This window comes from Diprion similis, chromosome 10 (assembly GCF_021155765.1).
Source record: "Diprion similis isolate iyDipSimi1 chromosome 10, iyDipSimi1.1, whole genome shotgun sequence".
Lineage (NCBI taxonomy): Eukaryota > Metazoa > Arthropoda > Insecta > Hymenoptera > Diprionidae > Diprion > Diprion similis.
The window spans coordinates 2,400,159-2,544,337 of NC_060114.1; positions in this window are offsets into that span (position 1 = coordinate 2,400,159).

Consider the following 144,179-nt stretch of genomic DNA (forward strand, 5'->3'; position numbering starts at 1 on the left):
ACCCAAGAATTTCAGGATCGGTTCATAAATAGCCGAGATCCGTTGAAAAATGTCGAAGTTCCGGCTATCTTGTCTCTAAATCGAGATTCCTTAATTTTTCTGCTGGTCTGACCTGAATGTCTGCGATTCCGACAAACGCGCATTGCAATTTGAGGTCTCATCCGCGACTTGGTCAGAACGGTCAGAACCGACAAGAATCGAGGGTTTCTCGGCCAAATACCAACTTTTTTCTGAATTTTCGGTGCGGGGCAGCTGAGTGTCTGAAGCCCTGTCGAGCGCACCCAAGAATTTCAGGATCGGTTCATAAATAGCCGAGATCCGTTGAAAAATGTCGAATTTCTGGCAATCTTGTCTCCAAATCCAGATTCCTCAATTTTTCCGCTGGTCTGACCTGAATGTCTGCGATTCCGACAAACGCGCATTGCAATTTGAGATCTCATCCGCGACTTGGTCAGAACGGTCAGTACCGACAAGAATCGAGGGTTTCTCGGCCAAATACCAACTTTTTTCTGAATTTTCGGTGCGGGGCAGCTGAGTGTCTGGAGCCCTGTCGAGCGCACCCAAGAATTTCAGGATCGGTTCATAAATAGCCGAGATCCGTTGAAAAATGTCGAAGTTCCGGCTATCTTGTCTCTAAATCGAGATTCCTTAATTTTTCTGCTGGTCTGACCTGAATGTCTGCGATTCCGACAAACGCGCATTGCAATTTGAGGTCTCATCCGCGACTTGGTCAGAACGGTCAGAACCGACAAGAATCGAGGGTTTCTCGGCCAAATACCAACTTATTTCTGAATTTTCGGTGCGGGGCAGCTGAGTGTCTGGAGCCCTGTCGAGCGCACCCAAGAATTTCAGGATCGGTTCATAAATAGCCGGGATCCGTTGAAAAATGTCGAATTTCTGGCTATCTTGTCTCTGAATCGAGATTCCTCAATTTTTCTGCTGGTCTGACCTGAATGTCTGCGATTTCGACAAACGCGCATTGCAATTTGAGGTCCCATCCGCAACTTGGTCAGAACGGTCAGAACCGACAAGAATCGAGGGTTTCTCGGCCAAATACCAACTTTTTTCTGAATTTTCGGTGCGGGGCAGCTGAGTGTCTGGAGCCCTGTCGAGCGCACCCAAGAATTTCAGGATCGGTTCATAACTAGCCGAGATCCGTTGAAAAATGTCGAATTTCTGGCTATCTTGTCTCTGAATCGAGATTCCTCAATTTTTCTGCTGGTCTGACCTGAATGTCTGCGATTTCGACAAACGCGCATTGCAATTTGAGGTCTCATCCGCAACTTGGTCAGAACGGTCAGAACCGACAAGAATCGAGGGTTTCTCGGCCAAATACCAACTTTTTTCTGAATTTTCGGTGCGGGGCAGCTGAGTGTCTGGAGCCCTGTCGAGCGCACCCAAGAATTTCAGGATCGGTTCATAAATAGCCGAGATCCGTTGAAAAATGTCGAAGTTCCGGCTATCTTGTCTCTAAATCGAGATTCCTTAATTTTTCTGCTGGTCTGACCTGAATGTCTGCGATTCCGAAAAACGCGCATTGCAATTTGAGGTCTGATCCGCGACTTGGTCAGAACGGTCAGAACCGACAAGAATCGAGGGTTTCTCGGCCAAATACCAACTTATTTCTGAATTTTCGGTGCGGGGCAGCTGAGTGTCTGGAGCCCTGTCGAGCGCACCCAAGAATTTCAGGATCGGTTCATAAATAGCCGGGATCCGTTGAAAAATGTCGAATTTCTGGCTATCTTGTCTCTGAATCGAGATTCCTCAATTTTTCTGCTGGTCTGACCTGAATGTCTGCGATTTCGACAAACGCGCATTGCAATTTGAGGTCCCATCCGCAACTTGGTCAGAACGGTCAGAACCGACAAGAATCGAGGGTTTCTCGGCCAAATACCAACTTTTTTCTGAATTTTCGGTGCGGGGCAGCTGAGTGTCTGGAGCCCTGTCGAGCGCACCCAAGAATTTCAGGATCGGTTCATAAATAGCCGAGATCCGTTGAAAAATGTCGAATTTCTGGCTATCTTGTCTCTGAATCGAGATTCCACAATTTTTCTGCTGGTCTGACCTGAATGTCTGCGATTCCGACAAACGCGCATTGCAATTTGAGGTCTCATCCGCGACTTGGTCAGAACGGTCAGAACCGACAAGAATCGAGGGTTTCTCGGCCAAATACCAACTTTTTTCTGAATTTTCTGTGCGGGGCAGCTGAGTGTCTGGAGCCCTGTCGAGCGCACCCAAGAATTTCAGGATCGGTTCATAAATAGCCGAGATCCGTTGAAAAATGTCGAATTTCTGGCAATCTTGTCTCCAAATCCAGATTCCTCAATTTTTCCGCTGGTCTGACCTGAATGTCTGCGATTCCGACAAACGCGCATTGCAATTTGAGATCTCATCCGCGACTTGGTCAGAACGGTCAGTACCGACAAGAATCGAGGGTTTCTCGGCCAAATACCAACTTTTTTCTGAATTTTCGGTGCGGGGCAGCTGAGTGTCTGGAGCCCTGTCGAGCGCACCCAAGAATTTCAGGATCGGTTCATAAATAGCCGAGATCCGTTGAAAAATGTCGAAGTTCCGGCTATCTTGTCTCTAAATCGAGATTCCTTAATTTTTCTGCTGGTCTGACCTGAATGTCTGCGATTCCGACAAACGCGCATTGCAATTTGAGGTCTCATCCGCGACTTGGTCAGAACGGTCAGAACCGACAAGAATCGAGGGTTTCTCGGCCAAATACCAACTTATTTCTGAATTTTCGGTGCGGGGCAGCTGAGTGTCTGGAGCCCTGTCGAGCGCACCCAAGAATTTCAGGATCGGTTCATAAATAGCCGGGATCCGTTGAAAAATGTCGAATTTCTGGCTATCTTGTCTCTGAATCGAGATTCCTCAATTTTTCTGCTGGTCTGACCTGAATGTCTGCGATTCCGACAAACGCGCATTGCAATTTGAGGTCTCATCCGCAACTTGGTCTGAACGGTCAGAACCGACAAGAATCGACGGTTTCTCGGCCAAATGTTGATTTTTTTCTGAATTTTCGGTGCATGGCAGCTGAGTGTCTGGAGCCCTGTCGAGCGCACCCAAGAATTTCAGGATCGGTTCATAAATAGCCGAGATCCGTTGAAAAATGTCGAATTTCTGGCTATCTTGTCTCCAAATCCAGATTCCTCAATTTTTCCGCTGGTCTGACCTGAATGTCTGCGATTCCGACAAACGCGCATTGCAATTTGAGATCTCATCCGCGACTTGGTCAGAACGGTCAGAACCGACAAGAATCGAGGGTTTCTCGGCCAAATACCAACTTTTTTCTGAATTTTCGGTGCGGGGCAGCTGAGTGTCTGGAGCCCTGTCGAGCGCACCCAAGAATTTCAGGATCGGTTCATAAATAGCCGAGATCCGTTGAAAAATGTCGAAGTTCCGGCTATCTTGTCTCTAAATCGAGATTCCTTAATTTTTCTGCTGGTCTGACCTGAATGTCTGCGATTCCGACAAACGCGCATTGCAATTTGAGGTCTGATCCGCGACTTGGTCAGAACGGTCAGAACCGACAAGAATCGAGGGTTTCTCGGCCAAATACCAACTTATTTCTGAATTTTCGGTGCGGGGCAGCTGAGTGTCTGGAGCCCTGTCGAGCGCACCCAAGAATTTCGGGATCGGTTCATAAATAGCCGAGATCCGTTGAAAAATGTCGAATTTCTGGCAATCTTGTCTCCAAATCCAGATTCCTCAATTTTTCCGCTGGTCTGACCTGAATGTCTGCGATTCCGACAAACGCGCATTGCAATTTGAGGTCTCATCCGCGACTTGGTCAGAACGGTCAGAAACGACAAGAATCGAGGGTTTCTCGGCCAAATACCAACTTTTTTCTGAATTTTCGGTGCGGGGCAGCTGAGTGTCTGGAGCCCTGTCGAGCGCACCCAAGAATTTCAGGATCGGTTTATAAATAGCCGAGATCCGTTGAAAAATGTCGAAGTTCCGGCTATCTTGTCTCTAAATCGAGATTCCTTAATTTTTCTGCTGGTCTGACCTGAATGTCTGCGATTCCGACAAACGCGCATTGCAATTTGAGGTCTCATCCGCGACTTGGTCAGAACGGTCAGAACCGACAAGAATCGAGGGTTTCTCGGCCAAATACCAACTTTTTTCTGAATTTTCGGTGCGGGGCAGCTGAGTGTCTGGAGCCCTGTCGAGCGCACCCAAGAATTTCAGGATCGGTTCATAAATAGCCGAGATCCGTTGAAAAATGTCGAAGTTCCGGCTATCTTGTCTCTAAATCGAGATTCCTTAATTTTTCTGCTGGTCTGACCTGAATGTCTGCGATTCCGACAAACGCGCATTGCAATTTGAGGTCTCATCCGCGACTTGGTCAGAACGGTCAGAACCGACAAGAATCGAGGGTTTCTCGGCCAAATACCAACTTTTTTCTGAATTTTCGGTGCGGGGCAGCTGAGTGTCTGAAGCCCTGTCGAGCGCACCCAAGAATTTCAGGATCGGTTCATAAATAGCCGAGATCCGTTGAAAAATGTCGAATTTCTGGCAATCTTGTCTCCAAATCCAGATTCCTCAATTTTTCCGCTGGTCTGACCTGAATGTCTGCGATTCCGACAAACGCGCATTGCAATTTGAGATCTCATCCGCGACTTGGTCAGAACGGTCAGTACCGACAAGAATCGAGGGTTTCTCGGCCAAATACCAACTTTTTTCTGAATTTTCGGTGCGGGGCAGCTGAGTGTCTGGAGCCCTGTCGAGCGCACCCAAGAATTTCAGGATCGGTTCATAAATAGCCGAGATCCGTTGAAAAATGTCGAAGTTCCGGCTATCTTGTCTCTAAATCGAGATTCCTTAATTTTTCTGCTGGTCTGACCTGAATGTCTGCGATTCCGACAAACGCGCATTGCAATTTGAGGTCTCATCCGCGACTTGGTCAGAACGGTCAGAACCGACAAGAATCGAGGGTTTCTCGGCCAAATACCAACTTATTTCTGAATTTTCGGTGCGGGGCAGCTGAGTGTCTGGAGCCCTGTCGAGCGCACCCAAGAATTTCAGGATCGGTTCATAAATAGCCGGGATCCGTCGAAAAATGTCGAATTTCTGGCTATCTTGTCTCTGAATCGAGATTCCTCAATTTTTCTGCTGGTCTGACCTGAATGTCTGCGATTTCGACAAACGCGCATTGCAATTTGAGGTCCCATCCGCAACTTGGTCAGAACGGTCAGAACCGACAAGAATCGAGGGTTTCTCGGCCAAATACCAACTTTTTTCTGAATTTTCGGTGCGGGGCAGCTGAGTGTCTGGAGCCCTGTCGAGCGCACCCAAGAATTTCAGGATCGGTTCATAAATAGCCGAGATCCGTTGAAAAATGTCGAATTTCTGGCTATCTTGTCTCTGAATCGAGATTCCTCAATTTTTCTGCTGGTCTGACCTGAATGTCTGCGATTTCGACAAACGCGCATTGCAATTTGAGGTCTCATCCGCAACTTGGTCAGAACGGTCAGAACCGACAAGAATCGAGGGTTTCTCGGCCGAATACCAACTTTTTTCTGAATTTTCGGTGCGGGGCAGCTGAGTGTCTGGAGCCCTGTCGAGCGCACCCAAGAATTTCAGGATCGGTTCATAAATAGCCGAGATCCGTTGAAAAATGTCGAAGTTCCGGCTATCTTGTCTCTAAATCGAGATTCCTTAATTTTTCTGCTGGTCTGACCTGAATGTCTGCGATTCCGACAAACGCGCATTGCAATTTGAGGTCTGATCCGCGACTTGGTCAGAACGGTCAGAACCGACAAGAATCGAGGGTTTCTCGGCCAAATACCAACTTATTTCTGAATTTTCGGTGCGGGGCAGCTGAGTGTCTGGAGCCCTGTCGAGCGCACCCAAGAATTTCAGGATCGGTTCATAAATAGCCGAGATCCGTTGAAAAATGTCGAATTTCTGGCTATCTTGTCTCTGAATCGAGATTCCACAATTTTTCTGCTGGTCTGACCTGAATGTCTGCGATTCCGACAAACGCGCATTGCAATTTGAGGTCTCATCCGCGACTTGGTCAGAACGGTCAGAACCGACAAGAATCGAGGGTTTCTCGGCCAAATACCAACTTTTTTCTGAATTTTCGGTGCGGGGCAGCTGAGTGTCTGGAGCCCTGTCGAGCGCACCCAAGAATTTCAAGATCGGTTTATAAATAGCCGAGATCCGTTGAAAAATGTCGAAGTTCCGGCTATCTTGTCTCTAAATCGAGATTCCCTAATTTTTCTGCTGGTCTGACCTGAATGTCTGCGATTCCGACAAACGCGCATTGCAATTTGAGGTCTCATCCGCGACTTGGTCAGAACGGTCAGAACCGACAAGAATCGAGGGTTTCTTGGCCAAATACCAACTTTTTTCTGAATTTTTGGTGCGGGGCAGCTGAGTGTCTGGAGCCCTGTCGAGCGCACCCAAGAATTTCGGGATCGGTTCATAAATAGCCGAGATCCGTTGAAAAATGTCGAATTTCTGGCAATCTTGTCTCCAAATCCAGATTCCTCAATTTTTCCGCTGGTCTGACCTGAATGTCTGCGATTCCGACAAACGCGCATTGCAATTTGAGGTCTCATCCGCGACTTGGTCAGAACGGTCAGAAACGACAAGAATCGAGGGTTTCTCGGCCAAATACCAACTTTTTTCTGAATTTTCGGTGCGGGGCAGCTGAGTGTCTGGAGCCCTGTCGAGCGCACCCAAGAATTTCAGGATCGGTTTATAAATAGCCGAGATCCGTTGAAAAATGTCGAAGTTCCGGCTATCTTGTCTCTAAATCGAGATTCCTTAATTTTTCTGCTGGTCTGACCTGAATGTCTGCGATTCCGACAAACGCGCATTGCAATTTGAGGTCTCATCCGCGACTTGGTCAGAACGGTCAGAACCGACAAGAATCGAGGGTTTCTCGGCCAAATACCAACTTTTTTCTGAATTTTCGGTGCGGGGCAGCTGAGTGTCTGGAGCCCTGTCGAGCGCACCCAAGAATTTCAGGATCGGTTCATAAATAGCCGAGATCCGTTGAAAAATGTCGAAGTTCCGGCTATCTTGTCTCTAAATCGAGATTCCTTAATTTTTCTGCTGGTCTGACCTGAATGTCTGCGATTCCGACAAACGCGCATTGCAATTTGAGGTCTCATCCGCGACTTGGTCAGAACGGTCAGAACCGACAAGAATCGAGGGTTTCTCGGCCAAATACCAACTTTTTTCTGAATTTTCGGTGCGGGGCAGCTGAGTGTCTGAAGCCCTGTCGAGCGCACCCAAGAATTTCAGGATCGGTTCATAAATAGCCGAGATCCGTTGAAAAATGTCGAATTTCTGGCAATCTTGTCTCCAAATCCAGATTCCTCAATTTTTCCGCTGGTCTGACCTGAATGTCTGCGATTCCGACAAACGCGCATTGCAATTTGAGATCTCATCCGCGACTTGGTCAGAACGGTCAGTACCGACAAGAATCGAGGGTTTCTCGGCCAAATACCAACTTTTTTCTGAATTTTCGGTGCGGGGCAGCTGAGTGTCTGGAGCCCTGTCGAGCGCACCCAAGAATTTCAGGATCGGTTCATAAATAGCCGAGATCCGTTGAAAAATGTCGAAGTTCCGGCTATCTTGTCTCTAAATCGAGATTCCTTAATTTTTCTGCTGGTCTGACCTGAATGTCTGCGATTCCGACAAACGCGCATTGCAATTTGAGGTCTCATCCGCGACTTGGTCAGAACGGTCAGAACCGACAAGAATCGAGGGTTTCTCGGCCAAATACCAACTTATTTCTGAATTTTCGGTGCGGGGCAGCTGAGTGTCTGGAGCCCTGTCGAGCGCACCCAAGAATTTCAGGATCGGTTCATAAATAGCCGGGATCCGTTGAAAAATGTCGAATTTCTGGCTATCTTGTCTCTGAATCGAGATTCCTCAATTTTTCTGCTGGTCTGACCTGAATGTCTGCGATTTCGACAAACGCGCATTGCAATTTGAGGTCCCATCCGCAACTTGGTCAGAACGGTCAGAACCGACAAGAATCGAGGGTTTCTCGGCCAAATACCAACTTTTTTCTGAATTTTCGGTGCGGGGCAGCTGAGTGTCTGGAGCCCTGTCGAGCGCACCCAAGAATTTCAGGATCGGTTCATAACTAGCCGAGATCCGTTGAAAAATGTCGAATTTCTGGCTATCTTGTCTCTGAATCGAGATTCCTCAATTTTTCTGCTGGTCTGACCTGAATGTCTGCGATTTCGACAAACGCGCATTGCAATTTGAGGTCTCATCCGCAACTTGGTCAGAACGGTCAGAACCGACAAGAATCGAGGGTTTCTCGGCCAAATACCAACTTTTTTCTGAATTTTCGGTGCGGGGCAGCTGAGTGTCTGGAGCCCTGTCGAGCGCACCCAAGAATTTCAGGATCGGTTCATAAATAGCCGAGATCCGTTGAAAAATGTCGAAGTTCCGGCTATCTTGTCTCTAAATCGAGATTCCTTAATTTTTCTGCTGGTCTGACCTGAATGTCTGCGATTCCGACAAACGCGCATTGCAATTTGAGGTCTGATCCGCGACTTGGTCAGAACGGTCAGAACCGACAAGAATCGAGGGTTTCTCGGCCAAATACCAACTTATTTCTGAATTTTCGGTGCGGGGCAGCTGAGTGTCTGGAGCCCTGTCGAGCGCACCCAAGAATTTCAGGATCGGTTCATAAATAGCCGAGATCCGTTGAAAAATGTCGAATTTCTGGCTATCTTGTCTCTGAATCGAGATTCCACAATTTTTCTGCTGGTCTGACCTGAATGTCTGCGATTCCGACAAACGCGCATTGCAATTTGAGGTCTCATCCGCGACTTGGTCAGAACGGTCAGAACCGACAAGAATCGAGGGTTTCTCGGCCAAATACCAACTTTTTTCTGAATTTTCGGTGCGGGGCAGCTGAGTGTCTGGAGCCCTGTCGAGCGCACCCAAGAATTTCAAGATCGGTTTATAAATAGCCGAGATCCGTTGAAAAATGTCGAAGTTCCGGCTATCTTGTCTCTAAATCGAGATTCCCTAATTTTTCTGCTGGTCTGACCTGAATGTCTGCGATTCCGACAAACGCGCATTGCAATTTGAGGTCTCATCCGCGACTTGGTCAGAACGGTCAGAACCGACAAGAATCGAGGGTTTCTTGGCCAAATACCAACTTTTTTCTGAATTTTCGGTGCGGGGCAGCTGAGTGTCTGGAGCCCTGTCGAGCGCACCCAAGAATTTCGGGATCGGTTCATAAATAGCCGAGATCCGTTGAAAAATGTCGAATTTCTGGCAATCTTGTCTCCAAATCCAGATTCCTCAATTTTTCCGCTGGTCTGACCTGAATGTCTGCGATTCCGACAAACGCGCATTGCAATTTGAGGTCTCATCCGCGACTTGGTCAGAACGGTCAGAAACGACAAGAATCGAGGGTTTCTCGGCCAAATACCAACTTTTTTCTGAATTTTCGGTGCGGGGCAGCTGAGTGTCTGGAGCCCTGTCGAGCGCACCCAAGAATTTCAGGATCGGTTTATAAATAGCCGAGATCCGTTGAAAAATGTCGAAGTTCCGGCTATCTTGTCTCTAAATCGAGATTCCTTAATTTTTCTGCTGGTCTGACCTGAATGTCTGCGATTCCGACAAACGCGCATTGCAATTTGAGGTCTCATCCGCGACTTGGTCAGAACGGTCAGAACCGACAAGAATCGAGGGTTTCTCGGCCAAATACCAACTTTTTTCTGAATTTTCGGTGCGGGGCAGCTGAGTGTCTGGAGCCCTGTCGAGCGCACCCAAGAATTTCAGGATCGGTTCATAAATAGCCGAGATCCGTTGAAAAATGTCGAAGTTCCGGCTATCTTGTCTCTAAATCGAGATTCCTTAATTTTTCTGCTGGTCTGACCTGAATGTCTGCGATTCCGACAAACGCGCATTGCAATTTGAGGTCTCATCCGCGACTTGGTCAGAACGGTCAGAACCGACAAGAATCGAGGGTTTCTCGGCCAAATACCAACTTTTTTCTGAATTTTCGGTGCGGGGCAGCTGAGTGTCTGAAGCCCTGTCGAGCGCACCCAAGAATTTCAGGATCGGTTCATAAATAGCCGAGATCCGTTGAAAAATGTCGAATTTCTGGCAATCTTGTCTCCAAATCCAGATTCCTCAATTTTTCCGCTGGTCTGACCTGAATGTCTGCGATTCCGACAAACGCGCATTGCAATTTGAGATCTCATCCGCGACTTGGTCAGAACGGTCAGTACCGACAAGAATCGAGGGTTTCTCGGCCAAATACCAACTTTTTTCTGAATTTTCGGTGCGGGGCAGCTGAGTGTCTGGAGCCCTGTCGAGCGCACCCAAGAATTTCAGGATCGGTTCATAAATAGCCGAGATCCGTTGAAAAATGTCGAAGTTCCGGCTATCTTGTCTCTAAATCGAGATTCCTTAATTTTTCTGCTGGTCTGACCTGAATGTCTGCGATTCCGACAAACGCGCATTGCAATTTGAGGTCTCATCCGCGACTTGGTCAGAACGGTCAGAACCGACAAGAATCGAGGGTTTCTCGGCCAAATACCAACTTATTTCTGAATTTTCGGTGCGGGGCAGCTGAGTGTCTGGAGCCCTGTCGAGCGCACCCAAGAATTTCAGGATCGGTTCATAAATAGCCGGGATCCGTTGAAAAATGTCGAATTTCTGGCTATCTTGTCTCTGAATCGAGATTCCTCAATTTTTCTGCTGGTCTGACCTGAATGTCTGCGATTTCGACAAACGCGCATTGCAATTTGAGGTCCCATCCGCAACTTGGTCAGAACGGTCAGAACCGACAAGAATCGAGGGTTTCTCGGCCAAATACCAACTTTTTTCTGAATTTTCGGTGCGGGGCAGCTGAGTGTCTGGAGCCCTGTCGAGCGCACCCAAGAATTTCAGGATCGGTTTATAACTAGCCGAGATCCGTTGAAAAATGTCGAATTTCTGGCTATCTTGTCTCTGAATCGAGATTCCTCAATTTTTCTGCTGGTCTGACCTGAATGTCTGCGATTTCGACAAACGCGCATTGCAATTTGAGGTCTCATCCGCAACTTGGTCAGAACGGTCAGAACCGACAAGAATCGAGGGTTTCTCGGCCAAATACCAACTTTTTTCTGAATTTTTGGTGCGTGGCAGCTGAGTGTCTGGAGCCCTGTCGAACGCGCCCAAGAATTCCAGGATCGGTTCATAAATAGCCGAGATCCGTTGAAAAATGTCGAATTTCTGGCTATCTTGTCTCCAAATCCAGATTCCTCAATTTTTCCGCTGGTCTGACCTGAATGTCTGCGATTCCGACAAACGCGCATCGCAATTTGAGGTCTCATCCGCGACTTGGTCAGAACGGTCAGAACCGACAAGAATCGAGGGTTTCTCGGCCAAATACCAACTTTTTTCTGAATTTTCGGTGCGGGGCAGCTGAGTGTCTGGAGCCCTGTCGAGCGCACCCAAGAATTTCAGGATCGGTTCATAAATAGCCGAGATCCGTTGAAAAATGTCGAAGTTCCGGCTATCTTGTCTCTAAATCGAGATTCCTCAATTTTTCTGCTGGTCTGACCTGAATGTCTGCGATTCCGACAAACGCGCATTGCAATTTGAGGTCTCATCCGCGACTTGGTCAGAACGGTCAGAACCGACAAGAATCGAGGGTTTCTCGGCCAAATACCAACTTATTTCTGAATTTTCGGTGCGGGGCAGCTGAGTGTCTGGAGCCCTGTCGAGCGCACCCAAGAATTTCAGGATCGGTTCATAAATAGCCGGGATCCGTTGAAAAATGTCGAATTTCTGGCTATCTTGTCTCTGAATCGAGATTCCTCAATTTTTCTGCTGGTCTGACCTGAATGTCTGCGATTCCGACAAACGCGCATCGCAATTTGAGGTCTCATCCGCGACTTGGTCAGAACGGTCAGAACCGACAAGAATCGAGGGTTTCTCGGCCAAATACGAACTTTTTTCTGAATTTTCGGTGCGGGGCAGCTGAGTGTCTGGAGCCCTGTCGAGCGCACCCAAGAATTTCAGGATCGGTTCATAAATAGCCGAGATCCGTTGAAAAATGTCGAAGTTCCGGCTATCTTGTCTCTAAATCGAGATTCCTCAATTTTTCTGCTGGTCTGACCTGAATGTCTGCGATTCCGACAAACGCGCATTGCAATTTGAGGTCTCATCCGCGACTTGGTCAGAACGGTCAGAACCGACAAGAATCGAGGGTTTCTCGGCCAAATACCAACTTTTTTCTGAATTTTCGGTGCGGGGCAGCTGAGTGTCTGGAGCCCTGTCGAGCGCACCCAAGAATTTCAGGATCGGTTTATAAATACCCGGGATCCGTTGAAAAATGTCGAATTTCTGGCTATCTTGTCTCTAAATCAAGATTCCTCAATTTTTCTGCTGGTCTGACCTGAATGTCTGCGATTCCGACAAACGCGCATTGCAATTTGAGGTCTCATCCGCAACTTGGTCTGAACGGTCAGAACCGACAAGAATCGACGGTTTCTCGGCCAAATGTTAACTTTTTCCTGAATTTTCGGTGCATGGCAGCTGAGTGTCTGGAGCCCTGTCGAGCGCACCCAAGAATTTCAGGATCGGTTCATAAATAGCCGAGATCCGTTGAAAAATGTCGAATTTCTGGCTATCTTGTCTCCAAATCCAGATTCCTCAATTTTTCCGCTGGTCTGACCTGAATGTCTGCGATTCCGACAAACGCGCATTGCAATTTGAGGTCTCATCCGCGACTTGGTCAGAACGGTCAGAACCGACAAGAATCGAGGGTTTCTCGGCCAAATACCAACTTTTTTCTGAATTTTCAGTGCGGGGCAGCTGAGTGTCTGGAACCCTGTCGAGCGCACCCAAGAATTTCAGGATCGGTTCATAAATAGCCGAGATCCGTTGAAAAATGTCGAAGTTCCGGCTATCTTGTCTCTAAATCGAGATTCCTCAATTTTTCTGCTGGTCTGACCTGAATGTCTGCGATTCCGACAAACGCGCATTGCAATTTGAGGTCTCATCCGCGACTTGGTCAGAACGGTCAGAACCGACAAGAATCGAGGGTTTTTCGGCCAAATACCAACTTTTTTCTGAATTTTCGGTGCGGGGCAGCTGAGTGTCTGGAGCCCTGTCGAGCGCACCCAAGAATTTCAGGATCGGTTTTTAAATAGCCGGGATCCGTTGAAAAATGTCGAATTTCTGGCTATCTTGTCTCTAAATCGAGATTCCTCAATTTTTCTGCTGGTCTGACCTGAATGTCTGCGATTCCGACAAACGCGCATTGCAATTTGAGGTCTCATCCGCAACTTGGTGTGAACGGTCAGAACCGACAAGAATCGACGGTTTCTCGGCCAAATGTTAACTTTTTTCTGAATTTTCGGTGCATGGCAGCTGAGTGTCTGGAGCCCTGTCGAGCGCACCCAAGAATTTCAGGATCGGTTTATAAATAGCCGAGATCCGTTGAAAAATGTCGAAGTTCCGGCTATCTTGTCTCTAAATCGAGATTCCTCAATTTTTCTGCTGGTCTGACCTGAATGTCTGCGATTCCGACAAACGCGCATTGCAATTTGAGGTCTCATCCGCGACTTGGTCAGAACGGTCAGAACCGACAAGAATCGAGGGTTTCTCGGCCAAATACCAACTTTTTTCTGAATTTTCGGTGCGGGGCAGCTGAGTGTCTGGAGCCCTGTCGAGCGCACCCAAGAATTTCAGGATCGGTTCATAAATAGCCGAGATCCGTTGAAAAATGTCGAATTTCTGGCTATCTTGTCTCTGAATCAAGATTCCACAATTTTTCTGCTGGTCTGACCTGAATGTCTGCGATTTCGACAAACGCGCATTGCAATTTGAGGTCTCATCCGCGACTTGGTCAGAACGGTCAGAAACGACAAGAATCGAGGGTTTCTCGGCCAAATACCAACTTTTTTCTGAATTTTTGGTGCGGGGCAGCTGAGTGTCTGGAGCCCTGTCGAGCGCACCCAAGAATTTCAGAATCGGTTTATAAATAGCCGAGATCCGTTGAAAAATGTCGAATTTCTGGCAATCTTGTCTCCAAATCGAGATTCCTCAATTTTTCCGCTGGTCTGACCTGAATGTCAGCGATTCCGACAAACGCGCATTGCAATTTGAGGTCTCATCCGCGACTTGGTCAGAACGGTCAGAACCGACAAGAATCGAGGGTTTCTCGGCCAAATACCAACTTTTTTCTGAATTTTCAGTGCGGGGCAGCTGAGTGTCTGGAACCCTGTCGAGCGCACCCAAGAATTTCAGGATCGGTTCATAAATAGCCGAGATCCGTTGAAAAATGTCGAAGTTCCGGCTATCTTGTCTATAAATCGAGATTCCTTAATTTTTCTGCTGGTCTGACCTGAATGTCTGCGATTCCGACAAACGCGCATTGCAATTTGAGATCTCATCCGCGACTTGGTCAGAACGGTCAGAACCGACAAGAACCAAGGGTTTCTCGGCCAAATACCAACTTTTTTGTGAATTTTCGGTGCGGGGCAGCTGAGTGTCTGGAGCCCTGTCGAGCGCACCCAAGAATTTCAGGATCGGTTCATAAATAGCCGAGATCCGTTGAAAAATGTCGAAGTTCCGGCTATCTTGTCTCTAAATCGAGATTCCTCAATTTTTCTGCTGGTCTGACCTGAATGTCTGCGATTCCGACAAACGCGCATTGCAATTTGAGGTCTCATCCGCGACTTGGTCAGAACGGTCAGAACCGACAAGAATCGAGGGTTTCTCGGCCAAATACCAACTTTTTTCTGACTTTTCGGTGCGGGGCAGCTGAGTGTCTGGAGCCCTGTCGAGCGCACCAAAGAATTTCAGGATCGGTTTATAAATAGCCGGGATCCGTTGAAAAATGTCGAATTTCTGGCTATCTTGTCTCTAAATCGAGATTCCTCAATTTTTCTGCTGGTCTGACCTGAATGTCTGCGATTCCGACAAACGCGCATTGCAATTTGAGGTCTCATCCGCAACTTGGTCTGAACGGTCAGAACCGACAAGAATCGACGGTTTCTCGGCCAAATGTTAATTTTTTTCTGAATTTTCGGTGCATGGCAGCTGAGTGTCTGGAGCCCTGTCGAGCGCACCCAAGAATTTCAGGATCGGTTCATAAATAGCCGAGATCCGTTGAAAAATGTCGAATTTCTGGCTATCTTGTCTCCAAATCCAGATTCCTCAATTTTTCCGCTGGTCTGACCTGAATGTCTGCGATTCCGACAAACGCGCATTGCAATTTGAGGTCTCATCCGCGACTTGGTCAGAACGGTCAGAACCGACAAGAATCGAGGGTTTCTCGGCCAAATACCAACTTTTTTCTGAATTTTCAGTGCGGGGCAGCTGAGTGTCTGGAACCCTGTCGAGCGCACCCAAGAATTTCAGGATCGGTTCATAAATAGCCGAGATCCGTTGAAAAATGTCAAAGTTGCGGCTATCTTGTCTCTAAATCGAGATTCCTCAATTTTTCTGCTGGTCTGACCTGAATGTCTGCGATTCCGACAAACGCGCATTGCAATTTGAGATCTCATCCGCGACTTGGTCAGAACGGTCAGAACCGACAAGAATCGAGGGTTTCTCGGCCAAATACCAACTTTTTTCTGAATTTTCGGTGCGGGGCAGCTGAGTGTCTGGAGCCCTGTCGAGCGCACCCAAGAATTTCAGGATCGGTTCATAAATAGCCGAGATCCGTTGAAAAATGTCGAAGTTCCGGCTATCTTGTCTCTAAATCGAGATTCCCTAATTTTTCTGCTGGTCTGACCTGAATGTCTGCGATTCCGACAAACGCGCATTGCAATTTGAGGTCTCATCCGTGACTTGGTCAGAACGGTCAGAACCGACAAGAATCGAGGGTTTCTTGGCCAAATACCAACTTTTTTCTGAATTTTCGTTGCGGGGCAGCTGAGTGTCTGGAGCCCTGTCGAGCGCACCCAAGAATTTCGGGATCGGTTCTTAAATAGCCGAGATCCGTTGAAAAATGTTAAATTTCTGGCAATCTCGTCTCCAAATCCAGATTCCTCAATTTTTCCGCTGGTCTGACCTGAATGTCTGCGATTCCGACAAACGCGCATTGCAATTTGAGGTCTCATCCGCGACTTGGTCAGAACGGTCAGAAACGACAAGAATCGAGGGTTTCTCGGCCAAATACCAACTTTTTTCTGAATTTTCGGTGCGGGGCAGCTGAGTGTCTGGAGCCCTGTCGAGCGCACCCAAGAATTTCAGGATCGGTTTATAAATAGCCGAGATCCGTTGAAAAATGTCGAAGTTCCGGCTATCTTGTCTCTAAATCGAGATTCCTTAATTTTTCTGCTGGTCTGACCTGAATGTCTGCGATTCCGACAAACGCGCATTGCAATTTGAGGTCTCATCCGCGACTTGGTCGGAACGGTCAGAACCGACAAGAATCGAGGGTTTCTCGGCCAAATACCAACTTTTTTCTGAATTTTCGGTGCGGGGCAGCTGAGTGTCTGGAGCCCTGTCGAGCGCACCCAAGAATTTCAGGATCGGTTTATAAATAGCCGGGATCCGTTGAAAAATGTCGAATTTCTGGCTATCTTGTCTCTAAATCGAGATTCCTCAATTTTTCTGCTGGTCTGTCCTGAATGTCTGCGATTCCGACAAACGCGCATTGCAATTTGAGGTCTCATCCGCAACTTGGTCTGAACGGTCAGAACCGACAAGAATCGACGGTTTCTCGGCCAAATGTTAACTTTTTTCTGAATTTTCGGTGCATGGCAGCTGAGTGTCTGGAGCCCTGTCGAGCGCACCCAAGAATTTCAGGATCGGTTTATAAATAGCCGAGATCCGTTGAAAAATGTCGAAGTTCCGGCTATCTTGTCTCTGAATCGAGATTCCTTAATTTTTCTGCTGGTCTGACCTGAATGTCTGCGATTCCGACAAACGCGCATTGCAATTTGAGGTCTCATCCGCGACTTGGTCAGAACGGTCAGAACCGACAAGAATCGAGGGTTTCTCGGCCAAATACCAACTTTTTTCTGAATTTTCGGTGCGGGGCAGCTGAGTGTCTGGAGCCCTGTCGAGCGCACCCAAGAATTTCAGGATCGGTTTATAAATAGCCGGGATCCGTTGAAAAATGTCGAATTTCTGGCTATCTTGTCTCTAAATCAAGATTCCTTAATTTTTCTGCTGGTCTGACCTGAATGTCTGCGATTCCGACAAACGCGCATTGCAATTTGAGGTCTCATCCGCAACTTGGTCTGAACGGTCAGAACCGACAAGAATCGACGGTTTCTCGGCCAAATGTTAACTTTTTTCTGAATTTTCGGTGCATGGCAGCTGAGTGTCTGGAGCCCTGTCGAGCGCACCCAAGAATTTCAGGATCGGTTCATAAATAGCCGAGATCCGTTGAAAAATGTCGAATTTCTGGCTATCTTGTCTCCAAATCCAGATTCCTCAATTTTTCCGCTGGTCTGACCTGAATGTCTGCGATTCCGACAAACGCGCATTGCAATTTGAGGTCTCATCCGCGACTTGGTCAGAACGGTCAGAACCGACAAGAATCGAGGGTTTCTCGGCCAAATACCAACTTTTTTCTGAATTTTCAGTGCGGGGCAGCTGAGTGTCTGGAACCCTGTCGAGCGCACCCAAGAATTTCAGGATCGGTTCATAAATAGCCGAGATCCGTTGAAAAATGTCGAAGTTCCGGCTATCTTGTCTCTAAATCGAGATTCCTCAATTTTTCTGCTGGTCTGACCTGAATGTCTGCGATTCCGACAAACGCGCATTGCAATTTGAGATCTCATCCGCGACTTGGTCAGAACGGTCAGAACCGACAAGAATCGAGGGTTTCTCGGCCAAATACCAACTTTTTTCTGAATTTTCGGTGCGGGGCAGCTGAGTGTCTGGAGCCCTGTCGAGCGCACCCAAGAATTTCAGGATCGGTTCATAAATAGCCGAGATCCGTTGAAAAATGTCGAAGTTCCGGCTATCTTGTCTCTAAATCGAGATTCCTCAATTTTTCTGCTGGTCTGACCTGAATGTCTGCGATTCCGACAAACGCGCATTGCAATTTGAGGTCTCATCCGCGACTTGGTCAGAACGGTCAGAACCGACAAGAATCGAGGGTTTCTCGGCCAAATACCAACTTTTTTCTGAATTTTCGGTGCGGGGCAGCTGAGTGTCTGGAGCCCTGTCGAGCGCACCCAAGAATTTCAGGATCGGTTTATAAATAGCCGGGATCCGTTGAAAAATGTCGAATTTCTGGCTATCTTGTCTCTAAATCGAGATTCCTCAATTTTTCTGCTGGTCTGACCTGAATGTCTGCGATTCCGACAAACGCGCATTGCAATTTGAGGTCTCATCCGCAACTTGGTCTGAACGGTCAGAACCGACAAGAATCGACGGTTTCTCGGCCAAATGTTAACTTTTTTCTGAATTTTCGGTGCATGGCAGCTGAGTGTCTGGAGCCCTGTCGAGCGCACCCAAGAATTTCAGGATCGGTTTATAAATAGCCGAGATCCGTTGAAAAATATCGAAGTTCCGGCTATCTTGTCTCTAAATCGAGATTCCTTAATTTTTCTGCTGGTCTGACCTGAATGTCTGCGATTCCGACAAACGCGCATTGCAATTTGAGGTCTCATCCGCGACTTGGTCAGAACGGTCAGAACCGACAAGAATCGAGGGTTTCTCGGCCAAATACCAACTTTTTTCTGAATTCTCGGTGCGGGGCAGCTGAGTGTCTGGAGCCCTGTCGAGCGCACCCAAGAATTTCAGGATCGGTTCATAAATAGCCGAGATCCGTTGAAAAATGTCGAATTTCTGGCTATCTTGTCTCTGAATCGAGATTCCTCAATTTTTCTGCTGGTCTGACCTGAATGTCTGCGATTTCGACAAACGCGCATTGCAATTTGAGGTCTCATCCGCGACTTGGTCAGAACGGTCAGAACCGACAAGAATCGAGGGTTTCTCGGCCAAATACCAACTTTTCTCTGAATTTTTGGTGCGGGGCAGCTGAGTGTCTGGAGCCCTGTCGAGCGCACCCAAGAATTTCAGGATCGGTTCATAAATAGCCGAGATCCGTTGAAAAATGTCGAATTTCTGGCTATCTTGTCTCTGAATCAAGATTCCACAATTTTTCTGCTGGTCTGACCTGAATGTCTGCGATTCCGACAAACGCGCATTGCAATTTGAGGTCTCATCCGCGACTTGGTCAGAACGGTCAGAACCGACAAGAATCGAGGGTTTCTCGGCCAAATACCAACTTTTTTCTGAATTTTTGGTGCGCGGCAGCTGAGTGTCTGGAGCCCTGTCGAACGCACCCAAGAATTCCAGGATCGGTTCATAAATAGCCGAGATCCGTTGAAAAATGTCGAATTTCTGGCAATCTTGTCTCCAAATCCAGATTCCTCAATTTTTCCGCTGGTCTGACCTGAATGTCTGCGATTCCGACAAACGCGCATTGCAATTTGAGGTCACATCCGCGACTTGGTCAGAACGGTCAGAACCGACAAGAATCGAGGGTTTCTCGGCCAAATACCAACTTTTTTCTGAATTTTCAGTGCGGGGCAGCCGAGTGTCTGGAACCCTGTCGAGCGCACCCAAGAATTTCAGGATCGGTTCATAAATAGCCGAGATCCGTTGAAAAATGTCGAAGTTCCGGCTATCTTGTCTATAAATCGAGATTCCTCAATTTTTCTGCTGGTCTGACCTGAATGTCTGCGATTCCGACAAACGCGCATTGCAATATGAGATCTCATCCGCGACTTGGTCAGAACGGTCAGAACCGACAAGAATCGAGGGTTTCTCGGCCAAATACCAACTTTTTTCTGAATTTTCGGTGCGGGGCAGCTGAGTGTCTGGAGCCCTGTCGAGCGCACCCAAGAATTTCAGGATCGGTTCATAAATAGCCGAGATCCGTTGAAAAATGTCGAAGTTCCGGCTATCTTGTCTCTAAATCGAGATTCCTCAATTTTTCTGCTGGTCTGACCTGAATGTCTGCGATTCCGACAAACGCGCATTGCAATTTGAGGTCTCATCCGCGACTTGTTCAGAACGGTCAGAACCGACAAGAATCGAGGGTTTCTCGGCCAAATACCAACTTTTTTCTGAATGTTTGGTGCGGGGCAGCTGAGTGTCTGGAGCCCTGTCGAGCGCACCCAAGAATTTCAGGATCGGTTTATAAATAGCCGGGATCCGTTGAAAAATGTCGAATTTCTGGCTATCTTGTCTCTAAATCGAGATTCCTCAATTTTACTGCTGGTCTGACCTGAATGTCTGCGATTCCGACAAACGCGCATTGCAATTTGAGGTCTCATCCGCAACTTGGTCTGAACGGTCAGAACCGACAAGAATCGACGGTTTCTCGGCCAAATGTTAATTTTTTTCTGAATTTTCGGTGCATGGCAGCTGAGTGTCTGGAGCCCTGTCAAGCGCACCCGAGAATTTCAGGATCGGTTCATAAATAGCCGAGATCCGTTGAAAAATGTCGAATTTCTGGCTATCTTGTCTCCAAATCCAGATTCCTCAATTTTTCCGCTGGTCTGACCTGAATGTCTGCGATTCCGACAAACGCGCATTGCAATTTGAGGTCTCATCCGCGACTTGGTCAGAACGGTCAGAACCGACAAGAATCGAGGGTTTCTCGGCCAAATACCAACTTTTTTCTGAATTTTCAGTGCGGGGCAGCTGAGTGTCTGGAACCCTGTCGAGCGCACCCAAGAATTTCAGGATCGGTTCATAAATAGCCGAGATCCGTTGAAAAATGTCAAAGTTCCGGCTATCTTGTCTCTAAATCGAGATTCCTCAATTTTTTGCTGGTCTGACCTGAATGTCTGCGATTCCGACAAACGCGCATTGCAATTTGAGATCTCATCCGCGACTTGGTCAGAACGGTCAGAACCGACAAGAATCGAGGGTTTCTCGGCCAAATACCAACTTTTTTCTGAATTTTCGGTGCGGGGCAGCTGAGTGTCTGGAGCCCTGTCAAGCGCACCCAAGAATTTCAGGATCGGTTCATAAATAGCCGAGATCCGTTGAAAAATGTCGAAGTTCCGGCTATCTTGTCTCTGAATCGAGATTCCTTAATTTTTCTGCTGGTCTGACCTGAATGTCTGCGATTCCGACAAACGCGCATTGCAATTTGAGGTCTCATCCGCGACTTGGTCAGAACGGTCAGAACCGACAAGAATCGAGGGTTTCTCGGCCAAATACCAACTTTTTTCTGAATTTTCGGTGCGGGGCAGCTGAGTGTCTGGAGCCCTGTCGAGCGCACCCAAGAATTTCAGGATCGGTTCATAAATAGCCGAGATCCGTTGAAAAATGTCGAATTTCTGGCTATCTTGTCTCTGAATCGAGATTCCTCAATTTTTCTGCTGGTCTGACCTGAATGTCTGCGATTTCGACAAACGCGCATTGCAATTTGAGGTCTCATCCGCGACTTGGTCAGAACGGTCAGAACCGACAAGAATCGAGGGTTTCTCGGCCAAATACCAACTTTTTTCTGAATTTTCGGTGCGGGGCAGCTGAGTGTCTGGAGCCCTGTCGAGCGCACCCAAGAATTTCAGGATCGGTTCATAAATAGCCGAGATCCGTTGAAAAATGTCGAATTTCTGGCTATCTTGTCTCTGAATCGAGATTCCACAATTTTTCTGCTGGTCTGACCTGAATGTCTGCGATTCCGACAAACGCGCATTGCAATTTGAGGTCTCATCCGCGACTTGGTCAGAACGGTCAGAAACGACAAGAATCGAGGGTTTCTCGGCCAAATACCAACTTTTTTCTGAATTTTTGGTGCGGGGCAGCTGAGTGTCTGGAGCCCTGTCGAGCGCACCCAAGAATTTCAGGATCGGTTTATAAATAGCCGAGATCCGTTGAAAAATGTCGAAGTCTCGGCTATCTTGTCTCTAAATCGAGATTCCTTAATTTTTCTGCTGGTCTGACCTGAATGTCTGCGATTCCGACAAACGCGCATTGCAATTTGAGGTCTCATCCGTGACTTGGTCAGAACGGTCAGAACCGACAAGAATCGAGGGTTTCTCGGCCAAATACCAACTTTTTTCTCAATTTTCGGTGCGGGGCAGCTGAGTGTCTGGAGCCCTGTCGAGCGCACCCAAGAATTTCAGGATTGGTTCATAAATAGCCGAGATCCGTTGAAAAATGTCGAATTTCTGGCTATCTTGTCTCTGAATCGAGATTCCTCAATTTTTCTGCTGGTCTGACCTGAATGTCTGCGATTTCGACAAACGCGCATTGCAATTCGAGGTCTCATCCGCAACTTGGTCAGAACGGTCAGAACCGACAAGAATCGAGGGTTTCTCGGCCAAATACCAACTTTTTTCTGAATTTTTGGTGCGCGGCAGCTGAGTGTCTGGAGCCCTGTCGAACGCACCCAAGAATTCCAGGATCGGTTCATAAATAGCCGAGATCCGTTGAAAAATGTCGAATTTCTGGCAATCTTGTCTCCAAATCCAGATTCCTCAATTTTTCCGCTGGTCTGACCTGAATGTCTGCGATTCCGACAAACGCGCATTGCAATTTGAGGTCTCATCCGCGACTTGGTCAGAACGGTCAGAACCGACAAGAATCGAGGGTTTCTCGGCCAAATACCAACTTTTTCCTGAATTTTCCGTGCGGGGCAGCTGAGTGTCTGGAACCCTGTCGAGCGCACCCAAGAATTTCAGGATCGGTTCATAAATAGCCGAGATCCGTTGAAAAATGTCGAAGTTCCGGCTATCTTGTCTATAAATCGAGATTCCCTAATTTTTCTGCTGGTCTGACCTGAATGTCTGCGATTCCGACAAACGCGCATTGCAATTTGAGATCTCATCCGCGACTTGGTCAGAACGGTCAGAACCGACAAGAATCGAGGGTTTCTCGGCCAAATACCAACTTTTTTGTGAATTTTCGGTGCGGGGCACCTGAGTGTCTGGAGCCCTGTCGAGCGCACCCAAGAATTTCAGGATCGGTTTATAAATAGCCGAGATCCGTTGAAAAATGTCGAAGTTCCGGCTATCTTGTCTCTAAATCGAGATTCCTTAATTTTTCTGCTGGTCTGACCTGAATGTCTGCGATTCCGACAAACGCGCATTGCAATTTGAGGTCTCATCCGCGACTTGGTCAGAACGGTCAGAACCGACAAGAATCGAGGGTTTCTCGGCCAAATACCAACTTTTTTCTGAATTTTCAGTGCGGGGCAGCTGAGTGTCTGGAACCCTGTCGAGCGCACCCAAGAATTTCAGGATCGGTTCATAAATAGCCGAGATCCGTTGAAAAATGTCGAAGTTCCGGCTATCTTGTCTATAAATCGAGATTTCTTAATTTTTCTGCTGGTCTGACCTGAATGTCTGCGATTCCGACAAACGCGCATTGCAATTTGAGATCTCATCCGCGACTTGGTCAGAACGGTCAGAACCGACAAGAATCGAGGGTTTCTCGGCCAAATACCAACTTTTTTGTGAATTTTCGGTGCGGGGCAGCTGAGTGTCTGGAGCCCTGTCGAGCGCACCCAAGAATTTCAGAATCGGTTCATAAATAGCCGAGATCCGTTGAAAAATGTCGAAGTTCCGGCTATCTTGTCTCTAAATCGAGATTCCTCAATTTTTCTGCTGGTCTGACCTGAATGTCTGCGATTCCGACAAACGCGCATTGCAATTTGAGGTCTCATCCGCAACTTGGTCTGAACGGTCAGAACCGACAAGAATCGACGGTTTCTCGGCCAAATGTTAATTTTTTTCTGAATTTTCGGTGCATGGCAGCTGAGTGTCTGGAGCCCTGTCGAGCGCACCCAAGAATTTCAGGATCGGTTCATAAATAGCCGAGATCCGTTGAAAAATGTCGAATTTCTGGCTATCTTGTCTCCAAATCCAGATTCCTCAATTTTTCCGCTGGTCTGACCTGAATGTCTGCGATTCCGACAAACGCGCATTGCAATTTGAGGTCTCATCCGCGACTTGGTCAGAACGGTCAGAACCGACAAGAATCGAGGGTTTCTCGGCCAAATACCAACTTTTTTCTGAATTTTCGGTGCGGGGCAGCTGAGTGTCTGGAGCCCTGTCGAGCGCACCCAAGAATTTCAGGATCGGTTCATAAATAGCCGAGATCCGTTGAAAAATGTCGAATTTCTGGCTATCTTGTCTCTAAATCGAGATTCCTCAATTTTTCTGCTGGTCTGACCTGAATGTCTGCGATTCCGACAAACGCGCATTGCAATTTGAGATCTCATCCGCGACTTGGTCAGAACGGTCAGAACCGACAAGAATCGAGGGTTTCTCGGCCAAATACCAACTTTTTTCTGAATTTTCGGTGCGGGGCAGCTGAGTGTCTGGAGCCCTGTCGAGCGCACCCAAGAATTTCAGGATCGGTTCATAAATAGCCGAGATCCGTTGAAAAATGTCGAAGTTCCGGCTATCTTGTCTCTAAATCGAGATTCCCTAATTTTTCTGCTGGTCTGACCTGAATGTCTGCGATTCCGACGAACGCGCATTGCAATTTGAGGTCTCATCCGCGACTTGGTCAGAACGGTCAGAACCGACAAGAATCGAGGGTTTCTTGGCCAAATACCAACTTTTTTCTGAATTTTCGGTGCGGGGCAGCTGAGTGTCTGGAGCCCTGTCGAGCGCACCCAAGAATTTCGGGATCGGTTCATAAATAGCCGAGATCCGTTGAAAAATGTCGAATTTCTGGCAATCTTGTCTCCAAATCCAGATTCCTCAATTTTTCCGCTGGTCTGACCTGAATGTCTGCGATTCCGACAAACGCGCATTGCAATTTGAGGTCTCATCCGCGACTTGGTCAGAACGGTCAGAAACGACAAGAATCGAGGGTTTCTCGGCCGAATACCAACTTTTTTCTGAATTTTCGGTGCGGGGCAGCTGAGTGTCTGGAGCCCTGTCGAGCGCACCCAAGAATTTCAGGATCGGTTCATAAATAGCCGAGATCCGTTGAAAAATGTCGAAGTTCCGGCTATCTTGTCTCTAAATCGAGATTCCTTAATTTTTCTGCTGGTCTGACCTGAATGTCTGCAATTCCGACAAACGCGCATTGCAATTTGAGGTCTCATCCGCGACTTGGTCAGAACGGTCAGAACCGACAAGAATCGAGGGTTTCTCGGCCAAATACCAACTTTTTTCTGAATTTTCGGTGCGGGGCAGCTGAGTGTCTGGAGCCCTGTCGAGCGCACCCAAGAATTTCAGGATCGGTTCATAAATAGCCGAGATCCGTTGAAAAATGTCGAATTTCTGGCAATCTTGTCTCCAAATCCAGATTCCTCAATTTTTCCGCTGGTCTGACCTGAATGTCTGCGATTCCGACAAACGCGCATTGCAATTTGAGATCTCATCCGCGACTTGGTCAGAACGGTCAGAACCGACAAGAATCGAGGGTTTCTCGGCCAAATACCAACTTTTTTGTGAATTTTCGGTGCGGGGCAGCTGAGTGTCTGGAGCCCTGTCGAGCGCACCCAAGAATTTCAGAATCGGTTCATAAATAGCCGAGATCCGTTGAAAAATGTCGAAGTTCCGGCTATCTTGTCTCTAAATCGAGATTCCTCAATTTTTCTGCTGGTCTGACCTGAATGTCTGCGATTCCGACAAACGCGCATTGCAATTTGAGGTCTCATCCGCAACTTGGTCTGAACGGTCAGAACCGACAAGAATCGACGGTTTCTCGGCCAAATGTTAATTTTTTTCTGAATTTTCGGTGCATGGCAGCTGAGTGTCTGGAGCCCTGTCGAGCGCACCCAAGAATTTCAGGATCGGTTCATAAATAGCCGAGATCCGTTGAAAAATGTCGAATTTCTGGCTATCTTGTCTCCAAATCCAGATTCCTCAATTTTTCCGCTGGTCTGACCTGAATGTCTGCGATTCCGACAAACGCGCATTGCAATTTGAGGTCTCATCCGCGACTTGGTCAGAACGGTCAGAACCGACAAGAATCGAGGGTTTCTCGGCCAAATACCAACTTTTTTCTGAATTTTCGGTGCGGGGCAGCTGAGTGTCTGGAGCCCTGTCGAGCGCACCCAAGAATTTCAGGATCGGTTCATAAATAGCCGAGATCCGTTGAAAAATGTCGAATTTCTGGCTATCTTGTCTCTAAATCGAGATTCCTCAATTTTTCTGCTGGTCTGACCTGAATGTCTGCGATTCCGACAAACGCGCATTGCAATTTGAGATCTCATCCGCGACTTGGTCAGAACGGTCAGAACCGACAAGAATCGAGGGTTTCTCGGCCAAATACCAACTTTTTTCTGAATTTTCGGTGCGGGGCAGCTGAGTGTCTGGAGCCCTGTCGAGCGCACCCAAGAATTTCAGGATCGGTTCATAAATAGCCGAGATCCGTTGAAAAATGTCGAAGTTCCGGCTATCTTGTCTCTAAATCGAGATTCCCTAATTTTTCTGCTGGTCTGACCTGAATGTCTGCGATTCCGACGAACGCGCATTGCAATTTGAGGTCTCATCCGCGACTTGGTCAGAACGGTCAGAACCGACAAGAATCGAGGGTTTCTTGGCCAAATACCAACTTTTTTCTGAATTTTCGGTGCGGGGCAGCTGAGTGTCTGGAGCCCTGTCGAGCGCACCCAAGAATTTCGGGATCGGTTCATGAATAGCCGAGATCCGTTGAAAAATGTCGAATTTCTGGCAATCTTGTCTCCAAATCCAGATTCCTCAATTTTTCCGCTGGTCTGACCTGAATGTCTGCGATTCCGACAAACGCGCATTGCAATTTGAGGTCTCATCCGCGACTTGGTCAGAACGGTCAGAAACGACAAGAATCGAGGGTTTCTCGGCCAAATACCAACTTTTTTCTGAATTTTCGGTGCGGGGCAGCTGAGTGTCTGGAGCCCTGTCGAGCGCACCCAAGAATTTCAGGATCGGTTCATAAATAGCCGAGATCCGTTGAAAAATGTCGAAGTTCCGGCTATCTTGTCTCTAAATCGAGATTCCTTAATTTTTCTGCTGGTCTGACCTGAATGTCTGCGATTCCGACAAACGCGCATTGCAATTTGAGGTCTCATCCGCGACTTGGTCAGAACGGTCAGAACCGACAAGAATCGAGGGTTTCTCGGCCAAATACCAACTTTTTTCTGAATTTTCGGTGCGGGGCAGCTGAGTGTCTGGAGCCCTGTCGAGCGCACCCAAGAATTTCAGGATCGGTTCATAAATAGCCGAGATCCGTTGAAAAATGTCGAATTTCTGGCAATCTTGTCTCCAAATCCAGATTCCTCAATTTTTCCGCTGGTCTGACCTGAATGTCTGCGATTCCGACAAACGCGCATTGCAATTTGAGATCTCATCCGCGACTTGGTCAGAACGGTCAGAACCGGCAAGAATCGAGGGTTTCTCGGCCAAATACCAACTTTTTTCTGAATTTTCGGTGCGGGGCAGCTGAGTGTCTGGAGCCCTGACGAGCGCACCCAAGAATTTCAGGATCGGTTTATAAATAGCCGAGATCCGTTGAAAAATGTCGAAGTTCCGGCTATCTTGTCTCTAAATCGAGATTCCTTAATTTTTCTGCTGGTCTGACCTGAATGTCTGCGATTCCGACAAACGCGCATTGCAATTTGAGGTCTCATCCGCGACTTGGTCAGAACGGTCAGAACCGACAAGAATCGAGGGTTTCTCGGCCAAATACCAACTTATTTCTGAATTTTCGGTGCGGGGCAGCTGAGTGTCTGGAGCCCTGTCGAGCGCACCCAAGAATTTCAGGATCGGTTCATAAATAGCCGGGATCCGTTGAAAAATGTCGAATTTCTGGCTATCTTGTCTCTGAATCGAGATTCCTCAATTTTTCTGCTGGTCTGACCTGAATGTCTGCGATTTCAACAAACGCGCATTGCAATTTGAGGTCCCATCCGCAACTTGGTCAGAACGGTCAGAACCGACAAGAATCGAGGGTTTCTCGGCCAAATACCAACTTTTTTCTGAATTTTCGGTGCGGGGCAGCTGAGTGTCTGGAGCCCTGTCGAGCGCACCCAAGAATTTCAGGATCGGTTCATAACTAGCCGAGATCCGTTGAAAAATGTCGAATTTCTGGCTATCTTGTCTCTGAATCGAGATTCCTCAATTTTTCTGCTGGTCTGACCTGAATGTCTGCGATTTCGACAAACGCGCATTGCAATTTGAGGTCTCATCCGCAACTTGGTCAGAACGGTCAGAACCGACAAGAATCGAGGGTTTCTCGGCCAAATACCAACTTTTTTCTGAATTTTTGGTGCGTGGCAGCTGAGTGTCTGGAGCCCTGTCGAACGCACCCAAGAATTCCAGGATCGGTTCATAAATAGCCGAGATCCGTTGAAAAATGTCGAATTTCTGGCTATCTTGTCTCCAAATCCAGATTCCTTAATTTTTCCGCTGGTCTGACCTGAATGTCTGCGATTCCGACAAACGCGCATTGCAATTTGAGGTCTCATCCGCGACTTGGTCAGAACGGTCAGAACCGACAAGAATCGAGGGTTTCTCGGCCAAATACCAACTTTTTTCTGAATTTTCGGTGCGGGGCAGCTGAGTGTCTGGAGCCCTGTCCAGCGCACCCAAGAATTTCAGGATCGGTTCATAAATAGCCGAGATCCGTTGAAAAATGTCGAAGTTCCGGCTATCTTGTCTCTAAATCGAGATTCCTCAATTTTTCTGCTGGTCTGACCTGAATGTCTGCGATTCCGACAAACGCGCATTGCAATTTGAGGTCTCATCCGCGACTTGTTCAGAACGGTCAGAACCGACAAGAATCGAGGGTTTCTCGGCCAAATACCAACTTTTTTCTGAATGTTTGGTGCGGGGCAGCTGAGTGTCTGGAGCCCTGTCGAGCGCACCCAAGAATTTCAGGATCGGTTTATAAATAGCCGGGATCCGTTGAAAAATGTCGAATTTCTGGCTATCTTGTCTCTAAATCGAGATTCCTCAATTTTACTGCTGGTCTGACCTGAATGTCTGCGATTCCGACAAACGCGCATTGCAATTTGAGGTCTCATCCGCAACTTGGTCTGAACGGTCAGAACCGACAAGAATCGACGGTTTCTCGGCCAAATGTTAATTTTTTTCTGAATTTTCGGTGCATGGCAGCTGAGTGTCTGGAGCCCTGTCAAGCGCACCCGAGAATTTCAGGATCGGTTCATAAATAGCCGAGATCCGTTGAAAAATGTCGAATTTCTGGCTATCTTGTCTCCAAATCCAGATTCCTCAATTTTTCCGCTGGTCTGACCTGAATGTCTGCGATTCCGACAAACGCGCATTGCAATTTGAGGTCTCATCCGCGACTTGGTCAGAACGGTCAGAACCGACAAGAATCGAGGGTTTCTCGGCCAAATACCAACTTTTTTCTGAATTTTCAGTGCGGGGCAGCTGAGTGTCTGGAACCCTGTCAAGCGCACCCAAGAATTTCAGGATCGGTTCATAAATAGCCGAGATCCGTTGAAAAATGTCAAAGTTCCGGCTATCTTGTCTCTAAATCGAGATTCCTCAAATTTTTGCTGGTCTGACCTGAATGTCTGCGATTCCGACAAACGCGCATTGCAATTTGAGATCTCATCCGCGACTTGGTCAGAACGGTCAGAACCGACAAGAATCGAGGGTTTCTCGGCCAAATACCAACTTTTTTCTGAATTTTCGGTGCGGGGCAGCTGAGTGTCTGGAGCCCTGTCAAGCGCACCCAAGAATTTCAGGATCGGTTCATAAATAGCCGAGATCCGTTGAAAAATGTCGAAGTTCCGGCTATCTTGTCTCTAAATCGAGATTCCTTAATTTTTCTGCTGGTCTGACCTGAATGTCTGCGATTCCGACAAACGCGCATTGCAATTTGAGGTCTCATCCGCGACTTGGTCAGAACGGTCAGAACCGACAAGAATCGAGGGTTTCTCGGCCAAATACCAACTTATTTCTGAATTTTCGGTGCGGGGCAGCTGAGTGTCTGGAGCCCTGTCGAGCGCACCCAAGAATTTCAGGATCGGTTCATAAATAGCCGAGATCCGTTGAAAAATGTCGAATTTCTGGCTATCTTGTCTCTGAATCGAGATTCCACAATTTTTCTGCTGGTCTGACCTGAATGTCTGCGATTCCGACAAACGCGCATTGCAATTTGAGGTCTCATCCGCGACTTGGTCAGAACGGTCAGAAACGACAAGAATCGAGGGTTTCTCGGCCAAATACCAACTTTTTTCTGAATTTTTGGTGCGGGGCAGCTGAGTGTCTGGAGCCCTGTCAAGCGCACCCAAGAATTTCAGGATCGGTTTATAAATAGCCGAGATCCGTTGAAAAATGTCGAAGTTCCGGCTATCTTGTCTCTAAATCGAGATTCCTTAATTTTTCTGCTGGTCTGACCTGAATGTCTGCGATTCCGACAAACGCGCATTGCAATTTGAGGTCTCATCCGCGACTTGGTCAGAACGGTCAGAACCGACAAGAATCGAGGGTTTCTCGGCCAAATACCAACTTTTTTCTCAATTTTCGGTGCGGGGCAGCTGAGTGTCTGGAGCCCTGTCGAGCGCACCCAAGAATTTCAGGATCGGTTCATAAATAGCCGAGATCCGTTGAAAAATGTCGAATTTCTGGCTATCTTGTCTCTGAATCGGGATTCCTCAATTTTTCTGCTGGTCTGACCTGAATGTCTGCGATTTCGACAAACGCGCATTGCAATTTGAGGGCTCATCCGCAACTTGGTCAGAACGGTCAGAACCGACAAGAATCGAGGGTTTCTCGGCCAAATACCAACTTTTTTCTGAATTTTTGGTGCGCGGCAGCTGAGTGTCTGGAGCCCTGTCGAACGCACCCAAGAATTCCAGGATCGGTTCATAAATAGCCGAGATCCGTTGAAAAATGTCGAATTTCTGGCAATCTTGTCTCCAAATCCAGATTCCTCAATTTTTCCGCTGGTCTGACCTGAATGTCTGCGATTCCGACAAACGCGCATTGCAATTTGAGGTCTCATCCGCGACTTGGTCAGAACGGTCAGAACCGACAAGAATCGAGGGTTTCTCGGCCAAATACCAACTTTTTTCTGAATTTTCAGTGCGGGGCAGCTGAGTGTCTGGAACCCTGTCGAGCGCACCCAAGAATTTCAGGATCGGTTCATAAATAGCCGAGATCCGTTGAAAAATGTCGAAGTTCCGGCTATCTTGTCTATAAATCGAGATTCCTCAATTTTTCTGCTGGTCTGACCTGAATGTCTGCGATTCCGACAAACGCGCATTGCAATTTGAGATCTCATCCGCGACTTGGTCAGAACGGTCAGAACCGACAAGAATCGAGGGTTTCTCGGCCAAATACCAACTTTTTTCTGAATTTTCGGTGCGGGGCAGCTGAGTGTCTGGAGCCCTGTCGAGCGCACCCAAGAATTTCAGGATCGGTTCATAAATAGCCGAGATCCGTTGAAAAATGTCGAAGTTCCGGCTATCTTGTCTCTAAATCGAGATTCCTCAATCTTTCTGCTGGTCTGACCTGAATGTCTGCGATTCCGACAAACGCGCATTGCAATTTGAGGTCTCATCCGCGACTTGGTCAGAACGGTCAGAACCGACAAGAATCGAGGGTTTCTCGGCCAAATACCAACTTTTTTCTGAATTTTCGGTGCGGGGCAGCTGAGTGTCTGGAGCCCTGTCGAGCGCACCCAAGAATTTCAGGATCGGTTCATAAATAGCCGGGATCCGTTGAAAAATGTCGAATTTCTGGCTATCTTGTCTCTAAATCGAGATTCCTCAATTTTTCTGCTGGTCTGACCTGAATGTCTGCGATTCCGACAAACGCGCATTGCAATTTGAGGTCTCATCCGCAACTTGGTCTGAACGGTCAGAACCGACAAGAATCGACGGTTTCTCGGCCAAATGTTAATTTTTTTCTGAATTTTCGGTGCATGGCAGCTGAGTGTCTAGAGCCCTGTCAAGCGCACCCAAGAATTTCAGGATCGGTTCATAAATAGCCGAGATCCGTTGAAAAATGTCGAATTTCTGGCTATCTTGTCTCCAAATCCAGATTCCTCAATTTTTCCGCTGGTCTGACCTGAATGTCTGCGATTCCGACAAACGCGCATTGCAATTTGAGGTCTCATCCGCGACTTGGTCAGAACGGTCAGAACCGACAAGAATCGAGGGTTTCTCGGCCAAATACCAACTTTTTTCTGAATTTTCAGTGCGGGGCAGCTGAGTGTCTGGAACCCTGTCGAGCGCACCCAAGAATTCCAGGATCGGTTCATAAATAGCCGAGATCCGTTGAAAAATGTCGAAGTTCCGGCTATCTTGTCTATAAATCGAGATTCCTCAATTTTTCTGCTGGTCTGACCTGAATGTCTGCGATTCCGACAAACGCGCATTGCAATTTGAGGTCTCATCCGCGACTTGGTCAGAACGGTCAGAACCGACAAGAATCGAGGGTTTCTCGGCCAAATACCAACTTTTTTCTGAATTTTCGGTGCGGGGCAGCTGAGTGTCTGGAGCCCTGTCGAGCGCACCCAAGAATTTCAGGATCGGTTCATAAATAGCCGGGATCCGTTGAAAAATGTCGAATTTCTGGCTATCTTGTCTCTAAATCGAGATTCCTCAATTTTTCTGCTGGTCTGACCTGAATGTCTGCGATTCCGACAAACGCGCATTGCAATTTGAGGTCTCATCCGCAACTTGGTCTGAACGGTCAGAACCGACAAGAATCGACGGTTTCTCGGCCAAATGTTAATTTTTTTCTGAATTTTCGGTGCATGGCAGCTGAGTGTCTAGAGCCCTGTCAAGCGCACCCAAGAATTTCAGGATCGGTTCATAAATAGCCGAGATCCGTTGAAAAATGTCGAATTTCTGGCTATCTTGTCTCCAAATCCAGATTCCTCAATTTTTCCGCTGGTCTGACCTGAATGTCTGCGATTCCGACAAACGCGCATTGCAATTTGAGGTCTCATCCGCGACTTGGTCAGAACGGTCAGAACCGACAAGAATCGAGGGTTTCTCGGCCAAATACCAACTTTTTTCTGAATTTTCAGTGCGGGGCAGCTGAGTGTCTGGAACCCTGTCGAGCGCACCCAAGAATTCCAGGATCGGTTCATAAATAGCCGAGATCCGTTGAAAAATGTCGAAGTTCCGGCTATCTTGTCTATAAATCGAGATTCCTCAATTTTTCTGCTGGTCTGACCTGAATGTCTGCGATTCCGACAAACGCGCATTGCAATTTGAGATCTCATCCGCGACTTGGTCAGAACGGTCAGAACCGACAAGAATCGAGGGTTTCTCGGCCAAATACCAACTTTTTTCTGAATTTTCGGTGCGGGGCAGCTAAGTGTCTGGAGCCCTGTCGAGCGCACCCAAGAATTTCAGGATCGGTTCATAAATAGCCGAGATCCGTTGAAAAATGTCGAAGTTCCGGCTATCTTGTCTCTAAATCGAGATTCCTCAATTTTTCTGCTGGTCTGACCTGAATGTCTGCGATTCCGACAAACGCGCATTGCAATTTGAGGTCTCTTCCGCGACTTGTTCAGAACGGTCAGAACCGACAAGAATCGAGGGTTTCTCGGCCAAATACCAACTTTTTTCTGAATTTTCGGTGCGGGGCAGCTGAGTGTCTGGAGCCCTGTCGAGCGCACCCAAGAATTTCAGGATCGGTTCATAAATAGCCGAGATCCGTTGAAAAATGTCGAATTTCTGGCTATCTTGTCTCTGAATCGAGATTCCTCAATTTTTCTGCTGGTCTGACCCGAATGTCTGCGATTTCGACAAACGAGCATTGCAATTTGAGGTCTCATCCGCGACTTGGTCAGAACGGTCAGAACCGACAAGAATCGAGGGTTTCTCTGCCAAATACCAACTTTTTTCTGAATTTTCGGTGCGGGGCAGCTGAGTGTCTGGAGCCCTGTCGAGCGCACCCAAGAATTTCAGGATCGGTTCATAAATGGCCGAGATCCGTTGAAAAATGTAGAATTTCTGGCTATCTTGTCTCTGAATCGAGATTCCACAATTTTTCTGCTGGTCTGACCTGAATGTCTGCGATTCCGACAAACGCGCATTGCAATTTGAGGTCTCATCCGCGACTTGGTCAGAACGGTCAGAAACGACAAGAATCGAGGGTTTCTCGGCCAAATACCAACTTTTTTCTGAATTTTCGGTGCGGGGCAGCTGAGTGTCTGGAGCCCTGTCGAGCGCACCCAAGAATTTCAGGATCGGTTCATAAATAGCCGAGATCCGTTGAAAAATGTCGAATTTCTGGCAATCTTGTCTCCAGATCCAGATTCCTCAATTTTTCCGCTGGTCTGACCTGAATGTCTGCGATTCCGACAAACGCGCATTGCGATTTGAGGTCTCATCCGCGACTTGGTCAGAACGGTCAGAACCGACAAGAATCGAGGGTTTCTCGGCCAAATACCAACTTTTTTGTGAATTTTCGGTGCGGGGCAGCTGAGTGTCTGGAGCCCTGTCGAGTGCACCCACGAATTTCAGGATCGGTTAATAAATAGCCGAGATCCGTTGAAAAATGTCGAATTTCTGGCAATCTTGTCTCCAGATCCAGATTCCTCAATTTTTCCGCTGGTCTGACCTGAATGTCTGCGATTCCGACAAACGCGCATTCCGATTTGAGGTCTCATCCGCGACTTGGTCAGAACGGTCAGAACCGACAAGAATCGAGGGTTTCTCGGCCAAATACCAACTTTTTTCTGAATTTTCGGTGCGGGGCAGCTGAGTGTCTGGAGCCCTGTCGAGCGCACCCAAGAATTTCAGGATCGGTTCATAAATAGCCGAGATCCGTTGAAAAATGTCGAATTTCTGGCTATCTTGTCTCTGAATCGAGATTCCACAATTTTTCTGCTGGTCTGACCTGAATGTCTGCGATTCCGACAAACGCGCATTGCAATTTGAGGTCTCATCCGCGACTTGGTCAGAACGGTCAGAACCGACAAGAATCGAGGGTTTCTCGGCCAAATACCAACTTTTTTCTGAATTTTCAGTGCGGGGCAGCTGAGTGTCTGGAGCCCTGTCGAGCGCACCCAAGAATTTCAGGATCGGTTTATAAATAGCCGAGATCCGTTGAAAAATGTCGAAGTTCCGGCTATCTTGTCTCTAAATCGAGATTCCTTAATTTTTCTGCTGGTCTGACCTGAATGTCTGCGATTCCGACAAACGCGCATTGCAATTTGGGGTCTTATCCGCGACTTGGTCAGAACGGTCAGAACCGACAAGAATCGAGGGTTTCTCGGCCAAATACCAACTTTTTTCTGAATTTTCGGTGCGGGGCAGCTGAGTGTCTGGAGCCCTGTCGAGCGCACCCAAGAATTTCGGGATCGGTTTATAAATAGCCGAGATCCGTTGAAAAATGTCGAAGTTCCGGCTATCTTGTCTCTAAATCGAGATTCCTTAATTTTTCTGCTGGTCTGACCTGAATGTCTGCGATTCCGACAAACGCGCATTGCAATTTGAAGTCTCATCCGCGACTTGGTCAGAACGGTCAGAACCGACAAGAATCGAGGGTTTCTCGGCCAAATACCAACTTTTTTCTGAATTTTCGGTGCGGGGCAGCTGAGTGTCTGGAGCCCTGTCGAGCGCACCCAAGAATTTCAGGATCGGTTCATAAATAGCCGAGATCCGTTGAAAAATGTCGAATTTCTGGCTATCTTGTCTCTGAATCGAGATTCCTCAATTTTTCTGCTGGTCTGACCTGAATGTCTGCGATTTCGACAAACGCGCATTGCAATTTGAGGTCTCATCCGCAACTTGGTCAGAACGGTCAGAACCGACAAGAATCGAGGGTTTCTCGGCCAAATACCAACTTTTTCCTGAATTTTTGGTGCGTGGCAGCTGAGTGTCTGGAGCCCTGTCGAACGCACCCAAGAATTCCAGGATCGGTTTATAAATAGCCGAGATCCGTTGAAAAATGTCGAATTTCTGGCAATCTTGTCTCCAGATCCAGATTCCTCAATTTTTCCGCTGGTCTGACCTGAATGTCTGCGATTCCGACGAACGCGCATTGCAATTTGAGGTCTCATCCGCGACTTGGTCAGAACGGTCAGAAACGACAAGAATCGAGGGTTTCTCGGCCAAATACCAACTTTTTCCTGAATTTTCGGTGCGGGGCAGCTGAGTGTCTGGAGCCCTGTCGAGCGCACCCAAGAATTTCAGGATCGGTTCATAAATAGCCGAGATCCGTTGAAAAATGTCGAATTTCTGGCTATCTTGTCTCTGAATCGAGATTCCACAATTTTTCTGCTGGTCTGACCTGAATGTCTGCGATTCCGACAAACGCGCATTGCAATTTGAGGTCTCATCCGCGACTTGGTCAGAACGGTCGGAACCGACAAGAATCGAGGGTTTCTCGGCCAAATACCAACTTTTTTCTGAATTTTCGGTGCGGGGCAGCCGAGTGTCTGGAGCCCTGTCGAGCGCACCCAAGAATTTCAGGATCGGTTCATAAATAGCCGAGATCCGTTGAAAAATGTCGAATTTCTGGCTATCTTGTCTCTGAATCGAGATTCCTCAATTTTTCTGCTGGTCTGACCTGAATGTCTGCGATTTCGACAAACGCGCATTGCAATTTGAGGTCTCATCCGCGACTTGGTCAGAACGGTCAGAACCGACAAGAATCGAGGGTTTCTCGGCCAAATACCAACTTTTTTCTGAATTTTTGGTGCGTGGCAGCTGAGTGTCTGGAGCCCTGTCGAACGCACCCAAGAATTCCAGGATCGGTTTATAAATAGCCGAGATCCATTGAAAAATGTCGAATTTCTGGCAATCTTGTCTCCAGATCCAGATTCCTCAATTTTTCCGCTGGTCTGACCTGAATGTCTGCGATTCCGACGAACGCGCATTGCAATTTGAGGTCTCATCCGCGACTTGGTCAGAACGGTCAGAAACGACAAGAATCGAGGGTTTCTCGGCCAAATACCAACTTTTTCCTGAATTTTCGGTGCGGGGCAGCTGAGTGTCTGGAGCCCTGTCGAGCGCACCCAAGAATTTCAGGATCGGTTCATAAATAGCCGAGATCCGTTGAAAAATGTCGAATTTCTGGCTATCTTGTCTCTGAATCGAGATTCCACAATTTTTCTGCTGGTCTGACCTGAATGTCTGCGATTCCGACAAACGCGCATTGCAATTTGAGGTCTCATCCGCGACTTGGTCAGAACGGTCGGAACCGACAAGAATCGAGGGTTTCTCGGCCAAATACCAACTTTTTTCTGAATTTTCGGTGCGGGGCAGCCGAGTGTCTGGAGCCCTGTCGAGCGCACCCAAGAATTTCAGGATCGGTTCATAAATAGCCGAGATCCGTTGAAAAATGTCGAATTTCTGGCTATCTTGTCTCTGAATCGAGATTCCTCAATTTTTCTGCTGGTCTGACCTGAATGTCTGCGATTTCGACAAACGCGCATTGCAATTTGAGGTCTCATCCGCGACTTGGTCAGAACGGTCAGAACCGACAAGAATCGAGGGTTTCTCGGCCAAATACCAACTTTTTTCTGAATTTTCGGTGCGGGGCAGCTGAGTGTCTGGAGCCCTGTCGAGCGCACCCAAGAATTTCAGGATCGGTTTATAAATAGCCGAGATCCGTTGAAAAATGTCGAATTTCTGGCTATCCGTCTCTGAATCGAGATTCCTCAATTTTTCTGCTGGTCTGACCTGAATGTCTGCGATTTCGACAAACGCGCATTGCAATTTGAGGTCTCATCCGCAACTTGGTCAGAACCGTCAGAACCGACAAGAATCGAGGGTTTCTCGGCCAAATACCAACTTTTTTCTGAATTTTTGGTGCGCGGCAGCTGAGTGTCTGGAGCCCTGTCGAACGCACCCAAGAATTCCAGGATCGGTTCATAAATAGCCGAGATCCGTTGAAAAATGTCGAATTTCTGGCAATCTTGTCTCCAAATCCAGATTCCTCAATTTTTCCGCTGGTCTGACCTGAATGTCTGCGATTCCGACAAACGCGCATTGCAATTTGAGGTCTCATCCGCGACTTGGTCAGAACGGTCAGAACCGACAAGAATCGAGGGTTTCTCGGCCAAATACCAACTTTTTTCTGAATTTTCGGTGCAGGGCAGCTGAGTGTCTGGAGCCCTGTCGAGCGCACCCAAGAATTCCAGGATCGGTTCATAAATAGCCGAGATCCGTTGAAAAATGTCGAATTTCTGGCTATCTTGTCTCTGAATCGAGATTCCACAATTTTTCTGATGGTCTGACCTGAATGTCTGCGATTCCGACAAACGCGCATTGCAATTTGAGGTCTCATCCGCGACTTGGTCAGAACGGTCAGAACCGACAAGAATCGAGGGTTTCTCGGCCAAATACCAACTTTTTTCTGAATTTTCGGTGCGGGGCAGCTGAGTGTCTGGAGCCCTGTCGAGCGCACCCAAGAATTTCAGGATCGGTTCATAAATAGCCGAGATCCGTTGAAAAATGTCGAATTTCTGGCTATCTTGTCTCTGAATCGAGATTCCTCAATTTTTCTGCTGGTCTGACCCGAATGTCTGCGATTTCGACAAACGAGCATTGCAATTTGAGGTCTCATCCGCGACTTGGTCAGAACGGTCAGAACCGACAAGAATCGAGGGTTTCTCTGCCAAATACCAACTTTTTTCTGAATTTTCGGTGCGGGGCAGCTGAGTGTCTGGAGCCCTGTCGAGCGCACCCAAGAATTTCAGGATCGGTTCATAAATGGCCGAGATCCGTTGAAAAATGTCGAATTTCTGGCTATCTTGTCTCTGAATCGAGATTCCACAATTTTTCTGCTGGTCTGACCTGAATGTCTGCGATTCCGACAAACGCGCATTGCAATTTGAGGTCTCATCCGCGACTTGGTCAGAACGGTCAGAAACGACAAGAATCGAGGGTTTCTCGGCCAAATACCAACTTTTTTCTGAATTTTCGGTGCGGGGCAGCTGAGTGTCTGGAGCCCTGTCGAGCGCACCCAAGAATTTCAGGATCGGTTCATAAATAGCCGAGATCCGTTGAAAAATGTCGAATTTCTGGCAATCTTGTCTCCAGATCCAGATTCCTCAATTTTTCCGCTGGTCTGACCTGAATGTCTGCGATTCCGACAAACGCGCATTGCGATTTGAGGTCTCATCCGCGACTTGGTCAGAACGGTCAGAACCGACAAGAATCGAGGGTTTCTCGGCCAAATACCAACTTTTTTGTGAATTTTCGGTGCGGGGCAGCTGAGTGTCTGGAGCCCTGTCGAGTGCACCCACGAATTTCAGGATCGGTTAATAAATAGCCGAGATCCGTTGAAAAATGTCGAATTTCTGGCTATCTTGTCTCTAAATCGAGATTCCACAATTTTTCGGCTGGTCTGACCTGAATGTCTGCGATTCCGACAAACGCGCATTGCAATTTGAGGTCTCATCCGCGACTTGGTCAGAACGGTCAGAAACGACAAGAATCGAGGGTTTCTCGGCCAAATACCAACTTTTTTCTGAATTTTCGGTGCGGGGCAGCTGAGTGTCTGGAGCCCTGTCGAGCGCACCCAAGAATTTCAGGATCGGTTTATAGATAGCCGAGATCCGTTGAAAAATGTCGAAGTTCCGGCTATCTTGTCTCTAAATCGAGATTCCTTAATTTTTCTGCTGGTCTGACCTGAATGTCTGCGATTCCGACAAACGCGCATTGCAATTTGAGGTCTCATCCGCGACTTGGTCAGAACGGTCAGAACCGACAAGAATCGAGGGTTTCTCGGCCAAATACCAACTTTTTTCTGAATTTTCGGTGCGGGGCAGCTGAGTGTCTGGAGCCCTGTCGAGCGCACCCAAGAATTTCAGGATCGGTTCATAAATAGCCAAAATCTGTTGAAAAATGTCGAATTTCTGGCTATCTTGTCTCTGAATCGAGATTCCTCAATTTTTCTGCTGGTCTGACCTGAATGTCTGCGATTTCGACGAACGCGCATTGCAATTTGAGGTCTCATCCGCAACTTGGTCAGAACGGTCAGAACCGACAAGAATCGAGGGTTTCTCGGCCAAATACCAACTTTTTTCTGAATTTTTGGTGCGTGGCAGCTGAGTGTCTGGAGCCCTGTCGAACGCACCCAAGAATTCCAGGATCGGTTCATAAATAGCCGAGATCCGTTGAAAAATGTCGAATTTCTGGCAATCTTGTCTCCAGATCCAGATTCCTCAATTTTTCCGCTGGTCTGACCTGAATGTCTGCGATTCCGACAAACGCGCATTGCGATTTGAGGTCTCATCCGCGACTTGGTCAGAACGGTCAGAACCGACAAGAATCGAGGGTTTCTCGGCCAAATACCAACTTTTTTCTGAATTTTCGGTGCGGGGCAGCTGAGTGTCTGAAGCCCTGTCGAGTGCACCCAAGAATTTCAGGATCGGTTAATAAATAGCCGAGATCCGTTGAAAAATGTCGAATTTCTGGCTATCTTGTCTCTAAATCGAGATTCCACAATTTTTCTGCTGGTCTGACCTGAAAGACTGCGATTCCGACAAACGCGCATTGCAATTTGAGGTCTCATCCGCGACTTGGTCAGAACGGTCAGAAACGACAAGAATCGAGGGTTTCTCGGCCAAATACCAACTTTTTTCTGAATTTTCGGTGCGGGGCAGCTGAGTGTCTGGAGCCCTGTCGAGCGCACCCAAGAATTTCACGATCGGTTTATAGATAGCCGAGATCCGTTGAAAAATGTCGAAGTTCCGGCTATCTTGTCTCTAAATCGAGATTCCTTAATTTTTCTGCTGGTCTGACCTGAATGTCTGCGATTCCGACAAACGCGCATTGCAATTTGAGGTCTCATCCGCGACTTGGTCAGAACGGTCAGAACCGACAAGAATCGAGGGTTTCTCGGCCAAATACCAACTTTTTTCTGAATTTTCGGTGCGGGGCAGCTGAGTGTCTGGAGCCCTGTCGAGCGCACCCAAGAATTTCAGGATCGGTTCATAAATAGCCGAGATCCGTTGAAAAATGTCGAATTTCTGGCTATCTTGTCTCTGAATCGAGATTCCTCAATTTTTCTGCTGGTCTGACCTGAATGTCTGCGATTTCGACAAACGCGCATTGCAATTTGAGGTCTCATCCGCGACTTGGTCAGAACGGTCAGAACCGACAAGAATCGAGGGTTTCTCGGCCAAATACCAACTTTTTTCTGAATTTTCGGTGCGGGGCAGCTGAGTGTCTGGAGCCCTGTCGAGCGCACCCAAGAATTTCAGGATCGGTTCATAAATAGCCGAGATCCGTTGAAAAATGTCGAATTTCTGGCTATCTTGTCTCTGAATCGAGATTCCTCAATTTTTCTGCTGGTCTGACCTGAATGTCTGCGATTTCGACAAACGCGCATTGCAATTTGAGGTCTCATCCGCGACTTGGTCAGAACGGTCAGAACCGACAAGAATCAAGGGTTTCTCGGCCAAATACCAACTTTTTTCTGAATTTTCGGTGCGGGGCAGCTGAGTGTCTGGAGCCCTGTCAAGCGCACCCAAGAATTTCAGGATCGGTTCATAAATAGCCGAGATCCGTTGAAAAATGTCGAATTTCTGGCTATCTTGTCTCTGAATCGAGATTCCACAATTTTTCTGCTGGTCTGACCTGAATGTCTGCGATTCCGACAAACGCGCATTGCAATTTGAGGTCTCATCCGCGACTTGGTCAGAACGGTCAGAAACGACAAGAATCGAGGGTTTCTCCGCCAAATACCAACTTTTTTCTGAATTTTCGGTGCGGGGCAGCTGAGTGTCTGGAGCCCTGTCGAGCGCACCCAAGAATTTCAGGATCGGTTTATAAATAGCCGAGATCCGTTGAAAAATGTCGAAGTTCCGGCTATCTTGTCTCTAAATCGAGATTCCTCAAGTTTTCTGCTGGTCTGACCTGAATGTCTGCGATTCCGACAAACGCGCATTGCAATTTGAGGTCTCATCCGCGACTTGGTCAGAACGGTCAGAACCGACAAGAATCGAGGGTTTCTCGGCCAAATACCAACTTTTTTCTGAATTTTCGCTGCATGGCAGCTGAGTGTCTGGAGCCCTGTCGAGCGCACCCAAGAATTTCAGGATCGGTTCATAAATAGCCGAGATCCGTTGAAAAATGTCGAATTTCTGGCTATCTTGTCTCTGAATCGAGATTCCTCAATTTTTCTGCTGGTCTGACCTGAATGTCTGCGATTTCGACAAACGCGCATTGCAATTTGAGGTCTCATCCGCAACTTGGTCAGAACGGTCAGAACCGACAAGAATCGAGGGTTTCTCGGCCAAATACCAACTTTTTCTGAATTTTTGGTGCGTGGCAGCTGAGTGTCTGGAGCCCTGTCAAACGCACCCAAGAATTCCAGGATCGGTTCATAAATAGCCGAGATCCGTTGAAAAATGTCGAATTTCTGGCAATCTTGTCTCCAGATCCAGATTCCTCAATTTTTCCGCTGGTCTGACCTGAATGTCTGCGATTCCGACAAACGCGCATTGCGATTTGAGGTCTCATCCGCGACTTGGTCAGAACGGTCAGAACCGACAAGAATCGAGGGTTTCTCGGCCAAATACCAACTTTTTTCTGAATTTTCGGTGCGGGGCAGCTGAGTGTCTGGAGCCCTGTCGAGCGCACCCAAGAATTTCAGGATCGGTTCATAAATAGCCGAAATCCGTTGAAAAATGTCGAATTTCTGGCTATCTTGTCTCTGAATCGAGATTCCACAATTTTTCTGCTGGTCTGACCTGAATGTCTGCGATTCCGACAAACGCGCATTGCAATTTGAGGTCTCATCCGCGACTTGGTCAGAACGGTCAGAACCGACAAGAATCGAGGGTTTCTCGGCCAAATACCAACTTTTTCTGAATTTTCGGTGCGGGGCAGCTGAGTGTCTGGAGCCCTGTCGAGCGCACCCAAGAATTTCAGGATCGGTTCATAAATAGCCGAGATCCGTTGAAAAATGTCGAATTTCTGGCTATCTTGTCTCTGAATCGAGATTCCACAATTTTTCTGCTGGTCTGACCTGAATGTCTGCGATTTCGACAAACGCGCATTGCAATTTGAGGTCTCATCCGCAACTTGGTCAGAACCGTCAGAACCGACAAGAATCGAGGGTTTCTCGGCCAAATACCAACTTTTTTCTGAATTTTTGGTGCGCGGCAGCTGAGTGTCTGGAGCCCTGTCGAACGCACCCAAGAATTCCAGGATCGGTTCATAAATAGCCGAGATCCGTTGAAAAATGTCGAATTTCTGGCAATCTTGTCTCCAAATCCAGATTCCTCAATTTTTCCGCTGGTCTGACCTGAATGTCTGCGATTCCGACAAACGCGCATTGCAATTTGAGGTCTCATCCGCGACTTGGTCAGAACGGTCAGAACCGACAAGAATCGAGGGTTTCTCGGCCAAATACCAACTTTTTTCTGAATTTTCGGTGCAGGGCAGCTGAGTGTCTGGAGCCCTGTCGAGCGCACCCAAGAATTTCAGGATCGGTTCATAAATAGCCGAGATCCGTTGAAAAATGTCGAATTTCTGGCTATCTTGTCTCTGAATCGAGATTCCACAATTTTTCTGATGGTCTGACCTGAATGTCTGCGATTCCGACAAACGCGCATTGCAATTTGAGGTCTCATCCGCGACTTGGTCAGAACGGTCAGAACCGACAAGAATCGAGGGTTTCTCGGCCAAATACCAACTTTTTTCTGAATTTTCGGTGCGGGGCAGCTGAGTGTCTGGAGCCCTGTCGAGCGCACCCAAGAATTTCAGGATCGGTTCATAAATAGCCGAGATCCGTTGAAAAATGTCGAATTTCTGGCTATCTTGTCTCTGAATCGAGATTCCTCAATTTTTCTGCTGGTCTGACCCGAATGTCTGCGATTTCGACAAACGAGCATTGCAATTTGAGGTCTCATCCGCGACTTGGTCAGAACGGTCAGAACCGACAAGAATCGAGGGTTTCTCTGCCAAATACCAACTTTTTTCTGAATTTTCGGTGCGGGGCAGCTGAGTGTCTGGAGCCCTGTCGAGCGCACCCAAGAATTTCAGGATCGGTTCATAAATGGCCGAGATCCGTTGAAAAATGTCGAATTTCTGGCTATCTTGTCTCTGAATCGAGATTCCACAATTTTTCTGCTGGTCTGACCTGAATGTCTGCGATTCCGACAAACGCGCATTGCAATTTGAGGTCTCATCCGCGACTTGGTCAGAACGGTCAGAAACGACAAGAATCGAGGGTTTCTCGGCCAAATACCAACTTTTTTCTGAATTTTCGGTGCGGGGCAGCTGAGTGTCTGGAGCCCTGTCGAGCGCACCCAAGAATTTCAGGATCGGTTCATAAATAGCCGAGATCCGTTGAAAAATGTCGAATTTCTGGCAATCTTGTCTCCAGATCCAGATTCCTCAATTTTTCCGCTGGTCTGACCTGAATGTCTGCGATTCCGACAAACGCGCATTGCGATTTGAGGTCTCATCCGCGACTTGGTCAGAACGGTCAGAACCGACAAGAATCGAGGGTTTCTCGGCCAAATACCAACTTTTTTGTGAATTTTCGGTGCGGGGCAGCTGAGTGTCTGGAGCCCTGTCGAGTGCACCCACGAATTTCAGGATCGGTTAATAAATAGCCGAGATCCGTTGAAAAATGTCGAATTTCTGGCTATCTTGTCTCTAAATCGAGATTCCACAATTTTTCGGCTGGTCTGACCTGAATGTCTGCGATTCCGACAAACGCGCATTGCAATTTGAGGTCTCATCCGCGACTTGGTCAGAACGGTCAGAAACGACAAGAATCGAGGGTTTCTCGGCCAAATACCAACTTTTTTCTGAATTTTCGGTGCGGGGCAGCTGAGTGTCTGGAGCCCTGTCGAGCGCACCCAAGAATTTCAGGATCGGTTTATAGATAGCCGAGATCCGTTGAAAAATGTCGAAGTTCCGGCTATCTTGTCTCTAAATCGAGATTCCTTAATTTTTCTGCTGGTCTGACCTGAATGTCTGCGATTCCGACAAACGCGCATTGCAATTTGAGGTCTCATCCGCGACTTGGTCAGAACGGTCAGAACCGACAAGAATCGAGGGTTTCTCGGCCAAATACCAACTTTTTTCTGAATTTTCGGTGCGGGGCAGCTGAGTGTCTGGAGCCCTGTCGAGCGCACCCAAGAATTTCAGGATCGGTTCATAAATAGCCAAAATCTGTTGAAAAATGTCGAATTTCTGGCTATCTTGTCTCTGAATCGAGATTCCTCAATTTTTCTGCTGGTCTGACCTGAATGTCTGCGATTTCGACGAACGCGCATTGCAATTTGAGGTCTCATCCGCAACTTGGTCAGAACGGTCAGAACCGACAAGAATCGAGGGTTTCTCGGCCAAATACCAACTTTTTTCTGAATTTTTGGTGCGTGGCAGCTGAGTGTCTGGAGCCCTGTCGAACGCACCCAAGAATTCCAGGATCGGTTCATAAATAGCCGAGATCCGTTGAAAAATGTCGAATTTCTGGCAATCTTGTCTCCAGATCCAGATTCCTCAATTTTTCCGCTGGTCTGACCTGAATGTCTGCGATTCCGACAAACGCGCATTGCGATTTGAGGTCTCATCCGCGACTTGGTCAGAACGGTCAGAACCGACAAGAATCGAGGGTTTCTCGGCCAAATACCAACTTTTTTCTGAATTTTCGGTGCGGGGCAGCTGAGTGTCTGAAGCCCTGTCGAGTGCACCCAAGAATTTCAGGATCGGTTAATAAATAGCCGAGATCCGTTGAAAAATGTCGAATTTCTGGCTATCTTGTCTCTAAATCGAGATTCCACAATTTTTCTGCTGGTCTGACCTGAAAGACTGCGATTCCGACAAACGCGCATTGCAATTTGAGGTCTCATCCGCGACTTGGTCAGAACGGTCAGAAACGACAAGAATCGAGGGTTTCTCGGCCAAATACCAACTTTTTTCTGAATTTTCGGTGCGGGGCAGCTGAGTGTCTGGAGCCCTGTCGAGCGCACCCAAGAATTTCAGGATCGGTTTATAGATAGCCGAGATCCGTTGAAAAATGTCGAAGTTCCGGCTATCTTGTCTCTAAATCGAGATTCCTTAATTTTTCTGCTGGTCTGACCTGAATGTCTGCGATTCCGACAAACGCGCATTGCAATTTGAGGTCTCATCCGCGACTTGGTCAGAACGGTCAGAACCGACAAGAATCGAGGGTTTCTCGGCCAAATACCAACTTTTTTCTGAATTTTCGGTGCGGGGCAGCTGAGTGTCTGGAGCCCTGTCGAGCGCACCCAAGAATTTCAGGATCGGTTCATAAATAGCCGAGATCCGTTGAAAAATGTCGAATTTCTGGCTATCTTGTCTCTGAATCGAGATTCCTCAATTTTTCTGCTGGTCTGACCTGAATGTCTGCGATTTCGACAAACGCGCATTGCAATTTGAGGTCTCATCCGCGACTTGGTCAGAACGGTCAGAACCGACAAGAATCGAGGGTTTCTCGGCCAAATACCAACTTTTTTCTGAATTTTCGGTGCGGGGCAGCTGAGTGTCTGGAGCCCTGTCGAGCGCACCCAAGAATTTCAGGATCGGTTCATAAATAGCCGAGATCCGTTGAAAAATGTCGAATTTCTGGCTATCTTGTCTCTGAATCGAGATTCCTCAATTTTTCTGCTGGTCTGACCTGAATGTCTGCGATTTCGACAAACGCGCATTGCAATTTGAGGTCTCATCCGCGACTTGGTCAGAACGGTCAGAACCGACAAGAATCAAGGGTTTCTCGGCCAAATACCAACTTTTTTCTGAATTTTCGGTGCGGGGCAGCTGAGTGTCTGGAGCCCTGTCAAGCGCACCCAAGAATTTCAGGATCGGTTCATAAATAGCCGAGATCCGTTGAAAAATGTCGAATTTCTGGCTATCTTGTCTCTGAATCGAGATTCCACAATTTTTCTGCTGGTCTGACCTGAATGTCTGCGATTCCGACAAACGCGCATTGCAATTTGAGGTCTCATCCGCGACTTGGTCAGAACGGTCAGAAACGACAAGAATCGAGGGTTTCTCCGCCAAATACCAACTTTTTTCTGAATTTTCGGTGCGGGGCAGCTGAGTGTCTGGAGCCCTGTCGAGCGCACCCAAGAATTTCAGGATCGGTTTATAAATAGCCGAGATCCGTTGAAAAATGTCGAAGTTCCGGCTATCTTGTCTCTAAATCGAGATTCCTCAAGTTTTCTGCTGGTCTGACCTGAATGTCTGCGATTCCGACAAACGCGCATTGCAATTTGAGGTCTCATCCGCGACTTGGTCAGAACGGTCAGAACCGACAAGAATCGAGGGTTTCTCGGCCAAATACCAACTTTTTTCTGAATTTTCGCTGCATGGCAGCTGAGTGTCTGGAGCCCTGTCGAGCGCACCCAAGAATTTCAGGATCGGTTCATAAATAGCCGAGATCCGTTGAAAAATGTCGAATTTCTGGCTATCTTGTCTCTGAATCGAGATTCCTCAATTTTTCTGCTGGTCTGACCTGAATGTCTGCGATTTCGACAAACGCGCATTGCAATTTGAGGTCTCATCCGCAACTTGGTCAGAACGGTCAGAACCGACAAGAATCGAGGGTTTCTCGGCCAAATACCAACTTTTTCTGAATTTTTGGTGCGTGGCAGCTGAGTGTCTGGAGCCCTGTCAAACGCACCCAAGAATTCCAGGATCGGTTCATAAATAGCCGAGATCCGTTGAAAAATGTCGAATTTCTGGCAATCTTGTCTCCAGATCCAGATTCCTCAATTTTTCCGCTGGTCTGACCTGAATGTCTGCGATTCCGACAAACGCGCATTGCGATTTGAGGTCTCATCCGCGACTTGGTCAGAACGGTCAGAACCGACAAGAATCGAGGGTTTCTCGGCCAAATACCAACTTTTTTCTGAATTTTCGGTGCGGGGCAGCTGAGTGTCTGGAGCCCTGTCGAGCGCACCCAAGAATTTCAGGATCGGTTCATAAATAGCCGAAATCCGTTGAAAAATGTCGAATTTCTGGCTATCTTGTCTCTGAATCGAGATTCCACAATTTTTCTGCTGGTCTGACCTGAATGTCTGCGATTCCGACAAACGCGCATTGCAATTTGAGGTCTCATCCGCGACTTGGTCAGAACGGTCAGAACCGACAAGAATCGAGGGTTTCTCGGCCAAATACCAACTTTTTCTGAATTTTCGGTGCGGGGCAGCTGAGTGTCTGGAGCCCTGTCGAGCGCACCCAAGAATTTCAGGATCGGTTCATAAATAGCCGAGATCCGTTGAAAAATGTCGAATTTCTGGCTATCTTGTCTCTGAATCGAGATTCCTCAATTTTTCTGCTGGTCTGACCTGAATGTCTGCGATTTCGACAAACGCGCATTGCAATTTGAGGTCTCATCCGCGACTTGGTCAGAACGGTCAGAACCGACAAGAATCGAGGGTTTCTCGGCCAAATACCAACTTTTTTCTGAATTTTCGGTGCGGGGCAGCTGAGTGTCTGGAGCCCTGTCGAGCGCACCCAAGAATTTCAGGATCGGTTCCTAAATAGCCGAGATCCGTTGAAAAATGTCGAATTTCTGGCTATCTTGTCTCTGAATCGAGATTCCTCAATTTTTCTGCTGGTCTGACCTGAATGTCTGCGATTTCGACAAACGCGCATTGCAATTTGAGGTCTCATCCGCGACTTGGTCAGAACGGTCAGAACCGACAAGAATCGAGGGTTTCTCGGCCAAATACCAACTTTTTTCTGAATTTTTGGTGCGTGGCAGCTGAGTGTCTGGAGCCCTGTCGAACGCACCCAAGAATTCCAGGATCGGTTCATAAATAGCCGAGATCCGTTGAAAAATGTCGAATTTCTGGCAATCTTGTCTCCAGATCCAGATTCCTCAATTTTTCCGCTGGTCTGACCTGAATGTCTGCGATTCCGACAAACGCGCATTGCGATTTGAGGTCTCATCCGCGACTTGGTCAGAACGGTCAGAACCGACAAGAATCGAGGGTTTCTCGGCCAAATACCAACTTTTTTGTGAATTTTCGGTGCGGGGCAGCTGAGTGTCTGGAGCCCTGTCGAGTGCACCCAAGAATTTCAGGATCGGTTAATAAATAGCCGAGATCCGTTGAAAAATGTCGAATTTCTGGCTATCTTGTCTCTAAATCGAGATTCCACAATTTTTCTGCTGGTCTGACCTGAATGTCTGCGATTCCGACAAACGCGCATTGCAATTTGAGGTCTCATCCGCGACTTGGTCAGAACGGTCAGAAACGACAAGAATCGAGGGTTTCTCGGCCAAATACCAACTTTTTTCTGAATTTTCGGTGCGGGGCAGCTGAGTGTCTGGAGCCCTGTCGAGCGCACCCAAGAATTTCAGGATCGGTTTATAGATAGCCGAGATCCGTTGAAAAATGTCGAAGTTCCGGCTATCTTGTCTCTAAATCGAGATTCCTTAATTTTTCTGCTGGTCTGACCTGAATGTCTGCGATTTCGACGAACGCGCATTGCAATTTGAGGTCTCATCCGCAACTTGGTCAGAACGGTCAGAACCGACAAGAATCGAGGGTTTCTCGGCCAAATACCAACTTTTTTCTGAATTTTTGGTGCGTGGCAGCTGAGTGTCTGGAGCCCTGTCGAACGCACCCAAGAATTCCAGGATCGGTTCATAAATAGCCGAGATCCGTTGAAAAATGTCGAATTTCTGGCAATCTTGTCTCCAGATCCAGATTCCTCAATTTTTCCGCTGGTCTGACCTGAATGTCTGCGATTCCGACAAACGCGCATTGCGATTTGAGGTCTCATCCGCGACTTGGTCAGAACGGTCAGAACCGACAAGAATCGAGGGTTTCTCGGCCAAATACCAACTTTTTTCTGAATTTTCGGTGCGGGGCAGCTGAGTGTCTGGAGCCCTGTCGAGCGCACCCAAGAATTTCAGGATCGGTTCATAAATAGCCGAGATCCGTTGAAAAATGTCGAATTTCTGGCTATCTTGTCTCTGAATCGAGATTCCACAATTTTTCTGCTGGTCTGACCTGAATGTCTGCGATTCCGACAAACGCGCATTGCAATTTGAGGTCTCATCCGCGACTTGGTCAGAACGGTCAGAACCGACAAGAATCGAGGGTTCCTCGGCCAAATACCAACTTTTTCTGAATTTTCGGTGCGGGGCAGCTGAGTGTCTGGAGCCCTGTCGAGCGCACCCAAGAATTTCAGGATCGGTTCATAAATAGCCGAGATCCGTTGAAAAATGTCGAAGTTCCGGCTATCTTGTCTCTAAATCGAGATTCCTTAATTTTTCTGCTGGTCTGACCTGAATGTCTGCGATTCCGACAAACGCGCATTGCAATTTGAGGTCTCATCCGCGACTTGGTCAGAACGGTCAGAACCGACAAGAATCGAGGGTTTCTCGGCCAAATACCAACTTTTTTCTGAATTTTCGGTGCGGGGCAGCTGAGTGTCTGGAGCCCTGTCGAGCGCACCCAAGAATTTCAGGATCGGTTCATAAATAGCCGAGATCTGTTGAAAAATGTCGAATTTCTGGCTATCTTGTCTCTGAATCGAGATTCCTCAATTTTTCTGCTGGTCTGACCTGAATGTCTGCGATTTCGACGAACGCGCATTGCAATTTGAGGTCTCATCCGCAACTTGGTCAGAACGGTCAGAACCGACAAGAATCGAGGGTTTCTCGGCCAAATACCAACTTTTTTCTGAATTTTTGGTGCGTGGCAGCTGAGTGTCTGGAGCCCTGTCGAACGCACCCAAGAATTCCAGGATCGGTTCATAAATAGCCGAGATCCGTTGAAAAATGTCGAATTTCTGGCAATCTTGTCTCCAGATCCAGATTCCTCAATTTTTCCGCTGGTCTGACCTGAATGTCTGCGATTCCGACAAACGCGCATTGCGATTTGAGGTCTCATCCGCAACTTGGTCAGAACGGTCAGAACCGACAAGAATCGAGGGTTTCTCGGCCAAATACCAACTTTTTCTGAATTTTTGGTGCGTGGCAGCTGAGTGTCTGGAGCCCTGTCGAACGCACCCAAGAATTCCAGGATCGGTTCATAAATAGCCGAGATCCGTTGAAAAATGTCGAATTTCTGGCAATCTTGTCTCCAGATCCAGATTCCTCAATTTTTCCGCTGGTCTGACCTGAATGTCTGCGATTCCGACAAACGCGCATTGCGATTTGAGGTCTCATCCGCTACTTGGTCAGAACGGTCAGAACCGACAAGAATCGAGGGTTTCTCGGCCAAATACCAACTTTTTTCTGAATTTTCGGTGCGGGGCAGCTGAGTGTCTGGAGCCCTGTCGAGCGCACCCAAGAATTTCAGGATCGGTTCATAAATAGCCGAAATCCGTTGAAAAATGTCGAATTTCTGGCTATCTTGCCTCTGAATCGAGATTCCACAATTTTTCTGCTGGTCTGACCTAAATGTCTGCGATTCCGACAAACGCGCATTGCAATTTGAGGTCTCATCCGCGACTTGGTCAGAACGGCCAGAACCGACAAGAATCGAGGGTTTCTCGGCCAAATACCAACTTTTTCTGAATTTTCGGTGCGGGGCAGCTGAGTGTCTGGAGCCCTGTCGAGCGCACCCAAGAATTTCAGGATCGGTTCATAAATAGCCGAGATCCGTTGAAAAATGTCGAATTTCTGGCTATCTTGTCTCTGAATCGAGATTCCTCAATTTTTCTGCTGGTCTGACCTGAATGTCTGCGATTTCGACAAACGCGCATTGCAATTTGAGGTCTCATCCGCGACTTGGTCAGAACGGTCAGAACCGACAAGAATCGAGGGTTTCTCGGCCAAATACCAACTTTTTTCTGAATTTTCGGTGCGGGGCAGCTGAGTGTCTGGAGCCCTGTCGAGCGCACCCAAGAATTTCAGGATCGGTTCCTAAATAGCCGAGATCCGTTGAAAAATGTCGAATTTCTGGCTATCTTGTCTCTGAATCGAGATTCCTCAATTTTTCTGCTGGTCTGACCTGAATGTCTGCGATTTCGACAAACGCGCATTGCAATTTGAGGTCTCATCCGCGACTTGGTCAGAACGGTCAGAACCGACAAGAATCAAGGGTTTCTCGGCCAAATACCAACTTTTTTCTGAATTTTCGGTGCGGGGCAGCTGAGTGTCTGGAGCCCTGTCGAGCGCACCCAAGAATTTCAGGATCGGTTCATAAATAGCCGAGATCCGTTGAAAAATGTCGAATTTCTGGCTAACTTGTCTCTGAATCGAGATTCCACAATTTTTCTGCTGGTCTGACCTGAATGTCTGCGATTTCGACAAACGCGCATTGCAATTTGAGGTCTCATCCGCGACTTGGTCAGAACGGTCAGAACCGACAAGAATCGAGGGTTTCTCGGCCAAATACCAACTTTTTTCTGAATTTTCGGTGCGGGGCAGCTGAGTGTCTGGAGCCCTGTCGAGCGCACCCAAGAATTCCAGGATCGGTTCATAAATAGCCGAGATCCGTTGAAAAATGTCGAATTTCTGGCTATCTTGTCTCTGAATCGAGATTCCACAATTTTTCTGCTGGTCTGACCTGAATGTCTGCGATTTCGACAAACGCGCATTGCAATTTGAGGTCTCATCCGCGACTTGGTCAGAACGGTCAGAACCGACAAGAATCGAGGGTTTCTCGGCCAAATACCAACTTTTTTCTGAATTTTCGGTGCGGGGCAGCTGAGTGTCTGGAGCCCTGTCGAGCGCACCCAAGAATTTCAGGATCGGTTTATAAATAGCCGAGATCCGTTGAAAAATGTCGAAGTTCCGGCTATCTTGTCTCTAAATCCAGATTCCTCAATTTTTCCGCTGGTCTGACCTGAATGTCTGCGATTCCGACAAACGCGCATTGCGATTTGAGGTCTCATCCGCGACTTGGTCAGAACGGTCAGAACCGACAAGAATCGAGGGTTTCTCGGCCAAATACCAACTTTTTTGTGAATTTTCGGTGCGGGGCAGCTGAGTGTCTGGAGCCCTGTCGAGTGCACCCAAGAATTTCAGGATCGGTTAATAAATAGCCGAGATCCGTTGAAAAATGTCGAATTTCTGGCTATCTTGTCTCTAAATCGAGATTCCACAATTTTTCTGCTGGTCTGACCTGAATGTCTGCGATTCCGACAAACGCGCATTGCAATTTGAGGTCTCATCCGCGACTTGGTCAGAACGGTCAGAAACGACAAGAATCGAGGGTTTCTCGGCCAAATACCAACTTTTTTCTGAATTTTCGGTGCGGGGCAGCTGAGTGTCTGGAGCCCTGTCGAGCGCACCCAAGAATTTCAGGATCGGTTTATAGATAGCCGAGATCCGTTGAAAAATGTCGAAGTTCCGGCTATCTTGTCTCTAAATCGAGATTCCTTAATTTTTCTGCTGGTCTGACCTGAATGTCTGCGATTCCGACAAACGCGCATTGCAATTTGAGGTCTCATCCGCAACTTGGTCAGAACGGTCAGAACCGACAAGAATCGAGGGTTTCTCGGCCAAATACCAACTTTTTTCTGAATTTTTGGTGCGTGGCAGCTGAGTGTCTGGAGCCCTGTCGAACGCACCCAAGAATTCCAGGATTGGTTCATAAATAGCCGAGATCCGTTGAAAAATGTCGAATTTCTGGCAATCTTGTCTCCAGATCCAGATTCCTCAATTTTTCCGCTGGTCTGACCTGAATGTCTGCGATTCCGACAAACGCGCATTGCGATTTGAGGTCTCATCCGCGACTTGGTCAGAACGGTCAGAACCGACAAGAATCGAGGGTTTCTCGGCCAAATACCAACTTTTTTCTGAATTTTCGGTGCGGGGCAGCTGAGTGTCTGGAGCCCTGTCGAGCGCACCCAAGAATTTCAGGATCGGTTCATAAATAGCCGAGATCCGTTGAAAAATGTCGAATTTCTGGCTATCTTGTCTCTGAATCGAGATTCCACAATTTTTCTGCTGGTCTGACCTGAATGTCTGCGATTCCGACAAACGCGCATTGCAATTTGAGGTCTCATCCGCGACTTGGTCAGAACGGTCAGAACCGACAAGAATCGAGGGTTTCTCGGCCAAATACCAACTTTTTCTGAATTTTCGGTGCGGGGCAGCTGAGTGTCTGGAGCCCTGTCGAGCGCACCCAAGAATTTCAGGATCGGTTCATAAATAGCCGAGATCCGTTGAAAAATGTCGAATTTCTGGCTATCTTGTCTCTGAATCGAGATTCCTCAATTTTTCTGCTGGTCTGACCTGAATGTCTGCGATTTCGACAAACGCGCATTGCAATTTGAGGTCTCATCCGCGACTTGGTCAGAACGGTCAGAACCGACAAGAATCGAGGGTTTCTCGGCCAAATACCAACTTTTTTCTGAATTTTCGGTGCGGGGCGGGTGAGTGTCTGGAGCCCTGTCGAGCGCACCCAAGAATTTCAGGATCGGTTCATAAATAGCCGAGATCCGTTGAAAAATGTCGAATTTCTGGCTATCTTGTCTCTGAATCGAGATTCCTCAATTTTTCTGCTGGTCTGAACTGAATGTCTGCGATTTCGACAAACGCGCATTGCAATTTGAGGTCTCATCCGCGACTTGGTCAGAACGGTCAGAACCGACAAGAATCAAGGGTTTCTCGGCCAAATACCAACTTTTTTCTGAATTTTCGGTGCGGGGCAGCTGAGTGTCTGGAGCCCTGTCGAGCGCACCCAAGAATTTCAGGATCGGTTCATAAATAGCCGAGATCCGTTGAAAAATGTCGAATTTCTGGCTATCTTGTCTCTGAATCGAGATTCCACAATTTTTCTGCTGGTCTGACCTGAATGTCTGCGATTCCGACAAACGCGCATTGCAATTTGAGGTCTCATCCGCGACTTGGTCAGAACGGTCAGAAACGACAAGAATCGAGGGTTTCTCGGCCAAATACCAACTTTTTTCTGAATTTTCGGTGCGGGGCAGCTGAGTGTCTGGAGCCCTGTCGAGCGCACCCAAGAATTTCAGGATCGGTTCATAAATAGCCGAGATCCGTTGAAAAATGTCAGATTTCTGGCTATCTTGTCTCTGAATCGAGATTCCTCAATTTTTCTGCTGGTCTGACCTGAATGTCTGCGATTTCGACAAACGCGCATTGCAATTTGAGGTCTCATCCGCGACTTGGTCAGAACGGTCAGAACCGACAAGAATCAAGGGTTTCTCGGCCAAATACTAACTTTTTTCTGAATTTTCGGTGCGGGGCAGCTGAGTGTCTGGAGCCCTGTCGAGCGCACCCAAGAATTTCAGGATCGGTTCATAAATAGCCGAGATCCGTTGAAAAATGTCGAATTTCTGGCTATCTTGTCTCTGAATCGAGATTCCACAATTTTTCTGCTGGTCTGACCTGAATGTCTGCGATTCCGACAAACGCGCATTGCAATTTGAGGTCTCATCCGCGACTTGGTCAGAACGGTCAGAAACGACAAGAATCGAGGGTTTCTCGGCCAAATACCAACTTTTTTCTGAATTTTCGGTGCGGGGCAGCTGAGTGTCTGGAGCCCTGTCGAACGCACCCAAGAATTCCAGGATCGGTTGATAAATAGCCGAGATCCGTTGAAAAATGTCGAATTTCTGGCAATCTTGTCTCCAAATCCAGATTCCTCAATTTTTCCGCTGGTCTGACCTGAATGTCTGCGATTCCGACAAACGCGCATTGCAATTTGAGGTCTCATCCGCGACTTGGTCAGAACGGTCAGAACCGACAAGAATCGAGGGTTTCTCGGCCAAATACCAACTTTTTTCTGAATTTTCGGTGCGGGGCAGCTGAGTGTCTGGAGCCCTGTCGAGCGCACCGAAGAATTTCAGGATCGGTTCATAAATAGCCGAGATCCGTTGAAAAATGTCGAAATTCTGGCTATCTTGTCTCTGAATCGAGATTCCTCAATTTTTCTGCTGGTCTGACCTGAATGTCTGCGATTTCGACAAACGCGCATTGCAATTTGAGGTCTCATCCGCGACTTGGTCAGAACGGTCAGAACCGACAAGAATCGGGGGTTTCTCGGCCAAATACCAACTTTTTTCTGAATTTTCGGTGCGGGGCAGCTGAGTGTCTGGAGCCCTGTCGAGCGCACCCAAGAATTTCAGGATCGGTTCATAAATAGCCGAGATCCGTTGAAAAATGTCGAATTTCTGGCTATCTTGTCTCTGAATCGAGATTCCTCAATTTTTCTGCTGGTCTGACCTGAATGTCTGCGATTTCGACAAACGCGCATTGCAATTTGAGGTCTCATCCGCGACTTGGTCAGAACGGTCAGAACCGACAAGAATCAAGGGTTTCTCGGCCAAATACCAACTTTTTTCTGAATTTTCGGTGCGGGGCAGCTGAGTGTCTGGAGCCCTGTCGAGCGCACCCAAGAATTTCAGGATCGGTTCATAAATAGCCGAGATCCGTTGAAAAATGTCGAATTTCTGGCTATCTTGTCTCTGAATCGAGATTCCACAATTTTTCTGCTGGTCTGACCTGAATGTCTGCGATTCCGACAAACGCGCATTGCAATTTGAGGTCTCATCCGCGACTTGGTCACAACGGTCAGAAACGACAAGAATCGAGGGTTTCTCAGCCAAATACCAACTTTTTTCTGAATTTTCGGTGCGGGGCAGCTGAGAGTCTGGAGCCCTGTCGAGCGCACACAAGAATTCCAGGATCGGTTTATAAATAGCCGAGATCCGTTGAAAAATGTCGAAGTTCCGGCTATCTTGTCTCTAAATCGAGATTCCTTAAGTTTTCTGCTGGTCTGACCTGAATGTCTGCGATTCCGACAAACGCGCATTGCAATTTGAGGTCTCATCCGCGACTTGGTCAGAACGGTCAGAACCGACAAGAATCGAGGGTTTCTCGGCCAAATACCAACTTTTTTCTGAATTTTCGGTGCGGGGCAGCTGAGTGTCTGGAGCCCTGTCGAGCGCACCCAAGAATTTCAGGATCGGTTCATAAATAGCCGAGATCCGTTGAAAAATGTCGAATTTCTGGCTATCTTGTCTCTGAATCGAGATTCCTCAATTTTTCTGCTGGTCTGACCTGAATGTCTGCGATTTCGACAAACGCGCATTGCAATTTGAGGTCTCATCCGCAACTTGGTCAGAACGGTCAGAACCGACAAGAATCGAGGGTTTCTCGGCCAAATACCAACTTTTTTCTGAATTTTTGGTGCGTGGCAGCTGAGTGTCTGGAGCCCTGTCGAACGCACCCAAGAATTCCAGGATCGGTTCATAAATAGCCGAGATCCGTTGAAAAATGTCGAATTTCTGGCAATCTTGTCTCCAGATCCAGATTCCTCAATTTTTCCGCTGGTCTGACCTGAATGTCTGCGATTTCGACAAACGCGCATTGCAATTTGAGGTCTCATCCGCGACTTGGTCAGAACGGTCAGAACCGACAAGAATCGAGGGTTTCTCGGCCAAATACCAACTTTTTTCTGAATTTTCGGTGCGGGGCAGCTGAGTGTCTGGAGCCCTGTCGAGCGCACCCAAGAATTTCAGGATCGGTTCATAAATAGCCGAGATCCGTTGAAAAATGTCGAATTTCTGGCTATCTTGTCTCTGAATCGAGATTCCTCAATTTTTCTGCTGGTCTGACCTGAATGTCTGCGATTTCGACAAACGCGCATTGCAATTTGAGGTCTCATCCGCAACTTGGTCAGAACGGTCAGAACCGACAAGAATCGAGGGTTTCTCGGCCGAATACCAACTTTTTTCTGAATTTTTGGTGCGTGGCAGCTGAGTGTCTGGAGCCCTGTCGAACGCACCCAAGAATTCCAGGATCGGTTCATAAATAGCCGAGATCCGTTGAAAAATGTCGAATTTCTGGCAATCTTGTCTCCAGATCCAGATTCCTCAATTTTTCCGCTGGTCTGACCTGAATGTCTGCGATTCCGACAAACGCGCATTGCGATTTGAGGTCTCATCCGCGACTTGGTCAGAACGGTCAGAACCGACAAGAATCGAGGGTTTCTCGGCCAAATACCAACTTTTTTCTGAATTTTCGGTGCGGGGCAGCTGAGTGTCTGGAGCCCTGTCGAGCGCACCCAAGAATTTCAGGATCGGTTAATAAATAGCCGAGATCCGTTGAAAAATGTCGAATTTCTGGCTATCTTGTCTCTGAATCGAGATTCCACAATTTTTCTGCTGGTCTGACCTGAATGTCTGCGATTCCGACAAACGCGCATTGCAATTTGAGGTCTCATCCGCGACTTGGTCAGAACGGTCAGAAACGACAAGAATCGAGGGTTTCTCGGCCAAATACCAACTTTTTTCTGAATTTTCGGTGCGGGGCAGCTGAGTGTCTGGAGCCCTGTCGAGCGCACCCAAGAATTTCAGGATCGGTTCATAAATAGCCGAGATCCGTTGAAAAATGTCGAATTTCTGGCTATCTTGTCTCTGAATCGAGATTCCACAATTTTTCTGCTGGTCTGACCTGAATGTCTGCGATTCCGACAAACGCGCATTGCAATTTGAGGTCTCATCCGCGACTTGGTCAGAACGGTCAGAACCGACAAGAATCGAGGGTTTCTCGGCCAAATACCAACTTTTTTCTGAATTTTCGGTGCGGGGCAGCTGAGTGTCTGGAGCTCTGTCGAGCGCACCCAAGAATTCCAGGATCGGTTCATAAATAGCCGAGATCCGTTGAAAAATGTCGAATTTCTGGCTATCTTGTCTCGGAATCGAGATTCCTCAATTTTTCTGCTGGTCTGACCTGAATGTCTGCGATTTCGACAAACGCGCATTGCAATTTGAGGTCTCATCCGCGACTTGGTCAGAACGGTCAGAACCGACAAGAATCGAGGGTTTCTCGGCCAAATACCAACTTTTTTCTGAATTTTCGGTGCGGGGCAGCTGAGTGTCTGGAGCTCTGTCGAGCGCACCCAAGAATTTCAGGATCGGTTCATAAATAGCCGAGATCCGTTGAAAAATGTCGTATTTCTGGCTATCTTGTCTCTGAATCGAGATTCCTCAATTTTTCTGCTGGTCTGACCTGAATGTCTGCGATTTCGACAAACGCGCATTGCAATTTGAGGTCTCATCCGCGACTTGGTCAGAACGGTCAGAACCGACAAGAATCAAGGGTTTCTCGGCCAAATACCAACTTTTTTCTGAATTTTCGGTGCGGGGCAGCTGAGTGTCTGGAGCCCTGTCAAGCGCACCCAAGAATTTCAGGATCGGTTCATAAATAGCCGAGATCCGTTGAAAAATGTCGAATTTCTGGCTATCTTATCTCTGAATCGAGATTCCACAATTTTTCTGCTGGTCTGACCTGAATGTCTGCGATTCCGACAAACGCGCATTGCAATTTGAGGTCTCATCCGCGACTTGGTCAGAACGGTCAGAAACGACAAGAATCGAGGGTTTCTCGGCCAAATACCAACTTTTTTCTGAATTTTCGGTGCGGGGCAGCTGAGTGTCTGGAGCCCTGTCGAGCGCACCCAAGAATTTCAGGATCGGTTTATAAATAGCCGAGATCCGTTGAAAAATGTCGAAGTTCCGGCTATCTTGTCTCTAAATCGAGATTCCTTAAGTTTTCTGCTGGTCTGACCTGAATGTCTGCGATTCCGACAAACGCGCATTGCAATTTGAGGTCTCATCCGCGACTTGGTCAGAACGGTCAGAAACGACAAGAATCGAGGGTTTCTCGGCCAAATACCAACTTTTTTCTGAATTTTCGGTGCGGGGCAGCTGAGTGTCTGGAGCCCTGTCGAGCGCACCCAAGAATTTCAGGATCGGTTCATAAATAGCCGAGATCCGTTGAAAAATGTCGAATTTCTGGCTATCTTGTCTCTGAATCGAGATTCCACAATTTTTCTGCTGGTCTGACCTGAATGTCTGCGATTCCGACAAACGCGCATTGCAATTTGAGGTCTCATCCGCGACTTGGTCAGAACGGTCAGAACCGACAAGAATCGAGGGTTTCTCGGCCAAATACCAACTTTTTTCTGAATTTTCGGTGCGGGGCAGCTGAGTGTCTGGAGCCCTGTCGAGCGCACCCAAGAATTCCAGGATCGGTTCATAAATAGCCGAGATCCGTTGAAAAATGTCGAATTTCTGGCAATCTTGTCTCCAGATCCAGATTCCTCAATTTTTCCGCTGGTCTGACCTGAATGTCTGCGATTCCGACAAACGCGCATTGCGATTTGAGGTCTCATCCGCGACTAGGTCAGAACGGTCAGAACCGACAAGAATCGAGGGTTTCTCGGCCAAATACCAACTTTTTTCTGAATTTTCGGTGCGGGGCAGCTGAGTGTCTGGAGCCCTGTCGAGCGCAACCAAGAATTTCAGGATCGGTTCATAAATAGCCGAGATCCGTTGAAAAATGTCGAATTTCTGGCTATCTTGTCTCTGAATCGAGATTCCTCAATTTTTCTGCTGGTCTGACCTGAATGTCTGCGATTTCGACAAACGCGCATTGCAATTTGAGGTCTCATCCGCGACTTGGTCAGAACGGTCAGAACCGACAAGAATCAAGGGTTTCTCGGCCAAATACCAACTTTTTTCTGAATTTTCGGTGCGGGGCAGCTGAGTGTCTGGAGCCCTGTCGAGCGCACCCAAGAATTTCAGGATCGGTTCATAAATAGCCGAGATCCGTTGAAAAATGTCGAATTTCTGGCTATCTTGTCTCTGAATCGAGATTCCACAATTTTTCTGCTGGTCTGACCTGAATGTCTGCGATTCCGACAAACGCGCATTGCAATTTGAGGTCTCATCCGCGACTTGGTCAGAACGGTCAGAAACGACAAGAATCAAGGGTTTCTCGGCCAAATACCAACTTTTTTCTGAATTTTCGGTGCGGGGCAGCTGAGTGTCTGGAGCCCTGTCGAGCGCACCCAAGAATTCCAGGATCGGTTTATAAATAGCCGAGATCCGTTGAAAAATGTCGAAGTTCCGGCTATCTTGTCTCTAAATCGAGATTCCTTAAGTTTTCTGCTGGTCTGACCTGAATGTCTGCGATTCCGACAAACGCGCATTGCAATTTGAGGTCTCATCCGCGACTTGGTCAGAACGGTCAGAACCGACAAGAATCGAGGGTTTCTCGGCCAAATACCAACTTTTTTCTGAATTTTCGGTGCGGGGCAGCTGAGTGTCTGGAGCCCTGTCGAGCGCACCCAAGAATTTCAGGATCGGTTCATAAATAGCCGAGATCCGTTGAAAAATGTCGAATTTCTGGCTATCTTGTCTCTGAATCGAGATTCCTCAATTTTTCTGCTGGTCTGACCTGAATGTCTGCGATTTCGACAAACGCGCATTGCAATTTGAGGTCTCATCCGCAACTTGGTCAGAACGGTCAGAACCGACAAGAATCGAGGGTTTCTCGGCCAAATACCAACTTTTTTCTGAATTTTTGGTGCGTGGCAGCTGAGTGTCTGGAGCCCTGTCGAACGCACCCAAGAATTCCAGGATCGGTTCATAAATAGCCGAGATCCGTTGAAAAATGTCGAATTTCTGGCAATCTTGTCTCCAGATCCAGATTCCTCAATTTTTCCGCTGGTCTGACCTGAATGTCTGCGATTCCGACAAACGCGCATTGCGATTTGAGGTCTCATCCGCGACTTGGTCAGAACGGTCAGAACCGACAAGAATCGAGGGTTTCTCGGCCAAATACCAACTTTTTTCTGAATTTTTGGTGCGGGGCAGCTGAGTGTCTGGAGCTCTGTCGAGCGCACCCAAGAATTTCAGGATCGGTTAATAAATAGCCGAGATCCGTTGAAAAATGTCGAATTTCTGGCTATCTTGTCTCTGAATCGAGATTCCACAATTTTTCTGCTGGTCTGACCTGAATGTCTGCGATTCCGACAAACGCGCATTGCAATTTGAGGTCTCATCCGCGACTTGGTCAGAACGGTCAGAAACGACAAGAATCGAGGGTTTCTCGGCCAAATACCAACTTTTTTCTGAATTTTCGGTGCGGGGCAGCTGAGTGTCTGGAGCCCTGTCGAGCGCACCCAAGAATTTCAGGATCGGTTCATAAATAGCCGAGATCCGTTGAAAAATGTCGAATTTCTGGCTATCTTGTCTCTGAATCGAGATTCCACAATTTTTCTGCTGGTCTGACCTGAATGTCTGCGATTCCGACAAACGCGCATTGCAATTTGAGGTCTCATCCGCGACTTGGTCAGAACGGTCAGAACCGACAAGAATCGAGGGTTTCTCGGCCAAATACCAACTTTTTTCTGAATTTTCGGTGCGGGGCAGCTGAGTGTCTGGAGCTCTGTCAAGCGCACCCAAGAATTTCAGGATCGGTTCATAAATAGCCGAGATCCGTTGAAAAATGTCGAATTTCTGGCTATCTTGTCTCGGAATCGAGATTCCTCAATTTTTCTGCTGGTCTGACCTGAATGTCTGCGATTTCGACAAACGCGCATTGCAATTTGAGGTCTCATCCGCGACTTGGTCAGAACGGTCAGAAACGACAAGAATCGAGGGTTTCTCGGCCAAATACCAACTTTTTTCTGAATTTTCGGTGCGGGGCAGCTGAGTGTCTGGAGCCCTGTCGAGCGCACCCAAGAATTTCAGGATCGGTTTATAAATAGCCGAGATCCGTTGAAAAATGTCGAAGTTCCGGCTATCTTGTCTCTAAATCGAGATTCCTTAAGTTTTCTGCTGGTCTGACCTGAATGTCTGCGATTCCGACAAACGCGCATTGCAATTTGAGGTCTCATCCGCGACTTGGTCAGAACGGTCAGAACCGACAAGAATCGAGGGTTTCTCGGCCAAATACCAACTTTTTTCTGAATTTTCGGTGCGGGGCAGCTGAGTGTCTGGAGCCCTGTCGAGCGCACCCAAGAATTTCAGGATCGGTTCATAAATAGCCGAGATCCGTTGAAAAATGTCGAATTTCTGGCTATCTTGTCTCTGAATCGAGATTCCTCAATTTTTCTGCTGGTCTGACCTGAATGTCTGCGATTTCGACAAACGCGCATTGCAATTTGAGGTCTCATCCGCAACTTGGTCAGAACGGTCAGAACCGACAAGAATCGAGGGTTTATCGGCCAAATACCAACTTTTTTCTGAATTTTTGGTGCGTGGCAGCTGAGTGTCTGGAGCCCTGTCGAACGCACCCAAGAATTCCAGGATCGGTTCATAAATAGCCGAGATCCGTTTAAAAATGTCGAATTTCTGGCAATCCTGTCTCCAGATCCAGATTCCTCAATTTTTCCGCTGGTCTGACCTGAATGTCTGCGATTCCGACAAACGCGCATTGCGATTTGAGGTCTCATCCGCGACTAGGTCAGAACGGTCAGAACCGACAAGAATCGAGGGTTTCTCGGCCAAATACCAACTTTTTTCTGAATTTTCGGTGCGGGGCAGCTGAGTGTCTGGAGCCCTGTCGAGCGCACCCAAGAATTTCAGGATCGGTTAATAAATAGCCGAGATCCGTTGAAAAATGTCGAATTTCTGGCTATCTTGTCTCTGAATCGAGATTCCACAATTTTTCTGCTGGTCTGACCTGAATGTCTGCGATTCCGACAAACGCGCATTGCAATTTGAGGTCTCATCCGCGACTTGGTCAGAACGGTCAGAAACGACAAGAATCGAGGGTTTCTCAGCCAAATACCAACTTTTTTCTGAATTTTCGGTGCGGGGCAGCTGAGTGTCTGGAGCCCTGTCGAGCGCACCCAAGAATTTCAGGATCGGTTCATAAATAGCCGAGATCCGTTGAAAAATGTCGAATTTCTGGCTATCTTGTCTCTGAATCGAGATTCCACAATTTTTCTGCTGGTCTGACCTGAATGTCTGCGATTCCGACAAACGCGCATTGCAATTTGAGGTCTCATCCGCGACTTGGTCAGAACGGTCAGAACCGACAAGAATCGAGGGTTTCTCGGCCAAATACCAACTTTTTTCTGAATTTTCGGTGCGGGGCAGCTGAGTGTCTGGAGCTCTGTCGAGCGCACCCAAGAATTTCAGGATCGGTTCATAAATAGCCAAGATCCGTTGAAAAATGTCGAATTTCTGGCTATCTTGTCTCGGAATCGAGATTCCTCAATTTTTCTGCTGGTCTGACCTGAATGTCTGCGATTTCGACAAACGCGCATTGCAATTTGAGGTCTCATCCGCGACTTGGTCAGAACGGTCAGAACCGACAAGAATCGAGGGTTTCTCGGCCAAATACCAACTTTTTTCTGAATTTTCGGTGCGGGGCAGCTGAGTGTCTGGAGCCCTGTCGAGCGCACCCAAGAATTTCAGGATCGGTTCATAAATAGCCGAGATCCGTTGAAAAATGTCGAATTTCTGGCAATCTTGTCTCCAGATCCAGATTCCTCAATTTTTCTGCTGGTCTGACCTGAATGTCTGAGATTTCGACAAACGCGCATTGCAATTTGAGGTCTCATCCGCGACTTGGTCAGAACGGTCAGAACCGACAAGAATCAAGGGTTTCTCGGCCAAATACCAACTTTTTTCTGAATTTTCGGTGCGGGGCAGCTGAGTGTCTGGAGCCCTGTCGAGCGCACCCAAGAATTTTAGGATCGGTTCATAAATAGCCGAGATCCGTTGAAAAATGTCGAATTTCTGGCTATCTTGTCTCTGAATCGAGATTCCTCAATTTTTCTGCTGGTCTGACCTGAATGTCTGCGATTTCGACAAACGCGCATTGCAATTTGAGGTCTCATCCGCAACTTGGTCAGAACGGTCAGAACCGACAAGAATCGAGGGTTTATCGGCCAAATACCAACTTTTTTCTGAATTTTTGGTGCGTGGCAGCTGAGTGTCTGGAGCCCTGTCGAACGCACCCAAGAATTCCAGGATCGGTTCATAAATAGCCGAGATCCGTTGAAAAATGTCGAATTTCTGGCAATCCTGTCTCCAGATCCAGATTCCTCAATTTTTCCGCTGGTCTGACCTGAATGTCTGCGATTCCGACAAACGCGCATTGCGATTTGAGGTCTCATCCGCGACTAGGTCAGAACGGTCAGAACCGACAAGAATCGAGGGTTTCTCGGCCAAATACCAACTTTTTTCTGAATTTTCGGTGCGGGGCAGCTGAGTGTCTGGAGCCCTGTCGAGCGCACCCAAGAATTTCAGGATCGGTTAATAAATAGCCGAGATCCGTTGAAAAATGTCGAATTTCTGGCTATCTTGTCTCTGAATCGAGATTCCACAATTTTTCTGCTGGTCTGACCTGAATGTCTGCGATTCCGACAAACGCGCATTGCAATTTGAGGTCTCATCCGCGACTTGGTCAGAACGGTCAGAAACGACAAGAATCGAGGGTTTCTCGGCCAAATACCAACTTTTTTCTGAATTTTCGGTGCGGGGCAGCTGAGTGTCTGGAGCCCTGTCGAGCGCACCCAAGAATTTCAGGATCGGTTCATAAATAGCCGAGATCCGTTGAAAAATGTCGAATTTCTGGCTATCTTGTCTCTGAATCGAGATTCCACAATTTTTCTGCTGGTCTGACCTGAATGTCTGCGATTCCGACAAACGCGCATTGCAATTTGAGGTCTCATCCGCGACTTGGTCAGAACGGTCAGAACCGACAAGAATCGAGGGTTTCTCGGCCAAATACCAACTTTTTTCTGAATTTTCGGTGCGGGGCAGCTGAGTGTCTGGAGCCCTGTCGAGCGCACCCAAGAATTTTAGGATCGGTTCATAAATAGCCGAGATCCGTTGAAAAATGTCGAATTTCTGGCTATCTTGTCTCTGAATCGAGATTCCTCAATTTTTCTGCTGGTCTGACCTGAATGTCTGCGATTTCGACAAACGCGCATTGCAATTTGAGGTCTCATCCGCAACTTGGTCAGAACGGTCAGAACCGACAAGAATCGAGGGTTTATCGGCCAAATACCAACTTTTTTCTGAATTTTTGGTGCGTGGCAGCTGAGTGTCTGGAGCCCTGTCGAACGCACCCAAGAATTCCAGGATCGGTTCATAAATAGCCGAGATCCGTTGAAAAATGTCGAATTTCTGGCAATCCTGTCTCCAGATCCAGATTCCTCAATTTTTCCGCTGGTCTGACCTGAATGTCTGCGATTCCGACAAACGCGCATTGCGATTTGAGGTCTCATCCGCGACTAGGTCAGAACGGTCAGAACCGACAAGAATCGAGGGTTTCTCGGCCAAATACCAACTTTTTTCTGAATTTTCGGTGCGGGGCAGCTGAGTGTCTGGAGCCCTGTCGAGCGCACCCAAGAATTTCAGGATCGGTTAATAAATAGCCGAGATCCGTTGAAAAATGTCGAATTTCTGGCTATCTTGTCTCTGAATCGAGATTCCACAATTTTTCTGCTGGTCTGACCTGAATGTCTGCGATTCCGACAAACGCGCATTGCAATTTGAGGTCTCATCCGCGACTTGGTCAGAACGGTCAGAAACGACAAGAATCGAGGGTTTCTCGGCCAAATACCAACTTTTTTCTGAATTTTCGGTGCGGGGCAGCTGAGTGTCTGGAGCCCTGTCGAGCGCACCCAAGAATTTCAGGATCGGTTCATAAATAGCCGAGATCCGTTGAAAAATGTCGAATTTCTGGCTATCTTGTCTCTGAATCGAGATTCCACAATTTTTCTGCTGGTCTGACCTGAATGTCTGCGATTCCGACAAACGCGCATTGCAATTTGAGGTCTCATCCGCGACTTGGTCAGAACGGTCAGAACCGACAAGAATCGAGGGTTTCTCGGCCAAATACCAACTTTTTTCTGAATTTTCGGTGCGGGGCAGCTGAGTGTCTGGAGCTCTGTCGAGCGCACCCAAGAATTTCAGGATCGGTTGAAAAATAGCCGAGATCCGTTGAAAAATGTCGAATTTCTGGCTATCTTGTCTCGGAATCGAGATTCCTCAATTTTTCTGCTGGTCTGACCTGAATGTCTGCGATTTCGACAAACGCGCATTGCAATTTGAGGTCTCATCCGCGACTTGGTCAGAACGGTCAGAACCGACAAGAATCGAGGGTTTCTCGGCCAAATACCAACTTTTTTCTGAATTTTCGGTGCGGGGCAGCTGAGTGTCTGGAGCCCTGTCGAGCGCACCCAAGAATTTCAGGATCGGTTCATAAATAGCCGAGATCCGTTGAAAAATGTCGAATTTCTGGCAATCCTGTCTCCAGATCCAGATTCCTCAATTTTTCCGCTGGTCTGACCTGAATGTCTGCGATTCCGACAAACGCGCATTGCGATTTGAGGTCTCATCCGCGACTAGGTCAGAACGGTCAGAACCGACAAGAATCGAGGGTTTCTCGGCCAAATACCAACTTTTTTCTGAATTTTCGGTGCGGGGCAGCTGAGTGTCTGGAGCCCTGTCGAGCGCACCCAAGAATTTCAGGATCGGTTAATAAATAGCCGAGATCCGTTGAAAAATGTCGAATTTCTGGCTATCTTGTCTCTGAATCGAGATTCCACAATTTTTCTGCTGGTCTGACCTGAATGTCTGCGATTCCGACAAACGCGCATTGCAATTTGAGGTCTCATCCGCGACTTGGTCAGAACGGTCAGAAACGACAAGAATCGAGGGTTTCTCGGCCAAATACCAACTTTTTTCTGAATTTTCGGTGCGGGGCAGCTGAGTGTCTGGAGCCCTGTCGAGCGCACCCAAGAATTTCAGGATCGGTTCATAAATAGCCGAGATCCGTTGAAAAATGTCGAATTTCTGGCTATCTTGTCTCTGAATCGAGATTCCACAATTTTTCTGCTGGTCTGACCTGAATGTCTGCGATTCCGACAAACGCGCATTGCAATTTGAGGTCTCATCCGCGACTTGGTCAGAACGGTCAGAACCGACAAGAATCGAGGGTTTCTCGGCCAAATACCAACTTTTTTCTGAATTTTCGGTGCGGGGCAGCTGAGTGTCTGGAGCTCTGTCGAGCGCACCCAAGAATTTCAGGATCGGTTCATAAATAGCCGAGATCCGTTGAAAAATGTCGAATTTCTGGCTATCTTGTCTCGGAATCGAGATTCCTCAATTTTTCTGCTGGTCTGACCTGAATGTCTGCGATTTCGACAAACGCGCATTGCAATTTGAGGTCTCATCCGCGACTTGGTCAGAACGGTCAGAACCGACAAGAATCGAGGGTTTCTCGGCCAAATACCAACTTTTTTCTGAATTTTCGGTGCGGGGCAGCTGAGTGTCTGGAGCCCTGTCGAGCGCACCCAAGAATTTCAGGATCGGTTCATAAATAGCCGAGATCCGTTGAAAAATGTCGAATTTCTGGCAATCTTGTCTCCAGATCCAGATTCCTCAATTTTTCTGCTGGTCTGACCTGAATGTCTGCGATTTCGACAAACGCGCATTGCAATTTGAGGTCTCATCCGCGACTTGGTCAGAACGGTCAGAACCGACAAGAATCAAGGGTTTCTCGGCCAAATATCAACTTTTTTCTGAATTTTCGGTGCGGGGCAGCTGAGTGTCTGGAGCCCTGTCGAGCGCACCCAAGAATTTTAGGATCGGTCCATAAATAGCCGAGATCCGTTGAAAAATGTCGAATTTCTGGCTATCTTGTCTCTGAATCGAGATTCCTCAATTTTTCTGCTGGTCTGACCTGAATGTCTGCGATTTCGACAAACGCGCATTGCAATTTGAGGTCTCATCCGCAACTTGGTCAGAACGGTCAGAACCGACAAGAATCGAGGGTTTATCGGCCAAATACCAACTTTTTTCTGAATTTTTGGTGCGTGGCAGCTGAGTGTCTGGAGCCCTGTCGAACGCACCCAAGAATTCCAGGATCGGTTCATAAATAGCCGAGATCCGTTGAAAAATGTCGAATTTCTGGCAATCCTGTCTCCAGATCCAGATTCCTCAATTTTTCCGCTGGTCTGACCTGAATGTCTGCGATTCCGACAAACGCGCATTGCGATTTGAGGTCTCATCCGCGACTTGGTCAGAACGGTCAGAACCGACAAGAATCGAGGGTTTCTCGGCCAAATACCAACTTTTTTCTGAATTTTCGGTGCGGGGCAGCTGAGTGTCTGGAGCCCTGTCGAACGCACCCAAGAATTCCAGGATCGGTTGATAAATAGCCGAGATCCGTTGAAAAATGTCGAATTTCTGGCTATCTTGTCTCCAGATCCAGATTCCTCAATTTTTCCGCTGGTCTGACCTGAATGTCTGCGATTCCGACAAACGCGCATTGCGATTTGAGGTCTCATCCGCGACTTGGTCAGAACGGTCAGAACCGACAAGAATCGAGGGTTTCTCGGCCAAATACCAACTTTTTTCTGAATTTTCGGTGCGGGGCAGCTGAGTGTCTGGAGCCCTGTCGAGCGCACCCAAGAATTTCAGGATCGGTTAATAAATAGCCGAGATCCGTTGAAAAATGTCGAATTTCTGGCTATCTTGTCTCTGAATCGAGATTCCACAATTTTTCTGCTGGTCTGACCTGAATGTCTGCGATTCCGACAAACGCGCATTGCAATTTGAGGTCTCATCCGCGACTTGGTCAGAACGGTCAGAAACGACAAGAATCGAGGGTTTCTCGGCCAAATACCAACTTTTTTCTGAATTTTCGGTGCGGGGCAGCTGAGTGTCTGGAGCCCTGTCGAGCGCACCCAAGAATTTCAGGATCGGTTCATAAATAGCCGAGATCCGTTGAAAAATGTCGAATTTCTGGCTATCTTGTCTCTGAATCGAGATTCCACAATTTTTCTGCTGGTCTGACCTGAATGTCTGCGATTCCGACAAACGCGCATTGCAATTTGAGGTCTCATCCGCGACTTGGTCAGAACGGTCAGAACCGACAAGAATCGAGGGTTTCTCGGCCAAATACCAACTTTTTTCTGAATTTTCGGTGCGGGGCAGCTGAGTGTCTGGAGCTCTGTCGAGCGCACCCAAGAATTTCAGGATCGGTTCATAAATAGCCGAGATCCGTTGAAAAATGTCGAATTTCTGGCTATCTTGTCTCGGAATCGAGATTCCTCAATTTTTCTGCTGGTCTGACCTGAATGTCTGCGATTTCGACAAACGCGCATTGCAATTTGAGGTCTCATCCGCGACTTGGTCAGAACGGTCAGAACCGACAAGAATCGAGGGTTTCTCGGCCAAATACCAACTTTTTTCTGAATTTTCGGTGCGGGGCAGCTGAGTGTCTGGAGCCCTGTCGAGCGCACCCAAGAATTTCAGGATCGGTTCATAAATAGCCGAGATCCGTTGAAAAATGTCGAATTTCTGGCAATCTTGTCTCCAGATCCAGATTCCTCAATTTTTCTGCTGGTCTGACCTGAATGTCTGCGATTTCGACAAACGCGCATTGCAATTTGAGGTCTCATCCGCGACTTGGTCAGAACGGTCAGAACCGACAAGAATCAAGGGTTTCTCGGCCAAATACCAACTTTTTTCTGAATTTTCGGTGCGGGGCAGCTGAGTGTCTGGAGCCCTGTCGAGCGCACCCAAGAATTTTAGGATCGGTTCATAAATAGCCGAGATCCGTTGAAAAATGTCGAATTTCTGGCTATCTTGTCTCTGAATCGAGATTCCTCAATTTTTCTGCTGGTCTGACCTGAATGTCTGCGATTTCGACAAACGCGCATTGCAATTTGAGGTCTCATCCGCAACTTGGTCAGAACGGTCAGAACCGACAAGAATCGAGGGTTTATCGGCCAAATACCAACTTTTTTCTGAATTTTTGGTGCGTGGCAGCTGAGTGTCTGGAGCCCTGTCGAACGCACCCAAGAATTCCAGGATCGGTTCATAAATAGCCGAGATCCGTTGAAAAATGTCGAATTTCTGGCAATCCTGTCTCCAGATCCAGATTCCTCAATTTTTCCGCTGGTCTGACCTGAATGTCTGCGATTTCGACAAACGCGCATTGCGATTTGAGGTCTCATCCGCGACTTGGTCAGAACGGTCAGAACCGACAAGAATCGAGGGTTTCTCGGCCAAATACCAACTTTTTTCTGAATTTTCGGTGCGGGGCAGCTGAGTGTCTGGAGCCCTGTCGAACGCACCCAAGAATTCCAGGATCGGTTGATAAATAGCCGAGATCCGTTGAAAAATGTCGAATTTCTGGCTATCTTGTCTCCAGATCCAGATTCCTCAATTTTTCCGCTGGTCTGACCTGAATGTCTGCGATTCCGACAAACGCGCATTGCGATTTGAGGTCTCATCCGCGACTTGGTCAGAACGGTCAGAACCGACAAGAATCGAGGGTTTCTCGGCCAAATACCAACTTTTTTCTGAATTTTCGGTGCGGGGCAGCTGAGTGTCTGGAGCCCTGTCGAGCGCACCCAAGAATTTCAGGATCGGTTAATAAATAGCCGAGATCCGTTGAAAAATGTCGAATTTCTGGCTATCTTGTCTCTGAATCGAGATTCCACAATTTTTCTGCTGGTCTGACCTGAATGTCTGCGATTCCGACAAACGCGCATTGCAATTTGAGGTCTCATCCGCGACTTGGTCAGAACGGTCAGAAACGACAAGAATCAAGGGTTTCTCGGCCAAATACCAACTTTTTTCTGAATTTTCGGTGCGGGGCAGCTGAGTGTCTGGAGCCCTGTCGAGCGCACCCCAGAATTTCAGGATCGGTTCATAAATAGCCGAGATCCGTTGAAAAATGTCGAATTTCTGGCTATCTTGTCTCTGAATCGAGATTCCACAATTTTTCTGCTGGTCTGACCTGAATGTCTGCGATTCCGACAAACGCGCATTGCAATTTGAGGTCTCATCCGCGACTTGGTCAGAACGGTCAGAACCGACAAGAATCGAGGGTTTCTCGGCCAAATACCAACTTTTTTCCGAATTTTCGGTGCGGGGCAGCTGAGTGTCTGGAGCTCTGTCGAGCGCACCCAAGAATTTCAGGATCGGATCATAAATAGCCGAGATCCGTTGAAAAATGTCGAATTTCTGGCTATCTTGTCTCTGAATCGAGATTCCTCAATTTTTCTGCTGGTCTGACCTGAATGTCTGCGATTTCGACAAACGCGCATTGCAATTTGAGGTCTCATCCGCGACTTGGTCAGAACGGTCAGAACCGACAAGAATCAAGGGTTTCTCGGCCAAATACCAACTTTTTTCTGAATTTTCGGTGCGGGGCAGCTGAGTGTCTGGAGCCCTGTCGAGCGCACCCAAGAATTTCAGGATCGGTTCATAAATAGCCGAGATCCGTTGAAAAATGTCGAATTTCTGGCTATCTTGTCTCTGAATCGAGATTCCACAATTTTTCTGCTGGTCTGACCTGAATGTCTGCGATTCCGACAAACGCGCATTGCAATTTGAGGTCTCATCCGCGACTTGGTCAGAACGGTCAGAAACGACAAGAATCGAGGGTTTCTCGGCCAAATACCAACTTTTTTCTGAATTTTCGGTGCGGGGCAGCTGAGTGTCTGGAGCCCTGTCGAGCGCACCTAAGAATTTCAGGATCGGTTCATAAATAGCCGAGATCCGTTGAAAAATGTCGAATTTCTGGCTATCTTGTCTCTGAATCGAGATTCCTCAATTTTTCTGCTGGTCTGACCTGAATGTCTGCGATTTCGACAAACGCGCATTGCAATTTGAGGTCTCATCCGCAACTTGGTCAGAACGGTCAGAACCGACAAGAATCAAGGGTTTCTCGGCCAAATACCAACTTTTTTCTGAATTTTCGGTGCGGGGCAGCTGAGTGTCTGGAGCCCTGTCGAGCGCACCCAAGAATTTCAGGATCGGTTCATAAATAGCCGAGATCCGTTGAAAAATGTCGAATTTCTGGCTATCTTGTCTCTGAATCGAGATTCCACAATTTTTCTGCTGGTCTGACCTGAATGTCTGCGATTCCGACAAACGCGCATTGCAATTTGAGGTCTCATCCGCGACTTGGTCAGAACGGTCAGAACCGACAAGAATCGAGGGTTTCTCGGCCAAATACCAACTTTTTTCTGAATTTTCTGTGCGGGGCAGCTGAGTGTCTGGAGCCCTGTCGAGCGCACCCAAGAATTTCAGGATCGGTTCATAAATAGCCGAGATCCGTTGAAAAATGTCGAATTTCTGGCAATCTTGTCTTCAGATCCAGATTCCTCAATTTTTCCGCTGGTCTGACCTGAATGTCTGCGATTCCGACAAACGCGCATTGCGATTTGAGGTCTCATCCGCGACTTGGTCAGAACGGTCAGAACCGACAAGAATCGAGGGTTTCTCGGCCAAATACCAACTTTTTTCTGAATTTTCGGTGCGGGGCAGCTGAGTGTCTGAAGCCCTGTCGAGCGCACCCAAGAATTTCAGGATCGGTTAATAAATAGCCGAGATCCGTTGAAAAATGTCGAATTTCTGGCTATCTTGTCTCTGAATCGAGATTCCACAATTTTTCTGCTGGTCTGACCTGAATGTCTGCGATTCCGACAAACGCGCATTGCAATTTGAGGTCTCATCCGCGACTTGGTCAGAACGGTCAGAAACGACAAGAATCGAGGGTTTCTCGGCCAAATACCAACTTTTTTCTGAATTTTCGGTGCGGGGCAGCTGAGTGTCTGGAGCCCTGTCGAGCGCACCCCAGAATTTCAGGATCGGTTCATAAATAGCCGAGATCCGTTGAAAAATGTCGAATTTCTGGCTATCTTGTCTCTGAATCGAGATTCCACAATTTTTCTGCTGGTCTGACCTGAATGTCTGCGATTCCGACAAACGCGCATTGCAATTTGAGGTCTCATCCGCGACTTGGTCAGAACGGTCAGAACCGACAAGAATCGAGGGTTTCTCGGCCAAATACCAACTTTTTTCCGAATTTTCGGTGCGGGGCAGCTGAGTGTCTGGAGCTCTGTCGAGCGCACCCAAGAATTTCAGGATCGGATCATAAATAGCCGAGATCCGTTGAAAAATGTCGAATTTCTGGCTATCTTGTCTCTGAATCGAGATTCCTCAATTTTTCTGCTGGTCTGACCTGAATGTCTGCGATTTCGACAAACGCGCATTGCAATTTGAGGTCTCATCCGCGACTTGGTCAGAACGGTCAGAACCGACAAGAATCAAGGGTTTCTCGGCCAAATACCAACTTTTTTCTGAATTTTCGGCGCGGGGCAGCTGAGTGTCTGGAGCCCTGTCGAGCGCACCCAAGAATTTCAGGATCGGTTCATAAATAGCCGAGATCCGTTGAAAAATGTCGAATTTCTGGCTATCTTGTCTCTGAATCGAGATTCCACAATTTTTCTGCTGGTCTGACCTGAATGTCTGCGATTCCGACAAACGCGCATTGCAATTTGAGGTCTCATCCGCGACTTGGTCAGAACGGTCAGAAACGACAAGAATCGAGGGTTTCTCGGCCAAATACCAACTTTTTTCTGAATTTTCGGTGCGGGGCAGCTGAGTGTCTGGAGCCCTGTCGAGCGCACCCAAGAATTTCAGGATCGGTTTATAAATAGCCGAGATCCGTTGAAAAATGTCGAAGTTCCGGCTATCTTGTCTCTAAATCGAGATTCCTTAAGTTTTCTGCTGGTCTGACCTGAATGTCTGCGATTCCGACAAACGCGCATTGCAATTTGAGGTCTCATCCGCGACTTGGTCAGAACGGTCAGAACCGACAAGAATCGAGGGTTTCTCGGCCAAATGCCAACTTTTTTCTGAATTTTCGGTGCGGGGCAGCTGAGTGTCTGGAGCCCTGTCGAGCGCACCCAAGAATTTCAGGATCGGTTCATAAATAGCCGAGATCCGTTGAAAAATGTCGAATTTCTGGCTATCTTGTCTCTGAATCGAGATTCCTCAATTTTTCTGCTGGTCTGACCTGAATGTCTGCGATTTCGACAAACGCGCATTGCAATTTGAGGTCTCATCCGCAACTTGGTCAGAACGGTCAGAACCGACAAGAATCGAGGGTTTCTCGGCCAAATACCAACTTTTTTCTGAATTTTTGGTGCGTGGCAGCTGAGTGTCTGGAGCCCTGTCGAACGCACCCAAGAATTCCAGGATCGGTTCATAAATAGCCGAGATCCGTTGAAAAATGTCGAATTTCTGGCAATCTTGTCTCCAGATCCAGATTCCTCAATTTTTCCGCTGGTCTGACCTGAATGTCTGCGATTCCGACAAACGCGCATTGCGATTTGAGGTCTCATCCGCGACTTGGTCAGAACGGTCAGAACCGACAAGAATCGAGGGTTTCTCGGCCAAATACCAACTTTTTTCTGAATTTTCGGTGCGGGGCAGCTGAGTGTCTGGAGCCCTGTCGAGCGCACCCAAGAATTTCAGGATCGGTTCATAAATAGCCGAGATCCGTTGAAAAATGTCGAATTTCTGGCCATCTTGTCTCTGAATCGAGATTCCACAATTTTTCTGCTGGTCTGACCTGAATGTCTGCGATTCCGACAAACGCGCATTGCAATTTGAGGTCTCATCCGCGACTTGGTCAGAACGGTCAGAAACGACAAGAATCGAGGGTTTCTCGGCCAAATACCAACTTTTTTCTGAATTTTCGGTGCGGGGCAGCTGAGTGTCTGGAGCCCTGTCGAGCGCACCCAAGAATTTCAGGATCGGTTCATAAATAGCCGAGATCCGTTGAAAAATGTCGAATTTCTGGCTATCTTGTCTCTGAATCGAGATTCCACAATTTTTCTGCTGGTCTGACCTGAATGTCTGCGATTCCGACAAACGCGCATTGCAATTTGAGGTCTCATCCGCGACTTGGTCAGAACGGTCAGAAACGACAAGAATCGAGGGTTTCTCGGCCAAATACCAACTTTTTTCTGAATTTTCGGTGCGGGGCAGCTGAGTGTCTGGAGCCCTGTCGAGCGCACCCAAGAATTTCAGGATCGGTTTATAAATAGCCGAGATCCGTTGAAAAATGTCGAAGTTCCGGCTATCTTGTCTCTAAATCGAGATTCCTTAAGTTTTCTGCTGGTCTGACCTGAATGTCTGCGATTCCGACAAACGCGCATTGCAATTTGAGGTCTCATCCGCGACTTGGTCAGAACGGTCAGAACCGACAAGAATCGAGGGTTTCTCGGCCGAATACCAACTTTTTTCTGAATTTTCGGTGCGGGGCAGCTGAGTGTCTGGAGCCCTGTCGAGCGCACCCAAGAATTTCAGGATCGGTTCATAAATAGCCGAGATCCGTTGAAAAATGTCGAATTTCTGGCTATCTTGTCTCTGAATCGAGATTCCTCAATTTTTCTGCTGGTCTGACCTGAATGTCCGCGATTTCGACAAACGCGCATTGCAATTTGAGGTCTCATCCGCAACTTGGTCAGAACGGTCAGAACCGACAAGAATCGAGGGTTTCTCGGCCAAATACCAACTTTTTTCTGAATTTTTGGTGCGTGGCAGCTGAGGGTCTGGAGCCCTGTCGAACGCACCCAAGAATTCCAGGATCGGTTCATAAATAGCCGAGATCCGTTGAAAAATGTCGAATTTCTGGCAATCTTGTCTCTGAATCGAGATTCCACAATTTTTCTGCTGGTCTGACCTGAATGTCTGCGATTCCGACAAACGCGCATTGCAATTTGAGGTCTCATCCGCGACTTGGTCAGAACGGTCAGAAACGACAAGAATCGAGGGTTTCTCGGCCAAATACCAACTTTTTTCTGAATTTTCGGTGCGGGGCAGCTGAGTGTCTGGAGCCCTGTCGAGCGCACCCAAGAATTTCAGGATCGGTTCATAAATAGCCGAGATCCGTTGAAAAATGTCGAATTTCTGGCTATCTTGTCTCTGAATCGAGATTCCACAATTTTTCTGCTGGTCTGACCTGAATGTCTGCGATTCCGACAAACGCGCATTGCAATTTGAGGTCTCATCCGCGACTTGGTCAGAACGGTCAGAAACGACAAGAATCGAGGGTTTCTCGGCCAAATACCAACTTTTTTCTGAATTTTCGGTGCGGGGCAGCTGAGTGTCTGGAGCCCTGTCGAGCGCACCCAAGAATTTCAGGATCGGTTTATAAATAGCCGAGATCCGTTGAAAAATGTCGAAGTTCCGGCTATCTTGTCTCTAAATCGAGATTCCTTAAGTTTTCTGCTGGTCTGACCTGAATGTCTGCGATTCCGACAAACGCGCATTGCAATTTGAGGTCTCATCCGCGTCTTGGTCAGAACGGTCAGAACCGACAAGAATCGAGGGTTTCTCGGCCAAATACCAACTTTTTTCTGAATTTTCGGTGCGGGGCAGCTGAGTGTCTGGAGCCCTGTCGAGCGCACCCAAGAATTTCAGGATCGGTTCATAAATAGCCGAGATCCGTTGAAAAATGTCGAATTTCTGGCTATCTTGTCTCTGAATCGAGATTCCTCAATTTTTCTGCTGGTCTGACCTGAATGTCTGCGATTTCGACAAACGCGCATTGCAATTTGAGGTCTCATCCGCAACTTGGTCAGAACGGTCAGAACCGACAAGAATCGAGGGTTTCTCGGCCAAATACCAACTTTTTTCTGAATTTTTGGTGCGTGGCAGCTGAGTGTCTGGAGCCCTGTCGAACGCACCCAAGAATTCCAGGATCGGTTCATAAATAGCCGAGATCCGTTGAAAAATGTCGAATTTCTGGCAATCTTGTCTCCAGATCCAGATTCCTCAATTTTTCCGCTGGTCTGACCTGAATGTCTGCGATTCCGACAAACGCGCATTGCGATTTGAGGTCTCATCCGCGACTTGGTCAGAACGGTCAGAACCGACAAGAATCGAGGGTTTCTCGGCCAAATACCAACTTTTTTCTGAATTTTCGGTGCGGGGCAGCTGAGTGTCTGGAGCCCTGTCGAGCGCACCCAAGAATTTCAGGATCGGTTAATAAATAGCCGAGATCCGTTGAAAAATGTCGAATTTCTGGCTATCTTGTCTCTGAATCGAGATTCCACAATTTTTCTGCTGGTCTGACCTGAATGTCTGCGATTCCGACAAACGCGCATTGCAATTTGAGGTCTCATCCGCGACTTGGTCAGAACGGTCAGAAACGACAAGAATCGAGGGTTTCTCGGCCAAATACCAACTTTTTTCTGAATTTTCGGTGCGGGGCAGCTGAGTGTCTGGAGCCCTGTCGAGCGCACCCAAGAATTTCAGGATCGGTTCATAAATAGCCGAGATCCGTTGAAAAATGTCGAATTTCTGGCTATCTTGTCTCTGAATCGAGATTCCACAATTTTTCTGCTGGTCTGACCTGAATGTCTGCGATTCCGACAAACGCGCATTGCAATTTGAGGTCTCATCCGCGACTTGGTCAGAACGGTCAGAACCGACAAGAATCGAGGGTTTCTCGGCCAAATACCAACTTTTTTCTGAATTTTCTGTGCGGGGCAGCTGAGTGTCTGGAGCCCTGTCGAGCGCACCCAAGAATTTCAGGATCGGTTCATAAATAGCCGAGATCCGTTGAAAAATGTCGAATTTCTGGCAATCTTGTCTCCAGATCCAGATTCCTCAATTTTTCCGCTGGTCTGACCTGAATGTCTGCGATTTCGACAAACGCGCATTGCAATTTGAGGTCTCATCCGCGACTTGGTCAGAACGGTCAGAACCGACAAGAATCGAGGGTTTCTCGGCCAAATACCAACTTTTTTCTGAATTTTCGGTGCGGGGCAGCTGAGTGTCTGGAGCCCTGTCGAGCGCACCCAAGAATTTCAGGATCGGTTCATAAATAGCCGAGATCCGTTGAAAAATGTCGAATTTCTGGCTATCTTGTCTCTGAATCGAGATTCCACAATTTTTCTGCTGGTCTGACCTGAATGTCTGCGATTCCGACAAACGCGCATTGCAATTTGAGGTCTCATCCGCGACTTGGTCAGAACGGTCAGAACCGACAAGAATCGAGGGTTTCTCGGCCAAATACCAACTTTTTTCTGAATTTTCTGTGCGGGGCAGCTGAGTGTCTGGAGCCCTGTCGAGCGCACCCAAGAATTTCAGGATCGGTTCATAAATAGCCGAGATCCGTTGAAAAATGTCGAATTTCTGGCAATCTTGTCTCCAGATCCAGATTCCTCAATTTTTCCGCTGGTCTGACCTGAATGTCTGCGATTCCGACAAACGCGCATTGCGATTTGAGGTCTCATCCGCGACTTGGTCAGAACGGTCAGAACCGACAAGAATCGAGGGTTTCTCGGCCAAATACCAACTTTTTTCTGAATTTTCGGTGCGGGGCAGCTGAGTGTCTGGAGCCCTGTCGAGCGCACCCAAGAATTTCAGGATCGGTTAATAAATAGCCGAGATCCGTTGAAAAATGTCGAATTTCTGGCTATCTTGTCTCTGAATCGAGATTCCACAATTTTTCTGCTGGTCTGACCTGAATGTCTGCGATTCCGACAAACGCGCATTGCAATTTGAGGTCTCATCCGCGACTTGGTCAGAACGGTCAGAAACGACAAGAATCGAGGGTTTCTCGGCCAAATACCAACTTTTTTCTGAATTTTCGGTGCGGGGCAGCTGAGTGTCTGGAGCCCTGTCGAGCGCACCCAAGAATTTCAGGATCGGTTCATAAATAGCCGAGATCCGTTGAAAAATGTCGAATTTCTGGCAATCTTGTCTCCAGATCCAGATTCCTCAATTTTTCCGCTGGTCTGACCTGAATGTCTGCGATTTCGACAAACGCGCATTGCAATTTGAGGTCTCATCCGCGACTTGGTCAGAACGGTCAGAACCGACAAGAATCGAGGGTTTCTCGGCCAAATACCAACTTTTTTCTGAATTTTCGGTGCGGGGCAGCTGAGTGTCTGGAGCCCTGTCGAGCGCACCCAAGAATTTCAGGATCGGTTCATAAATAGCCGAGATCCGTTGAAAAATGTCGAATTTCTGGCTATCTTGTCTCTGAATCGAGATTCCACAATTTTTCTGCTGGTCTGACCTGAATGTCTGCGATTCCGACAAACGCGCATTGCAATTTGAGGTCTCATCCGCGACTTGGTCAGAACGGTCAGAACCGACAAGAATCGAGGGTTTCTCGGCCAAATACCAACTTTTTTCTGAATTTTCTGTGCGGGGCAGCTGAGTGTCTGGAGCCCTGTCGAGCGCACCCAAGAATTTCAGGATCGGTTCATAAATAGCCGAGATCCGTTGAAAAATGTCGAATTTCTGGCAATCTTGTCTCCAGATCCAGATTCCTCAATTTTTCCGCTGGTCTGACCTGAATGTCTGCGATTCCGACAAACGCGCATTGCGATTTGAGGTCTCATCCGCGACTTGGTCAGAACGGTCAGAACCGACAAGAATCGAGGGTTTCTCGGCCAAATACCAACTTTATTCTGAATTTTCGGTGCGGGGCAGCTGAGTGTCTGGAGCCCTGTCGAGCGCACCCAAGAATTTCAGGATCGGTTAATAAATAGCCGAGATCCGTTGAAAAATGTCGAATTTCTGGCTATCTTGTCTCTGAATCGAGATTCCACAATTTTTCTGCTGGTCCGACCTGAATGTCTGCGATTCCGACAAACGCGCATTGCAATTTGAGGTCTCATCCGCGACTTGGTCAGAACGGTCAGAAACGACAAGAATCGAGGGTTTCTCGGCCAAATACCAACTTTTTTCTGAATTTTCGGTGCGGGGCAGCTGAGTGTCTGGAGCCCTGTCGAGCGCACCCAAGAATTTCAGGATCGGTTAATAAATAGCCGAGATCCGTTGAAAAATGTCGAATTTCTGGCTATCTTGTCTCTGAATCGAGATTCCACAATTTTTCTGCTGGTCTGACCTAAATGTCTGCGATTCCGACAAACGCGCATTGCAATTTGAGGTCTCATCCGCGACTTGGTCAGAACGGTCAGAACCGACAAGAATCGAGGGTTTCTCAGCCAAATACCAACTTTTTTCTGAATTTTCGGTGCGGGGCAGCTGAGTGTCTGGAGCCCTGTCGAGCGCACCCAAGAATTTCAGGATCGGTTCATAAATAGCCGAGATCCGTTGAAAAATGTCGAATTTCTGGCTAACTTGTCTCGGAATCGAGATTCCTCAATTTTTCTGCTGGTCTGACCTGAATGTCTGCGATTTCGACAAACGCGCATTGCAATTTGAGGTCTCATCCGCGACTTGGTCAGAACGGTCAGAACCGACAAGAATCGAGGGTTTCTCGGCCAAATACCAACTTTTTTCTGAATTTTCGGTGCGGGGCAGCTGAGTGTCTGGAGCCCTGTCGAGCGCACCCAAGAATTTCAGGATCGGTTCATAAATAGCCGAGATCCGTTGAAAAATGTCGAATTTCTGGCAATCTTGTCTCCAGATCCAGATTCCTCAATTTTTCCGCTGGTCTGACCTAAATGTCTGCGATTCCGACAAACGCGCATTGCAATTTGAGGTCTCATCCGCGACTTGGTCAGAACGGTCAGAACCGACAAGAATCGAGGGTTTCTCGGCCAAATACCAACTTTTTTCTGAATTTTCGGTGCGGGGCAGCTGAGTGTCTGGAGCCCTGTCGAGCGCACCCAAGAATTTCAGGATCGGTTCATAAATAGCCGAGATCCGTTGAAAAATGTCGAATTTCTGGCTATCTTGTCTCGGAATCGAGATTCCTCAATTTTTCTGCTGGTCTGACCTGAATGTCTGCGATTTCGACAAACGCGCATTGCAATTTGAGGTCTCATCCGCGACTTGGTCAGAACGGTCAGAACCGACAAGAATCGAGGGTTTCTCGGCCAAATACCAACTTTTTTCTGAATTTTCGGTGCGGGGCAGCTGAGTGTCTGGAGCTCTGTCGAGCGCACCCAAGAATTTCAGGATCGGTTCATAAATAGCCGAGATCCGTTGAAAAATGTCGAATTTCTGGCTATCTTGTCTCGGAATCGAGATTCCTCAATTTTTCTGCTGGTCTGACCTGAATGTCTGCGATTTCGACAAACGCGCATTGCAATTTGAGGTCTCATCCGCGACTTGGTCAGAACGGTCAGAACCGACAAGAATCGAGGGTTTCTCGGCCAAATACCAACTTTTTTCTGAATTTTCGGTGCGGGGCAGCTGAGTGTCTGGAGCCCTGTCGAGCGCACCCAAGAATTTCAGGATCGGTTCATAAATAGCCGAGATCCGTTGAAAAATGTCGAATTTCTGGCTATCTTGTCTCGGAATCGAGATTCCTCAATTTTTCTGCTGGTCTGACCTGAATGTCTGCGATTTCGACAAACGCGCATTGCAATTTGAGGTCTCATCCGCGACTTGGTCAGAACGGTCAGAACCGACAAGAATCGAGGGTTTCTCGGCCAAATACCAACTTTTTTCTGAATTTTCGGTGCGGGGCAGCTGAGTGTCTGGAGCCCTGTCGAGCGCACCCAAGAATTTCAGGATCGGTTCATAAATAGCCGAGATCCGTTGAAAAATGTCGAATTTCTGGCTATCTTGTCTCTGAATCGAGATTCCACAATTTTTCTGCTGGTCTGACCTGAATGTCTGCGATTCCGACAAACGCGCATTGCAATTTGAGGTCTCATCCGCGACTTGGTCAGAACGGTCAGAACCGACAAGAATCGAGGGTTTCTCGGCCAAATACCAACTTTTTTCTGAATTTTCTGTGCGGGGCAGCTGAGTGTCTGGAGCCCTGTCGAGCGCACCCAAGAATTTCAGGATCGGTTCATAAATAGCCGAGATCCGTTGAAAAATGTCGAATTTCTGGCAATCTTGTCTCCAGATCCAGATTCCTCAATTTTTCCGCTGGTCTGACCTGAATGTCTGCGATTCCGACAAACGCGCATTGCGATTTGAGGTCTCATCCGCGACTTGGTCAGAACGGTCAGAACCGACAAGAATCGAGGGTTTCTCGGCCAAATACCAACTTTTTTCTGAATTTTCGGTGCGGGGCAGCTGAGTGTCTGGAGCCCTGTCGAGCGCACCCAAGAATTTCAGGATCGGTTAATAAATAGCCGAGATCCGTTGAAAAATGTCGAATTTCTGGCTATCTTGTCTCTGAATCGAGATTCCACAATTTTTCTGCTGGTCTGACCTGAATGTCTGCGATTCCGACAAACGCGCATTGCAATTTGAGGTCTCATCCGCGACTTGGTCAGAACGGTCAGAAACGACAAGAATCGAGGGTTTCTCGGCCAAATACCAACTTTTTTCTGAATTTTCGGTGCGGGGCAGCTGAGTGTCTGGAGCCCTGTCGAGCGCACCCAAGAATTTCAGGATCGGTTCATAAATAGCCGAGATCCGTTGAAAAATGTCGAATTTCTGGCTATCTTGTCTCTGAATCGAGATTCCACAATTTTTCTGCTGGTCTGACCTGAATGTCTGCGATTCCGACAAACGCGCATTGCAATTTGAGGTCTCATCCGCGACTTGGTCAGAACGGTCAGAACCGACAAGAATCGAGGGTTTCTCGGCCAAATACCAACTTTTTTCTGAATTTTCGGTGCGGGGCAGCTGAGTGTCTGGAGCCCTGTCGAGCGCACCCAAGAATTTCAGGATCGGTTCATAAATAGCCGAGATCCGTTGAAAAATGTCGAATTTCTGGCAATCTTGTCTCCAGATCCAGATTCCTCAATTTTTCCGCTGGTCTGACCTAAATGTCTGCGATTCCGACAAACGCGCATTGCAATTTGAGGTCTCATCCGCGACTTGGTCAGAACGGTCAGAACCGACAAGAATCGAGGGTTTCTCGGCCAAATACCAACTTTTTTCTGAATTTTCGGTGCGGGGCAGCTGAGTGTCTGGAGCCCTGTCGAGCGCACCCAAGAATTTCAGGATCGGTTCATAAATAGCCGAGATCCGTTGAAAAATGTCGAATTTCTGGCTATCTTGTCTCGGAATCGAGATTCCTCAATTTTTCTGCTGGTCTGACCTGAATGTCTGCGATTTCGACAAACGCGCATTGCAATTTGAGGTCTCATCCGCGACTTGGTCAGAACGGTCAGAACCGACAAGAATCGAGGGTTTCTCGGCCAAATACCAACTTTTTTCTGAATTTTCGGTGCGGGGCAGCTGAGTGTCTGGAGCTCTGTCGAGCGCACCCAAGAATTTCAGGATCGGTTCATAAATAGCCGAGATCCGTTGAAAAATGTCGAATTTCTGGCTATCTTGTCTCGGAATCGAGATTCCTCAATTTTTCTGCTGGTCTGACCTGAATGTCTGCGATTTCGACAAACGCGCATTGCAATTTGAGGTCTCATCCGCGACTTGGTCAGAACGGTCAGAACCGACAAGAATCGAGGGTTTCTCGGCCAAATACCAACTTTTTTCTGAATTTTCGGTGCGGGGCAGCTGAGTGTCTGGAGCCCTGTCGAGCGCACCCAAGAATTTCAGGATCGGTTCATAAATAGCCGAGATCCGTTGAAAAATGTCGAATTTCTGGCTATCTTGTCTCGGAATCGAGATTCCTCAATTTTTCTGCTGGTCTGACCTGAATGTCTGCGATTTCGACAAACGCGCATTGCAATTTGAGGTCTCATCCGCGACTTGGTCAGAACGGTCAGAACCGACAAGAATCGAGGGTTTCTCGGCCAAATACCAACTTTTTTCTGAATTTTCGGTGCGGGGCAGCTGAGTGTCTGGAGCCCTGTCGAGCGCACCCAAGAATTTCAGGATCGGTTCATAAATAGCCGAGATCCGTTGAAAAATGTCGAATTTCTGGCAATCTTGTCTCCAGATCCAGATTCCTCAATTTTTCCGCTGGTCTGACCTGAATGTCTGCGATTCCGACAAACGCGCATTGCGATTTGAGGTCTCATCCGCGACTTGGTCAGAACGGTCAGAACCGACAAGAATCGAGGGTTTCTCGGCCAAATACCAACTTTTTTCTGAATTTTCGGTGCGGGGCAGCTGAGTGTCTGGAGCCCTGTCGAGCGCACCCAAGAATTTCAGGATCGGTTAATAAATAGCCGAGATCCGTTGAAAAATGTCGAATTTCTGGCTATCTTGTCTCTGAATCGAGATTCCACAATTTTTCTGCTGGTCTGACCTGAATGTCTGCGATTCCGACAAACGCGCATTGCAATTTGAGGTCTCATCCGCGACTTGGTCAGAACGGTCAGAAACGACAAGAATCGAGGGTTTCTCGGCCAAATACCAACTTTTTTCTGAATTTTCGGTGCGGGGCAGCTGAGTGTCTGGAGCCCTGTCGAGCGCACCCAAGAATTTCAGGATCGGTTCATAAATAGCCGAGATCCGTTGAAAAATGTCGAATTTCTGGCTATCTTGTCTCTGAATCGAGATTCCACAATTTTTCTGCTGGTCTGACCTGAATGTCTGCGATTCCGACAAACGCGCATTGCAATTTGAGGTCTCATCCGCGACTTGGTCAGAACGGTCAGAACCGACAAGAATCGAGGGTTTCTCGGCCAAATACCAACTTTTTTCTGAATTTTCGGTGCGGGGCAGCTGAGTGTCTGGAGCCCTGTCGAGCGCACCCAAGAATTTCAGGATCGGTTAATAAATAGCCGAGATCCGTTGAAAAATGTCGAATTTCTGGCAATCTTGTCTCCAGATCCAGATTCCTCAATTTTTCCGCTGGTCTGACCTGAATGTCTGCGATTCCGACAAACGCGCATTGCGATTTGAGGTCTCATCCGCGACTTGGTCAGAACGGTCAGAACCGACAAGAATCGAGGGTTTCTCGGCCAAATACCAACTTTTTTCTGAATTTTCGGTGCGGGGCAGCTGAGTGTCTGGAGCCCTGTCGAGCGCACCCAAGAATTTCAGGATCGGTTAATAAATAGCCGAGATCCGTTGAAAAATGTCGAATTTCTGGCTATCTTGTCTCTGAATCGAGATTCCACAATTTTTCTGCTGGTCTGACCTGAATGTCTGCGATTCCGACAAACGCGCATTGCAATTTGAGGTCTCATCCGCGACTTGGTCAGAACGGTCAGAAACGACAAGAATCGAGGGTTTCTCGGCCAAATACCAACTTTTTTCTGAATTTTCGGTGCGGGGCAGCTGAGTGTCTGGAGCCCTGTCGAGCGCACCCAAGAATTTCAGGATCGGTTAATAAATAGCCGAGATCCGTTGAAAAATGTCGAATTTCTGGCTATCTTGTCTCTGAATCGAGATTCCACAATTTTTCTGCTGGTCTGACCTAAATGTCTGCGATTCCGACAAACGCGCATTGCAATTTGAGGTCTCATCCGCGACTTGGTCAGAACGGTCAGAACCGACAAGAATCGAGGGTTTCTCGGCCAAATACCAACTTTTTTCTGAATTTTCGGTGCGGGGCAGCTGAGTGTCTGGAGCCCTGTCGAGCGCACCCAAGAATTTCAGGATCGGTTCATAAATAGCCGAGATCCGTTGAAAAATGTCGAATTTCTGGCTAACTTGTCTCGGAATCGAGATTCCTCAATTTTTCTGCTGGTCTGACCTGAATGTCTGCGATTTCGACAAACGCGCATTGCAATTTGAGGTCTCATCCGCGACTTGGTCAGAACGGTCAGAACCGACAAGAATCGAGGGTTTCTCGGCCAAATACCAACTTTTTTCTGAATTTTCGGTGCGGGGCAGCTGAGTGTCTGGAGCCCTGTCGAGCGCACCCAAGAATTTCAGGATCGGTTCATAAATAGCCGAGATCCGTTGAAAAATGTCGAATTTCTGGCAATCTTGTCTCCAGATCCAGATTCCTCAATTTTTCCGCTGGTCTGACCTAAATGTCTGCGATTCCGACAAACGCGCATTGCAATTTGAGGTCTCATCCGCGACTTGGTCAGAACGGTCAGAACCGACAAGAATCGAGGGTTTCTCGGCCAAATACCAACTTTTTTCTGAATTTTCGGTGCGGGGCAGCTGAGTGTCTGGAGCCCTGTCGAGCGCACCCAAGAATTTCAGGATCGGTTCATAAATAGCCGAGATCCGTTGAAAAATGTCGAATTTCTGGCTATCTTGTCTCGGAATCGAGATTCCTCAATTTTTCTGCTGGTCTGACCTGAATGTCTGCGATTTCGACAAACGCGCATTGCAATTTGAGGTCTCATCCGCGACTTGGTCAGAACGGTCAGAACCGACAAGAATCGAGGGTTTCTCGGCCAAATACCAACTTTTTTCTGAATTTTCGGTGCGGGGCAGCTGAGTGTCTGGAGCTCTGTCGAGCGCACCCAAGAATTTCAGGATCGGTTCATAAATAGCCGAGATCCGTTGAAAAATGTCGAATTTCTGGCTATCTTGTCTCGGAATCGAGATTCCTCAATTTTTCTGCTGGTCTGACCTGAATGTCTGCGATTTCGACAAACGCGCATTGCAATTTGAGGTCTCATCCGCGACTTGGTCAGAACGGTCAGAACCGACAAGAATCGAGGGTTTCTCGGCCAAATACCAACTTTTTTCTGAATTTTCGGTGCGGGGCAGCTGAGTGTCTGGAGCCCTGTCGAGCGCACCCAAGAATTTCAGGATCGGTTCATAAATAGCCGAGATCCGTTGAAAAATGTCGAATTTCTGGCTATCTTGTCTCGGAATCGAGATTCCTCAATTTTTCTGCTGGTCTGACCTGAATGTCTGCGATTTCGACAAACGCGCATTGCAATTTGAGGTCTCATCCGCGACTTGGTCAGAACGGTCAGAACCGACAAGAATCGAGGGTTTCTCGGCCAAATACCAACTTTTTTCTGAATTTTCGGTGCGGGGCAGCTGAGTGTCTGGAGCCCTGTCGAGCGCACCCAAGAATTTCAGGATCGGTTCATAAATAGCCGAGATCCGTTGAAAAATGTCGAATTTCTGGCAATCTTGTCTCCAGATCCAGATTCCTCAATTTTTCTGCTGGTCTGACCTGAATGTCTGCGATTTCGACAAACGCGCATTGCAATTTGAGGTCTCATCCGCGACTTGGTCAGAACGGTCAGAACCGACAAGAATCAAGGGTTTCTCGGCCAAATACCAACTTTTTTCTGAATTTTCGGTGCGGGGCAGCTGAGTGTCTGGAGCCCTGTCGAGCGCACCCAAGAATTTTAGGATCGGTTCATAAATAGCCGAGATCCGTTGAAAAATGTCGAATTTCTGGCTATCTTGTCTCTGAATCGAGATTCCTCAATTTTTCTGCTGGTCTGACCTGAATGTCTGCGATTCCGACAAACGCGCATTGCAATTTGAGGTCTCATCCGCAACTTGGTCAGAACGGTCAGAACCGACAAGAATCGAGGGTTTATCGGCCAAATACCAACTTTTTTCTGAATTTTTGGTGCGTGGCAGCTGAGTGTCTGGAGCCCTGTCGAACGCACCCAAGAATTCCAGGATCGGTTCATAAATAGCCGAGATCCGTTGAAAAATGTCGAATTTCTGGCAATCCTGTCTCCAGATCCAGATTCCTCAATTTTTCCGCTGGTCTGACCTGAATGTCTGCGATTCCGACAAACGCGCATTGCGATTTGAGGTCTCATCCGCGACTAGGTCAGAACGGTCAGAACCGACAAGAATCGAGGGTTTCTCGGCCAAATACCAACTTTTTTCTGAATTTTCGGTGCGGGGCAGCTGAGTGTCTGGAGCCCTGTCGAGCGCACCCAAGAATTTCAGGATCGGTTAATAAATAGCCGAGATCCGTTGAAAAATGTCGAATTTCTGGCTATCTTGTCTCTGAATCGAGATTCCACAATTTTTCTGCTGGTCTGACCTGAATGTCTGCGATTCCGACAAACGCGCATTGCAATTTGAGGTCTCATCCGCGACTTGGTCAGAACGGTCAGAAACGACAAGAATCGAGGGTTTCTCGGCCAAATACCAACTTTTTTCTGAATTTTCGGTGCGGGGCAGCTGAGTGTCTGGAGCCCTGTCGAGCGCACCCAAGAATTTCAGGATCGGTTCATAAATAGCCGAGATCCGTTGAAAAATGTCGAATTTCTGGCTATCTTGTCTCTGAATCGAGATTCCACAATTTTTCTGCTGGTCTGACCTGAATGTCTGCGATTCCGACAAACGCGCATTGCAATTTGAGGTCTCATCCGCGACTTGGTCAGAACGGTCAGAACCGACAAGAATCGAGGGTTTCTCGGCCAAATACCAACTTTTTTCTGAATTTTCGGTGCGGGGCAGCTGAGTGTCTGGAGCTCTGTCGAGCGCACCCAAGAATTTCAGGATCGGTTCATAAATAGCCGAGATCCGTTGAAAAATGTCGAATTTCTGGCTATCTTGTCTCGGAATCGAGATTCCTCAATTTTTCTGCTGGTCTGACCTGAATGTCTGCGATTTCGACAAACGCGCATTGCAATTTGAGGTCTCATCCGCGACTTGGTCAGAACGGTCAGAACCGACAAGAATCGAGGGTTTCTCGGCCAAATACCAACTTTTTTCTGAATTTTCGGTGCGGGGCAGCTGAGTGTCTGGAGCCCTGTCGAGCGCACCCAAGAATTTCAGGATCGGTTCATAAATAGCCGAGATCCGTTGAAAAATGTCGAATTTCTGGCAATCTTGTCTCCAGATCCAGATTCCTCAATTTTTCTGCTGGTCTGACCTGAATGTCTGCGATTTCGACAAACGCGCATTGCAATTTGAGGTCTCATCCGCGACTTGGTCAGAACGGTCAGAACCGACAAGAATCAAGGGTTTCTCGGCCAAATACCAACTTTTTTCTGAATTTTCGGTGCGGGGCAGCTGAGTGTCTGGAGCCCTGTCGAGCGCACCCAAGAATTTTAGGATCGGTTCATAAATAGCCGAGATCCGTTGAAAAATGTCGAATTTCTGGCTATCTTGTCTCTGAATCGAGATTCCTCAATTTTTCTGCTGGTCTGACCTGAATGTCTGCGATTTCGACAAACGCGCATTGCAATTTGAGGTCTCATCCGCAACTTGGTCAGAACGGTCAGAACCGACAAGAATCGAGGGTTTATCGGCCAAATACCAACTTTTTTCTGAATTTTTGGTGCGTGGCAGCTGAGTGTCTGGAGCCCTGTCGAACGCACCCAAGAATTCCAGGATCGGTTCATAAATAGCCGAGATCCGTTGAAAAATGTCGAATTTCTGGCAATCCTGTCTCCAGATCCAGATTCCTCAATTTTTCCGCTGGTCTGACCTGACTGTCTGCGATTCCGACAAACGCGCATTGCGATTTGAGGTCTCATCCGCGACTAGGTCAGAACGGTCAGAACCGACAAGAATCGAGGGTTTCTCGGCCAAATACCAACTTTTTTCTGAATTTTCGGTGCGGGGCAGCTGAGTGTCTGGAGCCCTGTCGAGCGCACCCAAGAATTTCAGGATCGGTTAATAAATAGCCGAGATCCGTTGAAAAATGTCGAATTTCTGGCTATCTTGTCTCTGAATCGAGATTCCACAATTTTTCTGCTGGTCTGACCTGAATGTCTGCGATTCCGACAAACGCGCATTGCAATTTGAGGTCTCATCCGCGACTTGGTCAGAACGGTCAGAAACGACAAGAATCGAGGGTTTCTCGGCCAAATACCAACTTTTTTCTGAATTTTCGGTGCGGGGCAGCTGAGTGTCTGGAGCCCTGTCGAGCGCACCCAAGAATTTCAGGATCGGTTCATAAATAGCCGAGATCCGTTGAAAAATGTCGAATTTCTGGCTATCTTGTCTCTGAATCGAGATTCCACAATTTTTCTGCTGGTCTGACCTGAATGTCTGCGATTCCGACAAACGCGCATTGCAATTTGAGGTCTCATCCGCGACTTGGTCAGAACGGTCAGAACCGACAAGAATCGAGGGTTTCTCGGCCAAATACCAACTTTTTTCTGAATTTTCGGTGCGGGGCAGCTGAGTGTCTGGAGCTCTGTCGAGCGCACCCAAGAATTTCAGGATCGGTTCATAAATAGCCGAGATCCGTTGAAAAATGTCGAATTTCTGGCTATCTTGTCTCGGAATCGAGATTCCTCAATTTTTCTGCTGGTCTGACCTGAATGTCTGCGATTTCGACAAACGCGCATTGCAATTTGAGGTCTCATCCGCGACTTGGTCAGAACGGTCAGAACCGACAAGAATCGAGGGTTTCTCGGCCAAATACCAACTTTTTTCTGAATTTTCGGTGCGGGGCAGCTGAGTGTCTGGAGCCCTGTCGAGCGCACCCAAGAATTTCAGGATCGGTTCATAAATAGCCGAGATCCGTTGAAAAATGTCGAATTTCTGGCAATCTTGTCTCCAGATCCAGATTCCTCAATTTTTCTGCTGGTCTGACCTGAATGTCTGCGATTTCGACAAACGCGCATTGCAATTTGAGGTCTCATCCGCGACTTGGTCAGAACGGTCAGAACCGACAAGAATCAAGGGTTTCTCGGCCAAATACCAACTTTTTTCTGAATTTTCGGTGCGGGGCAGCTGAGTGTCTGGAGCCCTGTCGAGCGCACCCAAGAATTTTAGGATCGGTTCATAAATAGCCGAGATCCGTTGAAAAATGTCGAATTTCTGGCTATCTTGTCTCTGAATCGAGATTCCTCAATTTTTCTGCTGGTCTGACCTGAATGTCTGCGATTTCGACAAACGCGCATTGCAATTTGAGGTCTCATCCGCAACTTGGTCAGAACGGTCAGAACCGACAAGAATCGAGGGTTTATCGGCCAAATACCAACTTTTTTCTGAATTTTTGGTGCGTGGCAGCTGAGTGTCTGGAGCCCTGTCGAACGCACCCAAGAATTCCAGGATCGGTTCATAAATAGCCGAGATCCGTTGAAAAATGTCGAATTTCTGGCAATCCTGTCTCCAGATCCAGATTCCTCAATTTTTCCGCTGGTCTGACCTGAATGTCTGCGATTCCGACAAACGCGCATTGCGATTTGAGGTCTCATCCGCGACTTGGTCAGAACGGTCAGAACCGACAAGAATCGAGGGTTTCTCGGCCAAATACCAACTTTTTTCTGAATTTTCGGTGCGGGGCAGCTGAGTGTCTGGAGCCCTGTCGAACGCACCCAAGAATTCCAGGATCGGTTGATAAATAGCCGAGATCCGTTGAAAAATGTCGAATTTCTGGCTATCTTGTCTCCAGATCCAGATTCCTCAATTTTTCCGCTGGTCTGACCTGAATGTCTGCGATTCCGACAAACGCGCATTGCGATTTGAGGTCTCATCCGCGACTTGGTCAGAACGGTCAGAACCGACAAGAATCGAGGGTTTCTCGGCCAAATACCAACTTTTTTCTGAATTTTCGGTGCGGGGCAGCTGAGTGTCTGGAGCCCTGTCGAGCGCACCCAAGAATTTCAGGATCGGTTAATAAATAGCCGAGATCCGTTGAAAAATGTCGAATTTCTGGCTATCTTGTCTCTGAATCGAGATTCCACAATTTTTCTGCTGGTCTGACCTGAATGTCTGCGATTCCGACAAACGCGCATTGCAATTTGAGGTCTCATCCGCGACTTGGTCAGAACGGTCAGAAACGACAAGAATCGAGGGTTTCTCGGCCAAATACCAACTTTTTTCTGAATTTTCGGTGCGGGGCAGCTGAGTGTCTGGAGCCCTGTCGAGCGCACCCAAGAATTTCAGGATCGGTTCATAAATAGCCGAGATCCGTTGAAAAATGTCGAATTTCTGGCTATCTTGTCTCTGAATCGAGATTCCACAATTTTTCTGCTGGTCTGACCTGAATGTCTGCGATTCCGACAAACGCGCATTGCAATTTGAGGTCTCATCCGCGACTTGGTCAGAACGGTCAGAACCGACAAGAATCGAGGGTTTCTCGGCCAAATACCAACTTTTTTCTGAATTTTCGGTGCGGGGCAGCTGAGTGTCTGGAGCTCTGTCGAGCGCACCCAAGAATTTCAGGATCGGTTCATAAATAGCCGAGATCCGTTGAAAAATGTCGAATTTCTGGCTATCTTGTCTCGGAATCGAGATTCCTCAATTTTTCTGCTGGTCTGACCTGAATGTCTGCGATTTCGACAAACGCGCATTGCAATTTGAGGTCTCATCCGCGACTTGGTCAGAACGGTCAGAACCGACAAGAATCGAGGGTTTCTCGGCCAAATACCAACTTTTTTCTGAATTTTCGGTGCGGGGCAGCTGAGTGTCTGGAGCCCTGTCGAGCGCACCCAAGAATTTCAGGATCGGTTAATAAATAGCCGAGATCCGTTGAAAAATGTCGAATTTCTGGCTATCTTGTCTCTGAATCGAGATTCCACAATTTTTCTGCTGGTCTGACCTGAATGTCTGCGATTCCGACAAACGCGCATTGCAATTTGAGGTCTCATCCGCGACTTGGTCAGAACGGTCAGAACCGACAAGAATCGAGGGTTTCTCGGCCAAATACCAACTTTTTTCTGAATTTTCTGTGCGGGGCAGCTGAGTGTCTGGAGCCCTGTCGAGCGCACCCAAGAATTTCAGGATCGGTTCATAAATAGCCGAGATCCGTTGAAAAATGTCGAATTTCTGGCAATCTTGTCTTCAGATCCAGATTCCTCAATTTTTCCGCTGGTCTGACCTGAATGTCTGCGATTCCGACAAACGCGCATTGCGATTTGAGGTCTCATCCGCGACTTGGTCAGAACGGTCAGAACCGACAAGAATCGAGGGTTTCTCGGCCAAATACCAACTTTTTTTTGAATTTTCGGTGCGGGGCAGCTGAGTGACTGGAGCCCTGTCGAGCGCACCCAAGAATTTCAGGATCGGTTAATAAATAGCCGAGATCCGTTGAAAAATGTCTAATTTCTGGCTATCTTGTCTCTGAATCGAGATTCCACAATTTTTCTGCTGGTCTGACCTGAATGTCTGCGATTCCGACAAACGCGCATTGCAATTTGAGGTCTCATCCGCGACTTGGTCAGAACGGTCAGAAACGACAAGAATCGAGGGTTTCTCGGCCAAATACCAACTTTTTTCTGAATTTTCGGTGCGGGGCAGCTGAGTGTCTGGAGCCCTGTCGAGCGCACCCAAGAATTTCAGGATCGGTTCATAAATAGCCGAGATCCGTTGAAAAATGTCGAATTTCTGGCTATCTTGTCTCTGAATCGAGATTCCACAATTTTTCTGCTGGTCTGACCTGAATGTCTGCGATTCCGACAAACGCGCATTGCGATTTGAGGTCTCATCCGCGACTTGGTCAGAACGGTCAGAAACGACAAGAATCGAGGGTTTCTCGGCCAAATACCAACTTTTTTCTGAATTTTCGGTGCGGGGCAGCTGAGTGTCTGGAGCCCTGTCGAGCGCACCCAAGAATTTCAGGATCGGTTCATAAATAGCCGAGATCCGTTGAAAAATGTCGAAGTTCCGGCTATCTTGTCTCTAAATCGAGATTCCTTAAGTTTTCTGCTGGTCTGACCTGAATGTCTGCGATTCCGACAAACGCGCATTGCAATTTGAGGTCTCATCCGCGACTTGGTCAGAACGGTCAGAACCGACAAGAATCGAGGGTTTCTCGGCCAAATACCAACTTTTTTCTGAATTTTCGGTGCGGGGCAGCTGAGTGTCTGGAGCCCTGTCGAGCGCACCCAAGAATTTCAGGATCGGTTCATAAATAGCCGAGATCCGTTGAAAAATGTCGAATTTCTGGCTATCTTGTCTCTGAATCGAGATTCCTCAATTTTTCTGCTGGTCTGACCTGAATGTCTGCGATTTCGACAAACGCGCATTGCAATTTGAGGTCTCATCCGCAACTTGGTCAGAACGGTCAGAACCGACAAGAATCGAGGGTTTCTCGGCCAAATACCAACTTTTTTCTGAATTTTTGGTGCGTGGCAGCTGAGTGTCTGGAGCCCTGTCGAACGCACCCAAGAATTCCAGGATCGGTTCATAAATAGCCGAGATCCGTTGAAAAATGTCGAATTTCTGGCAATCTTGTCTCCAGATCCAGATTCCTCAATTTTTCCGCTGGTCTGACCTGAATGTCTGCGATTCCGACAAACGCGCATTGCGATTTGAGGTCTCATCCGCGACTTGGTCAGAACGGTCAGAACCGACAAGAATCGAGGGTTTCTCGGCCAAATACCAACTTTTTTCTGAATTTTCGGTGCGGGGCAGCTGAGTGTCTGGAGCCCTGTCGAGCGCACCCAAGAATTTCAGGATCGGTTAATAAATAGCCGAGATCCGTTGAAAAATGTCGAATTTCTGGCTATCTTGTCTCTGAATCGAGATTCCACAATTTTTCTGCTGGTCTGACCTGAATGTCTGTGATTCCGACAAACGCGCATTGCAATTTGAGGTCTCATCCGCGACTTGGTCAGAACGGTCAGAAACGACAAGAATCGAGGGTTTCTCGGCCAAATACCAACTTTTTTCTGAATTTTCGGTGCGGGGCAGCTGAGTGTCTGGAGCCCTGTCGAGCGCACCCAAGAATTTCAGTATCGGTTCATAAATAGCCGAGATCCGTTGAAAAATGTCGAATTTCTGGCTATCTTGTCTCTGAATCGAGATTCCACAATTTTTCTGCTGGTCTGACCTGAATGTCTGCGATTCCGACAAACGCGCATTGCAAGTTGAGGTCTCATCCGCGACTTGGTCAGAACGGTCAGAACCGACAAGAATCGAGGGTTTCTCGGCCAAATACCAACTTTTTTCTGAATTTTCGGTGCGGGGCAGCTGAGTGTCTGGAGCTCTGTCGAGCGCACCCAAGAATTTCAGGATCGGTTCATAAATAGCCGAGATCCGTTGAAAAATGTCGAATTTCTGGCTATCTTGTCTCGGAATCGAGATTCCTCAATTTTTCTGCTGGTCTGACCTGAATGTCTGCGATTTCGACAAACGCGCATTGCAATTTGAGGTCTCATCCGCGACTTGGTCAGAACGGTCAGAACCGACAAGAATCGAGGGTTTCTCGGCCAAATACCAACTTTTTTCTGAATTTCCGGTGCGGGGCAGCTGAGTGTCTGCAGCCCTGTCGAGCGCACCCAAGAATTTCAGGATCGGTTCATAAATAGCCGAGATCCGTTGAAAAATGTCGAATTTCTGGCTATCTTGTCTCTGAATCGAGATTCCACAATTTTTCTGCTGGTCTGACCTGAATGTCTGCGATTCCGACAAACGCGCATTGCAATTTGAGGTCTCATCCGCGACTTGGTCAGAACGGTCAGAACCGACAAGAATCGAGGGTTTCTCGGCCAAATACCAACTTTTTTCTGAATTTTCTGTGCGGGGCAGCTGAGTGTCTGGAGCCCTGTCGAGCGCACCCAAGAATTTCAGGATCGGTTCATAAATAGCCGAGATCCGTTGAAAAATGTCGAATTTCTGGCAATCTTGTCTTCAGATCCAGATTCCTCAATTTTTCCGCTGGTCTGACCTGAATGTCTGCGATTCCGACAAACGCGCATTGCGATTTGAGGTCTCATCCGCGACTTGGTCAGAACGGTCAGAACCGACAAGAATCGAGGGTTTCTCGGCCAAATACCAACTTTTTTCTGAATTTTCGGTGCGGGGCAGCTGAGTGTCTGGAGCCCTGTCGAGCGCACCCAAGAATTTCAGGATCGGTTAATAAATAGCCGAGATCCGTTGAAAAATGTCGAATTTCTGGCTATCTTGTCTCTGAATCGATATTCCACAATTTTTCTGCTGGTCTGACCTGAATGTCTGCGATTCCGACAAACGCGCATTGCAATTTGAGGTCTCATCCGCGACTTGGTCAGAACGGTCAGAAACGACAAGAATCGAGGGTTTCTCGGCCAAATACCAACTTTTTTCTGAATTTTCGGTGCGGGGCAGCTGAGTGTCTGGAGCCCTGTCGAGCGCACCCAAGAATTTCAGGATCGGTTCATAAATAGCCGAGATCCGTTGAAAAATGTCGAATTTCTGGCTATCTTGTCTCTGAATCGAGATTCCACAATTTTTCTGCTGGTCTGACCTGAATGTCTGCGATTCCGACAAACGCGCATTGCAATTTGAGGTCTCATCCGCGACTTGGTCAGAACGGTCAGAACCGACAAGAATCGAGGGTTTCTCGGCCAAATACCAACTTTTTTCTGAATTTTCGGTGCGGGGCAGCTGAGTGTCTGGAGCTCTGTCGAGCGCACCCAAGAATTTCAGGATCGGTTCATAAATAGCCGAGATCCGTTGAAAAATGTCGAATTTCTGGCTATCTTGTCTCGGAATCGAGATTCCTCAATTTTTCTGCTGGTCTGACCTGAATGTCTGCGATTCCGACAAACGCGCATTGCAATTTGAGGTCTCATCCGCGACTTGGTCAGAACGGTCAGAACCGACAAGAATCGAGGGTTTCTCGGCCAAATACCAACTTTTTTCTGAATTTTCTGTGCGGGGCAGCTGAGTGTCTGGAGCCCTGTCGAGCGCACCCAAGAATTTCAGGATCGGTTCATAAATAGCCGAGATCCGTTGAAAAATGTCGAATTTCTGGCAATCTTGTCTCCAGATCCAGATTCCTCAATTTTTCCGCTGGTCTGACCTGAATGTCTGCGATTCCGACAAACGCGCATTGCGATTTGAGGTCTCATCCGCGACTTGGTCAGAACGGTCAGAACCGACAAGAATCGAGGGTTTCTCGGCCAAATACCAACTTTTTTCTGAATTTTCGGTGCGGGGCAGCTGAGTGTCTGGAGCTCTGTCGAGCGCACCCAAGAATTTCAGGATCGGTTCATAAATAGCCGAGATCCGTTGAAAAATGTCGAATTTCTGGCTATCTTGTCTCGGAATCGAGATTCCTCAATTTTTCTGCTGGTCTGACCTGAATGTCTGCGATTCCGACAAACGCGCATTGCAATTTGAGGTCTCATCCGCGACTTGGTCAGAACGGTCAGAACCGACAAGAATCGAGGGTTTCTCGGCCAAATACCAACTTTTTTCTGAATTTTCTGTGCGGGGCAGCTGAGTGTCTGGAGCCCTGTCGAGCGCACCCAAGAATTTCAGGATCGGTTCATAAATAGCCGAGATCCGTTGAAAAATGTCGAATTTCTGGCAATCTTGTCTCCAGATCCAGATTCCTCAATTTTTCCGCTGGTCTGACCTGAATGTCTGCGATTCCGACAAACGCGCATTGCGATTTGAGGTCTCATCCGCGACTTGGTCAGAACGGTCAGAACCGACAAGAATCGAGGGTTTCTCGGCCAAATACCAACTTTTTTCTGAATTTTCGGTGCGGGGCAGCTGAGTGTCTGGAGCCCTGTCGAGCGCACCCAAGAATTTCAGGATCGGTTAATAAATAGCCGAGATCCGTTGAAAAATGTCGAATTTCTGGCTATCTTGTCTCTGAATCGAGATTCCACAATTTTTCTGCTGGTCTGACCTGAATGTCTGCGATTCCAACAAACGCGCATTGCAATTTGAGGTCTCATCCGCGACTTGGTCAGAACGGTCAGAACCGACAAGAATCGAGGGTTTCTCGGCCAAATACCAACTTTTTTCTGAATTTTCGGTGCGGGGCAGCTGAGTGTCTGGAGCTCTGTCGAGCGCACCCAAGAATTTCAGGATCGGTTCATAAATAGCCGAGATCCGTTGAAAAATGTCGAATTTCTGGCTATCTTGTCTCGGAATCGAGATTCCTCAATTTTTCTGCTGGTCTGACCTGAATGTCTGCGATTCCGACAAACGCGCATTGCAATTTGAGGTCTCATCCGCGACTTGGTCAGAACGGTCAGAACCGACAAGAATCGAGGGTTTCTCGGCCAAATACCAACTTTTTTCTGAATTTTCTGTGCGGGGCAGCTGAGTGTCTGGAGCCCTGTCGAGCGCACCCAAGAATTTCAGGATCGGTTCATAAATAGCCGAGATCCGTTGAAAAATGTCGAATTTCTGGCAATCTTGTCTCCAGATCCAGATTCCTCAATTTTTCCGCTGGTCTGACCTGAATGTCTGCGATTCCGACAAACGCGCATTGCGATTTGAGGTCTCATCCGCGACTTGGTCAGAACGGTCAGAACCGACAAGAATCGAGGGTTTCTCGGCCAAATACCAACTTTTTTCTGAATTTTCGGTGCGGGGCAGCTGAGTGTCTGGAGCCCTGTCGAGCGCACCCAAGAATTTCAGGATCGGTTAATAAATAGCCGAGATCCGTTGAAAAATGTCGAATTTCTGGCTATCTTGTCTCTGAATCGAGATTCCACAATTTTTCTGCTGGTCTGACCTGAATGTCTGCGATTCCGACAATCGCGCATTGCAATTTGAGGTCTCATCCGCGACTTGGTCAGAACGGTCAGAACCGACAAGAATCGAGGGTTTCTCGGCCAAATACCAACTTTTTTCTGAATTTTCGGTGCGGGGCAGCTGAGTGTCTGGAGCTCTGTCGAGCGCACCCAAGAATTTCAGGATCGGTTCATAAATAGCCGAGATCCGTTGAAAAATGTCGAATTTCTGGCTATCTTGTCTCGGAATCGAGATTCCTCAATTTTTCTGCTGGTCTGACCTGAATGTCTGCGATTCCGACAAACGCGCATTGCAATTTGAGGTCTCATCCGCGACTTGGTCAGAACGGTCAGAACCGACAAGAATCGAGGGTTTCTCGGCCAAATACCAACTTTTTTCTGAATTTTCTGTGCGGGGCAGCTGAGTGTCTGGAGCCCTGTCGAGCGCACCCAAGAATTTCAGGATCGGTTCATAAATAGCCGAGATCCGTTGAAAAATGTCGAATTTCTGGCAATCTTGTCTCCAGATCCAGATTCCTCAATTTTTCCGCTGGTCTGACCTGAATGTCTGCGATTCCGACAAACGCGCATTGCGATTTGAGGTCTCATCCGCGACTTGGTCAGAACGGTCAGAACCGACAAGAATCGAGGGTTTCTCGGCCAAATACCAACTTTTTTCTGAATTTTCGGTGCGGGGCAGCTGAGTGTCTGGAGCCCTGTCGAGCGCACCCAAGAATTTCAGGATCGGTTAATAAATAGCCGAGATCCGTTGAAAAATGTCGAATTTCTGGCTATCTTGTCTCTGAATCGAGATTCCACAATTTTTCTGCTGGTCTGACCTGAATGTCTGCGACTCCGACAAACGCGCATTGCAATTTGAGGTCTCATCCGCGACTTGGTCAGAACGGTCAGAAACGACAAGAATCGAGGGTTTCTCGGCCAAATACCAACTTTTTTCTGAATTTTCGGTGCGGGGCAGCTGAGTGTCTGGAGCCCTGTCGAGCGCACCCAAGAATTTCAGGATCGGTTCATAAATAGCCGAGATCCGTTGAAAAATGTCGAATTTCTGGCTATCTTGTCTCTGAATCGAGATTCCACAATTTTTCTGCTGGTCTGACCTGAATGTCTGCGATTCCGACAAACGCGCATTGCAATTTGAGGTCTCATCCGCGACTTGGTCAGAACGGTCAGAACCGACAAGAATCGAGGGTTTCACGGCCAAATACCAACTTTTTTCTGAATTTTCGGTGCGGGGCAGCTGAGTGTCTGGAGCTCTGTCGAGCGCACCCAAGAATTTCAGGATCGGTTCATAAATAGCCGAGATCCGTTGAAAAATGTCGAATTTCTGGCTATCTTGTCTCGGAATCGAGATTCCACAATTTTTCTGCTGGTCTGACCTGAATGTCTGCGATTCCGACAAACGCGCATTGCGATTTGAGGTCTCATCCGCGACTTGGTCAGAACGGTCAGAACCGACAAGAATCGAGGGTTTCTCGGCCAAATACCAACTTTTTTCTGAATTTTCGGTGCGGGGCAGCTGAGTGTCTGGAGCCCTGTCGAGCGCACCCAAGAATTTCAGGATCGGTTAATAAATAGCCGAGATCCGTTGAAAAATGTCGAATTTCTGGCTATCTTGTCTCTGAATCGAGATTCCACAATTTTTCTGCTGGTCTGACCTGAATGTCTGCGATTCCGACAAACGCGCATTGCAATTTGAGGTCTCATCCGCGACTTGGTCAGAACGGTCAGAAACGACAAGAATCGAGGGTTTCTCGGCCAAATACCAACTTTTTTCTGAATTTTCGGTGCGGGGCAGCTGAGTGTCTGGAGCCCTGTCGAGCGCACCCAAGAATTTCAGGATCGGTTCATAAATAGCCGAGATCCGTTGAAAAATGTCGAATTTCTGGCTATCTTGTCTCTGAATCGAGATTCCACAATTTTTCTGCTGGTCTGACCTGAATGTCTGCGATTCCGACAAACGCGCATTGCAATTTGAGGTCTCATCCGCGACTTGGTCAGAACGGTCAGAACCGACAAGAATCGAGGGTTTCTCGGCCAAATACCAACTTTTTTCTGAATTTTCGGTGCGGGGCAGCTGAGTGTCTGGAGCTCTGTCGAGCGCACCCAAGAATTTCAGGATCGGTTCATAAATAGCCGAGATCCGTTGAAAAATGTCGAATTTCTGGCTATCTTGTCTCGGAATCGAGATTCCTCAATTTTTCTGCTGGTCTGACCTGAATGTCTGCAATTTCGACAAACGCGCATTGCAATTTGAGGTCTCATCCGCGACTTGGTCAGAACGGTCAGAACCGACAAGAATCGAGGGTTTCTCGGCCAAATACCAACTTTTTTCTGAATTTTCGGTGCGGGGCAGCTGAGTGTCTGGAGCCCTGTCGAGCGCACCCAAGAATTTCAGGATCGGTTCATAAATAGCCGAGATCCGTTGAAAAATGTCGAATTTCTGGCTATCTTGTCTCGGAATCGAGATTCCTCAATTTTTCTGCTGGTCTGACCTGAATGTCTGCGATTTCGACAAACGCGCATTGCAATTTGAGGTCTCATCCGCGACTTGGTCAGAACGGTCAGAACCGACAAGAATCGAGGGTTTCTCGGCCAAATACCAACTTTTTTCTGAATTTTCGGTGCGGGGCAGCTGAGTGTCTGGAGCCCTGTCGAGCGCACCCAAGAATTTCAGGATCGGTTCATAAATAGCCGAGATCCGTTGAAAAATGTCGAATTTCTGGCAATCTTGTCTCCAGATCCAGATTCCTCAATTTTTCCGCTGGTCTGACCTGAATGTCTGCGATTCCGACAAACGCGCATTGCGATTTGAGGTCTCATCCGCGACTTGGTCAGAACGGTCAGAACCGACAAGAATCGAGGGTTTCTCGGCCAAATACCAACTTTTTTCTGAATTTCCGGTGCGGGGCAGCTGAGTGTCTGGAGCCCTGTCGAGCGCACCCAAGAATTTCAGGATCGGTTAATAAATAGCCGAGATCCGTTGAAAAATGTCGAATTTCTGGCTATCTTGTCTCTGAATCGAGATTCCACAATTTTTCTGCTGGTCTGACCTGAATGTCTGCGATTCCGACAAACGCGCATTGCAATTTGAGGTCTCATCCGCGACTTGGTCAGAACGGTCAGAAACGACAAGAATCGAGGGTTTCTCGGCCAAATACCAACTTTTTTCTGAATTTTCGGTGCGGGGCAGCTGAGTGTCTGGAGCCCTGTCGAGCGCACCCAAGAATTTCAGGATCGGTTCATAAATAGCCGAGATCCGTTGAAAAATGTCGAATTTCTGGCTATCTTGTCTCTGAATCGAGATTCGACAATTTTTCTGCTGGTCTGACCTGAATGTCTGCGATTCCGACAAACGCGCATTGCAATTTGAGGTCTCATCCGCGACTTGGTCAGAACGGTCAGAACCGACAAGAATCGAGGGTTTCTCGGCCAAATACCAACTTTTTTCTGAATTTTCGGTGCGGGGCAGCTGAGTGTCTGGAGCCCTGTCGAGCGCACCCAAGAATTTCAGGATCGGTTAATAAATAGCCGAGATCCGTTGAAAAATGTCGAATTTCTGGCTATCTTGTCTCTGAATCGAGATTCCACAATTTTTCTGCTGGTCTGACCTAAATGTCTGCGATTCCGACAAACGCGCATTGCAATTTGAGGTCTCATCCGCGACTTGGTCAGAACGGTCAGAAACGACAAGAATCGAGGGTTTCTCGGCCAAATACCAACTTTTTTCTGAATTTTCGGTGCGGGGCAGCTGAGTGTCTGGAGCCCTGTCGAGCGCACCCAAGAATTTCAGGATCGGTTCATAAATAGCCGAGATCCGTTGAAAAATGTCGAATTTCTGGCTATCTTGTCTCTGAATCGAGATTCCACAATTTTTCTGCTGGTCTGACCTGAATGTCTGCGATTCCGACAAACGCGCATTGCAATTTGAGGTCTCATCCGCGACTTGGTCAGAACGGTCAGAACCGACAAGAATCGAGGGTTTCTCGGCCAAATACCAACTTTTTTCTGAATTTTCGGTGCGGGGCAGCTGAGTGTCTGGAGCTCTGTCGAGCGCACCCAAGAATTTCAGGATCGGTTCATAAATAGCCGAGATCCGTTGAAAAATGTCGAATTTCTGGCTATCTTGTCTCGGAATCGAGATTCCTCAATTTTTCTGCTGGTCTGACCTGAATGTCTGCGATTTCGACAAACGCGCATTGCAATTTGAGGTCTCATCCGCGACTTGGTCAGAACGGTCAGAACCGACAAGAATCGAGGGTTTCTCGGCCAAATACCAACTTTTTTCTGAATTTTCGGTGCGGGGCAGCTGAGTGTCTGGAGCCCTGTCGAGCGCACCCAAGAATTTCAGGATCGGTTCATAAATAGCCGAGATCCGTTGAAAAATGTCGAATTTCTGGCTATCTTGTCTCGGAATCGAGATTCCTCAATTTTTCTGCTGGTCTGACCTGAATGTCTGCGATTTCGACAAACGCGCATTGCAATTTGAGGTCTCATCCGCGACTTGGTCAGAACGGTCAGAACCGACAAGAATCGAGGGTTTCTCGGCCAAATACCAACTTTTTTCTGAATTTTCGGTGCGGGGCAGCTGAGTGTCTGGAGCCCTGTCGAGCGCACCCAAGAATTTCAGGATCGGTTCATAAATAGCCGAGATCCGTTGAAAAATGTCGAATTTCTGGCAATCTTGTCTCCAGATCCAGATTCCTCAATTTTTCCGCTGGTCTGACCTGAATGTCTGCGATTCCGACAAACGCGCATTGCGATTTGAGGTCTCATCCGCGACTTGGTCAGAACGGTCAGAACCGACAAGAATCGAGGGTTTCTCGGCCAAATACCAACTTTTTTCTGAATTTTCGGTGCGGGGCAGCTGAGTGTCTGGAGCCCTGTCGAGCGCACCCAAGAATTTCAGGATCGGTTAATAAATAGCCGAGATCCGTTGAAAAATGTCGAATTTCTGGCTATCTTGTCTCTGAATCGAGATTCCACAATTTTTCTGCTGGTCTGACCTGAATGTCTGCGATTCCGACAAACGCGCATTGCAATTTGAGGTCTCATCCGCGACTTGGTCAGAACGGTCAGAAACGACAAGAATCGAGGGTTTCTCGGCCAAATACCAACTTTTTTCTGAATTTTCGGTGCGGGGCAGCTGAGTGTCTGGAGCCCTGTCGAGCGCACCCAAGAATTTCAGGATCGGTTCATAAATAGCCGAGATCCGTTGAAAAATGTCGAATTTCTGGCTATCTTGTCTCTGAATCGAGATTCCACAATTTTTCTGCTGGTCTGACCTGAATGTCTGCGATTCCGACAAACGCGCATTGCAATTTGAGGTCTCATCCGCGACTTGGTCAGAACGGTCAGAACCGACAAGAATCGAGGGTTTCTCGGCCAAATACCAACTTTTTTCTGAATTTTCGGTGCGGGGCAGCTGAGTGTCTGGAGCCCTGTCGAGCGCACCCAAGAATTTCAGGATCGGTTAATAAATAGCCGAGATCCGTTGAAAAATGTCGAATTTCTGGCTATCTTGTCTCTGAATCGAGATTCCACAATTTTTCTGCTGGTCTGACCTGAATGTCTGCGATTCCGACAAACGCGCATTGCAATTTGAGGTCTCATCCGCGACTTGGTCAGAACGGTCAGAAACGACAAGAATCGAGGGTTTCTCGGCCAAATACCAACTTTTTTCTGAATTTTCGGTGCGGGGCAGCTGAGTGTCTGGAGCCCTGTCGAGCGCACCCAAGAATTTCAGGATCGGTTCATAAATAGCCGAGATCCGTTGAAAAATGTCGAAGTTCTGGCTATCTTGTCTCTGAATCGAGATTCCACAATTTTTCTGCTGGTCTGACCTGAATGTCTGCGATTCCGACAAACGCGCATTGCAATTTGAGGTCTCATCCGCGACTTGGTCAGAACGGTCAGAACCGACAAGAATCGAGGGTTTCTCGGCCAAATACCAACTTTTTTCTGAATTTTCGGTGCGGGGCAGCTGAGTGTCTGGAGCTCTGTCGAGCGCACCCAAGAATTTCAGGATCGGTTCATAAATAGCCGAGATCCGTTGAAAAATGTCGAATTTCTGGCTATCTTGTCTCGGAATCGAGATTCCTCAATTTTTCTGCTGGTCTGACCTGAATGTCTGCGATTTCGACAAACGCGCATTGCAATTTGAGGTCTCATCCGCGACTTGGTCAGAACGGTCAGAACCGACAAGAATCGAGGGTTTCTCGGCCAAATACCAACTTTTTTCTGAATTTTCGGTGCGGGGCAGCTGAGTGTCTGGAGCCCTGTCGAGCGCACCCAAGAATTTCAGGATCGGTTCATAAATAGCCGAGATCCGTTGAAAAATGTCGAATTTCTGGCTATCTTGTCTCGGAATCGAGATTCCTCCATTTTTCTGCTGGTCTGACCTGAATGTCTGCGATTTCGACAAACGCGCATTGCAATTTGAGGTCTCATCCGCGACTTGGTCAGAACGGTCAGAACTGACAAGAATCGAGGGTTTCTCGGCCAAATACCAACTTTTTTCTGAATTTTCGGTGCGGGGCAGCTGAGTGTCTGGAGCCCTGTCAAGCGCACCCAAGAATTTCAGGATCGGTTCATAAATAGCCGAGATCCGTTGAAAAATGTCGAATTTCTGGCTATCTTGTCTCTGAATCGAGATTCCACAATTTTTCTGCTGGTCTGACCTGAATGTCTGCGATTCCGACAAACGCGCATTGCAATTTGAGGTCTCATCCGCGACTTGGTCAGAACGGTCAGAACCGACAAGAATCGAGGGTTTCTCGGCCAAATACCAACTTTTTTCTGAATTTTCTGTGCGGGGCAGCTGAGTGTCTGGAGCCCTGTCGAGCGCACCCAAGAATTTCAGGATCGGTTCATAAATAGCCGAGATCCGTTGAAAAATGTCGAATTTCTGGCAATCTTGTCTCCAGATCCAGATTCCTCAATTTTTCCGCTGGTCTGACCTGAATGTCTGCGATTCCGACAAACGCGCATTGCGATTTGAGGTCTCATCCGCGACTTGGTCAGAACGGTCAGAACCGACAAGAATCGAGGGTTTCTCGGCCAAATACCAACTTTTTTCTGAATTTTCGGTGCGGGGCAGCTGAGTGTCTGGAGCCCTGTCGAGCGCACCCAAGAATTTCAGGATCGGTTAATAAATAGCCGAGATCCGTTGAAAAATGTCGAATTTCTGGCTATCTTGTCTCTGAATCGAGATTCCACAATTTTTCTGCTGGTCTGACCTGAATGTCTGCGATTCCGACAAACGCGCATTGCAATTTGAGGTCTCATCCGCGACTTGGTCAGAACGGTCAGAAACGACAAGAATCGAGGGTTTCTCGGCCAAATACCAACTTTTTTCTGAATTTTCGGTGCGGGGCAGCTGAGTGTCTGGAGCCCTGTCGAGCGCACCCAAGAATTTCAGGATCGGTTCATAAATAGCCGAGATCCGTTGAAAAATGTCGAATTTCTGGCTATCTTGTCTCTGAATCGAGATTCCACAATTTTTCTGCTGGTCTGACCTGAATGTCTGCGATTCCGACAAACGCGCATTGCAATTTGAGGTCTCATCCGCGACTTGGTCAGAACGGTCAGAACCGACAAGAATCGAGGGTTTCTCGGCCAAATACCATCTTTTTTCTGAATTTTCGGTGCGGGGCAGCTGAGTGTCTGGAGCCCTGTCGAGCGCACCCAAGAATTTCAGGATCGGTTAATAAATAGCCGAGATCCGTTGAAAAATGTCGAATTTCTGGCTATCTTGTCTCTGAATCGAGATTCCACAATTTTTCTGCTGGTCTGACCTGAATGTCTGCGATTCCGACAAACGCGCATTGCAATTTGAGGTCTCATCCGCGACTTGGTCAGAACGGTCAGAAACGACAAGAATCGAGGGTTTCTCGGCCAAATACCAACTTTTTTCTGAATTTTCGGTGCGGGGCAGCTGAGTGTCTGGAGCCCTGTCGAGCGCACCCAAGAATTTCAGGATCGGTTCATAAATAGCCGAGATCCGTTGAAAAATGTCGAATTTCTGGCTATCTTGTCTCTGAATCGAGATTCCACAATTTTTCTGCTGGTCTGACCTGAATGTCTGCGATTCCGACAAACGCGCATTGCAATTTGAGGTCTCATCCGCGACTTGGTCAGAACGGTCAGAACCGACAAGAATCGAGGGTTTCTCGGCCAAATACCAACTTTTTTCTGAATTTTCTGTGCGGGGCAGCTGAGTGTCTGGAGCCCTGTCGAGCGCACCCAAGAATTTCAGGATCGGTTCATAAATAGCCGAGATCCGTTGAAAAATGTCGAATTTCTGGCAATCTTGTCTCCAGATCCAGATTCCTCAATTTTTCCGCTGGTCTGACCTGAATGTCTGCGATTCCGACAAACGCGCATTGCGATTTGAGGTCTCATCCGCGACTTGGTCAGAACGGTCAGAACCGACAAGAATCGAGGGTTTCTCGGCCAAATACCAACTTTTTTCTGAATTTTCGGTGCGGGGCAGCTGAGTGTCTGGAGCCCTGTCGAGCGCACCCAAGAATTTCAGGATCGGTTAATAAATAGCCGAGATCCGTTGAAAAATGTCGAATTTCTGGCTATCTTGTCTCTGAATCGAGATTCCACAATTTTTCTGCTGGTCTGACCTGAATGTCTGCGATTCCGACAAACGCGCATTGCAATTTGAGGTCTCATCCGCGACTTGGTCAGAACGGTCAGAAACGACAAGAATCGAGGGTTTCTCGGCCAAATACCAACTTTTTTCTGAATTTTCGGTGCGGGGCAGCTGAGTGTCTGGAGCCCTGTCGAGCGCACCCAAGAATTTCAGGATCGGTTCATAAATAGCCGAGATCCGTTGAAAAATGTCGAATTTCTGGCTATCTTGTCTCTGAATCGAGATTCCACAATTTTTCTGCTGGTCTGACCTGAATGTCTGCGATTCCGACAAACGCGCATAGCAATTTGAGGTCTCATCCGCGACTTGGTCAGAACGGTCAGAACCGACAAGAATCGAGGGTTTCTCGGCCAAATACCATCTTTTTTCTGAATTTTCGGTGCGGGGCAGCTGAGTGTCTGGAGCCCTGTCGAGCGCACCCAAGAATTTCAGGATCGGTTAATAAATAGCCGAGATCCGTTGAAAAATGTCGAATTTCTGGCTATCTTGTCTCTGAATCGAGATTCCACAATTTTTCTGCTGGTCTGACCTGAATGTCTGCGATTCCGACAAACGCGCATTGCAATTTGAGGTCTCATCCGCGACTTGGTCAGAACGGTCAGAAACGACAAGAATCGAGGGTTTCTCGGCCAAATACCAACTTTTTTCTGAATTTTCGGTGCGGGGCAGCTGAGTGTCTGGAGCCCTGTCGAGCGCACCCAAGAATTTCAGGATCGGTTCATAAATAGCCGAGATCCGTTGAAAAATGTCGAATTTCTGGCTATCTTGTCTCTGAATCGAGATTCCACAATTTTTCTGCTGGTCTGACCTGAATGTCTGCGATTCCGACAAACGCGCATTGCAATTTGAGGTCTCATCCGCGACTTGGTCAGAACGGTCAGAACCGACAAGAATCGAGGGTTTCTCGGCCAAATACCAACTTTTTTCTGAATTTTCGGTGCGGGGCAGCTGAGTGTCTGGAGCTCTGTCGAGCGCACCCAAGAATTTCAGGATCGGTTCATAAATAGCCGAGATCCGTTGAAAAATGTCGAATTTCTGGCAATCTTGTCTCCAGATCCAGATTCCTCAATTTTTCCGCTGGTCTGACCTGAATATCTGCGATTCCGACAAACGCGCATTGCGATTTGAGGTCTCATCCGCGACTTGGTCAGAACGGTCAGAACCGACAAGAATCGAGGGTTTCTCGGCCAAATACCAACTTTTTTCTGAATTTTCGGTGCGGGGCAGCTGAGTGTCTGGAGCCCTGTCGAGCGCACCCAAGAATTTCAGAATCGGTTCATAAATAGCCGAGATCCGTTGAAAAATGTCGAATTTCTGGCTATCTTGTCTCGGAATCGAGATTCCTCAATTTTTCTGCTGGTCTGACCTGAATGTCTGCGATTTCGACAAACGCGCATTGCAATTTGAGGTCTCATCCGCGACTTGGTCAGAACGGTCAGAACCGACAAGAATCGAGGGTTTCTCGGCCAAATACCAACTTTTTTCTGAATTTTCGGTGCGGGGCAGCTGAGTGTCTGGAGCCCTGTCGAGCGCACCCAAGAATTTCAGGATCGGTTCATAAATAGCCGAGATCCGTTGAAAAATGTCGAATTTCTGGCTATCTTGTCTCTGAATCGAGATTCCACAATTTTTCTGCTGGTCTGACCTGAATGTCTGCGATTCCGACAAACGCGCATTGCAATTTGAGGTCTCATCCGCGACTTGGTCAGAACGGTCAGAACCGACAAGAATCGAGGGTTTCTCGGCCAAATACCATCTTTTTTCTGAATTTTCGGTGCGGGGCAGCTGAGTGTCTGGAGCCCTGTCGAGCGCACCCAAGAATTTCAGGATCGGTTAATAAATAGCCGAGATCCGTTGAAAAATGTCGAATTTCTGGCTATCTTGTCTCTGAATCGAGATTCCACAATTTTTCTGCTGGTCTGACCTGAATGTCTGCGATTCCGACAAACGCGCATTGCAATTTGAGGTCTCATCCGCGACTTGGTCAGAACGGTCAGAAACGACAAGAATCGAGGGTTTCTCGGCCAAATACCAACTTTTTTCTGAATTTTCGGTGCGGGGCAGCTGAGTGTCTGGAGCCCTGTCGAGCGCACCCAAGAATTTCAGGATCGGTTCATAAATAGCCGAGATCCGTTGAAAAATGTCGAATTTCTGGCTATCTTGTCTCTGAATCGAGATTCCACAATTTTTCTGCTGGTCTGACCTGAATGTCTGCGATTCCGACAAACGCGCATTGCAATTTGAGGTCTCATCCGCGACTTGGTCAGAACGGTCAGAACCGACAAGAATCGAGGGTTTCTCGGCCAAATACCAACTTTTTTCTGAATTTTCTGTGCGGGGCAGCTGAGTGTCTGGAGCCCTGTCGAGCGCACCCAAGAATTTCAGGATCGGTTCATAAATAGCCGAGATCCGTTGAAAAATGTCGAATTTCTGGCAATCTTGTCTCCAGATCCAGATTCCTCAATTTTTCCGCTGGTCTGACCTGAATGTCTGCGATTCCGACAAACGCGCATTGCGATTTGAGGTCTCATCCGCGACTTGGTCAGAACGGTCAGAACCGACAAGAATCGAGGGTTTCTCGGCCAAATACCAACTTTTTCCTGAATTTTCGGTGCGGGGCAGCTGAGTGTCTGGAGCCCTGTCGAGCGCACCCAAGAATTTCAGGATCGGTTAATAAATAGCCGAGATCCGTTGAAAAATGTCGAATTTCTGGCTATCTTGTCTCTGAATCGAGATTCCACAATTTTTCTGCTGGTCTGACCTGAATGTCTGCGATTCCGACAAACGCGCATTGCAATTTGAGGTCTCATCCGCGACTTGGTCAGAACGGTCAGAAACGACAAGAATCGAGGGTTTCTCGGCCAAATACCAACTTTTTTTTGAATTTTCGGTGCGGGGCAGCTGAGTGTCTGGAGCCCTGTCGAGCGCACCCAAGAATTTCAGGATCGGTTAATAAATAGCCGAGATCCGTTGAAAAATGTCGAATTTCTGGCTATCTTGTCTCTGAATCGAGATTCCACAATTTTTCTGCTGGTCTGACCTAAATGTCTGCGATTCCGACAAACGCGCATTGCAATTTGAGGTCTCATCCGCGACTTGGTCAGAACGGTCAGAACCGACAAGAATCGAGGGTTTCTCGGCCAAATACCAACTTTTTTCTGAATTTTCGGTGCGGGGCAGCTGAGTGTCTGGAGCCCTGTCGAGCGCACCCAAGAATTTCAGGATCGGTTAATAAATAGCCGAGATCCGTTGAAAAATGTCGAATTTCTGGCTATCTTGTCTCTGAATCGAGATTCCACAATTTTTCTGCTGGTCTGACCTGAATGTCTGCGATTCCGACAAACGCGCATTGCAATTTGAGGTCTCATCCGCGACTTGGTCAGAACGGTCAGAACCGACAAGAATCGAGGGTTTCTCGGCCAAATACCAACTTTTTTCTGAATTTTCTGTGCGGGGCAGCTGAGTGTCTGGAGCCCTGTCGAGCGCACCCAAGAATTTCAGGATCGGTTCATAAATAGCCGAGATCCGTTGAAAAATGTCGAATTTCTGGCAATCTTGTCTCCAGATCCAGATTCCTCAATTTTTCCGCTGGTCTGACCTAAATGTCTGCGATTCCGACAAACGCGCATTGCGATTTGAGGTCTCATCCGCGACTTGGTCAGAACGGTCAGAACCGACAAGAATCGAGGGTTTCTCGGCCAAATACCAACTTTTTTCTGAATTTTCGGTGCGGGGCAGCTGAGTGTCTGGAGCCCTGTCGAGCGCACCCAAGAATTTCAGGATCGGTTAATAAATAGCCGAGATCCGTTGAAAAATGTCGAATTTCTGGCTATCTTGTCTCTGAATCGAGATTCCACAATTTTTCTGCTGGTCTGACCTGAATGTCTGCGATTCCGACAAACGCGCATTGCAATTTGAGGTCTCATCCGCGACTTGGTCAGAACGGTCAGAAACGACAAGAATCGAGGGTTTCTCGGCCAAATACCAACTTTTTTCTGAATTCTCGGTGCGGGGCAGCTGAGTGTCTGGAGCCCTGTCGAGCGCACCCAAGAATTTCAGGATCGGTTCATAAATAGCCGAGATCCGTTGAAAAATGTCGAATTTCTGGCTATCTTGTCTCTGAATCGAGATTCCACAATTTTTCTGCTGGTCTGACCTGAATGTCTGCGATTCCGACAAACGCGCATTGCAATTTGAGGTCTCATCCGCGACTTGGTCAGAACGGTCAGAACCGACAAGAATCGAGGGTTTCTCGGCCAAATACCAACTTTTTTCTGAATTTTCGGTGCGGGGCAGCTGAGTGTCTGGAGCTCTGTCGAGCGCACCCAAGAATTTCAGGATCGGTTCATAAATAGCCGAGATCCGTTGAAAAATGTCGAATTTCTGGCAATCTTGTCTCCAGATCCAGATTCCTCAATTTTTCCGCTGGTCTGACCTGAATATCTGCGATTCCGACAAACGCGCATTGCGATTTGAGGTCTCATCCGCGACTTGGTCAGAACGGTCAGAACCGACAAGAATCGAGGGTTTCTCGGCCAAATACCAACTTTTTTCTGAATTTTCGGTGCGGGGCAGCTGAGTGTCTGGAGCCCTGTCGAGCGCACCCAAGAATTTCAGGATCGGTTAATAAATAGCCGAGATCCGTTGAAAAATGTCGAATTTCTGGCTATCTTGTCTCTGAATCGAGATTCCACAATTTTTCTGCTGGTCTGACCTGAATGTCTGCGATTCCGACAAACGCGCATTGCAATTTGAGGTCTCATCCGCGACTTGGTCAGAACGGTCAGAACCGACAAGAATCGAGGGTTTCTCGGCCAAATACCAACTTTTTTCTGAATTTTCTGTGCGGGGCAGCTGAGTGTCTGGAGCCCTGTCGAGCGCACCCAAGAATTTCAGGATCGATTCATAAATAGCCGAGATCCGTTGAAAAATGTCGAATTTCTGGCAATCTTGTCTCCAGATCCAGATTCCTCAATTTTTCCGCTGGTCTGACCTGAATGTCTGCGATTCCGACAAACGCGCATTGCGATTTGAGGTCTCATCCGCGACTTGGTCAGAACGGTCAGAACCGACAAGAATCGAGGGTTTCTCGGCCAAATACCAACTTTTTTCTGAATTTTCGGTGCGGGGCAGCTGAGTGTCTGGAGCCCTGTCGAGCGCACCCAAGAATTTCAGGATCGGTTAATAAATAGCCGAGATCCGTTGAAAAATGTCGAATTTCTGGCTATCTTGTCTCTGAATCGAGATTCGACAATTTTTCTGCTGGTCTGACCTGAATGTCTGCGATTCCGACAAACGCGCATTGCAATTTGAGGTCTCATCCGCGACTTGGTCAGAACGGTCAGAAACGACAAGAATCGAGGGTTTCTCGGCCAAATACCAACTTTTTTCTGAATTTTCGGTGCGGGGCAGCTGAGTGTCTGGAGCCCTGTCGAGCGCACCCAAGAATTTCAGGATCGGTTCATAAATAGCCGAGATCCGTTGAAAAATGTCGAATTTCTGGCTATCTTGTCTCTGAATCGAGATTCCACAATTTTTCTGCTGGTCTGACCTGAATGTCTGCGATTCCGACAAACGCGCATTGCAATTTGAGGTCTCATCCGCGACTTGGTCAGAACGGTCAGAACCGACAAGAATCGAGGGTTTCTCGGCCAAATACCAACTTTTTTCTGAATTTTCGGTGCGGGGCAGCTGAGTGTCTGGAGCTCTGTCGAGCGCACCCAAGAATTTCAGGATCGGTTCATAAATAGCCGAGATCCGTTGAAAAATGTCGAATTTCTGGCAATCTTGTCTCCAGATCCAGATTCCTCAATTTTTCCGCTGGTCTGACCTGAATATCTGCGATTCCGACAAACGCGCATTGCGATTTGAGGTCTCATCCGCGACTTGGTCAGAACGGTCAGAACCGACAAGAATCGAGGGTTTCTCGGCCAAATACCAACTTTTTTCTGAATTTTCGGTGCGGGGCAGCTGAGTGTCTGGAGCCCTGTCGAGCGCACCCAAGAATTTCAGAATCGGTTCATGAATAGCCGAGATCCGTTGAAAAATGTCGAATTTCTGGCTATCTTGTCTCGGAATCGAGATTCCTCAATTTTTCTGCTGGTCTGACCTGAATGTCTGCGATTTCGACAAACGCGCATTGCAATTTGAGGTCTCATCCGCGACTTGGTCAGAACGGTCAGAACCGACAAGAATCGAGGGTTTCTCGGCCAAATACCAACTTTTTTCTGAATTTTCGGTGCGGGGCAGCTGAGTGTCTGGAGCCCTGTCGAGCGCACCCAAGAATTTCAGGATCGGTTCATAAATAGCCGAGATCCGTTGAAAAATGTCGAATTTCTGGCTATCTTGTCTCTGAATCGAGATTCCACAATTTTTCTGCTGGTCTGACCTGAATGTCTGCGATTCCGACAAACGCGCATTGCAATTTGAGGTCTCATCCGCGACTTGGTCAGAACGGTCAGAACCGACAAGAATCGAGGGTTTCTCGGCCAAATACCATCTTTTTTCTGAATTTTCGGTGCGGGGCAGCTGAGTGTCTGGAGCCCTGTCGAGCGCACCCAAGAATTTCAGGATCGGTTAATAAATAGCCGAGATCCGTTGAAAAATGTCGAATTTCTGGCTATCTTGTCTCTGAATCGAGATTCCACAATTTTTCTGCTGGTCTGACCTGAATGTCTGCGATTCCGACAAACGCGCATTGCAATTTGAGGTCTCATCCGCGACTTGGTCAGAACGGTCAGAAACGACAAGAATCGAGGGTTTCTCGGCCAAATACCAACTTTTTTCTGAATTTTCGGTGCGGGGCAGCTGAGTGTCTGGAGCCCTGTCGAGCGCACCCAAGAATTTCAGGATCGGTTCATAAATAGCCGAGATCCGTTGAAAAATGTCGAATTTCTGGCTATCTTGTCTCTGAATCGAGATTCCACAATTTTTCTGCTGGTCTGACCTGAATGTCTGCGATTCCGACAAACGCGCATTGCAATTTGAGGTCTCATCCGCGACTTGGTCAGAACGGTCAGAACCGACAAGAATCGAGGGTTTCTCGGCCAAATACCAACTTTTTTCTGAATTTTCTGTGCGGGGCAGCTGAGTGTCTGGAGCCCTGTCGAGCGCACCCAAGAATTTCAGGATCGGTTCATAAATAGCCGAGATCCGTTGAAAAATGTCGAATTTCTGGCAATCTTGTCTCCAGATCCAGATTCCTCAATTTTTCCGCTGGTCTGACCTGAATGTCTGCGATTCCGACAAACGCGCATTGCGATTTGAGGTCTCATCCGCGACTTGGTCAGAACGGTCAGAACCGACAAGAATCGAGGGTTTCTCGGCCAAATACCAACTTTTTCCTGAATTTTCGGTGCGGGGCAGCTGAGTGTCTGGAGCCCTGTCGAGCGCACCCAAGAATTTCAGGATCGGTTAATAAATAGCCGAGATCCGTTGAAAAATGTCGAATTTCTGGCTATCTTGTCTCTGAATCGAGATTCCACAATTTTTCTGCTGGTCTGACCTGAATGTCTGCGATTCCGACAAACGCGCATTGCAATTTGAGGTCTCATCCGCGACTTGGTCAGAACGGTCAGAAACGACAAGAATCGAGGGTTTCTCGGCCAAATACCAACTTTTTTCTGAATTTTCGGTGCGGGGCAGCTGAGTGACTGGAGCCCTGTCGAGCGCACCCAAGAATTTCAGGATCGGTTAATAAATAACCGAGATCCGTTGAAAAATGTCGAATTTCTGGCTATCTTGTCTCTGAATCGAGATTCCACAATTTTTCTGCTGGTCTGACCTAAATGTCTGCGATTCCGACAAACGCGCATTGCAATTTGAGGTCTCATCCGCGACTTGGTCAGAACGGTCAGAACCGACAAGAATCGAGGGTTTCTCGGCCAAATACCAACTTTTTTCTGAATTTTCGGTGCGGGGCAGCTGAGTGTCTGGAGCCCTGTCGAGCGCACCCAAGAATTTCAGGATCGGTTAATAAATAGCCGAGATCCGTTGAAAAATGTCGAATTTCTGGCTATCTTGTCTCTGAATCGAGATTCCACAATTTTTCTGCTGGTCTGACCTGAATGTCTGCGATTCCGACAAACGCGCATTGCAATTTGAGGTCTCATCCGCGACTTGGTCAGAACGGTCAGAACCGACAAGAATCGAGGGTTTCTCGGCCAAATACCAACTTTTGTTCTGAATTTTCTGTGCGGGGCAGCTGAGTGTCTGGAGCCCTGTCGAGCGCACCCAAGAATTTCAGGATCGGTTCATAAATAGCCGAGATCCGTTGAAAAATGTCGAATTTCTGGCAATCTTGTCTCCAGATCCAGATTCCTCAATTTTTCCGCTGGTCTGACCTGAATGTCTGCGATTCCGACAAACGCGCATTGCGATTTGAGGTCTCATCCGCGACTTGGTCAGAACGGTCAGAACCGACAAGAATCGAGGGTTTCTCGGCCAAATACCAACTTTTTTCTGAATTTTCGGTGCGGGGCAGCTGAGTGTCTGGAGCCCTGTCGAGCGCACCCAAGAATTTCAGGATCGGTTAATAAATAGCCGAGATCCGTTGAAAAATGTCGAATTTCTGGCTATCTTGTCTCTGAATCGAGATTCCACAATTTTTCTGCTGGTCTGACCTGAATGTCTGCGATTCCGACAAACGCGCATTGCAATTTGAGGTCTCATCCGCGACTTGGTCAGAACGGTCAGAACCGACAAGAATCGAGGGTTTCTCGGCCAAATACCAACTTTTTTCTGAATTTTCGGTGCGGGGCAGCTGAGTGTCTGGAGCTCTGTCGAGCGCACCCAAGAATTTCAGGATCGGTTCATAAATAGCCGAGATCCGTTGAAAAATGTCGAATTTCTGGCAATCTTGTCTCCAGATCCAGATTCCTCAATTTTTCCGCTGGTCTGACCTGAATATCTGCGATTCCGACAAACGCGCATTGCGATTTGAGGTCTCATCCGCGACTTGGTCAGAACGGTCAGAACCGACAAGAATCGAGGGTTTCTCGGCCAAATACCAACTTTTTTCTGAATTTTCGGTGCGGGGCAGCTGAGTGTCTGGAGCCCTGTCGAGCGCACCCAAGAATTTCAGAATCGGTTCATAAATAGCCGAGATCCGTTGAAAAATGTCGAATTTCTGGCTATCTTGTCTCGGAATCGAGATTCCTCAATTTTTCTGCTGGTCTGACCTGAATGTCTGCGATTTCGACAAACGCGCATTGCAATTTGAGGTCTCATCCGCGACTTGGTCAGAACGGTCAGAACCGACAAGAATCGAGGGTTTCTCGGCCAAATACCAACTTTTTTCTGAATTTTCGGTGCGGGGCAGCTGAGTGTCTGGAGCCCTGTCGAGCGCACCCAAGAATTTCAGGATCGGTTCATAAATAGCCGAGATCCGTTGAAAAATGTCGAATTTCTGGCTATCTTGTCTCTGAATCGAGATTCCACAATTTTTCTGCTGGTCTGACCTGAATGTCTGCGATTCCGACAAACGCGCATTGCAATTTGAGGTCTCATCCGCGACTTGGTCAGAACGGTCAGAACCGACAAGAATCGAGGGTTTCTCGGCCAAATACCATCTTTTTTCTGAATTTTCGGTGCGGGGCAGCTGAGTGTCTGGAGCCCTGTCGAGCGCACCCAAGAATTTCAGGATCGGTTAATAAATAGCCGAGATCCGTTGAAAAATGTCGAATTTCTGGCTATCTTGTCTCTGAATCGAGATTCCACAATTTTTCTGCTGGTCTGACCTGAATGTCTGCGATTCCGACAAACGCGCATTGCAATTTGAGGTCTCATCCGCGACTTGGTCAGAACGGTCAGAAACGACAAGAATCGAGGGTTTCTCGGCCAAATACCAACTTTTTTCTGAATTTTCGGTGCGGGGCAGCTGAGTGTCTGGAGCCCTGTCGAGCGCACCCAAGAATTTCAGGATCGGTTCATAAATAGCCGAGATCCGTTGAAAAATGTCGAATTTCTGGCTATCTTGTCTCTGAATCGAGATTCCACAATTTTTCTGCTGGTCTGACCTGAATGTCTGCGATTCCGACAAACGCGCATTGCAATTTGAGGTCTCATCCGCGACTTGGTCAGAACGGTCAGAACCGACAAGAATCGAGGGTTTCTCGGCCAAATACCAACTTTTTTCTGAATTTTCTGTGCGGGGCAGCTGAGTGTCTGGAGCCCTGTCGAGCGCACCCAAGAATTTCAGGATCGGTTCATAAATAGCCGAGATCCGTTAAAAAATGTCGAATTTCTGGCAATCTTGTCTCCAGATCCAGATTCCTCAATTTTTCCGCTGGTCTGACCTGAATGTCTGCGATTCCGACAAACGCGCATTGCGATTTGAGGTCTCATCCGCGACTTGGTCAGAACGGTCAGAACCGACAAGAATCGAGGGTTTCTCGGCCAAATACCAACTTTTTTCTGAATTTTCGGTGCGGGGCAGCTGAGTGTCTGGAGCCCTGTCGAGCGCACCCAAGAATTTCAGGATCGGTTAATAAATAGCCGAGATCCGTTGAAAAATGTCGAATTTCTGGCAATCTTGTCTCCAGATCCAGATTCCTCAATTTTTCCGCTGGTCTGACCTGAATGTCTGCGATTTCGACAAACGCGCATTGCAATTTGAGGTCTCATCCGCGACTTGGTCAGAACGGTCAGAACCGACAAGAATCGAGGGTTTCTCGGCCAAATACCAACTTTTTTCTGAATTTTCGGTGCGGGGCAGCTGAGTGTCTGGAGCCATGTCGAGCGCACCCAAGAATTTCAGGATCGGTTCATAAATAGCCGAGATCCGTTGAAAAATGTCGAATTTCTGGCTATCTTGTCTCTGAATCGAGATTCCACAATTTTTCTGCTGGTCTGACCTGAATGTCTGCGATTCCGACAAACGCGCATTGCAATTCGAGGTCTCATCCGCGACTTGGTCAGAACGGTCAGAACCGACAAGAATCGAGGGTTTCTCGGCCAAATACCATCTTTTTTCTGAATTTTCGGTGCGGGGCAGCTGAGTGTCTGGAGCCCTGTCGAGCGCACCCAAGAATTTCAGGATCGGTTAATAAATAGCCGAGATCCGTTGAAAAATGTCGAATTTCTGGCTATCTTGTCTCTGAATCGAGATTCCACAATTTTTCTGCTGGTCTGACCTGAATGTCTGCGATTCCGACAAACGCGCATTGCAATTTGAGGTCTCATCCGCGACTTGGTCAGAACGGTCAGAAACGACAAGAATCGAGGGTTTCTCGGCCAAATACCAACTTTTTTCTGAATTTTCGGTGCGGGGCAGCTGAGTGTCTGGAGCCCTGTCGAGCGCACCCAAGAATTTCAGGATCGGTTCATAAATAGCCGAGATCCGTTGAAAAATGTCGAATTTCTGGCTATCTTGTCTCTGAATCGAGATTCCACAATTTTTCTGCTGGTCTGACCTGAATGTCTGCGATTCCGACAAACGCGCATTGCAATTTGAGGTCTCATCCGCGACTTGGTCAGAACGGTCAGAACCGACAAGAATCGAGGGTTTCTCGGCCAAATACCAACTTTTTTCTGAATTTTCGGTGCGGGGCAGCTGAGTGTCTGGAGCTCTGTCGAGCGCACCCAAGAATTTCAGGATCGGTTCATAAATAGCCGAGATCCGTTGAAAAATGTCGAATTTCTGGCTATCTTGTCTCGGAATCGAGATTCCTCAATTTTTCTGCTGGTCTGACCTGAATGTCTGCGATTTCGACAAACGCGCATTGCAATTTGAGGTCTCATCCGCGACTTGGTCAGAACGGTCAGAACCGACAAGAATCGAGGGTTTCTCGGCCAAATACCAACTTTTTTCTGAATTTTCGGTGCGGGGCAGCTGAGTGTCTGGAGCCCTGTCGAGCGCACCCAAGAATTTCAGGATCGGTTCATAAATAGCCGAGATCCGTTGAAAAATGTCGAATTTCTGGCTATCTTGTCTCGGAATCGAGATTCCTCAATTTTTCTGCTGGTCTGACCTGAATGTCTGCGATTTCGACAAACGCGCATTGCAATTTGAGGTCTCATCCGCGACTTGGTCAGAACGGTCAGAACCGACAAGAATCGAGGGTTTCTCGGCCAAATACCAACTTTTTTCTGAATTTTCGGTGCGGGGCAGCTGAGTGTCTGGAGCCCTGTCGAGCGCACCCAAGAATTTCAGGATCGGTTCATAAATAGCCGAGATCCGTTGAAAAATGTCGAATTTCTGGCTATCTTGTCTCTGAATCGAGATTCCACAATTTTTCTGCTGGTCTGACCTGAATGTCTGCGATTCCGACAAACGCGCATTGCAATTTGAGGTCTCATCCGCGACTTGGTCAGAACGGTCAGAACCGACAAGAATCGAGGGTTTCTCGGCCAAATACCAACTTTTTTCTGAATTTTCTGTGCGGGGCAGCTGAGTGTCTGGAGCCCTGTCGAGCGCACCCAAGAATTTCAGGATCGGTTCATAAATAGCCGAGATCCGTTGAAAAATGTCGAATTTCTGGCAATCTTGTCTCCAGATCCAGATTCCTCAATTTTTCCGCTGGTCTGACCTGAATGTCTGCGATTCCGACAAACGCGCATTGCGATTTGAGGTCTCATCCGCGACTTGGTCAGAACGGTCAGAACCGACAAGAATCGAGGGTTTCTCGGCCAAATACCAACTTTTTTCTGAATTTTCGGTGCGGGGCAGCTGAGTGTCTGGAGCCCTGTCGAGCGCACCCAAGAATTTCAGGATCGGTTAATAAATAGCCGAGATCCGTTGAAAAATGTCGAATTTCTGGCTATCTTGTCTCTGAATCGAGATTCCACAATTTTTCTGCTGGTCTGACCTGAATGTCTGCGATTCCGACAAACGCGCATTGCAATTTGAGGTCTCATCCGCGACTTGGTCAGAACGGTCAGAAACGACAAGAATCGAGGGTTTCTCGGCCAAATACCAACTTTTTTCTGAATTTTCGGTGCGGGGCAGCTGAGTGTCTGGAGCCCTGTCGAGCGCACCCAAGAATTTCAGGATCGGTTCATAAATAGCCGAGATCCGTTGAAAAATGTCGAATTTCTGGCTATCTTGTCTCGGAATCGAGATTCCTCAATTTTTCTGCTGGTCTGACCTGAATGTCTGCGATTTCGACAAACGCGCATTGCAATTTGAGGTCTCATCCGCGACTTGGTCAGAACGGTCAGAACCGACAAGAATCGAGGGTTTCTCGGCCAAATACCAACTTTTTTCTGAATTTTCGGTGCGGGGCAGCTGAGTGTCTGGAGCCCTGTCGAGCGCACCCAAGAATTTCAGGATCGGTTCATAAATAGCCGAGATCCGTTGAAAAATGTCGAATTTCTGGCTATCTTGTCTCTGAATCGAGATTCCACAATTTTTCTGCTGGTCTGACCTGAATGTCTGCGATTCCGACAAACGCGCATTGCAATTTGAGGTCTCATCCGCGACTTGGTCAGAACGGTCAGAACCGACAAGAATCGAGGGTTTCTCGGCCAAATACCAACTTTTTTCTGAATTTTCTGTGCGGGGCAGCTGAGTGTCTGGAGCCCTGTCGAGCGCACCCAAGAATTTCAGGATCGGTTCATAAATAGCCGAGATCCGTTGAAAAATGTCGAATTTCTGGCAATCTTGTCTCCAGATCCAGATTCCTCAATTTTTCCGCTGGTCTGACCTGAATGTCTGCGATTCCGACAAACGCGCATTGCGATTTGAGGTCTCATCCGCGACTTGGTCAGAACGGTCAGAACCGACAAGAATCGAGGGTTTCTCGGCCAAATACCAACTTTTTTCTGAATTTTCGGTGCGGGGCAGCTGAGTGTCTGGAGCCCTGTCGAGCGCACCCAAGAATTTCAGGATCGGTTAATAAATAGCCGAGATCCGTTGAAAAATGTCGAATTTCTGGCTATCTTGTCTCTGAATCGAGATTCCACAATTTTTCTGCTGGTCTGACCTGAATGTCTGCGATTCCGACAAACGCGCATTGCAATTTGAGGTCTCATCCGCGACTTGGTCAGAACGGTCAGAAACGACAAGAATCGAGGGTTTCTCGGCCAAATACCAACTTTTTTCTGAATTTTCGGTGCGGGGCAGCTGAGTGTCTGGAGCCCTGTCGAGCGCACCCAAGAATTTCAGGATCGGTTAATAAATAGCCGAGATCCGTTGAAAAATGTCGAATTTCTGGCTATCTTGTCTCTGAATCGAGATTCCACAATTTTTCTGCTGGTCTGACCTAAATGTCTGCGATTCCGACAAACGCGCATTGCAATTTGAGGTCTCATCCGCGACTTGGTCAGAACGGTCAGAACCGACAAGAATCGAGGGTTTCTCGGCCAAATACCAACTTTTTTCTGAATTTTCGGTGCGGGGCAGCTGAGTGTCTGGAGCCCTGTCGAGCGCACCCAAGAATTTCAGGATCGGTTCATAAATAGCCGAGATCCGTTGAAAAATGTCGAATTTCTGGCAATCTTGTCTCCAGATCCAGATTCCTCAATTTTTCCGCTGGTCTGACCTAAATGTCTGCGATTCCGACAAACGCGCATTGCAATTTGAGGTCTCATCCGCGACTTGGTCAGAACGGTCAGAACCGACAAGAATCGAGGGTTTCTCGGCCAAATACCAACTTTTTTCTGAATTTTCGGTGCGGGGCAGCTGAGTGTCTGGAGCCCTGTCGAGCGCACCCAAGAATTTCAGGATCGGTTCATAAATAGCCGAGATCCGTTGAAAAATGTCGAATTTCTGGCTATCTTGTCTCGGAATCGAGATTCCTCAATTTTTCTGCTGGTCTGACCTGAATGTCTGCGATTTCGACAAACGCGCATTGCAATTTGAGGTCTCATCCGCGACTTGGTCAGAACGGTCAGAACCGACAAGAATCGAGGGTTTCTCGGCCAAATACCAACTTTTTTCTGAATTTTCGGTGCGGGGCAGCTGAGTGTCTGGAGCTCTGTCGAGCGCACCCAAGAATTTCAGGATCGGTTCATAAATAGCCGAGATCCGTTGAAAAATGTCGAATTTCTGGCTATCTTGTTTCGGAATCGAGATTCCTCAATTTTTCTGCTGGTCTGACCTGAATGTCTGCGATTTCGACAAACGCGCATTGCAATTTGAGGTCTCATCCGCGACTTGGTCAGAACGGTCAGAACCGACAAGAATCGAGGGTTTCTCGGCCAAATACCAACTTTTTTCTGAATTTTCGGTGCGGGGCAGCTGAGTGTCTGGAGCCCTGTCGAGCGCACCCAAGAATTTCAGGATCGGTTCATAAATAGCCGAGATCCGTTGAAAAATGTCGAATTTCTGGCTATCTTGTCTCGGAATCGAGATTCCTCAATTTTTCTGCTGGTCTGACCTGAATGTCTGCGATTTCGACAAACGCGCATTGCCATTTGTGGTCTCATCCGCGACTTGGTCAGAACGGTCAGAACCGACAAGAATCGAGGGTTTCTCGGCCAAATACCAACTTTTTTCTGAATTTTCGGTGCGGGGCAGCTGAGTGTCTGGAGCCCTGTCGAGCGCACCCAAGAATTTCAGGATCGGTTCATAAATAGCCGAGATCCGTTGAAAAATGTCGAATTTCTGGCTATCTTGTCTCGGAATCGAGATTCCTCAATTTTTCTGCTGGTCTGACCTGAATGTCTGCGATTTCGACAAACGCGCATTGCAATTTGAGGTCTCATCCGCGACTTGGTCAGAACGGTCAGAACCGACAAGATTTGAGGGTTTCTCGGCCAAATACCAACTTTTTTCTGAATTTTCGGTGCGGGGCAGCTGAGTGTCTGGAGCCCTGTCGAGCGCACCCAAGAATTTCAGGATCGGTTCATAAATAGCCGAGATCCGTTGAAAAATGTCGAATTTCTGGCTATCTTGTCTCTGAATCGAGATTCCACAATTTTTCTGCTGGTCTGACCTGAATGTCTGCGATTCCGACAAACGCGCATTGCAATTTGAGGTCTCATCCGCGACTTGGTCAGAACGGTCAGAACCGACAAGAATCGAGGGTTTCTCGGCCAAATACCAACTTTTTTCTGAATTTTCTGTGCGGGGCAGCTGAGTGTCTGGAGCCCTGTCGAGCGCACCCAAGAATTTCAGGATCGGTTCATAAATAGCCGAGATCCGTTGAAAAATGTCGAATTTCTGGCAATCTTGTCTCCAGATCCAGATTCCTCAATTTTTCCGCTGGTCTGACCTGAATGTCTGCGATTTCGACAAACGCGCATTGCAATTTGAGGTCTCATCCGCGACTTGGTCAGAACGGTCAGAACCGACAAGAATCGAGGGTTTCTCGGCCAAATACCAACTTTTTTCTGAATTTTCGGTGCGGGGCAGCTGAGTGTCTGGAGCCCTGTCGAGCGCACCCAAGAATTTCAGGATCGGTTCATAAATAGCCGAGATCCGTTGAAAAATGTCGAATTTCTGGCTATCTTGTCTCTGAATCGAGATTCCACAATTTTTCTGCTGGTCTGACCTGAATGTCTGCGATTCCGACAAACGCGCATTGCAATTTGAGGTCTCATCCGCGACTTGGTCAGAACGGTCAGAACCGACAAGAATCGAGGGTTTCTCGGCCAAATACCAACTTTTTTCTGAATTTTCTGTGCGGGGCAGCTGAGTGTCTGGAGCCCTGTCGAGCGCACCCAAGAATTTCAGGATCGGTTCATAAATAGCCGAGATCCGTTGAAAAATGTCGAATTTCTGGCAATCTTGTCTCCAGATCCAGATTCCTCAATTTTTCCGCTGGTCTGACCTGAATGTCTGCGATTCCGACAAACGCGCATTGCGATTTGAGGTCTCATCCGCGACTTGGTCAGAACGGTCAGAACCGACAAGAATCGAGGGTTTCTCGGCCAAATACCAACTTTTTTCTGAATTTTCGGTGCGGGGCAGCTGAGTGTCTGGAGCCCTGTCGAGCGCACCCAAAAATTTCAGGATCGGTTAATAAATAGCCGAGATCCGTTGAAAAATGTCGAATTTCTGGCTATCTTGTCTCTGAATCGAGATTCCACAATTTTTCTGCTGGTCTGACCTGAATGTCTGCGATTCCGACAAACGCGCATTGCAATTTGAGGTCTCATCCGCGACTTGGTCAGAACGGTCAGAACCGACAAGAATCGAGGGTTTCTCGGCCAAATACCAACTTTTTTCTGAATTTTCTGTGCGGGGCAGCTGAGTGTCTGGAGCCCTGTCGAGCGCACCCAAGAATTTCAGGATCGGTTCATAAATAGCCGAGATCCGTTGAAAAATGTCGAATTTCTGGCAATCTTGTCTCCAGATCCAGATTCCTCAATTTTTCCGCTGGTCTGACCTGAATGTCTGCGATTCCGACAAACGCGCATTGCGATTTGAGGTCTCATCCGCGACTTGGTCAGAACGGTCAGAACCGACAAGAATCGAGGGTTTCTCGGCCAAATACCAACTTTTTTCTGAATTTTCGGTGCGGGGCAGCTGAGTGTCTGGAGCCCTGTCGAGCGCACCCAAAAATTTCAGGATCGGTTAATAAATAGCCGAGATCCGTTGAAAAATGTCGAATTTCTGGCTATCTTGTCTCTGAATCGAGATTCCACAATTTTTCTGCTGGTCTGACCTGAATGTCTGCGATTCCGACAAACGCGCATTGCAATTTGAGGTCTCATCCGCGACTTGGTCAGAACGGTCAGAACCGACAAGAATCGAGGGTTTCTCGGCCAAATACCAACTTTTTTCTGAATTTTCTGTGCGGGGCAGCTGAGTGTCTGGAGCCCTGTCGAGCGCACCCAAGAATTTCAGGATCGGTTCATAAATAGCCGAGATCCGTTGAAAAATGTCGAATTTCTGGCAATCTTGTCTCCAGATCCAGATTCCTCAATTTTTCCGCTGGTCTGACCTGAATGTCTGCGATTCCGACAAACGCGCATTGCGATTTGAGGTCTCATCCGCGACTTGGTCAGAACGGTCAGAACCGACAAGAATCGAGGGTTTCTCGGCCAAATACCAACTTTTTTCTGAATTTTCGGTGCGGGGCAGCTGAGTGTCTGGAGCCCTGTCGAGCGCACCCAAGAATTTCAGGATCGGTTAATAAATAGCCGAGATCCGTTGAAAAATGTCGAATTTCTGGCTATCTTGTCTCTGAATCGAGATTCCACAATTTTTCTGCTGGTCTGACCTGAATGTCTGCGATTCCGACAAACGCGCATTGCAATTTGAGGTCTCATCCGCGACTTGGTCAGAACGGTCAGAAACGACAAGAATCGAGGGTTTCTCGGCCAAATACCAACTTTTTTCTGAATTTTCGGTGCGGGGCAGCTGAGTGTCTGGAGCCCTGTCGAGCGCACCCAAGAATTTCAGGATCGGTTAATAAATAGCCGAGATCCGTTGAAAAATGTCGAATTTCTGGCTATCTTGTCTCTGAATCGAGATTCCACAATTTTTCTGCTGGTCTGACCTAAATGTCTGCGATTCCGACAAACGCGCATTGCAATTTGAGGTCTCATCCGCGACTTGGTCAGAACGGTCAGAACCGACAAGAATCGAGGGTTTCTCGGCCAAATACCAACTTTTTTCTGAATTTTCGGTGCGGGGCAGCTGAGTGTCTGGAGCCCTGTCGAGCGCACCCAAGAATTTCAGGATCGGTTCATAAATAGCCGAGATCCGTTGAAAAATGTCGAATTTCTGGCTATCTTGTCTCTGAATCGAGATTCCACAATTTTTCTGCTGGTCTGACCTGAATGTCTGCGATTCCGACAAACGCGCATTGCAATTTGAGGTCTCATCCGCGACTTGGTCAGAACGGTCAGAAACGACAAGAATCGAGGGTTTCTCGGCCAAATACCAACTTTTTTCTGAATTTTCGGTGCGGGGCAGCTGAGTGTCTGGAGCCCTGTCGAGCGCACCCAAGAATTTCAGGATCGGTTAATAAATAGCCGAGATCCGTTGAAAAATGTCGAATTTCTGGCTATCTTGTCTCTGAATCGAGATTCCACAATTTTTCTGCTGGTCTGACCTAAATGTCTGCGATTCCGACAAACGCGCATTGCAATTTGAGGTCTCATCCGCGACTTGGTCAGAACGGTCAGAACCGACAAGAATCGAGGGTTTCTCGGCCAAATACCAACTTTTTTCTGAATTTTCGGTGCGGGGCAGCTGAGTGTCTGGAGCCCTGTCGAGCGCACCCAAGAATTTCAGGATCGGTTCATAAATAGCCGAGATCCGATGAAAAATGTCGAATTTCTGGCTAACTTGTCTCGGAATCGAGATTCCTCAATTTTTCTGCTGGTCTGACCTGAATGTCTGCGATTTCGACAAACGCGCATTGCAATTTGAGGTCTCATCCGCGACTTGGTCAGAACGGTCAGAACCGACAAGAATCGAGGGTTTCTCGGCCAAATACCAACTTTTTTCTGAATTTTCGGTGCGGGGCAGCTGAGTGTCTGGAGCCCTGTCGAGCGCACCCAAGAATTTCAGGATCGGTTCATAAATAGCCGAGATCCGTTGAAAAATGTCGAATTTCTGGCTATCTTGTCTCTGAATCGAGATTCCACAATTTTTCTGCTGGTCTGACCTGAATGTCTGCGATTCCGACAAACGCGCATTGCAATTTGAGGTCTCATCCGCGACTTGGTCAGAACGGTCAGAACCGACAAGAATCGAGGGTTTCTCGGCCAAATACCAACTTTTTTCTGAATTTTCTGTGCGGGGCAGCTGAGTGTCTGGAGCCCTGTCGAGCGCACCCAAGAATTTCAGGATCGGTTCATAAATAGCCGAGATCCGTTGAAAAATGTCGAATTTCTGGCAATCTTGTCTCCAGATCCAGATTCCTCAATTTTTCCGCTGGTCTGACCTAAATGTCTGCGATTCCGACAAACGCGCATTGCAATTTGAGGTCTCATCCGCGACTTGGTCAGAACGGTCAGAACCGACAAGAATCGAGGGTTTCTCGGCCAAATACCAACTTTTTTCTGAATTTTCGGTGCGGGGCAGCTGAGTGTCTGGAGCCCTGTCGAGCGCACCCAAGAATTTCAGGATCGGTTCATAAATAGCCGAGATCCGTTGAAAAATGTCGAATTTCTGGCTATCTTGTCTCGGAATCGAGATTCCTCAATTTTTCTGCTGGTCTGACCTGAATGTCTGCGATTTCGACAAACGCGCATTGCAATTTGAGGTCTCATCCGCGACTTGGTCAGAACGGTCAGAACCGACAAGAATCGAGGGTTTCTCGGCCAAATACCAACTTTTTTCTGAATTTTCGGTGCGGGGCAGCTGAGTGTCTGGAGCTCTGTCGAGCGCACCCAAGAATTTCAGGATCGGTTCATAAATAGCCGAGATCCGTTGAAAAATGTCGAATTTCTGGCTATCTTGTCTCGGAATCGAGATTCCTCAATTTTTCTGCTGGTCTGACCTGAATGTCTGCGATTTCGACAAACGCGCATTGCAATTTGAGGTCTCATCCGCGACTTGGTCAGAACGGTCAGAACCGACAAGAATCGAGGGTTTCTCGGCCAAATACCAACTTTTTTCTGAATTTTCGGTGCGGGGCAGCTGAGTGTCTGGAGCCCTGTCGAGCGCACCCAAGAATTTCAGGATCGGTTCATAAATAGCCGAGATCCGTTGAAAAATGTCGAATTTCTGGCTATCTTGTCTCGGAATCGAGATTCCTCAATTTTTCTGCTGGTCTGACCTGAATGTCTGCGATTTCGACAAACGCGCATTGCAATTTGAGGTCTCATCCGCGACTTGGTCAGAACGGTCAGAACCGACAAGAATCGAGGGTTTCTCGGCCAAATACCAACTTTTTTCTGAATTTTCGGTGCGGGGCAGCTGAGTGTCTGGAGCCCTGTCGAGCGCACCCAAGAATTTCAGGATCGGTTCATAAATAGCCGAGATCCGTTGAAAAATGTCGAATTTCTGGCTATCTTGTCTCTGAATCGAGATTCCACAATTTTTCTGCTGGTCTGACCTGAATGTCTGCGATTCCGACAAACGCGCATTGCAATTTGAGGTCTCATCCGCGACTTGGTCAGAACGGTCAGAACCGACAAGAATCGAGGGTTTCTCGGCCAAATACCAACTTTTTTCTGAATTTTCTGTGCGGGGCAGCTGAGTGTCTGGAGCCCTGTCGAGCGCACCCAAGAATTTCAGGATCGGTTCATAAATAGCCGAGATCCGTTGAAAAATGTCGAATTTCTGGCAATCTTGTCTCCAGATCCAGATTCCTCAATTTTTCCGCTGGTCTGACCTGAATGTCTGCGATTTCGACAAACGCGCATTGCAATTTGAGGTCTCATCCGCGACTTGGTCAGAACGGTCAGAACCGACAAGAATCGAGGGTTTCTCGGCCAAATACCAACTTTTTTCTGAATTTTCGGTGCGGGGCAGCTGAGTGTCTGGAGCCCTGTCGAGCGCACCCAAGAATTTCAGGATCGGTTCATAAATAGCCGAGATCCGTTGAAAAATGTCGAATTTCTGGCTATCTTGTCTCTGAATCGAGATTCCACAATTTTTCTGCTGGTCTGACCTGAATGTCTGCGATTCCGACAAACGCGCATTGCAATTTGAGGTCTCATCCGCGACTTGGTCAGAACGGTCAGAACCGACAAGAATCGAGGGTTTCTCGGCCAAATACCAACTTTTTTCTGAATTTTCTGTGCGGGGCAGCTGAGTGTCTGGAGCCCTGTCGAGCGCACCCAAGAATTTCAGGATCGGTTCATAAATAGCCGAGATCCGTTGAAAAATGTCGAATTTCTGGCAATCTTGTCTTCAGATCCAGATTCCTCAATTTTTCCGCTGGTCTGACCTGAATGTCTGCGATTCCGACAAACGCGCATTGCGATTTGAGGTCTCATCCGCGACTTGGTCAGAACGGTCAGAACCGACAAGAATCGAGGGTTTCTCGGCCAAATACCAACTTTTTTCTGAATTTTCGGTGCGGGGCAGCTGAGTGTCTGGAGCCCTGTCGAGCGCACCCAAGAATTTCAGGATCGGTTCATAAATAGCCGAGATCCGTTGAAAAATGTCGAATTTCTGGCTATCTTGTCTCGGAATCGAGATTCCTCAATTTTTCTGCTGGTCTGACCTGAATGTCTGCGATTTCGACAAACGCGCATTGCAATTTGAGGTCTCATCCGCGACTTGGTCAGAACGGTCAGAACCGACAAGAATCGAGGGTTTCTCGGCCAAATACCAACTTTTTTCTGAATTTTCGGTGCGGGGCAGCTGAGTGTCTGGAGCCCTGTCGAGCGCACCCAAGAATTTCAGGATCGGTTCATAAATAGCCGAGATCCGTTGAAAAATGTCGAATTTCTGGCTATCTTGTCTCTGAATCGAGATTCCACAATTTTTCTGCTGGTCTGACCTGAATGTCTGCGATTCCGACAAACGCGCATTGCAATTTGAGGTCTCATCCGCGACTTGGTCAGAACGGTCAGAACCGACAAGAATCGAGGGTTTCTCGGCCAAATACCAACTTTTTTCTGAATTTTCTGTGCGGGGCAGCTGAGTGTCTGGAGCCCTGTCGAGCGCACCCAAGAATTTCAGGATCGGTTCATAAATAGCCGAGATCCGTTGAAAAATGTCGAATTTCTGGCAATCTTGTCTCCAGATCCAGATTCCTCAATTTTTCCGCTGGTCTGACCTGAATGTCTGCGATTTCGACAAACGCGCATTGCAATTTGAGGTCTCATCCGCGACTTGGTCAGAACGGTCAGAACCGACAAGAATCGAGGGTTTCTCGGCCAAATACCAACTTTTTTCTGAATTTTCGGTGCGGGGCAGCTGAGTGTCTGGAGCCCTGTCGAGCGCACCCAAGAATTTCAGGATCGGTTCATAAATAGCCGAGATCCGTTGAAAAATGTCGAATTTCTGGCTATCTTGTCTCTGAATCGAGATTCCACAATTTTTCTGCTGGTCTGACCTGAATGTCTGCGATTCCGACAAACGCGCATTGCAATTTGAGGTCTCATCCGCGACTTGGTCAGAACGGTCAGAACCGACAAGAATCGAGGGTTTCTCGGCCAAATACCAACTTTTTTCTGAATTTTCTGTGCGGGGCAGCTGAGTGTCTGGAGCCCTGTCGAGCGCACCCAAGAATTTCAGGATCGGTTCATAAATAGCCGAGATCCGTTGAAAAATGTCGAATTTCTGGCAATCTTGTCTTCAGATCCAGATTCCTCAATTTTTCCGCTGGTCTGACCTGAATGTCTGCGATTCCGACAAACGCGCATTGCGATTTGAGGTCTCATCCGCGACTTGGTCAGAACGGTCAGAACCGACAAGAATCGAGGGTTTCTCGGCCAAATACCAACTTTTTTCTGAATTTTCGGTGCGGGGCAGCTGAGTGTCTGGAGCCCTGTCGAGCGCACCCAAGAATTTCAGGATCGGTTCATAAATAGCCGAGATCCGTTGAAAAATGTCGAATTTCTGGCTATCTTGTCTCGGAATCGAGATTCCTCAATTTTTCTGCTGGTCTGACCTGAATGTCTGCGATTTCGACAAACGCGCATTGCAATTTGAGGTCTCATCCGCGACTTGGTCAGAACGGTCAGAACCGACAAGAATCGAGGGTTTCTCGGCCAAATACCAACTTTTTTCTGAATTTTCGGTGCGGGGCAGCTGAGTGTCTGGAGCACTGTCGAGCGCACCCAAGAATTTCAGGATCGGTTCATAAATAGCCGAGATCCGTTGAAAAATGTCGAATTTCTGGCTATCTTGTCTCGGAATCGAGATTCCTCAATTTTTCTGCTGGTCTGACCTGAATGTCTGCGATTTCGACAAACGCGCATTGCAATTTGAGGTCTCATCCGCGACTTGGTCAGAACGGTCAGAACCGACAAGAATCGAGGGTTTCTCGGCCAAATACCAACTTTTTTCTGAATTTTCGGTGCGGGGCAGCTGAGTGTCTGGAGCCCTGTCGAGCGCACCCAAGAATTTCAGGATCGGTTCATAAATAGCCGAGATCCGTTGAAAAATGTCGAATTTCTGGCTATCTTGTCTCGGAATCGAGATTCCTCAATTTTTCTGCTGGTCTGACCTGAATGTCTGCGATTTCGACAAACGCGCATTGCAATTTGAGGTCTCATCCGCGACTTGGTCAGAACGGTCAGAACCGACAAGAATCGAGGGTTTCTCGGCCAAATACCAACTTTTTTCTGAATTTTCGGTGCGGGGCAGCTGAGTGTCTGGAGCCCTGTCGAGCGCACCCAAGAATTTCAGGATCGGTTCATAAATAGCCGAGATCCGTTGAAAAATGTCGAATTTCTGGCTATCTTGTCTCTGAATCGAGATTCCACAATTTTTCTGCTGGTCTGACCTGAATGTCTGCGATTCCGACAAACGCGCATTGCAATTTGAGGTCTCATCCGCGACTTGGTCAGAACGGTCAGAACCGACAAGAATCGAGGGTTTCTCGGCCAAATACCAACTTTTTTCTGAATTTTCTGTGCGGGGCAGCTGAGTGTCTGGAGCCCTGTCGAGCGCACCCAAGAATTTCAGGATCGGTTCATAAATAGCCGAGATCCGTTGAAAAATGTCGAATTTCTGGCAATCTTGTCTCCAGATCCAGATTCCTCAATTTTTCCGCTGGTCTGACCTGAATGTCTGCGATTTCGACAAACGCGCATTGCAATTTGAGGTCTCATCCGCGACTTGGTCAGAACGGTCAGAACCGACAAGAATCGAGGGTTTCTCGGCCAAATACCAACTTTTTTCTGAATTTTCGGTGCGGGGCAGCTGAGTGTCTGGAGCCCTGTCGAGCGCACCCAAGAATTTCAGGATCGGTTCATAAATAGCCGAGATCCGTTGAAAAATGTCGAATTTCTGGCTATCTTGTCTCTGAATCGAGATTCCACAATTTTTCTGCTGGTCTGACCTGAATGTCTGCGATTCCGACAAACGCGCATTGCAATTTGAGGTCTCATCCGCGACTTGGTCAGAACGGTCAGAACCGACAAGAATCGAGGGTTTCTCGGCCAAATACCAACTTTTTTCTGAATTTTCTGTGCGGGGCAGCTGAGTGTCTGGAGCCCTGTCGAGCGCACCCAAGAATTTCAGGATCGGTTCATAAATAGCCGAGATCCGTTGAAAAATGTCGAATTTCTGGCAATCTTGTCTTCAGATCCAGATTCCTCAATTTTTCCGCTGGTCTGACCTGAATGTCTGCGATTCCGACAAACGCGCATTGCGATTTGAGGTCTCATCCGCGACTTGGTCAGAACGGTCAGAACCGACAAGAATCGAGGGTTTCTCGGCCAAATACCAACTTTTTTCTGAATTTTCGGTGCGGGGCAGCTGAGTGTCTGGAGCCCTGTCGAGCGCACCCAAGAATTTCAGGATCGGTTAATAAATAGCCGAGATCCGTTGAAAAATGTCGAATTTCCGGCTATCTTGTCTCTGAATCGAGATTCCACAATTTTTCTGCTGGTCTGACCTGAATGTCTGCGATTCCGACAAACGCGCATTGCAATTTGAGGTCTCATCCGCGACTTGGTCAGAACGGTCAGAAACGACAAGAATCGAGGGTTTCTCGGCCAAATACCAACTTTTTTCTGAATTTTCGGTGCGGGGCAGCTGAGTGTCTGGAGCCCTGTCGAGCGCACCCAAGAATTTCAGGATCGGTTCATAAATAGCCGAGATCCGTTGAAAAATGTCGAATTTCTGGCAATCTTGTCTCCAGATCCAGATTCCTCAATTTTTCCGCTGGTCTGACCTGAATGTCTGCGATTTCGACAAACGCGCATTGCAATTTGAGGTCTCATCCGCGACTTGGTCAGAACGGTCAGAACCGACAAGAATCGAGGATTTCTCGGCCAAATACCAACTTTTTTCTGAATTTTCGGTGCGGGGCAGCTGAGTGTCTGGAGCCCTGTCGAGCGCACCCAAGAATTTCAGGATCGGTTCATAAATAGCCGAGATCCGTTGAAAAATGTCGAATTTCTGGCTATCTTGTCTCTGAATCGAGATTCCACAATTTTTCTGCTGGTCTGACCTGAATGTCTGCGATTCCGACAAACGCGCATTGCAATTTGAGGTCTCATCCGCGACTTGGTCAGAACGGTCAGAACCGACAAGAATCGAGGGTTTCTCGGCCAAATACCAACTTTTTTCTGAATTTTCTGTGCGGGGCAGCTGAGTGTCTGGAGCCCTGTCGAGCGCACCCAAGAATTTCAGGATCGGTTCATAAATAGCCGAGATCCGTTGAAAAATGTCGAATTTCTGGCAATCTTGTCTCCAGATCCAGATTCCTCAATTTTTCCGCTGGTCTGACCTGAATGTCTGCGATTCCGACAAACGCGCATTGCGATTTGAGGTCTCATCCGCGACTTGGTCAGAACGGTCAGAACCGACAAGAATCGAGGGTTTCTCGGCCAAATACCAACTTTTTTCTGAATTTTCGGTGCGGGGCAGCTGAGTGTCTGGAGCCCTGTCGAGCGCACCCAAGAATTTCAGGATCGGTTAATAAATAGCCGAGATCCGTTGAAAAATGTCGAATTTCTGGCTATCTTGTCTCTGAATCGAGATTCCACAATTTTTCTGCTGGTCTGACCTGAATGTCTGCGATTCCGACAAACGCGCATTGCAATTTGAGGTCTCATCCGCGACTTGGTCAGAACGGTCAGAACCGACAAGAATCGAGGGTTTCTCGGCCAAATACCAACTTTTTTCTGAATTTTCGGTGCGGGGCAGCTGAGTGTCTGGAGCCCTGTCGAGCGCACCCAAGAATTTCAGGATCGGTTAATAAATAGCCGAGATCCGTTGAAAAATGTCGAATTTCTGGCTATCTTGTCTCTGAATCGAGATTCCACAATTTTTCTGCTGGTCTGACCTGAATGTCTGCGATTCCGACAAACGCGCATTGCAATTTGAGGTCTCATCCGCGACTTGGTCAGAACGGTCAGAAACGACAAGAATCGAGGGTTTCTCGGCCAAATACCAACTTTTTTCTGAATTTTCGGTGCGGGGCAGCTGAGTGTCTGGAGCCCTGTCGAGCGCACCCAAGAATTTCAGGATCGGTTAATAAATAGCCGAGATCCGTTGAAAAATGTCGAATTTCTGGCTATCTTGTCTCTGAATCGAGATTCCACAATTTTTCTGCTGGTCTGACCTAAATGTCTGCGATTCCGACAAACGCGCATTGCAATTTGAGGTCTCATCCGCGACTTGGTCAGAACGGTCAGAACCGACAAGAATCGAGGGTTTCTCGGCCAAATACCAACTTTTTTCTGAATTTTCGGTGCGGGGCAGCTGAGTGTCTGGAGCCCTGTCGAGCGCACCCAAGAATTTCAGGATCGGTTCATAAATAGCCGAGATCCGTTGAAAAATGTCGAATTTCTGGCTAACTTGTCTCGGAATCGAGATTCCTCAATTTTTCTGCTGGTCTGACCTGAATGTCTGCGATTTCGACAAACGCGCATTGCAATTTGAGGTCTCATCCGCGACTTGGTCAGAACGGTCAGAACCGACAAGAATCGAGGGTTTCTCGGCCAAATACCAACTTTTTTCTGAATTTTCGGTGCGGGGCAGCTGAGTGTCTGGAGCCCTGTCGAGCGCACCCAAGAATTTCAGGATCGGTTCATAAATAGCCGAGATCCGTTGAAAAATGTCGAATTTCTGGCTATCTTGTCTCTGAATCGAGATTCCACAATTTTTCTGCTGGTCTGACCTGAATGTCTGCGATTCCGACAAACGCGCATTGCAATTTGAGGTCTCATCCGCGACTTGGTCAGAACGGTCAGAACCGACAAGAATCGAGGGTTTCTCGGCCAAATACCAACTTTTTTCTGAATTTTCTGTGCGGGGCAGCTGAGTGTCTGGAGCCCTGTCGAGCGCACCCAAGAATTTCAGGATCGGTTCATAAATAGCCGAGATCCGTTGAAAAATGTCGAATTTCTGGCAATCTTGTCTCCAGATCCAGATTCCTCAATTTTTCCGCTGGTCTGACCTAAATGTCTGCGATTCCGACAAACGCGCATTGCAATTTGAGGTCTCATCCGCGACTTGGTCAGAACGGTCAGAACCGACAAGAATCGAGGGTTTCTCGGCCAAATACCAACTTTTTTCTGAATTTTCGGTGCGGGGCAGCTGAGTGTCTGGAGCCCTGTCGAGCGCACCCAAGAATTTCAGGATCGGTTCATAAATAGCCGAGATCCGTTGAAAAATGTCGAATTTCTGGCTATCTTGTCTCGGAATCGAGATTCCTCAATTTTTCTGCTGGTCTGACCTGAATGTCTGCGATTTCGACAAACGCGCATTGCAATTTGAGGTCTCATCCGCGACTTGGTCAGAACGGTCAGAACCGACAAGAATCGAGGGTTTCTCGGCCAAATACCAACTTTTTTCTGAATTTTCGGTGCGGGGCAGCTGAGTGTCTGGAGCTCTGTCGAGCGCACCCAGGAATTTCAGGATCGGTTCATAAATAGCCGAGATCCGTTGAAAAATGTCGAATTTCTGGCTATCTTGTCTCGGAATCGAGATTCCTCAATTTTTCTGCTGGTCTGACCTGAATGTCTGCGATTTCGACAAACGCGCATTGCAATTTGAGGTCTCATCCGCGACTTGGTCAGAACGGTCAGAACCGACAAGAATCGAGGGTTTCTCGGCCAAATACCAACTTTTTTCTGAATTTTCGGTGCGGGGCAGCTGAGTGTCTGGAGCCCTGTCGAGCGCACCCAAGAATTTCAGGATCGGTTCATAAATAGCCGAGATCCGTTGAAAAATGTCGAATTTCTGGCTATCTTGTCTCGGAATCGAGATTCCTCAATTTTTCTGCTGGTCTGACCTGAATGTCTGCGATTTCGACAAACGCGCATTGCAATTTGAGGTCTCATCCGCGACTTGGTCAGAACGGTCAGAACCGACAAGAATCGAGGGTTTCTCGGCCAAATACCAACTTTTTTCTGAATTTTCGGTGCGGGGCAGCTGAGTGTCTGGAGCCCAGTCGAGCGCACCCAAGAATTTCAGGATCGGTTCATAAATAGCCGAGATCCGTTGAAAAATGTCGAATTTCTGGCTATCTTGTCTCTGAATCGAGATTCCACAATTTTTCTGCTGGTCTGACCTGAATGTCTGCGATTCCGACAAACGCGCATTGCAATTTGAGGTCTCATCCGCGACTTGGTCAGAACGGTCAGAACCGACAAGAATCGAGGGTTTCTCGGCCAAATACCAACTTTTTTCTGAATTTTCTGTGCGGGGCAGCTGAGTGTCTGGAGCCCTGTCGAGCGCACCCAAGAATTTCAGGATCGGTTCATAAATAGCCGAGATCCGTTGAAAAATGTCGAATTTCTGGCAATCTTGTCTCCAGATCCAGATTCCTCAATTTTTCCGCTGGTCTGACCTAAATGTCTGCGATTCCGACAAACGCGCATTGCAATTTGAGGTCTCATCCGCGACTTGGTCAGAACGGTCAGAACCGACAAGAATCGAGGGTTTCTCGGCCAAATACCAACTTTTTTCTGAATTTTCGGTGCGGGGCAGCTGAGTGTCTGGAGCCCTGTCGAGCGCACCCAAGAATTTCAGGATCGGTTCATAAATAGCCGAGATCCGTTGAAAAATGTCGAATTTCTGGCTATCTTGTCTCGGAATCGAGATTCCTCAATTTTTCTGCTGGTCTGACCTGAATGTCTGCGATTTCGACAAACGCGCATTGCAATTTGAGGTCTCATCCGCGACTTGGTCAGAACGGTCAGAACCGACAAGAATCGAGGGTTTCTCGGCCAAATACCAACTTTTTTCTGAATTTTCGGTGCGGGGCAGCTGAGTGTCTGGAGCTCTGTCGAGCGCACCCAAGAATTTCAGGATCGGTTCATAAATAGCCGAGATCCGTTGAAAAATGTCGAATTTCTGGCTATCTTGTCTCGGAATCGAGATTCCTCAATTTTTCTGCTGGTCTGACCTGAATGTCTGCGATTTCGACAAACGCGCATTGCAATTTGAGGTCTCATCCGCGACTTGGTCAGAACGGTCAGAACCGACAAGAATCGAGGGTTTCTCGGCCAAATACCAACTTTTTTCTGAATTTTCGGTGCGGGGCAGCTGAGTGTCTGGAGCCCTGTCGAGCGCACCCAAGAATTTCAGGATCGGTTCATAAATAGCCGAGATCCGTTGAAAAATGTCGAATTTCTGGCTATCTTGTCTCGGAATCGAGATTCCTCAATTTTTCTGCTGGTCTGACCTGAATGTCTGCGATTTCGACAAACGCGCATTGCAATTTGAGGTCTCATCCGCGACTTGGTCAGAACGGTCAGAACCGACAAGAATCGAGGGTTTCTCGGCCAAATACCAACTTTTTTCTGAATTTTCGGTGCGGGGCAGCTGAGTGTCTGGAGCCCTGTCGAGCGCACCCAAGAATTTCAGGATCGGTTCATAAATAGCCGAGATCCGTTGAAAAATGTCGAATTTCTGGCTAACTTGTCTCGGAATCGAGATTCCTCAATTTTTCTGCTGGTCTGACCTGAATGTCTGCGATTTCGACAAACGCGCATTGCAATTTGAGGTCTCATCCGCGACTTGGTCAGAACGGTCAGAACCGACAAGAATCGAGGGTTTCTCGGCCAAATACCAACTTTTTTCTGAATTTTCGGTGCGGGGCAGCTGAGTGTCTGGAGCCCTGTCGAGCGCACCCAAGAATTTCAGGATCGGTTCATAAATAGCCGAGATCCGTTGAAAAATGTCGAATTTCTGGCTATCTTGTCTCTGAATCGAGATTCCACAATTTTTCTGCTGGTCTGACCTGAATGTCTGCGATTCCGACAAACGCGCATTGCAATTTGAGGTCTCATCCGCGACTTGGTCAGAACGGTCAGAACCGACAAGAATCGAGGGTTTCTCGGCCAAATACCAACTTTTTTCTGAATTTTCTGTGCGGGGCAGCTGAGTGTCTGGAGCCCTGTCGAGCGCACCCAAGAATTTCAGGATCGGTTCATAAATAGCCGAGATCCGTTGAAAAATGTCGAATTTCTGGCAATCTTGTCTCCAGATCCAGATTCCTCAATTTTTCCGCTGGTCTGACCTAAATGTCTGCGATTCCGACAAACGCGCATTGCAATTTGAGGTCTCATCCGCGACTTGGTCAGAACGGTCAGAACCGACAAGAATCGAGGGTTTCTCGGCCAAATACCAACTTTTTTCTGAATTTTCGGTGCGGGGCAGCTGAGTGTCTGGAGCCCTGTCGAGCGCACCCAAGAATTTCAGGATCGGTTCATAAATAGCCGAGATCCGTTGAAAAATGTCGAATTTCTGGCTATCTTGTCTCGGAATCGAGATTCCTCAATTTTTCTGCTGGTCTGACCTGAATGTCTGCGATTTCGACAAACGCGCATTGCAATTTGAGGTCTCATCCGCGACTTGGTCAGAACGGTCAGAACCGACAAGAATCGAGGGTTTCTCGGCCAAATACCAACTTTTTTCTGAATTTTCTGTGCGGGGCAGCTGAGTGTCTGGAGCCCTGTCGAGCGCACCCAAGAATTTCAGGATCGGTTCATAAATAGCCGAGATCCGTTGAAAAATGTCGAATTTCTGGCAATCTTGTCTCCAGATCCAGATTCCTCAATTTTTCCGCTGGTCTGACCTGAATGTCTGCGATTCCGACAAACGCGCATTGCGATTTGAGGTCTCATCCGCGACTTGGTCAGAACGGTCAGAACCGACAAGAATCGAGGGTTTCTCGGCCAAATACCAACTTTTTTCTGAATTTTCGGTGCGGGGCAGCTGAGTGTCTGGAGCCCTGTCGAGCGCACCCAAGAATTTCAGGATCGGTTCATAAATAGCCGAGATCCGTTGAAAAATGTCGAATTTCTGGCCATCTTGTCTCTGAATCGAGATTCCACAATTTTTCTGCTGGTCTGACCTGAATGTCTGCGATTCCGACAAACGCGCATTGCAATTTGAGGTCTCATCCGCGACTTGGTCAGAACGGTCAGAACCGACAAGAATCGAGGGTTTCTCGGCCAAATACCAACTTTTTTCTGAATTTTCTGTGCGGGGCAGCTGAGTGTCTGGAGCCCTGTCGAGCGCACCCAAGAATTTCAGGATCGGTTCATAAATAGCCGAGATCCGTTGAAAAATGTCGAATTTCTGGCAATCTTGTCTCCAGATCCAGATTCCTCAATTTTTCCGCTGGTCTGACCTAAATGTCTGCGATTCCGACAAACGCGCATTGCAATTTGAGGTCTCATCCGCGACTTGGTCAGAACGGTCAGAACCGACAAGAATCGAGGGTTTCTCGGCCAAATACCAACTTTTTTCTGAATTTTCGGTGCGGGGCAGCTGAGTGTCTGGAGCCCTGTCGAGCGCACCCAAGAATTTCAGGATCGGTTCATAAATAGCCGAGATCCGTTGAAAAATGTCGAATTTCTGGCTATCTTGTCTCGGAATCGAGATTCCTCAATTTTTCTGCTGGTCTGACCTGAATGTCTGCGATTTCGACAAACGCGCATTGCAATTTGAGGTCTCATCCGCGACTTGGTCAGAACGGTCAGAACCGACAAGAATCGAGGGTTTCTCGGCCAAATACCAACTTTTTTCTGAATTTTCGGTGCGGGGCAGCTGAGTGTCTGGAGCTCTGTCGAGCGCACCCAAGAATTTCAGGATCGGTTCATAAATAGCCGAGATCCGTTGAAAAATGTCGAATTTCTGGCTATCTTGTCTCGGAATCGAGATTCCTCAATTTTTCTGCTGGTCTGACCTGAATGTCTGCGATTTCGACAAACGCGCATTGCAATTTGAGGTCTCATCCGCGACTTGGTCAGAACGGTCAGAACCGACAAGAATCGAGGGTTTCTCGGCCAAATACCAACTTTTTTCTGAATTTTCGGTGCGGGGCAGCTGAGTGTCTGGAGCCCTGTCGAGCGCACCCAAGAATTTCAGGATCGGTTCATAAATAGCCGAGATCCGTTGAAAAATGTCGAATTTCTGGCTATCTTGTCTCGGAATCGAGATTCCTCAATTTTTCTGCTGGTCTGACCTGAATGTCTGCGATTTCGACAAACGCGCATTGCAATTTGAGGTCTCATCCGCGACTTGGTCAGAACGGTCAGAACCGACAAGAATCGAGGGTTTCTCGGCCAAATACCAACTTTTTTCTGAATTTTCGGTGCGGGGCAGCTGAGTGTCTGGAGCCCTGTCGAGCGCACCCAATAATTTCAGGATCGGTTCATAAATAGCCGAGATCCGTTGAAAAATGTCGAATTTCTGGCCATCTTGTCTCTGAATCGAGATTCCACAATTTTTCTGCTGGTCTGACCTGAATGTCTGCGATTCCGACAAACGCGCATTGCAATTTGAGGTCTCATCCGCGACTTGGTCAGAACGGTCAGAACCGACAAGAATCGAGGGTTTCTCGGCCAAATACCAACTTTTTTCTGAATTTTCTGTGCGGGGCAGCTGAGTGTCTGGAGCCCTGTCGAGCGCACCCAAGAATTTCAGGATCGGTTCATAAATAGCCGAGATCCGTTGAAAAATGTCGAATTTCTGGCAATCTTGTCTCCAGATCCAGATTCCTCAATTTTTCCGCTGGTCTGACCTGAATGTCTGCGATTTCGACAAACGCGCATTGCAATTTGAGGTCTCATCCGCGACTTGGTCAGAACGGTCAGAACCGACAAGAATCGAGGGTTTCTCGGCCAAATACCAACTTTTTTCTGAATTTTCGGTGCGGGGCAGCTGAGTGTCTGGAGCCCTGTCGAGCGCACCCAAGAATTTCAGGATCGGTTCATAAATAGCCGAGATCCGTTGAAAAATGTCGAATTTCTGGCTATCTTGTCTCTGAATCGAGATTCCACAATTTTTCTGCTGGTCTGACCTGAATGTCTGCGATTCCGACAAACGCGCATTGCAATTTGAGGTCTCATCCGCGACTTGGTCAGAACGGTCAGAACCGACAAGAATCGAGGGTTTCTCGGCCAAATACCAACTTTTTTCTGAATTTTCTGTGCGGGGCAGCTGAGTGTCTGGAGCCCTGTCGAGCGCACCCAAGAATTTCAGGATCGGTTCATAAATAGCCGAGATCCGTTGAAAAATGTCGAATTTCTGGCAATCTTGTCTCCAGATCCAGATTCCTCAATTTTTCCGCTGGTCTGACCTGAATGTCTGCGATTCCGACAAACGCGCATTGCGATTTGAGGTCTCATCCGCGACTTGGTCAGAACGGTCAGAACCGACAAGAATCGAGGGTTTCTCGGCCAAATACCAACTTTTTTCTGAATTTTCGGTGCGGGGCAGCTGAGTGTCTGGAGCCCTGTCGAGCGCACCCAAGAATTTCAGGATCGGTTCATAAATAGCCGAGATCCGTTGAAAAATGTCGAATTTCTGGCCATCTTGTCTCTGAATCGAGATTCCACAATTTTTCTGCTGGTCTGACCTGAATGTCTGCGATTCCGACAAACGCGCATTGCAATTTGAGGTCTCATCCGCGACTTGGTCAGAACGGTCAGAACCGACAAGAATCGAGGGTTTCTCGGCCAAATACCAACTTTTTTCTGAATTTTCTGTGCGGGGCAGCTGAGTGTCTGGAGCCCTGTCGAGCGCACCCAAGAATTTCAGGATCGGTTCATAAATAGCCGAGATCCGTTGAAAAATGTCGAATTTCTGGCAATCTTGTCTCCAGATCCAGATTCCTCAATTTTTCCGCTGGTCTGACCTAAATGTCTGCGATTCCGACAAACGCGCATTGCAATTTGAGGTCTCATCCGCGACTTGGTCAGAACGGTCAGAACCGACAAGAATCGAGGGTTTCTCGGCCAAATACCAACTTTTTTCTGAATTTTCGGTGCGGGGCAGCTGAGTGTCTGGAGCCCTGTCGAGCGCACCCAAGAATTTCAGGATCGGTTCATAAATAGCCGAGATCCGTTGAAAAATGTCGAATTTCTGGCTATCTTGTCTCGGAATCGAGATTCCTCAATTTTTCTGCTGGTCTGACCTGAATGTCTGCGATTTCGACAAACGCGCATTGCAATTTGAGGTCTCATCCGCGACTTGGTCAGAACGGTCAGAACCGACAAGAATCGAGGGTTTCTCGGCCAAATACCAACTTTTTTCTGAATTTTCGGTGCGGGGCAGCTGAGTGTCTGGAGCTCTGTCGAGCGCACCCAAGAATTTCAGGATCGGTTCATAAATAGCCGAGATCCGTTGAAAAATGTCGAATTTCTGGCTATCTTGTCTCGGAATCGAGATTCCTCAATTTTTCTGCTGGTCTGACCTGAATGTCTGCGATTTCGACAAACGCGCATTGCAATTTGAGGTCTCATCCGCGACTTGGTCAGAACGGTCAGAACCGACAAGAATCGAGGGTTTCTCGGCCAAATACCAACTTTTTTCTGAATTTTCGGTGCGGGGCAGCTGAGTGTCTGGAGCCCTGTCGAGCGCACCCAAGAATTTCAGGATCGGTTCATAAATAGCCGAGATCCGTTGAAAAATGTCGAATTTCTGGCTATCTTGTCTCGGAATCGAGATTCCTCAATTTTTCTGCTGGTCTGACCTGAATGTCTGCGATTTCGACAAACGCGCATTGCAATTTGAGGTCTCATCCGCGACTTGGTCAGAACGGTCAGAACCGACAAGAATCGAGGGTTTCTCGGCCAAATACCAACTTTTTTCTGAATTTTCGGTGCGGGGCAGCTGAGTGTCTGGAGCCCTGTCGAGCGCACCCAAGAATTTCAGGATCGGTTCATAAATAGCCGAGATCCGTTGAAAAATGTCGAATTTCTGGCCATCTTGTCTCTGAATCGAGATTCCACAATTTTTCTGCTGGTCTGACCTGAATGTCTGCGATTCCGACAAACGCGCATTGCAATTTGAGGTCTCATCCGCGACTTGGTCAGAACGGTCAGAACCGACAAGAATCGAGGGTTTCTCGGCCAAATACCAACTTTTTTCTGAATTTTCTGTGCGGGGCAGCTGAGTGTCTGGAGCCCTGTCGAGCGCACCCAAGAATTTCAGGATCGGTTCATAAATAGCCGAGATCCGTTGAAAAATGTCGAATTTCTGGCAATCTTGTCTCCAGATCCAGATTCCTCAATTTTTCCGCTGGTCTGACCTGAATGTCTGCGATTTCGACAAACGCGCATTGCAATTTGAGGTCTCATCCGCGACTTGGTCAGAACGGTCAGAACCGACAAGAATCGAGGGTTTCTCGGCCAAATACCAACTTTTTTCTGAATTTTCGGTGCGGGGCAGCTGAGTGTCTGGAGCCCTGTCGAGCGCACCCAAGAATTTCAGGATCGGTTCATAAATAGCCGAGATCCGTTGAAAAATGTCGAATTTCTGGCTATCTTGTCTCTGAATCGAGATTCCACAATTTTTCTGCTGGTCTGACCTGAATGTCTGCGATTCCGACAAACGCGCATTGCAATTTGAGGTCTCATCCGCGACTTGGTCAGAACGGTCAGAACCGACAAGAATCGAGGGTTTCTCGGCCAAATACCAACTTTTTTCTGAATTTTCGGTGCGGGGCAGCTGAGTGTCTGGAGCCCTGTCGAGCGCACCCAAGAATTTCAGGATCGGTTCATAAATAGCCGAGATCCGTTGAAAAATGTCGAATTTCTGGCTAACTTGTCTCGGAATCGAGATTCCTCAATTTTTCTGCTGGTCTGACCTGAATGTCTGCGATTTCGACAAACGCGCATTGCAATTTGAGGTCTCATCCGCGACTTGGTCAGAACGGTCAGAACCGACAAGAATCGAGGGTTTCTCGGCCAAATACCAACTTTTTTCTGAATTTTCGGTGCGGGGCAGCTGAGTGTCTGGAGCCCTGTCGAGCGCACCCAAGAATTTCAGGATCGGTTCATAAATAGCCGAGATCCGTTGAAAAATGTCGAATTTCTGGCTATCTTGTCTCTGAATCGAGATTCCACAATTTTTCTGCTGGTCTGACCTGAATGTCTGCGATTCCGACAAACGCGCATTGCAATTTGAGGTCTCATCCGCGACTTGGTCAGAACGGTCAGAACCGACAAGAATCGAGGGTTTCTCGGCCAAATACCAACTTTTTTCTGAATTTTCTGTGCGGGGCAGCTGAGTGTCTGGAGCCCTGTCGAGCGCACCCAAGAATTTCAGGATCGGTTCATAAATAGCCGAGATCCGTTGAAAAATGTCGAATTTCTGGCAATCTTGTCTCCAGATCCAGATTCCTCAATTTTTCCGCTGGTCTGACCTAAATGTCTGCGATTCCGACAAACGCGCATTGCAATTTGAGGTCTCATCCGCGACTTGGTCAGAACGGTCAGAACCGACAAGAATCGAGGGTTTCTCGGCCAAATACCAACT